General features: G+C 42.8%; 1 protein-coding gene across 1 annotated transcript; it reads left to right on the top strand.

The window, feature by feature from the left end:
- The first annotated feature begins 8,656 nt into the window (after nt 1-8,656).
- Nucleotides 8,657-114,554, top strand: KDR (kinase insert domain receptor). The gene is given in 30 exon segments (XM_029587538.1): nt 8,657-9,051; nt 15,793-15,868; nt 21,860-22,056; nt 45,011-45,135; nt 45,313-45,481; nt 48,702-48,858; nt 51,275-51,432; nt 55,974-56,088; nt 56,169-56,335; nt 63,609-63,765; nt 64,906-65,023; nt 71,785-71,893; nt 75,425-75,769; nt 79,550-79,696; nt 81,385-81,516; nt 83,874-83,980; nt 88,930-89,065; nt 89,929-90,033; nt 92,556-92,669; nt 93,112-93,200; nt 93,730-93,883; nt 95,731-95,819; nt 99,630-99,752; nt 100,261-100,372; nt 100,502-100,601; nt 100,693-100,798; nt 107,928-108,073; nt 111,787-111,883; nt 112,252-112,337; nt 112,999-114,554. Coding segments are annotated over 30 exon segments (4,002 nt in total). The 5' UTR covers nt 8,657-8,975; the 3' UTR covers nt 113,189-114,554.
- Nucleotides 114,555-144,179: the final 29,625 nt, after the last annotated feature.

Genomic DNA, 144,179 nt, shown 5'->3' on the forward strand with positions numbered 1-144,179 from the left:
CTACTGGTAGAATATTCCAAATCTTGGGAGCTGCTAGGGATAGTGCTCTTTCTCTTACTGCTGTTAGTCTGGCAGATGATAATGATGGAATTGCCAGTAAACCTTTATTTGATGATCTCAGAGTGCGTTGGTGGGGTATGTAATCGTGTTGATGCAGTGAACCATTCAGAATTTTCAGTAAGTATTGCTTTGTGTAGGATTGTTAAAACTTTATATTGTATCCTTTGTTCAATTGGGAGCCAATGTAAATCAATGAGGATTGGGGTTATATGTTCGTATTTATGAGTTCCAGTAAGTATCCTTGCTGCTGCATTCTGTATAATTTGTAAAGGTCTTAGAGTAGTATGGGGTAGTCCAAGCAGCAGCGTGTTACAGTAATCAATGCCACTAAACAATAGTGTTTGTAGCACTGTTCTGAATTCATTTTTATTTAGTAATGGTTTTAATCTCCTTAACAGTAGTAATTTAAAGAGCCCATTTTTTGTTAATATTTCTATATGGCTTTTAAAATTCAATTCTGGGTCTAGGATAACCCCAAGGTCTTTAATTTTTTTAGCTAAAGTAATCTGATTATTTTCATATTTGAACTGATAGCTCTCCTTGCTCATACCCTGTTTTCTTTCTAATAACATTATTTCAGTTTTTTCAATGTTAAGACTTAACTTCATCTGTGAAAGTAACTGCTTTATAATGTTCATATACATTTCTGTTATTTGAAATGCTTTCTCTAGTGTATCTTTGACTGGTATTAAAAACTGTATGTCATCCGCGTATAAATAATACGACAATCCAAGGCCTGACAACAAATGTTGGTTCATTGCCTGGAATTTCATCCTACCTTTAAGAATCTATGGTTTGTGGTGACTGAGAAGCCATCTCCCAATTGGCGGGGTGGAGATCACGCCACATATCTTGTAAGAAGAGAACAATTCTGAGTGAACCATGAAACGCTCCACTAGAACTTGGGGGCAGGGGAGGAGAGGGAAGCACTGCATGACTGCAATCATTTGCACGAGGCAGCAAAAATGGTAGCTACTGGCCCTGCTCCTTATAACCACCCTCAGCAGCAGATTTATACTCCTGGCTGCCTTTAGGCGCGAGGACAGACAGCTGCACCACCACCCCTCCCCCCACCTCAATCCAAAAACGTGTGTGCAGCTCGCGTTTAATGACGTCAAACAAGTGACTCACACACGGGAAGGGCGACCTCCCTGGGTGATCTGCTTAGTTCGTTTTGGTAAATGCGCCTCTGGTACTTTGATAAACTATACTCAGATTTTATGTGTGGGTGCGGGGGGAGGGAGGGGGAGCAGGGAAGTAGTTTAAAACATGGGCATCTATTAGAAGGCCGCCCTGCTGCCCGCGGGAGGGCATAAGCTCTTAGTCTCGTTTGCAGATTGTTTTGGCTGATTAAAGCAGATAGCAGTAGTTGCCAGCCCGGTACCTTCCTGCTGGGATTTCCCCAACCCCTGGCCACTTGAGGTGGGGGGAGGACATGAAGGGAGGGGGCAGAGGGGCTCCTCTAGCATGCACTGACTTCTTTTATCTCTCCAACCAGCTTTTGACCACCAGAGTAGCATGAGCATGACCCAAACCTGTCTGCTGTGTATCAGTGCCCCCTGAACAGGAAACCTGCACTCCCTCTTATTTTTTTGGAATTGCTCTTTGATTTCTTAAGCAGGACTTCCGGCCCCGGACAATGACACGCTGTCTCCCCTGAGGGGCACGATTTTCCAAGGAGCCTGGTCTGGGTGGGAAATAGGTTTTAGTGATACTCGAAGGAAAATAAAAGTATTTCAGCTACAAATAAGATTGCAAAGTAATCTCCCAGGAGGAGAGCGATTCTTTTTAAAAAAGAACCTTTTGGAAAAAAACCCTCATTTGCTCCGACTTTGGTTAGAAAGAGTTCGGATGTTTTGTTTGGATTTTCTTCACCTTGACAAAATATCTTACAATATTTCTGCGCCTGGAAAACATGACTACTACTTCTATTGCAAACATCATAACGTCCCATACTTTTTAGGTGAGACCCAGGAAGCGATACGCCAGGGAAAAGCGCGCTAGGGCGGCAGGGTAATGTTACAGGAGAGAAAAATCGCTACCAAAATGGAGCAAATCTTAAAGAGCTGCGATTTTGTACAGTTGGAATCATAATGAATCCGAGATGAGCATACCATTAAAAAAAAAAAATCTGGAGAAAGTGAGACTGGCACTCAGAGGGTAGCGATTCCTATGATAAGGAGCGTGGAAAAAAATAGCATTTCAGCTTCCTTGAAAATAAAGCAGAAGCACGTCTTGTTTCATTTGATAGCAATAACAGAACATTATTGCCCAGATACGGTAATAAATTGTTTTTTGGTTTTGTTTTTTTTTTTAACAAAATACCGTTGGTTCAAGCACGTATAAGAGGGAGTAGTGCGCGCTAACTCGGCACTGGCCGCACTGCAAGCCGTGCGCTGGATAACAATTTAGGCTACCGAAAGTGAGCGCCGGCTCTAAGCCTTCTTCCTTAACACATGTGAGCACAAATTCGATAGTGTAGCTCAAAAGCTTTCCAAATAAGTAAATAAATCAGACAGGGATGTTCATACACACACACAAACACACACCACACAAAAGTGGCAAAAGATAAATTTAAAAACTGCTTTCTCATATCTGTTACAAAAATATAAATTAAACACTGGTCGCAGTAAACGTTAATTTGATTTATATTCCGCTTTTTCAGGCACTTTCAAAGCGGATTACAGTCAGTTATTAAAGAAAAAAACAATGTTTATATTAGTTGTGGTAGCAAGGAAGAAACCAGCTTACAAGAATGGAGCTGAAGTATTTTACATTATTTAGCTTAAAACTTTTAGACTTAGTTTTAAGCTAAATTTACTAAGACTTTTCTTCCAGTTCCCTTCGATGGGAAACAAGTTTAGTGAATCAGGCCCAGAGTTCATTTTATTCTGCTCAGTCAATTTTCGTCGCGTATTTCTCTGCACACGTATTTCAACCAGCAGCATAATGAATAATTGGGCGATTTATCAAAACCCCCAGACGCAACGCGAAACGTTTCTTTAGGAGGGGGAGGGAGAGAGAGAAATTTCCAGATATAACTGATGTTTTGTGAAGGGTCACAAACCCTTCACAAAAAAAAGTTAAACCCGACATCAGAAAAGGAAGCTTGGCTATAAAAACAATGCAATTCTGAATGTTTTGCCGACTTCCTGCTCACAAGCCTCCCTGAAGATCCAGGAAACACCATAAAAGTTTCGTAACTTGCATTTCTTTCAGAATTCATGAGATGCAAATATGTCTCATCGCGAGAAGCTTGCGCTCCCTAGCGATTGCAGACTTTTCTATCCCGTTAAGCTCATCTCCATCCCGAGATCCTGATTTTTCCACAGGCAGATTTCATCTGCATCATACGACCTGCTTTGCAGGTCTGGACTGGAGCCAGACTTCTGGTCGAATGATGCAGATGAAATTGCCATCCTTGTAGCTCCCGAGTGACGTTAATGACCACGACCTCATCACTCCTTTCATACTCCTCACTTTAAAGCTCGCCTGGCCGCCTTGATGTTGCAAGCTTTACCACCAAGGCCGCTTTTTTTCTTTTCATTAATGCACGTACAGTATATTCCGTCTCTCCCGCGAATCCCGGTCAAAGCAGATTACCGCAAAATATAAAATCCATTTTATCAAAAGCATATACAATCCTTTCCACCCCTACCTCCCCGAAAAGCCACAAATATACTAGAGATTATGAAACGAACATGGAATGCATAGTTGGATAATGATTTATAATGCGGAGTGCCGAATACGTTTTGCAAAAAGGGCAGATTTCAGTGATGTCAGGGACCACGTACACCGCCTCAATTATTATCGTAGCCCCAATTCACTTTTTTTTAAAAACATTTTAAATACATACAAACGAAATATGAAATTTCTAAAACTCCAAACAAATCAAACGGTACTTTTCGTTTTGGCTGTCGTGAGTTCAAATCCGGATACGATCGAGTTTCCACGTGAAATGCCTGTTCAGGAGAACTGAACGAGATGCTCAAGACAATATCAATCTTACAGCGGGAGATTACTGCATTGTTCAATCCGTTTGCATTTCAATCGGCGCCAGTGCTCCCCGAATGGTTACCCCTGTACCATCCACTAAGATTTTGAGTTATTGGTCGGGGCCCTGTGTAGTAAATGTGTACTGAGTTTTCAGATTAGGGCTTTGTCCTTTTTGCTTACAGATATTTACATTTATTGTCAAACTGTTTATTAAAAAAAAGAAATTAACAAATCAGCATATACCGTGCCGTGACCCTTCACAAAACATCAGTTATATCTGGAAATTTCTCTTTCTCTTTCTCTCTCTCCCTCCCCCTCCTAAAGAAATGCAGAGAACAGTCCAAATAAAAAGTATTAACCTTTTTCTCTCCTCCACCCGTTCCCCAGCCGCATCTATTCCAGCCCCAAAATCACAACGAAGGAGAGGGTACAGGTGGCAGAGACAACAATTAACTGCGGTCCCCATAGAGCTAAGGCTCGTACCACGGATATATCAACAGGCAGGCAGTGTTATTCCGAAACCTCCAAACCCCCAAAAGGATTCCTTGCCTTTTAACAGGCCGACCCATCGCTAGCTTTTCCATTAACATTAGTTATGAAATGCATTCCTCCATCCCCCCCCCAAAAAAGAAGGGGCTTCCTCAGCTTTCCATATCAAGAAAATTCTCTTTTTTTTCCCCCCTTTGAAACAAGCCTTGGGAATTAAGAGCCTATTACCTTTACCTCGAATTTGAAAAGAAGCAGACTTTTACGTTTAAAAGATAAAATAAAAATAAATGTGCCCTTGGGCTACGATTATATTGTGGCAGTCTGAATGATCTAACATCACACAGAAATCCTCCTATATGTTCTCTTACCACATTCGGCTTTACTATTACTGTCTTGAATATGCATTCCACATTTGTTTGATGCTCCGTGCTGTATTAACATATCCTCCGTCAGAGAAGAAAACTCTCCCCAAAGCAAGGGATTAGAAATTTCCAAATCTATATGGTTTTGCTAGTTAACAACAAATAAAACAAGATAATCTTACACTGCACCAGTGATTCTCGATATGCTTGTGACTGCTTTTCAGTGAAATGTGTTTTGAGGGTTATTTAGGTACCAAGAACATAAAACCTGGCTTAAAAATGTCCCACTTGGGGAACGCTGGTACCTAAAATGAATGTGTGATTTTTACAAACGTAGTATATAGCCTAATTTGCAAAAAACAACAAAAACGAAAAAGAAAAAAAAGATACTATTGCACTATATTTTAAAAGCATATAAGCCTTTATGGTGTAAGAGCTCTATTTTTTTGGAGGGCTGAGGCAGTCTTTTGTTCGACAGGTGGAGGAGAAACTATTTTTAGGATTCTGGCATTTCATTCTGACTTTAATTCTCTCTCGTTCTCTCTCTCTCTCTCTTTTTTTTTTTTATATATAATTATCCCATTAATCCATTCCTTGCATTATTAATTAACGTAAACCCATGTGCTGTTGTGCTGTTGATCGTTGGAACTACAGACCAGAACCGGAATATTAGGTATGAGGTACAGGTGAAATACTGAAGTTTACACTCAAGGAAGCAGAGTTTTTGGTCCGTTTATAATAAAGAATGCACATTTTATGTTCTCCAAATTCTAAAAGTAAAAAAGGAAGTCAAGAAACTGGAAAAATGTATATTATGAACAATATAGATTGTATTTTTCCTTTAATGCCACTTTGCTGACATACTGTGGTTCTGAGCTTTTACTTGCAAGATGTTTACATTAACATAAATCGTTATGGATCCACTTAGAAAGAAAAACATTAAAAATTAAAATTTCATTTTTGGGTCAGATTACATGAACAATTGAACTTATCCCTAGCATAAACAGCATGGTATCTATTTACTCTTTGGGATCCTGCCAGGTACTTGTTAACTGGATTGGCCACTGATGGAAACAGGATACTGGGCTAGATGAACCTTTGATCATCAAATCTTATGTTTTCTCAGACATCAAACTAGAACATGTTACATTTCACAGCTCGCAGGAGACCCCCATGAGCCGCACTACTCACCCCAACCCTGCGCCCTCCTCCTCCTCCTCACGATAGGATGCCGCCATCACTGTCAGCACAGCAGGACGCTGCTGACCTTCTCTAGCCCTCTGCAGGAAAACCCCTGCAGCACCCCTAGATGATGTATCAGCCTCATCCCTCTTAAGGCTGCCTGTGATGCTCTTCTGATTCCTCAGCAACAGGTCCACCTACCTTGGTAGTGCGTGTTGCCATCCTGTTCCTGCTTCATCTGTCTTGCCTGCTCCTGCCTCCTCTGCCCATCCTACTACTGCCTTTTTAGCCCTGTCTGATCCCACCTTGCTCTGCCTACCCGCTCTCCTCGGACAGATACCCAATACTGACACTTGCTTGGACCTTCACGTCACCTGATAACAGTGCCTGCCACCAACCCAGCCTGGCCGTGGGCTCCGTTACGTCACCTGATCCTGAAGGCCCTTGCCAGCCCTGGCAGACAAAGGCTCAAGCCGAGGTGAATGAGGGATGGTATAAGTGAAGCCTCATATTGGTCTCTGCCGTGCTAGGGTCCTCCCACTGGTGCTGAGGACCTGCGGGGCCCCTCCTTGAAGGTCGAGCCAACCTCACCCCAGTCCAAGGGTCCACAGACACAACAGAACATTGTCAGTCCTTTCTAATTATCTGGCACTGAAGCATTTTTGGTTATTTTTTACACATGTAACCAATGTAACATTTTTTAAACTATTAATTTGATTTAGAACAAGAACTGTGCTAAAGCCAGGGTAGAATCCCCACATCCTTGTACACCACTTACCACTCAAAATAATTTCCTCATCAGCCCACTCGGATTTGTCCCCAGTCCCAGACATACCAAAGAAAAGCCTGTGATATTGTTTCATTTATGTACCATGACTGGACCCTGTTTAACCAATTATATTGTGCTTCAGTATTCTAATTCAGCAAATTCTTCAACAGGGCACACTTAAACCCTCCTGTGACCCTCCTGTGATGCCCAGCCCATCCTTATTTTTACAGAGTTAAACCAGTGTTTCCCAATCCTCTCTTGGAGGCACACCTTACCAGTTGGGTTTTCAGGACTGCCACAATAAATATGGATGAGATAGATTTGCATACCCTAGATCTCCAATGTATGTGGATCTCTCTCATGCATATTCATTAACGATGTCCTGAAAACCTGGCTGGTTAGGTGGGCCTCCAAGAGAGGGTTGGAAAACACTGTACTAAACAGCGTGATTATTATTTTGTACCAAATTGGTCAAGTCGGTTTGTAACTCGCTTTGAATTCCCCGACTGGAAAAGCCTGTATAACAGTGAATGTTGAAGAGGATAATTCCTTCATTAAGATGTGCACTTGTGCAGTGGTCAGACCCTGTGCTTGCAGATGTGTATACTGTGCAATTGCATGAGTGGCACACCCACGGGAGTAGTGGCAGAGCTGGCCTCTCAATAGGGTGGGCCAGGTGGTTTCTAAGTACCATGAGGTGAGGTTTGCCCTGGGTGCTGCCCATCCTGTAGCAGTGGAGCAGAGACCCAGTGGGGTCATAGTGGACTCCATCCTGCCATGGCCCAAACAGAGGTCCAGCAGAGCCATGGTAGAATTGAAACCCGCTGACAGCCGCCGTTTCTGCCAATAAGGAGGCGCTAAGGACACGCTAGTGTCCCTGGCGCCTCCTTATTAGCGTGGGTCCTAATTTGCATACAGAATTGTGCACCCAGGAGAGTGGCCTGGGCTCTCCCCTCAGAGCGCCAGCTCTCCCAAGCATTTTACTGAATCGGCCCGTATGTAATTTCTGTTCAGAAAGAATACTCTTATCTTTCCCTTGTGTCATTCTTAACAATAAAAGTAATACTGGGCTTTTTAAAAAATGTTTTGCTATGAATTATAATGAGCAGTGTGTCACACTGGTCATTGCTGTCTGTCAGATGTGTCATGATGGGGGACACACCTGGTGGACATTTAGACAAATTTTGAAATTTGCGTTGGAGATGTTTTGGCTCATGTCTGCTGGTGATGTGTGATCCAGGGACACATGATTGATAGAAAATGAAAAAAAAAATCGTTTTTATTGTGTAAATGCAGTATTTTTCTATCTAGAGACGGTGTATTATGTATTTCTGTATTTCAAAGGCCAGCACGGCGGGGGGGAGGGGGGGAGAAGAGGAGGGAATGGGTGGAGAGTGCTGAAGTCAGGAGGAGAGATCATCCATATTAGTCGAGGGTGGGGGTGTTTGTCCTTCTTCTCCCTCTTTCTAGTTTGATTTCCTTACACTTTGCCCCCCAGGAGCAGGGTTCAGTTATTTAATTTTTATTTTTGGGGCGGGGGGGGGGGGGGCACCATCAACAATTTCGCATTTGCCCTAGAGCCAGCCCTGGCAGTGGCATAGTGCTGAAATCTGAAATAGCGGTGCACGGCAGGGAGGCAGTGATACGGATTATATGAGGAAAATAGCAGAAATGGGCTCTTTCCCAGAGAGAGAGAGAGAGAGAGAGAGAGGGAGGGAGGGAGGGAGGGGGGAGCGAGGAGGGGGCTATGGGCGGCACCAGGATAATGTTTGGCACTTAAAAGCAGTAGTCAGGGCATTCTTGGAGCTAAAACCTTCCATTTTTTTTACGTAAAGAAGTTGAGCTGCCGCGGCGTCTGGTTACTCGGTGGCGGCCACCCCATCGGGCGCGAAGCAGACTTTATTCAGGTGGCGCTCCCTGCCCTCCAGATGTCATTGCACCTCCTGCGCTGGACGTTCCCCCCGAGTGGAAGGGAAGGGTTTTTATTACTGCCTTAAGGATTCTTTTGGCTGCGGAGCCTCGCGTGCCCTTTCCACGGGCTGCCTGTCAGCCACTCTCTCTCTGCTGGCTCATCCTTCGGAACGGGTTTCAAGCCGGGCTCGGGTCCGGATTAGGCGATGGAACGCGGGCTGCGGCCGGCGGTGATCATCGCGCTCTGCCTCTGTCACTGGGTGAGCACGCAGGGGAGCTCAGGTAAGCGGCGGAGGCAGCGCGGGCTGGCTTGGAAGGATTCGCAGTTAATGTTTGGAGAGACTTAAGGAGCAGAAAGGGGGCGCCAAAGCCAGCGCTGAAAGCTGAAATCTGGACGAAGAAGAATAGTCTGATCCCGCCGTGGGGGGGATACTGAGGGACGTGCAATACGCGTTAATAAGGAGGGGAAAGAATCATCAGGAGGTTAAGCTGAGAAAGTCTCCTCTGTTGACCCAGCGCTGCTTATGTCTTGGGCTGAGGATCGGGCAAGGGGGCGCAGGGATGAGATATTCAATGATCCCAAAGGCATTAAAGGCAGGAAGAGGACCGAACGGTTCCAGAGGACCAAGTCCTGCACTTGACGGTGGGGGCGCAGGTCTCAGGCACTGCATCCCCGCACGGTATAGTTTTGTAGGCACCCTAGACCCTGCTGTCCATGGCAGGTCTGTAATGTAAATGTGTCCTTCCCACTCGGCGATCCTTCTGTTTGTGTGGAAATAAATGAATAGACCTCTATTCATTTATTCAAGATATTTATTTATCTGGCATTTATTCAAGATATTTATTTATCTGGCAACGAAAACTGTGCCAGAAACTACGGCGAATCCCAAGAGAAAAAGAAACCGTCTTTCAAAAGAGAAGTATTATAATATGAAATGATTATGGGAATAATCCTCAGTGGAGTTGGATATTAATTCACCATAAATCCTTTCATACAGTTGCCTGACTAAAAGTAAACTTTATAGCTACAGCAGATTCACGGTTTCACAGGGAAGGGGGATGCGGGTGAAGCTGCAGTATTTGTGCGCATTAGTTGCTGGTATCTTTTTTTTTTTGCTTTTTTAATTATCGCACTAACTTCACGTATTTGTGACTGACTTTCAGAGTTAGGATCCGTTCGTCGGGTCTATTCTAACCACGTGAAAAACAATAGTTTTGTTTTTCTCTGGTTAAAACGCATTCACACATTAAAAAAAAAATCCATTTTATGAATTATGGGAAATATGTCGTTCTTGTGCTGCCTTTCGGTATTTATGCTCATTTTTTTTAAGGCAATAAGCGTGAAACAATTCCATATTATATTTCTTGAAGAATTCCAACAATTTCAATATAGAAAAGCATTTAGTTTAGTTTAGGTTTTTATTATACCGCAAAATCCAAAATGTACAGCCATTTTTTTCAGTACAGGAATCTATAACGAATGCCCCTTGCTGAATGTTGGAAATCAATGTTGGTTGTACAGGGTGGCACAAAGTCAAATTGTTTTAATAGATATTAAAAGCGATGAATATTTTTTTAAAGCTAGAGATACGCCTGAGAAGAAACTAACCTGACAGATACTCCGAATTATTGACTGGCCCCGGTACAAGTCTTCTTGGATTATTATGAACATAGTTAACTCTGAACTTCTAATAAGACTGATTAACATGGCTTTGTTCTGGATCTGTGATGTGCAGCAGTGCATTTTAAGCAACCACTGATGTCCGAGTATATTTTCAAACGAAATAATCAGAGGGGAAACCGAAATGTTATACAGTAGCATATTCGGCTGCAAATAAAATGAGAATTACTCACCGAGGCTCATTGTTTGCCTGTAATAGTTTTTCCCCTACAGCTTTACTAACCTTGTTTTAGTCATTTTGGTGACGCTTAGGAAAAACAGGTGGCAAAAGCGGACAGCCGCGCAGTGCAAGTGATCAATGATAATACTGCCTGACTTTAGTTTCTGTAGTTACAGATTGGCCATGGTTGTCCCATAATAGTGTCTCCGATGCCAGGTGTAATGCAATCCTGAAACAAAGCGGTCACAGGATTTTGGGGATTGAGGTGGAGTGGTGGTGGGACGTATCCCTGCCTCCTCCCTCACAATCCTTCCTCTCCCTGGCTGTCCTCTCTCTTACTCACTTCCGCCCTCTGCAGGATCCTTTCTCTTGGTCGTGGGTCTTGTGTGGGGGGCGGGGCTGTTCGGGGTGACGGGATCGGAAGTGGAGTTGGGGTACGGGCTCAGAATTCTCCATGACGTCAGGCCCGAGCAGTCGCTAAAAGCTCGTGATTGAGCCAGATGCGATTTCTGAGTAAAATGCTGATATGCGCTGATCTGGCATAGTGTTTTTTTGTAGTGTGGGAAACTTAGTACTCTGTGACTCATTGTATTGTTTGTTTGTTGTGTTTGTTTTTTCATTGAATGCTATTAGCATTAAGCGCCTTTGGCACTTTGTTATCATTTTGGCTGCAGTAATAGTATCAGAAATGTTGAAACATGAAACCAAGTTTGTACCAAGAAATTCTAGTTTTCTGTGAATCAATGATTTACGTTCAGCTTTTACCGTTGGATAAGTGATTTGCTTATCAGAAGTAAAATATTTTGATAACCATTACATGTAACTAGCACTGATCTTTTCTGGCCATTGTTAAGCACAACCTACGCTTATATCCAGGGATACAAAAACACTTAGATTTTGTAGAAAGTATAATTTTTTATTGATCAGTATAAGTATTCATGGGAGAGGCTGGATGCCCTTTCTCTGACAAACTGACCAGCATCTCCTTGTATACAGGAAGTGATCTTTCTTTTATAGATAACATACAATATCATACTAGGTTAGAAGATTCTAGAGATGCGTGACTACCCAGAGAATAAAGTTGGTTAACCTTGCATAGATTTTCAGACTCCAAACTTGGTAAGATAGCACAGGTTACTTAGTTATGCAATGTCCTATTTAGCAGGCAGTATTTACTGAATAGGACAGTGACTTGGTTAGAAAGTGGCTGAGTGGGAGGCTACAAAGGGTAGTGGTAAATGGAGTTTTCTCTGAGAAGGGGGTTGTTACTTAGTGGTTTGTCTCAGGGATTGGTCCTTGGACCGGTTCTTTTCAACCAAAATCTGTAACAGGGTAGGCATCCAGGAAGAAGTGGAAAACATGAGGAGGGATTTAGTGAAGCTTGATGAATGGTCTAAGGTCTACATTCTGGCAGCTAGGATTTAATGCTATAAATGCAGAGTAATGCATTTAGGAGGCAAAAACTCAAAGGAAAGATACAGTATTGGAGGTGAAATTCTTCAAAGCACAAAGGAAGAGCAGGATCTGGAGGTAATTGTATCTGATGATCTTAAGGTGGCCAAACAGGTGGAAAAAGCAATGGTAAAAGCCAGAAAGATGCTTGGCTGCATAGGGAGCGGAATGGTCAGCAGAAAAAAGGGAGGTGATATTATCCCTGTATAGGTCCCTGGTGAGACCTTATTTGGAATATTGTATACAAGTCAGGAGAATGCACCTTCGAAAGGATATAAACAGGATGGAGTTAGTCCAGAGGGTGGCTACTAAAATGGTCAGTGGTCTTCTTTCTAAAATGTATGGGGATAGACTTAAAGATCTAAACATATAGAAAATAGAAACATAGAAATGACGGCAGAAAAGGACCAACAGTCCATCCAGTCTACCCAGCAAGCTCATAGTAGTTTCTGCTGCACCCTCATACTTAGATTCCCAGATCATCAAAGCCAAGGCTGTTATTGCTAGCTGTTTGAGTCCAAAATCCCTGTTGCCTCTTACCATGAAGCAGAGAGCATCAAGAGTTACAGCATCAAGAGTTACAGGCTTATTGGTTAAGGGTAGTAACTGCTGCATCAGCAAGTTACCTCTATGCTTATTTGATTTCCCAGACTACAAAATTCAATGTCCTTGTTGGTTGCTGTCTGAATATAATTCCCCTTTTCCTCTTTTTTCCCTGCCATTAAAGCAGAGAGCAATGATGGAGTTGCATCAACAGTATGAATGCTTATTGGCTAAGTGTAGTAACTGCCACACCAGCAAGTTACCCCCATGCACTCATTTCTTCTTTTCCATCCTCTAGCCTTTAGGGATCCACAGTGTTTATCCCATGCCCCTTTGAAATCTTTCATTGCTTTTATCTTCACCACCTCCTCCGGAAGGGCATTCCAGGCATTCACCACCCTCTCCGTGAAGAAATATTTCCTGACATTGGTTCTGAGTCATCCTCCCTGGAGTTTTATATCATGACTCCTAGTTCTACTTCTACTGATTTCTTTCCAACGGAAAAAGTTTTGTTATTGATTGTGCATCATTGAAACCTTTCAGGTATCTGAAGGTCTGTATCATATCTCCCCTGCACCTCCTCTCCTCCCTAGAGGGAAGGCGAGATAGGGGAGATATCTTAATGCACAATAGGGGGGCTTTTTTCAATGGAAATGAGGCTCTGAATGAGGGGTGTTGAGATGAGGTTGAAAGGGTAGACTCAGGAGTAATCTTCGGAAATCTTTCTTTACAGAGAGGTGGTGGATCTGTGGAACAGTCTCACAGTGGAAGTGGGTGGCGACAAAAATAGTATCTGAATTCAAGAAAGCATGGGATAAATACAGGGGATCTCTAAGGAAGTGATGAAGATTATAATGCTAAACTATTTATTTATTTATTTAATATATATTTCTATACCGGACTTCACGAATGGAATTCACATCAGGCCGGTTTACATGGAACTTAGGGGATTAACAAGTGTAACCAAACAAGAAGGCCGAAACAAGCAAAGTTACATATAACAAGGGCATTGAACTTGGGGGCTATAGTAGCCAGGAAGTAGGCAGAGCGGAATTAACAACATATAAATAATATATGACGGGTTAAGAGATTAGTAAACATCCTATTCCTTGGGCTGAGTCCGACGTGACATTTTGACTTAGGGGAAGGCTTGGAGTCCGACGTGACATTTTGACTTAGGGGAAGGCTTGGAGGAAAAGCCATGTCTTAAGTTTTCTTCGAAAGGTATGAAGGCAGGGTTCCAGTCTTAGGTCAGTCGGTAGTCTGTTCCAGAGGACAGGGCCTGCTGTGGAGAAGGAACGTTCTTTGGTGGATTTTAGACGGGTGGATTTAGTAGGTGGGACTTGAAGGGTTCCTTTATATGCTTCTCTGATGGGTCTTTCCGAAGAGCGGTGTTTGAAAGGGGTCTGAAGGTCTAGTGTGAGCTGTTTGTGGATGGATTTGTGGATTATAGTGAGTGCTTTATGTAGAATTCTGTATTTTATTGGCAGCCAATGTAGGTTTCGGAGGATGGGGGTGATGTGAGCACGTCGGTTGGTGTTGGTTAAGATTCTGGCTGCTGCGTTCTGGAGCATTTGTAGAGGTTTTGTGGCTGAGATGGGGAGCCCCAGGAGTAAAGCATTACAGTAGTCAGTTTTCGAGAATAACGTGGATTGAAGGATGGTTCTGAAGTCCTGGAAGTGGAAAAGGGGTTTGATTCTTTTTAGAACTTGAAGCTTATAGAAACAGTCCTTGGTGATATTATTAATTGATTTCTTTAAATTCAGATGATTGTCTAGTATAACTCCTAAATCTCTTGTTTGAGAAATCTGTGGGTCCAGAGCTGTAATATCGGTGTTGGTCGAGTGTTCAGGGGAGATAAGAAGGATTTCCGTCTTGGATGCGTTTAGAACCAGGTTCAGGCTAGAGAGGAGGCTTTTTATGGACTTCAGGCAATTTTCCCAGTAGTCAAGCGTTTTTGGCAGGGATTCTTTTATGGGGATCAATATCTGAACATCATCTGCATAGAGGTAGTGTGTTAATTTTAGGTTTGTGAGCAGATGGCAGAGGGGCAGTAAGTAGATATTGAAGAGGGTCGGGGATAAAGAAGAGCCTTGTGGGACGCCTAGTGTTGCTTTATAACTTGGATGGATTAGACGGATGGGCAGACTGGATGGGCCGTACAATCTTTTTCTGCCATCAGGTTTCTAAGTTTCTACCTCATTTTTCATTTGAAAGACCAGTGTCATGCAAGATATATTCCTAAGCAATTAGTAACTATATGAAAAGATATTTTTCTTACATTTTAAATGCTGCAGATGCACTCCTATGCTGTTCTCTCACATGTCACAATAATCATGTCAGTAGCCTCTTTAAGGGTACACTCCCACTAAGAGGCTACAGGCCAGCGTGGGAGTGCCTTTCTTGTATGCTCGCGGCACTATGTGTCCAAGACACCAGAGGTACAGGCCCTGAAACTGAGCATTTGTAACTGGGACAAAACACAAGACCATATCTCCTGTACCGTTGCCTGCAAGAGAGGTCACAGGCAGATGGGTTATGATCTTCTCATGGGGCTTTCTTGACTGTACTTCCTCCAAGAATGCCTAAAAACAAGTGTGGTTAGGACAGCAGAGAGAACAACATGCTCTGAACTTACACTCCTGTGTAATCACCAGCCTTAAAGCAAAACAAAACATAGGAAACACATGGGAAGCATGATAAAGGAAAATCTGACGAGGTTACATGCCCTTGCATTTCTACTGCAGAGTTATGTCAAATGGTTTCTTAGCAGGATTCATTAATCAGCAGCCTCTTGGCAAACAGATATTCAGTTTATTGTATGAAAAGTTATAGAGAGCCATCCCGAGGGGAATGAGATCAGCAGATGAAGGTTCACTTTATTTCAATATCCCACATCCTTTTGTGAGACCTTGAGGTTGGCAGGGCAGGAAAACAGGATCTCTCCACCCTACATTTCTGAGCTGCAAAGCTGCGCTGCTAGCATGGGGCCATCTTCCTATTTTTCCTGTTATGACAGAGGTCACAAGTTTCAGCTGGGACAATTGAAAAGCAAGCGTTTAGACGGCACACACCCACAACATAAACGCATGTATTTTTAGGGAATATTCTTCCGCTTTTTTTTAATTCACCCCTCCTCCTTGTTACTTCAGTTTCTGTTTGCCTAATTTATTAATTTTACTTGCAGGTTTTGCGCCAAGCCTCAACATTAAAAATGACACAATTAAAATGCCTCTGAATGATACTCTATCAATTACTTGCAGGTAAGCTAGTTTTAATGCTGCAACACAGTTTGGCTTTAGACAAAGTGCGTCATTTTCCTTCAGAAAGTATCCCACAAAGATGCCATGAGAAAATTAAAGGGCGTTGACAAAATGGATCTAAAAAGAAGAAAAAGAATGACAATCAGCCATCTCCGACAAAAAAGAGAAGAGGTTTGGAGATGTTATTTTAAAGGAAAAGATGAGATGAGAGGCTGCTAGGTCAGGGGTGAGCAAGGCCTGGTATCCTGACAACGTGCCAATCCCCCTCCTCCCCCAGAAATATTAGAGAAATTGATGTGTCGCAATAGAGGGGGATCTTACCTCAGACATCCTGCCAGCTTTACTCTAGGGTGGGGGAGCCAGGGCACTCTGCAGCTGCCTGGCATGTTTTTGCCAACTTTGCACGCTGCTCAGTCTCAAATGCAAGCACTCCTGGCTGCTTGTGCATTAGCTGTGCTAATCTTGTGAACTGCAAAATTAGCCCAGCTGGCCCACACATTGTGACAGTAACGGTGGTGTTAGCATTAAATAGGGAACCGTGTGCCACCAGGGATGTGTTCGCCTGCCACAATGGAGCATGCATGCTGGGGTTTGCCAGCCCTTGTCCTTGGGTCATTCTAAATGAAACAGGGGAAGAGAAAAATGAGAGGGGAAATTCTACAATGCATTGTGTCTGGGTTATAAAATAGGTCAGATAAGTCAGCAGCTCCCATTTATAAATCAGTGAGGCTTATTTCCCAGCCAGGGGAAAATGTCTGCTTTGTTGGACAATAAAGTGGATTGTGGATCTAGTTTACCCGGAGAGAGGTCACTTTTCTGCTTGCAGCACTCATCTCACCAGTGCTGGTAAGAGGAGTTGGTGATGTAGACTCTTCCTCCATTCATTTGAAGGTGTAAACCAACTGATTGCTCTGCTGTATTCTGCATCCAAATGGCAGCAGGATGCCTCTATATCAGGTAAATCTTTCACAATACATACAACATTTCAGACATTTTTACCTGACTGGACAATAAGTCACCTTTAAAGAATGTAAGGAATGGGAACTGTTGAGATTAAGGTAACATGAAAAACATCGCATGAATCCAAGAAGGACTTTGAAGGAGGGCTATTTTGAATCTAGTGAGAAAAGGCGCTTGTAGAGGTCTTTGATCAATAGCATAGCAGGACCATAGGTTTTGGAATGGACAGAAAAATGAGCAGCAATATTTGAGAACAGGAGATTTGATGCTTGGGAGTAGTCCATGAAGACACAAAAAGGAATAAGGACATGGGATATGGGTTATGAGAGTGGAAGAGATTGGTAGTGATAGAGATACACGGGCATTTTCTGGAAACTTAACAAACTTACTACGAAAAACAGGTAAATGTGAGGCCAGAACTGAAAAGAAGAGATAAAGCCCAGGCACTGTTGATTTAACAGAAATTTCTTGCCCAGCAGGACGTCATTTGGGTGGAGAGAAGCCTTAAGGATGAATGATCACAGAAATTTCAGGTGGACTAGGAGAGAGATAATTGTGTTGATTGGTTAAGCATTTGGCAACAAGTCAGGCAGCTGTGAGCTCCCTCCCTCCCCACCCACTTTTACCTTTCCCCCCTGTCCTTTCACCAAACTTGGGGTATAACAGGGCCACATCTTTTAAATGTGATATCCTAGGTCCAGGCCATTCCCAATCCCTCTACCAGTTTTCCCTCCTCTGCTTCCCCCAGCCCACTATTTAGTGCTAACCAGGCTGAGGAAGCACCTGGAGCAGCCATCCAGGGCCCACCCACACCCACCTCAGTTGCCCACCAGCCAGTGCGCTGGTTGAAATCCAAATCATCTCTTTCTGAGATGATGCACCTTCTGCATTGCTCCTTATTCACTTCCCCTCCTGGGTGCTTACTGGCATCTGAAGCTGCGATGAGCACAAAGCACCTCAAATGGGTGGATGGGAACAGGAAAAGGAAAAGAAGACAAATCGTCTGGCTCGCCCCACTTTTATACTTTACCTGCTGGCCAATCTAAAAATTGACCCTACCTCTGACCTTCCCCTTGTTCTGTCACTTTTATTCAGTGGATGGAAGAAATAAGTCACCAAGGGGTGAGGTGTCAACTCTCCTTAGATGAGAAGGTAGGGGGAGGCAATGACACCAAATTAATGGCACCTGCCAGAACACTCCTGCTTGGTGGGCTGTCTTTAATTCAGGGAGCCATAAGCTCCCTCTCTCCCCTTTTACCTATTGACCAAGCATGATAAACCACACTTTATTTGGTGGTATAACAGGATTACAGTTTTATTATATAAGCAAATGGGATATCCTAGGCCCAAGCCAGTCCCAATCCCATTACCTGTTTTTGCTCCATCCCCTCGGTCTGCTATCTGGTGCTAGCTAGACTGAAGTAGTGGCTGGCATAGTCATCCAGAGCCAGCCTGCACCCATCTCTTTTGGTCTCCAGCCAGCAAGCCAGCCAAAAAAATGTCTCCAGCTAGTAGGCAGTCTAATGTTCAAATAATCTTCTACTTCCAAAGTAGCATCTTGTGCATCACTCCTTATTAACTCCCCCTAATGGGAGCTTACTGGCTCAGGTGCCCACCATAGACTAAGGGTAGTGACCTTAACTTGCCTGTAGACCCACCATGAGCTGGCCTCATTATATTGTTATCCTGTCTGTGCATGACTGTCCCTCAGTTTCCAAAGGCAGCAACTTCTATTTGCTGTTCTCACATGCAGCCCATGTTGCGCTATCCTGGACTGCTATAAGCCATCAGTGTTGGTATCCCCTCCTGGTCCACTCCAAGATGCAAGTTTCCTGAAAGAAATACCCTTAAAATGGGAAGAAGAATCAATAGTACACTATTGAACCCCTGCCATAATCCTTCTGCAAACCATGCTTTTTACATGCCTTGATTGGAAGCATACAGAATGTCATCCAATGAAGACCTTCCAGTCCATTCAATCTTCCAGCCCACACCTGCTGCTCAGCTCTTTGATTTTTACCTCTTCCTTTGCCATCAATATTTTCTTAGATTCTTCCAGTCTATAATCTTTTCACTCTCGCCTAATGGCACCTCACTTTATAGCATCCTTACCATTGAAAGAGGTTTTCCTCTGCTTTTTATACCTGGAATTATTTTAATGTCTATCCTATCTCCCTTCCTCCATGGTATCCACAGTTAGGTCTTTAAGTCTTTCCCTTATATGCTTTATTATGAGATCATTGATCATTCAGTAGTTGTCCTTTGGACCAATCCTTCCGGTTTCTCTCTTTGAAGGTGTAGCTTCCAGAATTATACACAATACTCCGCATAAGGTCTCCTCAGAGACTTATACCGAGTTATCAACTCCTTTCTTTCAGATAGCTATTCCTCTCCCTATGTACCCAAGCATCATTCTAGCTTTGCCATTGCCTTATCTACCTTCTAAGCCATCTTAAGGTGTTGCAAACCTTTGGTATCATTTGCAAAAGGCAACCCCCTTCCCAATCACCCTTTTGCAATATTTATGAAAATGTTGAAAAGAAACAGGGCATGGACCAGTCCTGATGATATACCTATGGTAACCTTTCTTTCCATGGAGTAGCTTAGTTTACCACCATCCTTTGTTGCCCCCCTCTCAACTGATTTAACCCAGTCAGTCACTTTAGGGCCCATTCCCTAGGGTGCCCAGATGTTTTATAAATTGCCTCTGTAAAACCATGTCTAAAGCCTTGCTGAAATCCAAGGTCACTGTGCCTGGTGTTCTTTCCTGGTCATCCTTTTAAGGAAACTGATTAGATTTGTCTGATATGCCTACTTCCTATAAAACCTCGCTATCTGTATCCTATAATCTGTTGGATTTGGAACTGCACTGTCCTCTATTTTAGTCATGCTTCATTAGTATACTCACCTCTGCGTTCAGACTAACAGGTCTCTAGTCCCCAGCTCCCTCTTTAATTCTCCTTTTATGAAGAGGTACCACATCTGCCAGCCTCCAAGCATTTTGGAATCACTCCTAACTCTGCTTGCTCTGCTGAAACTGCTTGAGGAATCCAGTCGGGATTAAATATGTGTTACTAGTCAAGTACCTGGATGTCCAGCTGCCTCATACCTTTGTGACCTGGTATCAAAGGTACTGCTGCATCTTGCAATAAGAAAGAAAATTAGTTTAGTTTTCTACCCTGGATCATTTGGGGGTCCACTGATCAGGAAGAGCATGCCCAGTATAGTTGGGATGCCCTTCCTGATAAGAGGGCCCCCAATTGATCTGATCTATGAATTCCTTCTTGCCCTGTCAGAATAAGAGGCTATGGCAACACCTGGGCCATCCCCCCTCCCCCGAAATCATCAGCTTAGGACAGTGGGAGGCATCATGAGATACATGAGAGAGTGCAGCTAGCTTTGTATGCTTGGTGGTCCCAGCTTCATCCAAAGGCGAGTTGGTGGTAGAATAGATGCCTGAGAGGCTGACAACAATCACAGCTCCAATGACTGCTCCCCCTGGGTCAAGCAGGACCCCTGTTTCCCCTACATGGAAATGAATCAGGCCACAGCCTTCCCTGAAATTGAGGGCCAATACCTGGAAGCAACTAGGCGCAGAAAGGCACCTGGAGCTCATGTAGTGGCAAATAGTTGGAATTATCCACACAGAGAACTACAGAGCAGCAGATGTGCTGCTGTAACTATGTGGATTGGGCAGCTCCACCTTGAACTGGTGTGAAGACCCTACTGCCATCTTCAGTGGGTAGCAGTTAAGGTGTGTCTTCTCTTCACATCAACCTTATATGCCAAGAGCTTCAGTTGAAACCCACCAGTAGGCTATGGATAAGTGGACCATAACAGTTTTGCTGCTATAAAAGGCCCAGCCCAGAGGGGGACCATATAAAATTGCAGATATCTCCCTCTTTTCTGCTTCACAGGGTGTGCCTTTCTAATATCAGGTGCATAATGTCATCCAAGGGGGGAAGGGAACTGGGAAAATGGCATTGAGAGGTGCTATACTCTGGAAAAAGCTGGGAGCCAAAGTGAAGATAGATTTCTACTGAGGAGGTGACATGCACTGAAGGTGCATGTCACCTGCATAAGAAAGGGCTGGCACTGAGAAGATAGGACCAAAAGCAGGAAAACCTCCCACTACTTATCAAGCTCTGGTTTCAAGATAGGATCACTAGAAAGATTGACGGTGGCTGTGGAAGTGGTGAACACTGGAAACAGACTTCCTTTCTATGGGGTGGAGCATATTGAGGTTGCAAGAGAAGATGCAGGACCTGCTGGTCCAGCATGCTCCCAAGCTGCAGTCCTCCAGTGTTGCAGGTGCCTGTGTAGTGGGACCATTGCGCCAAACTGTAGATAAGCTGGTGAAGGAGGTGGAAATCAACAGCTATATGGGAACAAGCGCAGACAAGGCCACGTGCAACCAAGGATTCCCCTCCAAGAGGGATCAATGACTGGCAGGTGATAGAAGCACACTTCTTCATTAACGGGGGCAGTGCAAAAGTGAAAGCACCACAGCCACCCAGTAGTCTTGCATGGGGTGGCAGATACCTTGGGAGAAGAACCACACCAGGAGAATCAGCCTGCAGGAGAACCTGGAATCACCAAAAGGCAAAGGAACTAGGGCGCTAAGCACCTGAACATGGACTACCTTCTTCTATGGAGCAAGAAAAAAGGAGAGAGAATGAGTCACCTGACTTGCTACCCTTATCTGCTGGCCAGCCCCCAATTCAACTCACCCCTGACCTTCTTGCTTTGTCCCTTCCAGTCAGTAGATGGAAGAAAGAAGTCAACATTGCGAAGAAGGGAGGTGAGGTGGGAAGGGACAAAGGTGCAGAGTTAATGGCATCTTCCTAGGTAGTTCAGCCCATGGTCCTTTTTCGAGTGTGGAGACAGGTTTGCAGGGAGGATTTAGCAGGGAGCAGGGATTGCAAGAGGGGAGAGGAAAATAGAAGGGATATTGATTTCCTTTGTTCTTATTTAAAACATATTCATTTCAGATTTCTTACACTAATGCTTTCATAACATTTATTTTCTTAGGGGGCAAAGACCCTTGCAGTGGTCACTGCCTGGGAATGAGAGTTCAAATGAAAAGCGTATCACTGTGAGTGTCTGCAGTGACAGTCCTTTTTGTAAGAAACTTACTCTGACAGAAGCAATAAGTGATGACACTGGCATCTATAAGTGCTTTTACGAAGACAGTCAAGAGGCTGCGAGTGTTAATATCTATGTTCAAGGTAAGTGACTTAAAAATGAACTCCTGAGTCTTCTGCATCTCTTCAAGCAAAAAAAAAAAAAGTTGAGATGAACTATAGTCCTAGCCACTGGCTTTCTGTGATTCTGCATCCAAGGCAACTGCTGCAAAATCTCCTTGCCACAGAATTGGTTATAACTTGCAGAATGGCAAGAAGTGGCGAAATCTTGCCTGGCTTGACAGCCATGCTGGGCAGAGCTACAGGAGGAGGGAGCCAGGTCAGAATTGTGCACAGTGCCCCACCCCCTCTGCCTTCCCTCCTAATCACTGATTCAACCCTCCCTCTCTTTCAGTCCCTGAAACTGATCTCTCCCTCTTCTCTCTGCCACTGCTGATGCATGAGGTCCCCTCTCTCTCTCTTTTTCCCCCGTATCATTCCCTGACCCCATCTAATTTCCCCTACTCCGTTTCCCCGAGATCCCTTCTTCTGCAACCTTAGAGGTAAATTTTAAAAGAGATGTGTGCACCAAAATTGGGAGATGGGCGCGCATCTAGCACATGTGCGTCTCCATCCGATTTTCTAAAGTGGGGGATGCACACCTCACACTGGAGAGAAAGGGGCATGGGCGGACCTGGCATAGTCAGAGTGAATAGGGCATACGCAACAGTGCAGACACCCTTCCAGTTGATTCGTTGCTACTTTTTAAAAAAAATGTTGTTAATAAGGCCTAAAATGTTGTTTTGACTCATTAGGCCTTCGATTAGTCAGGTGTAGACAATTCCACAGTTGAACACATGCTCTCGCCTTTCCAACCTCTCATGTTGTGATTGTTGCTCTGCTTAAAAAGAACCCATGGGCTCCTGTAAGCAGCAGCTGTCTGAGCATTTGATAATGAAGACAATTTACTCCTACAAAGCAGGGGAAGGCTGTTAAAAAAAACCTCTCTAAATGCTTCCAGCTAGCAATTTCAACTGTCAGAACCATTGATTTAGGCTATTATTTGTCATTGTTCACTTTGTAAGTCAGCGAGACCCTTCACGTGATCAAAACGGACTTTTGAACATTGCAGTAATATTAGACATTCTGACTTAGAATCCCCTCTTGTTTCTCATTGGCTTAACTACTAACGTTCAGTATCAGATCTTCAGCTTTTCATTACTGGGCATTGCTCACCTCATGCCCACTAAGGCAACTCTGCATTATTTTTAATTTGTTGAGAGCAATGCTGGATTTTCTATTTGAATACGTTGCGTCCTTTGGTCTTGATCAGGAAACTGAGTGGTCAGTCTTTCTTTGGCATTTTCCGTTATGCATATACTTGCTTTTTCACATTTTTCCCTTTGATGTAAGCACTTTTTGATAATTGGCTGTTGCTGTTTCTGTTTCTCCCTTTGAATGAATTTGCCCTATTGGCAATAGTTTTTAAATCTCTTTGCTTAAGCCTCCTTTCTAGGTGCATGAAAGTGTTTTTTTGGGTTGCTGAAATTTTGAGGTGCTATGTTTTTTTATGTTGCTTTGTTTGGCCTATTTTGTACTGTCTATGGATGCTTTTTTTACATTGTTCTCCTTTACTTTACAAAACGCTTCATTATGCCCCCTTGAGCCAGCTACTGAGAAACATGATTGTTAGGGGATGTTTCTCTTTCAAATTTCCTAAGCAAATTGCCTACATTGTAAGATCTGACTTAAATAGAGATTTGAGTCCAATGTGATTATATCTAGTGATCATCTTGATTTGCTAACCATTATTGGCACATTCAGAGATCTCATTGTTTAATAGACGCTCAAACTCCCTGTATTAAAGACTTTGAATTTAACTTTGTGACTTGCAATATGGTTCATACTCTTTTCTATATTACTTTCCCTTTTCATAACATGGGTGAATTTTCAAAAAGTTACATGGGTGTTGTGCGCATAAATAATATATTTGCGCATATATGACATTTAATATATTTGCGCATATATGACATTTGCGCATATATGACATTTATATGACATTTATCACCACTACGTTAAATAGTTAAATTGTATGTACATATTATATTATATTTATTATTACTATGTTAAATTGACATCCGGTTTTATTGTTCCTTATGTTCTACAGTTATATGTAAAGCCCCCTTCCGCTGTTGGGCAGTTCATCGTTTTATGTAAACCGGAGTGATTTGTAATTCCCACAAGAACTTCGGTATATAAAAATTAAAAATAAATAAATAAATTTATAAACCTTACTTATCATAGTCTGTATAAATTCTAATGGGGAAAAAGGGGCAATCTAGAAGTGTTTTGGGGTGGGATTCAAAAGTATGCACACGTTACTATTTAGTAAGAGGCATATGTGCATACATTACTGAACTTGTCCATATACATTTTAGGGATGTACATTCTTTGGTCCATTTGTTTCTGAGGAAATAAACAAGTATGGAGATTACTTGCTGATGCGATGGTTACTACCCTTAGCCAATAAGCCTGACACTTTGATGCAGCTCCAACATTGCTCTCTGCTTCAACGGCTGTTATGCTCGCCTCCTCCAGAGGGGAGGAGTTAGCAATCTGTTACAGACCTTGCTAGGGAGCTAGCAATAGGCTACGCACTCCTTCTCCAAAGGGGAGGAGCTAGCTATCTGTTGTCTCTCACTCCGCCAGGAGGGCCAGAGTTGGCAAGCTGTTCTGTTGTGCTCTTAGCTATATATATAATACTTCCGTGAGAGGAGTCAGTGGTCTGTAATGGTTGGCTCCCATAGGGTGACAAGAGTGAAAGGAATAGCCACTGGGAGGATATGGTGAATCCCTGGGCCGATGGCAGATGACAGCACCCCCAGGAGGAGAGCCTGAGAAGAACCACCGACTAGGCTAGAATATGAGATAAACACAATAGTTCTTTATTAGACTGGAAGCTGGACCAGCAGAGGTGGCAGTAGTGAGTCGCTGTGTCTGGCAAGGCTGAAGTCCTTCTGATACTGGAATATAATCGCTGGGTCGCTGAGCTGTAGAGAGACTAGAAGTAGTGAGTAGACAGGGTATACTGGATACAAAATGGTACACTCACAATAATAGATGTCTGCAATGGTCTCTATGCCACAGAGAGTCTTCAGTACATTCAGGAACAGGAGCCGAAGGCGAGTACTGGTTCCCACTAACAGTGTGTAATAAGAACTCACAACAGTTGTATATGAAATGGCTTCTAGAGTAGAAGAGTGTTTGTATAAGATTCTAGGAACATGGGCCCTCGAGGAGTGAGTACCGGTTCCTATCTGTAATCTTGCCAATGTAACTCTTGATCTCCGTACCTGCGATAACGTCTTGGAAGGAAGGGAGTCTTCAGAGCAATAGGAATGTAGGCCCTCATGGAGCGAGTACCAATTCCTATGCAATAGAACTCACTGTGTTCACATCCGCGATCGCTTCCAGGAATTGAGGAGTCTTCTGAGTGTTCTGGCAATCTGAAATCAAGAAGAGAGAGCGGAGCCCCCATCGAGCAGGTAGTCCTGGTAAGTTTGAAAATGCCGAGCAGTGGGGACGGGCTCCCCGGCTAACTCAGATAGTTGGTGCAAGTATCGTGGACTGCTGAAGCAAGTCAGTTGGAGTTCCTTGCTAACTCGTTAGAGGTTAGCAAACAAAGATCTTTTAAGGTGCAGATAGATGACGACACTACGGGGGGGGGGGGGGGGGGGGGACACGCCCCCAAGGTTCGCGCCCTTGCTGGTACAAGTCTGGAGCGTGCGCGCCCTTACGTCATCAGGAACATGGCGGATCCGAAGTGTCAGGCCAGCTCGGGGAAACTGGGACTCAGGAGGCAGAGAGAAGCCGTGGCTGCACTGTCCGTCAGAGCCGAAAGGAGTCGCATCCCAGGTAGAGAGGGTGGAGCGAGGGACAAGAAGAGGCACAAATGCAACAACGGCAAGGCGTAACGGGGAATTGGATTCAAACAGCAACCAATAATGGCCCTGACCTTTACAGTCTGGGGAGCTGATAAACATGGAGGTAACCTACATGGTACAGCACATACTATCATAAGCTTGCTGGGCAGACTGGATGGACCATTTGACCCTTTTCTGCCGTCATTTCTATGTTCCTTTGTTTCTATGATTTGTTTCATTCATTTTGGCAATACGTGCGCATCTCACAAATGGAGAGTAGGTGCACAAAACTCATGATATGCAGATATAGAGGTGGCTGCCTACATACATGCATACCATCAGTTTTGCATGCTTACTCTCCATGCATTACTCTCAATGCTTACCAGCAAAACAAATGAAATGAATTGACTATCAAATGACATCCCTGATATTACTACACCTGCAATTTAACTCATGCAATTGAAATGGAACATGTCTTTGCAGTTTTTCGGCAGGAGGTCTGGGTGAACTAGTGTTCAAGGTGAAGTGCTAGAGGATTGGGGTGAACTTGTGAAAGTCTGGGTGAACTGATGGAGGCATTAGCAAACTGGTAGTGATCTAAGCATATTGAGAATGGTGGGTGTCCATATTTTAAAATACACTTGCCTCCACATTTAATTCTGGGTTATTACATGCAAATTGTTACAATTGTTTCACATATAAAATATGTATGCATATGTTTTAAAAAGAGGTTGTGAAAGTATTACATAAGTATTTTATTAAAAAACTATGTGCTTACTACAACATATGCATATACTTTCTGGGCAGAAATACACTGAATTTTATAAACTGTGCTGCTCCTACCACGTAGCTATAAAATACTAGAATAAATCTTCATATGCCCACTTACATGCACAAACGGTATACCACGGACAATTTTTAAAGTTCAGTTGACAATACCTTTGTACCATATAGAGATTGTGCCAACTTCTGTTTGATTCATTGAAACATCCAAGGGTGCCTAAACCTTTGCACACAACTGTATTTTCCTCATTTTATCATAGCCTCTCTTTCTAAAGTTAAATGTTACTGTAATAGTTTTATTTATTATTCTCTTTCCTATGATTATGTTAAATTTGATTGTGCAATGATCACTATTGCCAAGTGAGTCCACCACAGTTACCTCTTGCATCAGGTTTTACAATACACGGAGAGCTCGATAAAAGTAGAGCCCCCCAGTCCTTCCCCTTCAATTCATCAGTTCCAGGTCCAGTTGATCCATGAAACAGTGATTTATAGCATCTGGAACCTTCACCTCACTGACATGCTGATATAAGGGTAATTGAAATCGCCAACAATTACTATTGTATTTCCACTATTAGTAGTTTGTCTAATCTCTATTACTAATTCACAGTAGGGTTGTGTAGAGTATAATTTTGTTTTGGTTCATTCATTTGTTTCATAGGTCACAATGAATTGAGTTTCATCTCAAACCAAAAAATGTTGTTTGTTCATCTCATTTGTTTTTTTATTTTACATTGGAGAAATCAATCCATAGGCCCCACTGACTTCAATGTGAAAGAAAAAACAGGTCTAGCCTCAACCCGATATGGAGGTCCAGCCTGAGATCGAATCCCATTGTCAAGGCCAAGACCTAGGTCTAGATCTGATGCCAGGACCTGGCCAGAGGTCGGGTCCCATCACTGAGGCTCAGGCCTAGACTCAGGCCTGAAACTGGGGCTCAACACTAGGCTAGATCCTGAGGCTTGATCCTAGGCCCAGGCCCAGTTTTGGGGACTGGCCTGAGACTGGGTCCTATCACTGAGGCCTGAGCAGGGTCTAGCCTCAGTCCAATGCTGGAACCCAGTCTGAGGCCGGGTCTTGTCACTAAGATCCAGCCTTAGATCCAGACCCAGAGGGCCAGGGCCAGGCCTTCTGCCATCTTCTTTCAACTAAAAATGATGCCATCTGCCTGAAGAACATGCCACAGTGACACCACTGAGGTGCCTCCCTCCCGAGCAGATATCGCCATTTTAATATATGGTCATATATTTCAATAGCCATGCATCAAAATGGTAATGTCCGCTCAGGAGGAAGTCCCCACAGTGATGTTGCTGCAGTTGCTGCAGTTTAGGTGGATAGCATCATTTTTAGTTGATAGAAGAAGAAAGAAGATACCAAAAGACCTGACCTGGGCCTCTGAGTCAAGGACCTAGGACTATGTCTTGGTCTTGGCCTCTGGATGGGCGTAGATGTTGGGCCAGGCACTGGTGTCTAGCCTGGCTTAGGACCAGGCCAAGATGACAGGACATGGTCTTGATCTGGGCACTGGTTTTGGGTCTTGGCCTAGGCTTGAGCCAAAGGGACAAGACTAGAGCTTGGGCTGGGCCATGGTATCAAGCCTGGGCCTGGGCCTATGCCTCTGCCTTGGCAATGGGACCTAGTTTCGGGCTGGGGCCTGGCATTGAGCCTAGACCTAGATCCAGGCCTAAGCCATGGCTAAGGGACCCAGCCTAGGGCCAGGCTCTAGGATTGTGCCTGGGCCTCAGCAATGAAATCTTGCCTTGGGTGGGGCCCCTTTGTTGGGTATGCACCTAAGCTTGGTCCTCAATGATATGACCTGGCCTCAGATTGGGCCCCAGTGGTGGTAATAGGACGAGACCTGGGCCTTAGTGACAGGCCTGGGACTAGGGCTAGACCTAGGCCTCGGCCTCAGTGTCGGGACCCTAACTTAGGCCAGGCCCCATTATCATGCCTAGACCCAGGGTTAGGTTTCAGCAATAGGACCTGGTCTTAGGCCAGTCCACAGCATCAAGTCTAAGCCTAGGCCTGTGCCTCAGCGATGAGACCCAGCCTCGGACTGAGCTCTAGTATTGGACCCTGGCCTTTGTGATAGGACCAGGCCAAGGTCTGGTCTCACTAGAGGCCCATTGTTTAAAAAAATTAGCCAGGTACGAAAATACCTGAAAATGTCTGGGTATTTTTTCATCAGAGATTATTTTTGGTTTGTTTCATTCAGAAAGAACTGAAAATACATCATTTGTTGCATCTTACTTACTCGTTTAAAATGAATGCACATCCCTGTTTCACAGTCTGTTTCATCATTCTGGTTCAGTTTCAAAGCAGTAGATTCTATATAGCCAAAACAGAGTAAATTGCAAGAAAACATTTTAAAAAGCCTATTGGCACAAGTTAAAAAGGCTAGAGCAGGTTAATTTATTTATTTATTTGTTGAGTTTTATATCCCGTCATTCGGTAAAGCCATCACAACGGTTTACAAAAGCTCAAAATGCAAGATTTTTAACAATTGAGCAATAAGGGGTAACAGGAAGTATATTAAACAAAGGAGAGATATTCAATTGCAAAGATATTAACTGGCATTTGCACTACGGATTGCACTAAGGGGTGCACAAAGGGGAGGGCCTTTAATAAGCAAAATATTTTCCAAAGATATAATCAGAACTGTTAGTAGATTGAATAGCTTGATTGAAGAAAGATTGGAAAATTGTAATTTTTGTGAGGCCAAGTCTGGAACATAAGAACATAAGAAATTGCCATGCTGGATCAGACCAAGGGTCCATCAAGCCCAGCATCCTGTTTCCAACAGAGGCCAAAACCAGGCCACAAGAACCTGGCAATTACCCAAACACTAAGAAGATCCCATGCTACTGATGCAATTAATAGCAGAGGCTATTCCCTAAGTAAAATTGATTAATAGCCATTAATGGACTTCTCCTCCAAGAACTTATCCAAACCTTTTTTGAACCCAGCTACACTAACTGCACTAACCACATCCTCTGGCAACAAATTCCAGAGCTTTATTGTGCATTGTCATCAGCAATATTAGTCATTTGAAATGATGATTGAAGCATCTCGTAAAAGCCTGCTAAAGATTGAGACAGTTGGAAAAATGCTTCTCTTGTATGAGAGGGCATTACCATACGACTGTCTGGTTGTTGAACGATATTTGTTTGAGGTGAAGTTGTAGGAACTTCTCTATCTCCTTGTAGTCTATTGACTGAATTATTCCTTGAATCTTCCGAATCTGAAGAAGTGTTTGAGGAAGAAATTTGTACTATTTCTCTCTTTGAGCAGGTATGAGCTATACGAGGTGATTTTGAAGTCGAAGGACTTATCTCCCATGTAGCACTCCTCTTTGGTAATTTAGTATGGTGGGAGTGATTTGAATAGTTATGATAGTCATCAGATGATGTATCAGTATCTGTGGTCCCAGTCTCTGGAGAAGAGCTGTGTGAAGGGTATCGTTTCCGCTTCAAGCTCGTCTTTAATTTTTTAGTTGAATAATTATGGTTTCCATGCGCAGATTTTGATCTATGCGCTGATTTAGATTTATGCGCGGATTTATGCTTACGCGCAGATGTAGAGTTATGCGCAGATATGCGCGTATGCGCGACTGTAGACTTATGCGCACTTGTATCTCTGTGCGTGGAAGTAGATTCATGCGCAGTTGTAGTTGTATGCGTATATCTTTCTGATGCGGCGCGCACATGGGTTATCGGCGCCAATGTGTTCGGCGCCGTGCGCATAAGTTTCTTTGAAGTCGGCACCGTAGTCTCCGGCGCCGTACGCGCAGGGTTGTTCGGCGCCGTGCGCGTTTGTATTCGGCGCGGTGGTTTCTTCTGCGCCATGCGCGCCGGAAGCTGTAAGCTGCACGCAGACTCCTTTCTCGGCGCCGGTATGTTGGTCTGCGCAGACAGCGCCGTAGGCACAGAAGTCTTCGGCTCCAAGGATTCCACCTCCGATGAGGTATGTTGCGGCTCTGTAGGCACTGGGGATTTTCGAGAACCCACTGGCCTTTGTCTTTTTGCGTTTCCCTTACCTCCTAGAGTGGAGGACTTAGGATCCAAGTGTAAAGTTTTTCGTTTCGGTGGAGCCGATGAAGTGAGCGGGCCAGGCGATGAATGAGCCTCCGACGGATCTCGTGAGGCAAAAAGTTCCTGAATCCTGTAGGCGCTTTGTTTTCATGCTCTAGGTGACATCTTAGAGCAAAACTCACAATTGTCTCGATTATGACTTGGTCCGAGACATCTATAACAGCAGTCGTGTCCGTCTGTGACTGACATTGTTTTTCCACATTGACAGGGTTTGAACCCCGGTTTTGACATTTTTTAATTCTGTTTTTAAACTGAGGAGAGATCAGCTCCGCGTGCGATCCCGCTCGCGGAAAAAACAGACTGGGGAGATTCCGTTACTTTCCTGTGCGGGAACACACGCGCAGCCGCAGAGAGCAAAGCTCTGTTCTCTGCTTTGACAAGCTCCGCCTCCCGGGCCTGATTGACAGATCCCATAACAGCATGGCTAATTCAGCCCTGCTATCGACGGGAAAATAATTTTCTCCGATTAGTCTTAAATGTGCTACTTGCTAACTTCATGGAATGCCCCCTAGTCCTTCTATTATTCGAAATTGAAAATAACCGAGTCACATCTACTCGTTCAAGACCTCTCATGATCTTAAAGAACTCTATCATATCCCCCCTCAGCCGTCTCTTCTCCAAGCTGAACAGCCCTAACCTCTTCAGCCTTTCTTCATAGGGAAGCTGTTCCATCCCCTTTATCATTTTGTTTGCCCTTCTCTGTACCTTTTCCATCGCAACTATATCTTTATTGAGATGCGGCGACCAGAATTGTACACAGTATTCAAGGTGTGGTCTCATCATGGAGTGATATAGAGGCATTATGACATTTTCTGTTCTATTAACCATTCCCTTTCTAATAATTCCTAACATTCTATTTGCTTTTTTGACTGCTGCAGCACACTGAGCTGACGATTTTAAAGTATTATCCACTATGATGCCTAGATCTTTTTCCTGGGTGGTAGCTCCTAATATGGAACCCAACATCGTGTAACTACAGCAATGGTTATTTTTCCCTGTATGCAACACCTTGCACTTGTCCACATTAAATTTCATCTGCCATTTGAATGCCCAATCTTCAAGTCTTGCAAGGTCCTCCTGCAATGTATCACAGTCTGCTTGTGATTTAACTACTTTGAATAATTTTGTATCATCCGCAAATTTGATAACCTAACTCATCGTATTCCTTTCCAGATCATTTATATATATATTGAAAAGCACCGGTCCAAGTACAGATCCCTGAGGCACTCCACTGTTTACCCTTTTCCACTGAGAAAATCGACCATTTAATCCTACTCTCTGTTTCCTGTCTTTTAACCAGCTTGTTATCCACGAAAGGACATCGCCTCCTATCCCATGACTTTTTAGTTTTCATAGAAGCCTCTCATGAGGGACTTTGTCAAACGCCTTCTGAAAATCCAAATACACTACATCTACTGGTTCACCTTTATCCACATGTTTATTAACCCCTTCAAAAAAAATGAAGCAGATTTGTTAGGCAAGACTTCCCTTGGGTAAATCCATGTTGACTATGTTCCATTAAATCATGTTTTTCTATATGCTCTATGATTTTGATCTTGAGAATAGTTTCCACTATTTTTCCTGGCACTGAAGTCAGGCTCACTGGTCTATAGTTACTAGGGATGTGAATCGTGTCCTCGATCGTCTTAACGATCGATTTCGGCTGGGAGGGGGAGGGAATCGTATTGTTGCCGTTTGGGGGGGTAAAATATCGTGAAAAATCGTGAAAAATCGTGAAAAATCTAAAAATCTAAAAATCGAAAAACCGGCACATTAAAACCCCCTAAAACCCACCCCCGACCCTTTAAATTAAATCCCCCACCCTCCCGAACCCCCCCCCAAATGACTTAAATAACCTGCGGGTCCAGCGGCGGTCCGGAACGGCAGCGGTCCGGAACGGGCTCCTGCTCCTGAATCTTGTTGTCTTCAGCCGGCGCCATTTTCCAAAATGGCGCCGAAAAATGGCGGCGGCCATAGACGAACACGATTGGACGGCAGGAGATCCTTCCGGACCCCCGCTGGACTTTTGGCAAGTCTCGTGGGGGTCAGGAGGCCCCCCACAAGCTGGCCAAAAGTTCCTGGAGGTCCAGCGGGGGTCAGGGAGCGATTTCCCGCCGCGAATCGTTTTCGTACGGAAAATGGCGCCGGCAGGAGATCGACTGCAGGAGGTTGTTCAGCGAGGCGCCGGAGCCCTCGCTGAACGACCTCCTGCAGTCGATCTCCTGCCGGCGCCATTTTCCGTACGAAAACGATTCGCGGCGGGAAATCGCTCCCTGACCCCCGCTGGACCTCCAGGAACTTTTGGCCAGCTTGTGGGGGGCCTCCTGACCCCCACGAGACTTGCCAAAAGTCCAGCGGGGGTCCGGAAGGATCTCCTGCCGTCCAATCGTGTTCGTCTATGGCCGCCGCCATTTTTCGGCGCCATTTTGGAAAATGGCGCCGGCTGAAGACAACAAGATTCAGGAGCAGGAGCCCGTTCCGGACCGCTGCCGTTCCGGACCGCCGCTGGACCCGCAGGTTATTTAAGTCATTTGTGGGGGGGTTCGGGAGGGTGGGGGATTTAATTTAAAGGGTCGGGGGTGGGTTTTAGGGGGTTTTAGTGTGCCGGCTCACGATTCTAACGATTTATAACGATAAATCGTTAGAATCTCTATTGTATTGTGTTCCATAACGGTTTAAGACGATATTAAAATTATCGGACGATAATTTTAATCGTCCTAAAACGATTCACATCCCTAATAGTTACCCGGATCGCCCCTGGAGCCTTTTTTAAATATTGGGGTTACATTGGCCACCCTCCAGTCTTCAGGTACAATGGATGATTTTAATGATAGGTTACAAATTTTAACTAATAGATCAGAAATTTCATTTTTGAGTTCCTTCAGAACCCTAGGATGCATACAATCCGGTCCAGGTGATTTGCTACTCTTTATTTTGTCAATCTGGCCTACTACATCTTCCAGGTTCACAGTGATTTCGTTCAGTTTGTCTGACTCATCACCCCTGAAAACCATCTCCGGAACTGGAATCTCCCCAACATCCTCATTAGTAAACACGGAGGCAAAGAATTAATTTAGTCTTTCTGCAATGGCCTTATCTTCACTTCACTGCAGAGCTTGCAGACCTGCTGGTATTTCATAATCGTGGACACACAAACTTATTTTGAAACTATGTGGCCCACCAGAGATCACAGGTAGAAAAATATCCCCAATTCTGGCAGGTCCTAATTCTCCACCAGGAAGTACATGCAGGAAATTAAAAACAAATTCCTTGTGCATAGTTTTGCCAGAACAGCCTCCTCTTTCACTACCTCTTTTCCCTGCACTACTGGAGGGGGAAATTTTCAAAAGTGCATTTCTTTGCAGATAAACGCCTGTGCAAATATGTAAAATCCCCTTCAAATTTGCCTCCATAATGTAATATCAAATATTTATTATTGAATATGTAAAACTATATACATTGTTGCAGATGTATCACAGAATAGCCACAGAATTTCAAAAACATCACAATCTTCTGGTTCTTGCTACTGAATTCAACTCTGAGTGATCATGGGAAACTGGGGGTTGTAACTATGGCATTCACTTAACATTCTTGTTATGAAATAGGCCCAATGTTCACACAGAAATGAGAATATGAATCTGATCTTGCAAAGGATGCACTTTTTTCCACTAAGGTTTGTGTTTAAAATAAACAAGGGCTGAAGAATGACGGATGGATCAGCGGGGAAGGCATTTCGCGACAGCTAATTTTTCCAGCAGATAGTTCACTTTGGCCACTTCGCTTGTTCATGCATTTCCATATTAACTATCATGTTGTTAACAGCTTATAGACTGAATAAAAACATTTGTCCGTAATGGTTAGCTTTTTTTCCCTAAGAGTCCTGGATACTCAGTTTGCTCTTCGTGCATTCCTGTTCTGGCAGATATTTTTAGCAGCATTTAATAGATCAGGTTTATGCAAAAATAAAATCTATGAAAAAAGTATCAACTAAATCTGATTGCAGATCTTTCTGAAGAAGTAAATTATCATTAATTAATTCAGTTTTCATTACTAGCTCTGGCTCTACCGTTTCCATTTTGATCAATCTTTAGCAGAACTCCTGGGATGATCCTCCAAAATACCTACACAATGTTTCTATAGCCATCTTCTTTTCCCCTCATATTGAAAATCTAATTTATGTCTCTGTTTTGTGAACTCTCTTTTTCTTCTTTGAACTCCCATCTCATTCATATTATCTCACCTCTGAGATTGTGAAAACTGTACTTCAAAGCCTAGATGACGCCTTACTGAAGTCTTAAACATATTATTCGCACCTGTTCTTCACTGTTAATTACCCCTTGCCAGTTCACAAGAAACTTCCTCAGAACACCTTAAAGGACTGGCCACAGCTATCTGGCCCGGTCCTCCTTAAGACCCAAGCCAACATGGGATTCTGGGCCCAGGGAGGATTCTGGCAGTCTAGCATAAGAAGGCAGGGCCCAGAAAGATGGAAAGGCCTCCAGGAGAAGGCAGAAAGACAGCCTATACCCAAACTACCTATATTTAAGCATTAGTTAACAAAATGAGGCAAGCGGTCTTTATACTATGTTTTTTTTCTCCCTGTAAACAAAGTCTTTTTGTTCGTGTGGAACCAGCCTGAGTCTGGCCTCACTTTTGTACTCCTGGCTGCTTCCCAACCCGTCGCTGTTCCCCAGCAACCATAAGAAGCATCATGAGGATTTTCCAACCACTATGAGAAAATAAGAACATAAGAAATGCCATGCTGGGTCAGATCAAGGTCCATCAAGCACAGTATCCTTTCTCAGACAGTGGACGGTCTTGGTGACAAGTACCCAGCAGATATCTATTTTTTTTTCATTCCTTGGGGTAGCAATAGCTTTCTCTGGTTTATCTGGTTAATGATTGTTTATGGATTTTTCCTCTAGGAACTTATCCAAATTTGTTTTAATCTGATAGTTTCATGGAGTACTTTATAGTATTATTTTAAAAGGTAAATAACCATCCTTTATTAACCTGTTCCACCTTACTCTTGATTGTATAAATTTCTATCATGTCCCCTCTCTGTTGTCTCTTTTCTAAGCTGAAGAGTCTTAACCTGTGTAGCTTGTCATCATAGAGGAGCTGTTGCATCCCATTTATCATTTTTCTTGTCCTCCTTTTCTAGACCTACCATGTCTTTTTTGAGATAAGGCAATCAGAACTGCACATAATATTTAAGGTGTGGTTGCACCATAGCTCAATACAGGGGCAATATGATATTTTCTGTTCCTTTTCAGATTTTTCCTAACATTCTGTTTTCGTTTTTGACTGCCACTACCACACACTGAGCTGAGGAGTCCACAAGGAGTCCAAGGTCCTTTTCAAGGGTAGTGACTCTCAATATGGAACCCAGCATTGTGTACCTGCAGCTGGGATTATTTTTCTCTATATGCATCACATCGCCCTTTTCCACATTAAATTTCATCAGCCATTCAGATGCCCAATCTTCTAGGCTTGCAGATTCCTTCTACAGTTCCTCAAAATCTGTTGCTACTTTTACAACTGTGGATAATTTTGTGTTATATATAAATTTGATCATCTCACTCATTGTACCCTTTTCCAGATCATTTAAGAATTTGTTAAACACATAAATAGCACAGATCTCAGTACTGATCTTTCTTCCATTTGGAAAACTGACCATTTATTTATTTATTTATTTATTTATTTATTTAGATTCTTTTATATACTGAAGTATTGCAGGCTGCCTTCACTCCGGTTTACAATGTAACCAACATCATACATAAAACGCATTCATAACGAACATATTTAAACGTGTATAGACAACTAGTAACAATTCGGCATATGTCAGAAGTGTGAGGATAGGTATAAGAGAGTAAGACTTACAAATTGGACTTGCAGTGGTAGAGCATGTAAAATTAAGCATTTAAATACATAACTAAACTGAAAACACGCTTGGGTGTGTTAAGGAGACTTATACAAAAGGGAAAAGAGAGTGGGAGGGAAAGGAGGAAAGGGTCCTAGGGATTATATTTGGTTATACCTTCTGTTCCCTGTCTTTTAACCAGAGACTAATCCACAATAGGACACTTCCTCTTATCCCTGGACCTTTTATTATCCTGAAGTGTGTCTCATATGGGACTTTGTCAAATGCCTTCTAAAACTCCAAATAGACTATATCAACTGGCTCACCTTTATCTAAATGTGCATTTACATCTTAAAAATAAAAAAAATTGAATAGATTTGTAATTCAAGACTTCCATCTGTAAAACCATGTTGACTCTTCTTCATTAAGCCATGTCTGTCTATATGGTCAGTAATTTTGTTTTTAAGAATAGCTTCTACCATTTTCCCCGGCATAGATTTTGGGCTCATTGGCCTATAGTTTCTCAGATCTCCCTAGAACTCTTTTTAAAAATCAATGTTATATTGGCCACCATCCAGTCCTCAGTTATTGTATATGTTTTAAATGATAGTTTATAGATTACTAAAAATAGATTTGTAATTTCATGTTTAGTTCTTTTAGGATTCTGGAATGGATCCTATCCAGTCCGGGTGATTTGTTGCTCTTCAATTTGTCAAGATGATCTATTACGTCCTTCACATCTTATGATTGGTGGCCCACTGGACAGCCCTATGAGCTGCTCCACATATCCCTGATGCCGCTGGGCAGGACTTGTGGTTGGGACTTTGCCTTCTTCAAGGGCCTCTCCTCGCAGTATGAAACGCTGCCAGCCACTCCTCCCCATGCCTGTCCTTAGGTGTGCGACTGCTCAATGAGCAATCTGTTACAGGGCCCATGGCAGCATCAGAGCCACAGTGCCTTCTGATGACATAACAGCCATAACACTCTTAAGGGCCCTTCTGCTAGCCTTTCCTGGCCTCAGCAACGAGTTCCCAGTGCTTGCTCCAATGCATATTGCTTCCTGTGCATTACCTTTTCTTTCTTTTACTTTGTCCCCTTGCCTGCCTTATTGGTTTCATCTTGTCCATGCCCTGCCTTTGTTTTTCTTTGCCTTGTTGCCTTTGTTCCCCTTGGTTGGTCCGTCTTGTCCCTTGTCCTTTGTTTCCTCAGTTTGACTTCCTGGTTTGACCTTAGCTTGGATTTGGACCTTGCTTGACTGCTGCCCAGTCTTGACCCTTGCCTTGGACCTGACTCTGTTCTGTCTGCCACCTGCCCTGACTCTGGGTCTGTTCTTCATTCCTGCTGTCTGCCGTCTGCCTCGACCTATGCATTCTCTTGGATTCTTGCCTCCAGACTGCCCTAGGGATGACTTAAGACCTGCCAGCCACCAGAACCTAAGGGCTCTACTTGCGGGGAAGGCAGCGGGTATAGGCAAAGCTCCAGCCGGTCCTGCCACAGGGCCCTCTGCTAGCTGATGGTGTGGGCTAGAGAGCTTGCTCACTAGGCGGCACCAACCATACCTCGGCAATAAGGGTCCACCCAATCGACAAGCCTTTCACCATTATCAGAGAGATATATTGTAATTCTCCAGAAACATCGCTGTTAAAGAATGTTCCCAATCTCCTTCTTAGAAAATACTGGAGCAAAGAATTCATTCATTTTTTTTGCTATTTTCTTGTCTTCCCTAAGCATCCCTTTTTCCTCTTGGTCATATAGCAGCCCCTCACAGATTTTTTTGCTTTGAATGTACTTGAAATGTTTTTATTATTAGTTTTTCCTCTCTGGCAAGCTTCTGCAATTTTCTCATGGCCTGTCTTACTAGTTTTACATCTAACTTTGCAACACTCACCCTCTTGCCTAGTTTCTTCTTTTTGGTCTCCTTCCATTTTTTGAATGATCCCCTTTTTAACTGCCTCTTTCACCTCGCCATTAAACATGCTGGTCATCATTTGGTTTTCCTTCAATCATTTTTAATGCATGGAATGCATTTTATCTAGGCTTCCAAGATGGTATTTGTAACAATGTCCATGCCTCATGAAAACTTTTAACCTTTGCAACTGCTTCTTTTAATTTTTTTCTATCTACTTTCCCTTTCTAAAGATATATACTACTGCAGCAGTTTTACTTAATGTCCTCCCTCCAGTGGACATTTTGTAAATGGCCCCACCACAGTAACCCCTTGCAAAGTAACTAAGTAACTGCCCCTCAGGTCAATTCTAGAGTCAGTCACTCCACGGAGCAGAAATTTATGGCATCTAGAAATTTAACCTCTCTTGCAATGTCCCAATGCGACATTGACCCACTCAGTACTAGATCATTGAAATTTCCCATTATGATTGTGTTGCCAACTTATTTGCCTTTGTAATTTCAGCTATGATTTCATAGTCTGTTTCTTCATCTTGGCAAGGTGGATGGTAGCATAACATACATGGAATTTCTATCTATAAAGAAAGATTCCAAACTGCATTTTTTTCCTGTAGGATTTTTATCATTCTTGACTCTATGCCATCTTTTACATATAGTGGTACTCCTCCACCAACTTTATCTGCCCTGTCACATCAATAAAATGTATACACTGGTATCACAATATTTCATTCATTATCCTCCTTCCATCACAGCTCTAAGATATCTATAATTTCTTTATCCTTATAATGCCATACATTTTAACTCTCTAATCTTGCTATTTAGACTTCTTGAATTCATATAGAGTCATTTTAAAGTTAATTTTTTATTTGTTATTGTATTTTTGTTTGTATTCACAATCTGCTTATTAGTAGTGTCGTTCACATCTGCATGTACTTTACATTCATCTGCTTATTAGTAGAAGATACAGGTAATGTGGAGTCATTCACATCTGTGTGCCCTGTACATTCAAATGGGCTACTTCAGCTTTAACTACAACATCTCCACACGGATGTTCTATTTTTCCTATTTTGCAAATATTTCGCAAAAAATAAAATAAAGTAAAAGATACCTACCTCTGAATCATGGACTTCTGAGCAACTATTGGCTTTCCCCCATGGTCTAGTTTAAAAGCTTCTTTTTAAAATGTTAGCACCAGCAGCCAGGTTCCATCCTGGTTAAAGTGAAGATCATACTTTTGGAATAGGCTTCTCCTTCCACAGAATGTTCCCCAGTTTCTAACAAATCTAAAGCCATGTTCTGTTCCCTGCATCATTGTCTTGCCAATGCATTGAGACTCTGGAGTTCAGCCTACCTCTGGGGTCTTGTGTATAGAACAGGGAGCATTTCTGAGAATGCAACCTTGGAGATTATGGATTCCAATTTCCTACCTAAGGCCTGGATTCTCTAAGGTCATAGACCTTAGAGAATCCAGCAGTAACAGGGGGGTGGTGGGGCAAAGCGGGGAGGGTGGGCCCGCGAAAGCCGGCAGCCATCGCTCCACTGCGGTGCGCTGGCTGCTGGCTTTCGCACCGAATAACTACACCATAAAAGGTATAGTTATTCGGCGCGAAACTGGCGGCGATAAGGATCCTTACCTTTTGCCACCAGCAATGTGTCCGCAGCATCGGTCCCCGGTGCCGCCCCGACTCCTCCTCTTCCGGGGCCAACTCTGCCCCCATTTAGTGATCACACTCAAAAAGGGACTTTTCGCGTGCGATCACTTTTGAAAATGACTCCCTAAAAGCCTTAAATTTAGCCCCCAGAACCTCCCTCTTGCACTTTCCTTTGTTGTTGGTACTTGTAAAGGAGTGGCCTTAGTCTCTATTGAACCAGACTAGAGTCCTGGTCTGCCTTAAACCTCATAGAAAGCTCTATGGGTGGGAACCTGCCAGGCAGAATAAGAAGTGGAGTCCAGCTGGAAACAGGATAAGTAGCTCCTGAACCCTATCTGGTAGAAGCTAAGCAGTCAACTATTATTAGTAGTAGTATTATTATTACTGCTGGAAGATAAGCAGTCTACTATTATTGTATGCTGATTGTGATTAATAAAGCTGAAATTTATAAGAGGAAAGGCTGGAGTCGGTGTAGCTCCAGCCTATGAACTTTATTTGGCTAATCCATATGTGTCAGTTCAGGGATTTCTGCTGTACCCAAGTGCCCTGAAAGAAATACAGTCTCCAGGGAAGGAACTAATGAATAGAGAAGAAAAGTGTTGTATGGTGCCTGCCAGAAAAGCAGTTCTATAGTAGTACAGAAAACACTGAAGAAGTTAAAAGACTGTGGCTCAGGGAGGAGCACAGAACATTTTTTATTTTTTTACTTAATACAGAGAGTGGTGTTTGGGGCCTGAAGGAAAAATTGGCTGTAAAAGTTTGTGTGCAAGTAAGGTGAAAAGCTCTGCTTGCTTACAGGTCGATACAGTAAAGTGTGCTCCGTCGGAGCGCACTGTCAGCCTGCTCTGGACGCGTGTTTTCCCTTACCCCTTATTCAGTAAGGGGAGGAAAACACGCGGCCCACCCGCGGCACCTAATAGCGCCCTCAACATGCAAATGCATGTTGAGGGCGCTATTAGGTATGCGCGCGGGATCCAGTAAGTAAAATGTGTAGCCAAGCCGCACATTTTACTCTAAGAAATTAGCGCCGACCTTTGGGTCGGCGCTAATTCCTTCCGGCGCCAGGAAAGTGCACAGAAAAGCAGTAAAAACTGCTTTTCTGTGCACCCTCCGACTTAATATCATAGCGATATTAAGTCGGAGGTCCCGAAAGTAAAAAAAAGTAAAAAAAAATAAAAATAAAAATTTGAATTCGGCCCGCGGCTGTCGGGCCGAAAACCGGACGCTCAATTTTGCCGGCGTCCGGTTTCCGAGCCCGTGGCTGTCAGCGGGCTCGAGAACCGACGCCGGCAAAATTGAGCGTCGGCTGTCAAACCCGCTGACAGCCGCCGCTCCAGGCCAAAAGGAGGCGCTAGGGTCACGCTAGTGTCCCTAGCGCCTCCTTTTCCCCGTTTTTCCCGCGTCACCTCATTTAAATACTGAATCGCCCGCACCAGCGAAGGGCTGGTGCGGGCGCCGGGAGAGCGGGCGTTCGTCCGCTCTCCCGCGGTCTTACAGTATCGACCTGTTAGTGAGGTAACAGAGTGAGTTAATTGCTGGACAGGCAGGGTATTTTTTCCTTTTACCTTCTCAAAGAGAAAAAAAAAGAGAGAAACAGTTTGTGCAGATAGTGTTTGAACAGAGAGTGGCCCTCTAGCAGCAAACCAGTTGCTCTGCAGTAAGCTTAAGGAATCAGCTTTGTCGGTGGGAAAGCATGAGTGAGCTGAAAATGCAAGCTGTGATTCAAAGCCTTCTGGAAAAATAGAGGCAATTCCCTGACTGTGCCATAAGTGTTGCGTCTATCGGTCGCAGTGACTGCTCTGCCTCACCTCTCTTCTACCCTTTTCCTCCTCCCTGGGAAGGATGGCTGCCTCTGGTGCTTATTGCCGAAACCCTCGGCGTCTCCGACACAGCATGGGCGTCCCCATCCACCATGCTTCTTCCTGAGGCCTCCTAGGCATGTGTGCACGCCACCTACACTTTTGAATACGTCATGGCGGGAACCTCGGGGGCGACCCCACCACATGATGTCAGTACCTCCGGGTATTTAAACCTCCGCTCCGCTATAGCCCAACAAGTTAGCAAGGACTTCGGTTTTGCTACTCTGATCGCTTCTAAGCTGCTTGCTTGGATTCCTCTCTACCCTCTGGGGTAACTCGCTCCTACTGAAACTCTGGGTACCCGCTCCTCAGGGGCCTCTCACTTCTATCTGCTCTTCAGGATTCAACTACCTAACCTGGGACACCCGCGGGGGTCCTCGGGGGTCCTATCTACTTTCTTCCAAGATCCTTTGGCGCTCTTAGGGACTCGCTCCTCGAGGGCCTATCCTGCTCAGGGTATCCTGCACCTCGGACCTCGGGTCCCTCTCTCCATTTTTCTACCAAGGAAGTTACCAGCACTGCCACTCTGTGAGTATCGCTATGCTCCAGCTCTCCTTATTCCACCCTTCAGGTTTGGCTTATCCCGCGCTGCGGAACACTACCCAACCTTGCTACCTCCAGGTGAGACCATCATCTATAGAGACTGTCTGAGCTTACTGTGATATTGCTGGCCTACAGTACTATCCCTTCCTTGAAGCAAGATTCTACTTACATCAGCAGTACAATAAAGCTTTCTTTCCTCAGTATCTGCTTACTAGAGTCTAGCCTATCGCTGTGGTTCCCCACGGGGCCCCTCCCCATGGGAGGAGTCATCACCACTTCGACCCAAAAATAAGGTGCCATATTTCTTGGACATATATCATGAGACATTTGGAAACTAGGTTTGTGCTCCTAACTGCTAGTCTGCCTGAAATAAGGCCAGAGAAGGGCTCACTGCACCTGAAAGCAGAGTGTAATGATCCTCCTGGCACATTATTATTATGCCCTGGGTTGTCCTGTTTTTCAGTTAGTGCAATGTAGGTTAGTGAGTAGGGGGAGGCACCATTCTAGGAGGGGCTGTTATACTCCACTGGGGAGTGACAGTTCATTAAGCAGCTTTTAATATCCTTAAAGTTGAATTTTAAAAGCCGAAATTAGGGGATGCATGAATATGTTGGGCCAGCGTGTGCAGAGCAGTTTTTAAAAGCCGCTGGGATTCGCGCATACATGCTGCTGCACACACAAATGAAAAATCTCCAAAAGGGAGGGGGGCATGGGCATGGTCAGGGCGGGGCATGGGCATTCCTGTTATTCACTATGAATTTTGTATGTAAATATGTACGCACGCTGGTGCACACTGGGGTCCCCTGCCATGTAACTTTACTTTTGCTATGGATGATATGTAAGCTATAAAACGAAAAATTTTAGGTAGATCCGCGAGGTTTTAAAGGTCGGAGCTAACAGGGGAGAAGGGGGTTTGGAACTCCTATTCCTTAGCTGGGTGAACTGGGAAAACTGGCAATGGCATCGGTGCATGTGGCTTTTAAAATTTCCCCACTTATGTGGTTGAAGCAGCATTTGTGAGCGCATGCGTACGCCCACTTAAAATTGCACACCCGTGCACACGATCAGGCTATTTTATAATATGTGCATATGCGCATATGTGCATATTATAAAATATGAGCATATGTTATAAAATGACTGTATCCCTGGGTGTGGGCTGACAAACGCATGCACATGTATGCCCGTGTACCAGTTTAAAAGTTACCATCTTAGGCCTGGATTTATCAAAATGCGGTAAATATCGCATGCGATAGCAAAAGGGGTGTGGTTTATGCAAATATTCAGTTTATTGCAATTTGCACTAATTACCTGTGCGAAGAGCTAAGTTAGTGCAAATTGCAATAACATTATTGCGATAACAAATTGCGATAACATTGTGATAGGAGCCAGACCTGTTGTATTTCCTACATACAACCACTGGGGTAACATTTTTAATGTTATCCAGGTAGAAAGTCCATCAAGCTAGGTTGAGAGAACATTGCCCAAATCTCATCTTGGAGTGAGTTTCCCCACTCCGAGGGTCATCAAATGTTCATAAGAGACCACTGTTCTGTTCATACGTCTAACATTGAATGTCAAAGGGGCCCCTAACCCCCTACACTAATACCTAAACCTCACCTCGAGTTACTAGGTGGGCCTCCCATAGGGATACAAATAGCTATCTAGGGAGATGACATCATGGCCAGGCTTGCAGTAACAGCAGCTATCACACAGCTTAATACTATCCAAAAAGGTGTTATTAAAATCAGTGTTACATCCATGTAATAGCTCTTCACAGCCAGGCAAACCCAGCCCACCCCCTGCCCCTAACTCCTCCCATTTTCCAAATTTGCATCACACCATACAATATGGTGCTATCGCATGCATTAAACACATTTTCACATGCAGTAAGGGCCTATCGCATGAGTTAACAGGGCTTTTCGCATGCAATAAGCCCTTAATGCATGCAAAAATGCCTTAGCGCATTTTGATAAATGACCCCCTTAGATTGTTGACATGTTTCTATCCCTTCATGCCTTGACCTTTCTTGTGAGTTATGATAGCTCACTTTTCTCTTTGTTATAGTAGAAAATGGAAATCTAACTTTCTTTCTCCAGATTCACAGACTATCTCCACACAAGGTGAAAAAAAAGATCTTCCATGCCACTATCTGTCTGTTTGCTAGTATAATTTTTCACTTTGATTACAAACACTGAGTAACAACTCTAATTCTACCTCCTGTATTCGACTTAACTACTCTCTTTATCATTCACAAAACTCCCAGTGTGCCAGTCACACTTATATTGTGCTAACTGCTGCATATTTCCCCAGCTTTTCTACAGTCCTGAAGACATTTTAAAGCAAACATTCACAACACAACATTTAACATAAAAATTGGTATTGTCAAGCAATAAATCAATAATCATTTTCACATAAAAATCTTTTTTTAAATTTCTTCCAGATCACAGATCACCATTTGTGCATTCGCTTAGTAACAAGACAGAAATTGTTCTTATCAGAAAAAATATAACCGTGACAATTCCGTGCCTTGGAAATATACCAGACCTCAATGTGACACTGAATACGGTGAGACAAGATTTGTATACCTCATTTTATGAAGAACTGAGACTGAATTAAATGCAACTAATTGTTGATTAAAAACTTTTGATCCTGCTATAATGTTCTAGCTATGCAAGTAAAATCTGCTTGTGCCCAAGAAACTGCATTTTGAGCTCACTTGACCTGTTTTTGATATTTTATTAGATGTATCCAGATGGAGAATATAGTCCTGATGGTGACAGACTCCATTGGGATAGTCAAAAAGGTTTCACCATTCCCAGCAATCTGATTAACTCGGCTGGCTTCATTTTCTGCAGAACTAAGATAGGTGGAAAAAGCTATTCCTCTTCTATGTATGTCGCCGTGGTTATAGGTAAGGCTTGCTCATCATTTCACTCTATGCATTTATGTGCCACATAGCTGAATCTTTCTAGATTCTGCTTTAGAAACACAGACAAAATCATCGGTTAATCAGGACTATAGATTCATAGACATGTGGGTAGCACTTTTCAGACCTATCCGGCTATCTGGCTTAGCCAAAAGAGTGGCACCTTTGTACTCATGCGGATGGATGGAGACAAGGCCGTTACTTGGCTAAATGGGTCGGAATTTATCTGGATAGTTGGCACACAGCTGCCACACACACAAATTTTTTACTTTTAACTTTAAAAATATATGCGTGGAGATTTTACCCACGTAATTTACATGCATTTATTCCCTATAACTTGGGTTTTATGTGTGTATGTTGGGAGATTTTGTAACCAATGTGCGGCAATGAAATTACCAGTTTTACTAATTAGTCTGCCAGTTCGCCCAGTCCATCTGCAGGTCATCGAGACCCTCCTGGCTCTTCAGCCTCGACTCCTCCTACTTCACGCAGACTCTCCTACCCGTCAACTTAATTAATAGCAGGTAATGTGGTTAGTGCAGCTATACTAACTGCACTAACCATATCCTCTGGCAACAAATTCCAGAGTTTAATTGTGCGTTGAATAAAAAAGAACTTTCTCCGATTAGTTTTAAATGTGCTACATGCTAACTTCATGGAGTGCCCCCTAGTCTTTCTATTATCCGAAAGAGTAAATAACCGATTCACATCTACCTGTTCTAGACCTCTCATGATTTTAAACACCTCTATCATGTCCCCCCTCAGCCGTCTCTTCTCCAAGCTGAAAAGTCCTAACCTCTTTAGTCTTTCCTCATAGGGGAGCTGTTCCATTCCCCTTATCATTTTGGTAGCCTTTCTCTGTACCTTTTCCATCGCAATTATATCTTTTTTGAGATGCGGTGACCAGAATTGTACACAGTATTCAAGGTGCGGTCTCACCATGGAGCGATACAGAGGCATTATGATATTTTCCGTTTTATTCACCATTCCCTTTCTAATAATTCCCAACATTCTGTTTGCTTTTTTGACTGCCGTAGCACACTGAACCGACGATTTCAATGTGTTATCCACTATGACACCCAGATCTCCTTCCTGGGTTGTAGCACCTAACATGGAACCTAACATTGTGTAACTATAGCATGGGTTATTTTTCCCTATATGCATAGTGGTAGCCTCTATTTGCAGAGGGGTAGCCTCTAAAAGAAGTGACACGACACCTTTATAGATTAACCAGTTTATTGAGGCATGAGCTTTTGAGGAGCAGCGTCCACCTCATCCTCTTCCATTTTAATAATAATTAGAAAGTCCTAGCAGAAATGCGGGCACTCACTAGCTGGGTCTGTCTTGCAAACTCTTTATAGTAGCTTTCTAGATCATATTATGATGATAGAATCTATAATCATTTTCTCGAGTAGCTTTCTATATTCTTCAGTGACAGTGCATGCAAATGTAAGTTATTTACGTGTAAGTACTATTAATTGCATCAGTGGCATGGGATCTTCTTGGTGTTTGGGTACTTGCCAGGTTCTTGTGGCCTGGTTTGGCCTCTGTTGGAAACAGGATGCTGGACTTGATGGACCCTTCGTCTGACCCAGCATGGCAATTTCTTATGTTCTTATGTTTTTAACCTGTAAACTGTTCTGTTCTGTTGTGGAAAGGCAGTATGTAACTATCTGCAGGTAAATAAATATATACATCAATCAAGCAATAAAACTAGAAGCTAGATCTGTCTGGCACACTGCAAGTTCTATAATTAGTTAGAGGTCCTAGTGGAAACACAGGTGTTCAGGTAGCCAGGTCTGTCTGTCAGGCTACATGGGACCCATGAAACCGGATGTTTTTGGCAAAGGCCTATTTAGATTATACAGAGTCTTCTGGTTGGGCATGGGAAAGATGGGGTGCCGGAGGGAACTAAGTGGTAGTCTTGTGTGCTCTTCTACCTGAGATAGCGGAGTACAAAAAAGATTGCCCGGGATAAGCAGAAATCTTGTAGGTAGTCACACTCTGTGTCTGTCAGTTGGAATTTATTCTTGGCAATGTGGAGAGAAGAATAGGACAGACTTTATAGGCTGGTTGGCCTTTTTTCTGCCATCATTTACTGTGTTGCTATGAAGTTGATATTCAAAAAGATTTGCTCAGTACAACTTAAGCTCATCCTGGCTAAATTTGCAGGGGGTAAAATCATTGCCTGCACACATTTGGCTGGGTAGGAAAGGGACTGGGTTGGGGGTGTTCCCAGGGTGGCTTTTTAAAATGTAGCTGGGTAGCAGGATATTTCTAGGGATGTGCTCTTTCATTTCTTTCAGCCTGTTGCTACTCAGTTTAGTGTGAGCTAAAAAACATGAATACACAGGAAAGGATTTCATGTGCATTACATTGTGTTAACCCTTACTAAATGGGTTTTACTGTGCACTAAAATGAAACAAAACAAAACAAAAACAAATATGAAATAAAAAATACAAACTGAAGTGAAAGAAAACAAAAGCTTTTTCGACTGCGAACTCCTAGATATTCAGTGCTGCCATGCTAAATTTGTGCAGACAATTTCAACTGCACAAATGGCTGTTTTAAATCTCCCCCCACAAAATCTGTACAGGTAGATGTAGCCAGATATTCAATGGCACTATTAGCTGGATAAGTGACGCTGAAAAGAAGAAAACTGGATAAATGTACTCAGTTATCTTATCTCCTCAGCTGGTTTTTGATATCGATCCAATACTTAATTGGCAAATTGCATATTATCAAAGAAAAATGAATATAGAAATCAATTACCGACTCCCATGTCTTGAGTCTTTAAAGTTACTAAATTCCTTCAAAATTGGTTTTCCTGAAAATCAGATTCTAGCATCCGTAACACTGAAAATAAAGGATTTTTTAAAACATTTTCAGAACAGAATTATGCTTCTGAATTGTTTCTTTTGGAGATTATTTTGGTATATTTCTGTTCTGTGTATGGTTTCTTTTATCATGACCCTTCCCCCAGATAATACAGCACCAGTTTGTAAAATATGTTATAATCCTACAGGCTCCATTGCAACAAAAAGAGGGGGAAAAAAACCACAACTTGGGATTTAATGGCTCTTTATTGTTATTTGGTATAATCCTACAGGCAACATATATAATTAATAAATGATGTTTAAGAAGTGTTATAATATACAAACCTCAAATTAAAACATTTTAAGTTTTGTTCTGTTTGATTTTCCAGATTTCAAAATTTATGAATTAACTCTGAACCCCTTTCCTCAAGTGGAGCTGGCTGTTGGGGAGAAGCTAAATTTAACCTGTACTGCTCGGACTGCGCTAAATGTTCGGATTGACTTCAAGTGGGACTATCCTTCAATCCTGGTAACAAATACATTAGAGTAACAGCAACCTGGAAATAATACAAGAGCTTGTCTTGATTTGCAAACAGGCTTGCGGGAGAAGAGATCTCAGCTTGGATATCCTACAGACTGAGGTTTCTTGAGTCTGCTGGTGTCATGGAGGCCATGGGTGTTCTGGGTCGGGGGACAACACTTACACATGTAACTTCGTATTTTAAAACTGAAGACCACAGCATGCATAGGCTAGATATCTGCTTAACTTTACTGCTGCTCTTGATAAGGAGCAAGTCTGTAGATCTTGAGTTTTAGGGCTTATAGGACAGGGCGAGGAGACTGGAACAACTGAGTAGCATGCAGAATGAAGAACCAGAGAGGTCTGAAAGACCTTGAAATAAACTGGACAAACTGTTGGATCGGTTGGAAAAAACTGGGAAAGTGCCTCGTACAAGCATGTTTTAAAAATCCATTTACATAAGTGCATAAAGCCAACAAAGTCCTATGGAAGATGCACATGCTAACTTTGCTCGAGTAGCTCTTAAAATGAGGGGCATACCTATGTGTGGTTGGTGTATTTTAAAACATAATCACACAAGTGTGCACATGATTTAAAATTCCAGCGTATCCTCGCTCATGCACCCATACACAAGTTTTAAAATTACCATCTATATGGATAATAGTTATATGGATACAATTTCTCCAGATAAGTGGCAGTGATAATCAAGTGTCGGCATTTGTCTGGGTAAATGGCTTTGAATATTGACCTCATAATCTTTTGTGAGAAGTTGGTTATTATGATATACTTTTACTACCTTACCAAAGTCAGCTTGAACAGGCTGATCTGGTTCTGGTTTTTCTCCATTGCATGCTTGGAATGTAGTTCTATGTTTCATTGGAAAATCAAAACTACAAATCCATGCATGTAATGGGGAAAAACCAGGCCTGGACCGGCCTATTTGATTTGACCTAGGTAAGAGGCACTAATTCTTAACTGGACAATCGTATTTCCTGTGGATGGACAAAACATATCTATGACAGTGAACGAAGGGAACCAGTTTTATATAATTAATTGCCCTAGATATAACAAGTTTATATTAGGAATATGCATTCATTTTGGACGAATTAGACAACAACAAAATTTTCTAATTCGTCCTGGTTTGGAGGACCCCAAAAAAACATGCGCTAACTTTAAAATGTTAGCATGCACTAACCCGAAAATCGGAGTCCCCCGAAAAAAAAAGCCCGAACTGCGGGATAAACAGAATGTCCTGCGGCAGGCTGAAAATGAAGCCCGATCCGAATGTACTTACCACTGCACATCTCTATGGGGTACATTTTATAAATCTGCGCCTGCGCGTACTTTTGTTGTCGCACCAGGCGCGAACAAGAGTACGCGGGATTTTAATAGATATGCGCATAGTCGCGCGTATCCATTAAAATCCGGGGTCGGCGCGCGCAAGGCTGCCCAAAATCGGCAGCCTGCGCGCGCCGTGCCGCGCAGCCTGCCTCCGTTCCCTCCGAGGCCGCTCCGAAATCGGAGCGGCCTCGGAGGGAACTTTCCTTCCACCTCCCCGCACCTTCCCCTCCTTTCCCCTACCTAACCCACCCCCCCGGCCCTATCTAAACCCCCCCTACCTTTGTTGTGCAAGTTACGCCTGCTCGAAGCAGGCGTAACTTGCGCGTGTTGGGCCGGCCGCCGGCGCGTCAAGGTCCGGTCCGTGGGCTGGTCTGGAGGCCGCAGCCATGCCCCCGACATGCCCCCGACCCGCCCCCCCAGGAAAGCCCCGGGACCTACGCACGTCCCGGGGCTTGCGCTCGCCGCCAAGCCTACTCAACATAGGCTCGGCACGCGCAGGGGGGGTTTGGGGTAGGTTTTCGGGGGGTATGCGCGTATCTTACACGCGTACCCCTTTGAAAATCTGGCCCTTTATGTACATTAATGTTAGCATGCTTTTAACTTGCAATGTGGCTGTTTAAACATTTTGTACACAATTTTCTTTTTAATCATGAAGAGTGCTTGTTAGAGATTTCATGCAGGTGGTAGCAGATAAGGCCTAACATTATGAAAGGAGGGCCTGGGAATCAAGGAATTTTGGCTGTGTTTCAAACTCTAATTCCCATTGTGTTTATTTTTTTTTTTAAATGGCAAGCTTTTGTTTTTACAAAGAAGGAAAACTGAGCTGGATACTGTAAATACTGTGCCCTGTTGAAAAGCTTTATTAAAAGCTTATACTGTTTTTAAAACTTATTAAACTTTTTTTTAACTATGTTTGTTTTTAAGAATATATAGATAAAAATTGAATTGTATGTTTGTGACAATCAGCAACCTCTTATATTAGTTGAAAATGGTCAAAATAGATTATTACACTTTTTTTTAATCCTACATTAAATAGGTGACGCTGAGTTCATGATATGACCTGCTTTAGTAATACTATAACTTTGTTGCAGGATAAGAAAGCAAGTAGCATTGTATCTTCAAAAGAAGGTTGGGATTATTGGAGTTTTCGAAAACTCTCATTATCAACAGTGTGACCATGGAGGATATGGGCACTTACAGTTGCACAGCGTTCAATGAGGGTATGACTAAGAATAACAGAACTGCTGTCATTATCTATGGTAAGGAAGTCTCATGTATTTTTATACTGTATTGGAGATTTTGACTTACACTTGGCACAAGGCACCTAGATTTCTGCACGAGTACTTCTTTATGGCCAACTGAAGGTAAATAGTTGGTTGTGAGGAGGACTGCCAGCAAACTCCTTGTGCTAAAGAGCAGGCTGAAGCAGTCCTACGTTTACTCGGCTGCACCTAGGAACTTTCAGACTTGCTTTTCATGAAGCCCATATGTGCAATGGGAGTAAAACCAAGAGACGCTCAGTCAGTCTCTTGTGAAATGAAGCCGGTTGAGAACCCTATAGTTGCATGGCTGTAATCCCAGTGCATGTCTGTATTTACAAGGTGGTGCATTGTCTTGATTTAAATTTACGATTTTTAGAGGGCTGGGAGTTTCAATTGGTACCAGAGACTCAAATGGCCTTCTGAGAGCTTCTGCTAAATTTGCTGCATTCTCCCCCACTAGTGTTATCTTTGTACAATGTTTTTGTGCGTCCCTTGGCTTATGCAAAGCCATTATATATATATTTTATTATATATATATACACTATACAAGTCTTATTTGCAGGAATAAATGAATCCAGTGGTGCTAAGTCTTTCTAAATTTACTAGACAGAACCTGAATGTTGAGTCTGTGTACATGTGGATTCACAAACTTTGGCATCCTTCAGTCTTGTTTGTATATTTTCCCTCTTCAGTATTCATGTTGAAAATAATACTTGAATGGCAGTTACTTGACTTGCCCCACCTCCCCAGACTACTATTGAGAGAAATGTTCTCAAGAATGGAAAAATGTGCATTTCTTTTTGTGTAATCCAGAATACCATTTGAGAGCCTGGCTCTTATAGAAAGATAGTTAACTGTTCGTAAATACGAAGGTGACGCTTTGATTCTCTTATTCTTTTTATAAACATACTCAAAAAGTTTTCAAGAGTGACATATAAGATTGAGAGAGGGGAAATGTTAATGTCTCATTGATATGCAGTGGAGTAAGAAACATTTTTCAGAGGTATAGTAAGAAATGTCCTCAGAGGGCAACTAAAATCTCTTAAATAGGGAAAGTTGGCTATCCTCTACAGTACCAAAATTCACCAGGTAGGGGGGGAATAGAGATGATGTTAGATAATACCTATATATTATAGCTGTGGGGTGAAGGATGTTTGATCACTATTAGTTTCATTATTCGATGATATCTTTAAAAGTCTAGATAAACATAAACCTTTTCAACTTGTTCTATGTAAACCGATGTGATAACATGCGTTGAATGTCGGTATACAAAAACACACAAATAAATAAATAAATAGATATTGCCTCAGCATTAGACACCAATTCATTCATATTGGGGTAGATTTTCAAAGGGTTACGCACATAAGATACGCGTGTAACTCCCCAAAACCTACCCCTCTGCGCGCCGAGCCTATTTTGCATAGGCTCGGTGGCGCGCGCAAGCCCCGGGACGCGCGTATGTCCCGGGGCTTTCAAAAATTAGAGGTCTGGAGGTGGGGCCAGGGGCGTGGCTGCGGTCCGGGGCAGGGCCGGGGGTGTGGCGGCGGTCTGGGGGCGGTCCCGAGTGCTCGGCACAGCGGCCTGTGCCGGGGCAATGGCGCACCGGCAGCCTGCCGACGCGCGCAAGTTAAACTCCTGAAAAAAAGGTAGGGGGGATTTAGTTAGGGCTGGACGGTGGGTTAGATAGGGGAAGGGAGGGAAAGGTGGGGGGGATGGGAAAAAAAGTTCCCTCCAAGGGCACCCCAATTTCAGAGCGGCCTTGGATGGAACGGGGAAAGCCATCGGGGCTCCCCTTGGGCTCGGCACGTGCAAGGTGAAGAAGTGTGCACCCCCTTGCGCACGCCGACCCTGGATTTTATAACATGCGTGCGGCAGCACGCGCATGTTATAAAATCGAGTGTACATTTGTGCGCGCCGGGTTGCGCGCACAAATGTACCCAGTGTGCGTAACATTTAAAATCTGCCCCATTATTACTTGCACATTTAACGGCTATAGGAATAGATCATAATGTACCAGGATGGTTAATTTCTCTTTTAACTAATAGAAGCCGAAAGGTGGTTTTTGGAAAATCTGAATCAGATTGGTATCCAGTTACAATAGGGGTGCCACGGGGTCAGCCCTGTCGGCTGCACTTTTTAATGAGTTTTTACAACCACTAGGCATGATGAGAGGTCTGGGATTAGTGTTTAAACTGTATGCGGATGATGTGCAATTTTTTATTCCATGTGCAAAACCAGGATTTTTTCCTGAACAGAGCTTTATAAAGAATTATGGGACCATTAAGAATTGGTTTGCTTTTAATGAACTGTTATAATATTAAATAAAAATAAAACAACAATTATTTGGTTAGGGCAATCAGGGCAGCCTTATGATGTACTGAATATTGCCGGGCTGCAGAAAATCTGCATTGTAGATGAACTAAGAAATTTAGGGGTCACGGTGGATGGGAGACTTTCATTTAAGACTCATATTAAGAATATTTCTAGATCAGCCTTTTATAAGTTACACCTGGTGTAGCCACTATGAAACTATTTATCCCCGACGGATTTTAGACTTGTAGTTCAGGCTCTTGTGTTCAGCTCAATACCTAGGATTGTACCTAGGATTGCAGAATGCAGCAGTTAGGTTGATATATAGATTACAGATAAGCCCCATATGAAAGCTCCATATGAAAGATTTACATTGGTTACCAATTGCCCAGCAATCCCAATTTAAATTGTATTCACTGTGGCATAAAGCAATTTATGAAGAGTCTAATTGTTTATCGGGGAGAGTATCAGTATATATATCTGGTCGATTGCTACGGTCTCAATCCCAGAGGTTGTTATGTATCCAATCCAGTCAAGAGTTCAGGTTACAGCACACTCACCTGAATGCTTTTTTCCCCTTTATCATGGGCTCATCAGAGTGGAATAAATTGCCATTAGAATTGTGTCTAGAATATGATCACAAAACATTTCATAAGAAGTTAAAAACGTATTCATTTTTATAGACATATTCAGGTAGATGCTTTTGTATATATAGTAAGTTAGTGCTGGAAATCATGGTTATGGAGCATTATATGTGATACATGTATTTATTTTATTGTTTTAATTGTGTGATGTCTAAAATAAATATAGTGGGGGCAATATTCAGCTGCTGAGTGGCTCAGCTAGTTAGCCAGAAAACCATATCTGTCTAACTAGCAGGGTATATTCAGCGGTGCAGTTGCACCGCAGTTGCACCGCTGAATATCCCTGGTTATCTTAAAGTTAGCTAGTTATGTATAACTGGTTAACTTTAGGACATTCCTATGGCCTGTCAAGTGATAGCCCCATAAGTTAATTGACTAACTCTGAATATCGTAGTTAGCTGGTCAACTTATTCAGCTAACTCCGATCCTCCTTGGCTGACTCTGAAATGTCCCTGATTTATCTGGCTAAATTCTAGTCAGTTAACTACTTACCCAAATAGAATTTAGCCAGATAAACGCTCAATATACCTGGGTAAACCATTTAGACAGATAATTATTACATTAGGGGTGGATTTTCAAAGGGTTACGCACATAAGTTACGTGTGTAACCCCGAGAATCTGCTCCTGCACACGCCGAGCCTAATTTGCATAGGCCCGGCAATGCGTGCAAGCCCCGGGACGCGTGTATGTCCCGGGGCTTGATAAAGGGGGTGGGGAGGGGGCGGGGCAGGGCCAGAGCCTCCAGGCATAGCGACCATTTGCCACTGTGCCCGGGATCGCGGGCCTGCCGGCGGCCGGTGCGCATAACCTACGCCTGTTCGGAGGCAGGCACAACTTATCAGATAAAGGTAAGGGTTTTTTTTTAGGTAGGGCTGGGGGCGAATTAGGTAGGGATAGGAGGGGAAGGTGGGGGGGCGGAAGGAAAGTTTCCTCCGAGGCCGCTTCGATTTCGGAGCGGCCTCGGAGGGAACGGTGGAAGGCTGCGTGGCTTGGCGCGCGCAAGGTGCACAAGTGTGCACCCCCTTGTGCACACCGACCCCGGATTTTATAACATGTGCGCAGCTGCGCGCGCATTTTATAAAATCAGGCGTAGATTTGTGCGCGCCGGGTTGCGCACACAAATCTACGCCCTTGCGTAAGTTTTAAAATGTGGCCCAGTCCGTGTAAATGGTGCTTGAATATGGACCTCATAGGTTTTATTGTATTATTATGTATGTTCAAGATTGTTATCTGCATTTACTAAAGCAGGAGTTGTGGATTATAAGATTCTAAATAAATAAATAAACCATTGCTGAGCCAACAACTTAGGAAGAAGAAAAGCACAGTCAGATGAAAAGAGAGGGTAGGAAGAGAGGGTAGATACAAAAAGAGGGAGGTAGGAGAGCAACGTTAAATAATAAATCGCAGCGTCAAATAAAAAGTTTAAACAAATTGAAAAGACAAGAAAACTGGAAGGAAAGCAAAACTCTACAGTGTTTTCATTATTCTTGCTCTAGAAGGGCACTGATCTTGCTGTGATTGGGTCAGAGGGAATGTTGTGACTTTGCATTTCATGTTCACATATTGTTTCTCTTTGTTTTCCAGCAAAGCCTTTTATCTCTCTTGATGAAAAAATGGAATCCATTGTGGAGACAAAGGTCGGGGAACGTGTCAGAATTGCAGTGAGGTTTACAGGATATCCTTCACCAGAAGTAAAATGGTAAAAGCATAATCTGATACGTTAGTGATTTTAAAGTTTGATTATTCATGATCTAAATGTTCAACTGCATTTTTTTTTAGGCTGAAAAATGGAAGAGCTCTGTACCCAAATCACAAAATTAAAATGGGCAATTATGCGCTAACAATTGTTGATGTGCTTGAAGTGGACAAAGGAAATTATACCGTTGTGCTTACCAACCCCATTACCAAGGAGCAGCAAAGCCATACATTTAACCTGCTTGTAAATGGTGGGTTCCATAGCAATTTATATTTTGAAATTTTTGTTTTAATTGTACTTATCTTGCATATAATTCATAAAATGTTGTAGAAAAAAAAGCATACTGTTGTGGTACATCTATACAGAGACTGATATTCAAAGGCTTTGTCTAGAGTTATCAGACACAAGCTAAAATTTGGAAATTTCCTTCAGCTCCCCGGCTAGACTTTGTTCAGGTAACTCATTAGCTACCCAAAATTAGCCCTGATAAAAAGATGCAGTGACATGGATGCATTCTAAGGGGCTGGTGAGTGCTGATATTCATTGTTACCTAGCTAAGGTTAGCAAGGTAAATCTGGTCTGAAGAAAACCTGCCCTAAAATTTCCTGGCTAACTCTATCTAGTTAACTTTAGCTAGGTATACTCAAGTACAGACTTATCTGGCCAAATGACTGCCAAATACATTCCTCATAATATCACTGTGGAGAGCAGTATGAGGGGAAAATTCTGCTTCTTTTGTTATGGATATTGACAGCTAGGACCTGGTGCCTCTATAGATATCAGTACAGAGAGGGCCCTAATATAGAAATGTTGACAGCTATATAGAGGTCCATATTCAGCGCCACTTAGCCAGATAAGTTTTGACTTATCTGGTTAAGTGGCGGTAGCTGATTATCTGCCCGGGATCAGCAGCTGCTACTTAGGTGGATAACTACTTATCTGACTAAATAGTTAGCCGGCTAAGTAGTGGGTGGGGCAGGGGCGTAACTGGGAGGAACTGAGTCAGCCATATAAGTTATCCGGCTAACTTCATTATTCAGAGTTATCTGACTAACTCTAGTTGTGCCATAGATCTGTCCTAAAATTAGCTTGATAAACTTATCCAGCTGCTTAGATAGCAGGGAATATTCTGGGGTATAACTGCACCTCTGAATATTCCAGCAAAGTTTGCCAGATAGCTTTATCTGACTAAGTGCTCAGCCAGATAAGGACTTCATAAATATCTTTTTGCTGTGGTTGCAGGTTACTGCCAATATTTGTAGTGATTCAGAAATATCACGGGCATGGATATAGAATAATAATGGTGATCCGTGCAATGTGGAAGAACAGGGCAAGGACTTCCTCTGATCTTCACTGATGATTTGTATGTTCATATCAATGCAGTATTGTTGTGGAGACAGATAGGAGTTCTTAGTTCCTATATTTAAGTCCTGTCCATTTTTGGTGCCTGGGAAGGTTCATTTTCAAACAGCCGCTATTTTTTATCCACAGACTAGCTAGAAATCTTTAGAGCAGATTTATGTACATACATCTTCTTTGAAAATTTGCATGTATGTATGGAACTGTGTGCAACATGGATGCACAAAGTTATACCTGCTGAAGAGCAGGTGCAATTTTGTGCATATGGATTTACTCATATCCTTTTGAAAATTGAAAGTATATGCATAACTTCAAATCAAACCCCTCCCCTTCCCCCTAAAAGTCTATTTAGTATGCTCATAAAATTATGTGTAAAATCAGGTTCTGTACATTCTTTTATGCACATACCAGCCAAGGTTATTTTCAAAGAACCATTTATGCATATAAAACTTGGTTTTATGCACATAAGTGCCTTTGAAAATTACCCCCAATATGTTTAGTTGTTCAATACATTACAGATGAAAACAGGCTCATTTAAGATATTTAATAGTTTTCAGATAGCAAATTTATATTTGCGAACATGCATTGAGCAGACTGTGATGATGGATTCTTCCATTGATGAAAACTTATGAGTTTTCAGTAATTCCTACAGTACCTGAATGTAATCCGCTTTGAAGTGACTGAAAGGTGGAATACAAATCAAATAACTTAAATAAATAAACTCCTTTTGACTAAGTTTATTTCTGCATCCGTGATGTAAGTTCACTGCTTGAGTGTCCTGTTAAAGTTTACTTTGCAGATTTAAGACTAGTTGAAGGTGTCCTTGAATCTAAGGCATTGTCTTCCCTAAGATCTGTGCTCGTTTTTCAGTTGCCCACAGAATGCAAATTTTGGAATAATAGTGTCTGCCCACTAAAAATAAGTTTTCACCACTATTCCCTCCAAACTAGAAATTTGGCTCTTCTCAAGGGTTTCTTTGTTGGAGATCCTGTCATGCCACCTTATTTTACAGATGGATCTCAAGAAGCACTGATGAAACTGCTCAAGTTGCTTGAGGTGTCTGCAGTATAGCGTCCAGGATTCATATTTCTGCAGCAGTGTGGAAATACTACTGACTGATAAACTTTGATCTTAATGGACAAACTCACTCTTCTCTTATCTCACATATGATGATGAAGTTTGCCAAAGGAAGGGCTTGTCATGGCAATGTATTTTATAATTGTGTTGTCAAAGTATATTACTGTTAGCTTGGATGCAAATGTTTCTAAGATAACAATATTTGTCAACTGCATTCAGTTGAGTGCCTGCAATGAAAACTGTAGGCTCAACATAAACCTTAAATGGAGCTGGCTGGTACGTGACCTCTGTTTATTTTTCAGGCTCATGGTGAGCCCCAAGGATTTAGCTGTATGGGTGAACTGGTTTATGATAACCTGGATGTCCTCCAGTGAGTAGGCTACTAGTACAGTTATCCACACACAAGTCCCTGACCATTGATTCTCTAGTCTTAGAGTGAGCTTGTTGATGTTTCAGGATTTGGTTCCTCCTGTTGCAGTTTTCAAAACACGGTCCATGTCAGAGGACTGTGAATTCTATTGAATGATTATTACTGATGACTTTATGAATATATAAAATTATACTTCTGAACAGCTAAAAACCATTTGAACAAATTGAAGTTTATGCTAAATCTTTCTTGTGTTCCCATTTGGATTGTTGGTTTGGCGTTCCACCTTGATTTCTACAATGATGTTTCAGGATGAACCAATTTTCCACTGATTGTGATTGAATGTAAACACCACGATTCATGTCTTAGAAGGCTTCCAAGAGCATATGGCAAATTCAGTAGAGAAGAATGTTGGTGTCAGTGCACAGCTTTGTTTTGTATCATTTGTAACTGAGAAGGGATTGAACATAGAAACATAGAAAGGATGGCAGAAAAAGACCAAATGGCCCATCCAGTCTGCCCAACAAGCTCCCATACTTATCAGTTTCCCATACTTTTCAGTTTCACAGACTGCCAAGGTCAGGACCCTTTTTGGCTACTGCCTGACTCCAACCCCCTGCCACTCCCCACCAATGAAGCAGAGAGCAATGTTGGAGTTGCATTAATCGTATGACAGTTTATTGGATAAGGGTAGTAACCACCATTCCAGCAAGCTACCTCCATGCCTCTTTTCATTCATTCCCATCCTCTAGCCTTTCAGGATCCAGTGTTTATCCCATGCCCCTTTGAAATCCTTCACAGTTTTAGTTTTTGCCTCTTCCTCCAGAAGGGCATTCCAGATATCCACCACCCTCTCCATGAAGAAATATTTCCTGATATTGGATCTAAGTCTTCCTCCCTGGAGTTTCAAATCATGACAAAAAAAAAAAAAAAATCAAAATAAATAAAATGACATCTAGTTCTACTGAATTCTTTCCAATGAAAACGGTTTGTTGTTGACCATGGATCATTCAAACTTTTCAAGTATCTAAAGGTCTGTATCATATCACCCCTGCTCCTCTTCTCCTCCAGGGTATATATATATATATATTCAGGTTCTTCAACCTCTCCTCATAAGTCATATGATGGAGACCAGCCACCATTTTGGTCGCCCTTCTCTGGACTGCCTCCATCCTGTCCCTGTCCCTGTCCCTTTTGAGATAAAGTCACCAGAACTGAACACAGTACTCCAGGTGAGGCCTCACCAAGGACCTGTACAAGGGGATTATCACTTCCCTTTTCTTACTAGATACTCCTCTCTCTATGCAACCCAGCATTCTTTTGGCTTTAGCTATCGCTCTGTCACATTGCTTCCACGACTTCAGGTCATTAGACACTATCACCCCAAGTTCTATCTCCTGCTCTGTGCACATCAACCCTTCACATACAGTTCTTTTGGATTACCACACCCCAGATGCACTTCTTGGCATTGAATCCCAGCTGCCATATCTTCGACCACTCTTCCAGCTTCCTTAAATCCCATCTCATTCTCTCTACTCCTTCCGGTATGTCCACTCTGTTGCAGATCTTAGTATCATCCGCAAACAGACAAACTTTACCTTCTATCCCTTCTGCAATGTCGCTCACAAAGAAGTTGAAAGAACAGGTGTGGATGTAAGTGAGAAAAAGCATTTGTGTGATTAAGCATATGAGTGAGAGAGAACATGAATATGTGTTTTGAGAGAGCATGTGTGTGTGGGAAAGTGTGTGAATGGGCAGGTGTGTGTATGTGAATGAGCATGTGTGTGTGTAAGTGAATGTGACAGAGCATGTGTGGGTGTGTAAGAAGAACATAAGAACATAAGAACATGCCATACTGGGTCAGACGAAGGGTCCATCAAGCCCAGCATCCTGTTTCCAACAGAGGCCAAACCAGGCTATAAGTACCTGGCAAGTCCCAAAAACTAAGTCTATTCCATGTTACCGTTGCTAGTAATAGCAGTGGCTGGTGAGGGCAGTGGTGAGGGCAGTGTCTCCCCTTAGCTGGCCCTCCTCTCCCCCCCCCCCCACATCTTCTTACTGGTGAGGGCAGTGTCCCCCCTTAGCTGCCTCTCCCCCCCTACATATTCTTACTGGTGAGGGCAGTGTCCCACATAGCTGCCCCTCCTCTCTCTCCCCCCCCCACACATATTCTTACTGGTGAGGGCAGTGTCCCTTCTTAGCTGCCCCTCCTCCCCCCCTACATGTTTTTACTGGTGAGAGAACATGTGTGTGTGTGTGTGTGAATGAACATGTATGTGTAAGTGAGTGTGATAGCATGTGTGGGTGTGTGAGAGAACATGTGTGTGTGTGTGTGTGAAAGTAAGTGAGAGAGCATGTGTGTATATGAGAGAAAATGTAGAAAGTTTGCATTCAACATCTCTTCTCTCCCCTGCTAATTCATGACAAACTCAGGACACTTGTTCTTTTGAAATATGTTATTGAATTTTGGAAAATTTGTATATTAGTTTTTAATTATTAAATGTTATTCTATTCATCAGCTGTTTTGAAATATTCTTTTTATTAGTATGATTTACTACAATTGATTTTATATTTCTTGATTTTATTGTTGTGTTTTATAGGAATGGGGATATTTCTATTTTTGCATTGTTGCAGTGGATACAGAATCTGGGTTGTTGTGGTTTATGTCTGTTTCTATTTATACTTTATGGTCTCTTTATTCTGAATTTGGTGAGGGTCTGTCTATGCTCTGCATGTATGACTGAGGTGATGTTTTCTGCTAGTTTGTAGGTTCTGTGAAGGGATCTGTAGTAGGTTGGCTTTTTCTGTTTTCCTAATAGAAGGTGAATTGTTGTTTTAGGGCCTGGTGTAATATTTTCAGTGCTGCCTTTTCATAAGTAGGGTTGTTGCTGCTTGAGTGCTGCCAATTAGTGCTGTTGTGGTATGGGAGGTTTAGTATATTGTAATTGTAATTAATTTACTCATGGCTTTCTAAGGGCCAATACCAATATGTGTTACAATAGGCCTAATACCATATGGGTTCCAAGTGTCTATTTTACTTTTTTGCAGGGTTTTCTGGTTTGTATCATAACAGTAAATGTAAATATAATATATGTGCTGTAAGTGATACTTTTACCTCAGAAGACTGAACTGTGAATGCTATTTTTCAAGTAAAATCTATTATTATAAATGCATAACTTTTAATTTTGTGTGTGTGTGTGTTACAATCCCCCCTGTTGCTGCGCTACAGGAGGTATCTCACCTTTCCACTGGAGGCCGCTTCGAAGCCAGGGCCTCGCCTGTGTACCATCCAGGACTTGCTCCAGGGCCTGAGAGGCCTAGCTGTTCCTAAGGCCTGCCTGTGGCTTGCTTGTGCTTGCTTGGACTTCCTGGTTCCGGCCATGCCCTTCTCCCTAGGGGCCAGCCCGCAGCTCTCCACCTCACTTATGGGGCCAGCGAGGGGCGGTCCAGGTGAACTCCTCCCAGGGAGTTGCCCACATGAGCTGTATAAAAGGACTTTCACTTCAGTTCCTGCTTGCCTTCGGATTGGGCTCCACAGTTGCCTGTGACCTCTCCTGATCCAGGTCCACCATGGTCTCCTGTGTCTTGATGGCTTCGTGTTCAGTGTCTTCTTGTTCCTTGTTTCCAATCCTGTTGTCTGCCTTCGAATTAGCCTCGCACATCGCTGTGTTCCGTCTGCTGATCCAGGTCCTCCGTGGTCTCGCTTGTCTAGACGGCTCCCTGCTCTGTGTCCTATCTCTGCCTTGATGTTTGTTACGGATTTTGCCTTGATGTTTGTACCTGACCCGGTTCCTAATCTAGTTCCTGATGTTCCTACCTGCTTTAGGCTGCCAGGAGTGCAGCAAACCTGCTTTAGGCTGCCAGGAGTGCAGTATCCCACCGCTTCCTCTTCCCTGCGCTTGTCCACTCCCGCGTTTGTAGGACAGGGTGATCCGTGACCAGTCCAGCTGTGCTGGCTGTGTAGGGTGCCCTGAGAGACAGTGCCTATGTCCTTTTGCCCAAGTTCCTGTCTTGTCCATGATGTCTTGCTTCAGCCTTCGTCCATGATGTCTTGCTTCAGTCCTCATCCATGATGTCTTCTGTGTACTAAGGACTCTGTCTGCCCTCGTCCTCTGTCCGGCCTGCCGCCCTATGCCGTTGCCCAGCGGCAGGTCCGAAAGGGCTTGGAAAGTCGGAGGACCGTTCATCAATCAACATTGCGTTGTTGGTTGCCATGGGCGGGCAGGTCCGGCTGAGGGTCAGACTCTGTTCCTTACTCCTGCTTCCGTACCTGCCCGGCTCACCATGTCTGCATCGGCTCACCTCCCACGGTGTGGCTTGGGGCTCCTCCCTAAGTCTTGCCGTGGCCGAAGGGCTCACCACCTGCTTTAGAGGCGACCACGCTCCTCGCGCTCATAACAGTGTGTGTGTGTGTGTGTGTGTGTGTGTGTGTAGAGGGCGTGACTGGTGAGGGAAGGGGCAGAGAGGTGCAATACTGTAAGCTTCACTTAGGGCATCTAATACTTTTGCACTGACCCTGGCTCTAACCATTAGACTCCTCCATGTTAAAAAAAAGTTGTTTAAACATCTTTTCTCAAATGGAACAACATCCTCTGGATGATATACTGTAGCAGGCAAACAGTAGCATTGTTTAAACAATTAATTTAATTATCTTGCATAATATATGTATTCTTGTGAAAATGTTTACTGCATTCATTGATACATATTATGTCTTCTACAGTTCCACCACGGATCAGCGAAAAAGCCATATCTGCTCCTTTTGATTCCTATACATATGGCAGTACGCAAGTCCTAACCTGCACTGTCTACGGAGTTCCTGCTCCAATAAGTATTCAGTGGCAATGGCAGCTGGAGGAGGAGTGTACTTTCACCTACCAGTAAGCAGAATGCTACTTTTTACTTATTTGGCATTGCTGAATTTCTGTCTTTGTCTAACAAGTCTCTCTAAAATTCTCATATACTGTTCGATTATATGTACATTTTAATAAAAGACTGTCCTGTCACTGCTTTATTTGCATTGCACTTTGGATAGATGGTAAATTGGTTAGCTGCAGGAATTAATTTCATAATGCATCCCTCCATGCCATTCCATCAAATGCTGTCAGGTCAGGGGCAAGCACATAACCCTGCACAGAGAACAGGATGTGGGCTATTTGTTTTACTTACAGATCTTCATGGGGGTTTTGCATGCAGGAGGGGGACTGTTGAATGGGATGCTCACTCCTGTCTGTGTGAAAGGCGATCTCAGAGGAAGTGAGCTGATTGATGGCACAAGTGACAGTCAGAGCCCCTGCCCTAGGTCCATGCAAGTCTCACTTATCTGGGCTCAACACAAGCTCAGACTTCCTGCTCAGAGGATTCCACTTTCCTGTTGTTGTTTTTTTCCGAATGACGTCCGCTAGCGTTTTCCTCTGGTTCCTGAGCGTTTCCAAGACACAACAGCCACTGCCCCCAAGAATATCTTCAAGGAGCCTAGTGATTTCTCCATCTCTCCTTTTGCCTTTGAACTAAATTCACTTAAATCGGTAAACCGACCAAGTTTATGAATGGGCATTTGTTCCCAGAATAGCTGCTTCCCTCTCAGTATCCTGATTAGAGTGATTCACCTCTAGGATTTGGCATTCCTGAGTTGTCCTTACTCATTGCAGCTGAATTGTTAAATGATGTAGCATGTTGCAATAAACATTTTTCAGGAAAAGATATCCTATGATATTGAGAGATGTGTAAACAGTTTGTCATAGGGTGCAAATCCCTGCAGGACAGAGCAAAATCTGCTCTGAGCCAGCCCAAATATCTTTACAGTTGCATGAGAAAAAAAAAATGCTGCTGACCAAATACCTTGATTTACGCAGCTCATGAATTTAGTAGAGTGGAAGCCTAAATTAGTTTTCAAATTCCTTTGCAGGTTTATAAAGTATCCTGAATGTTTTAACTTTATGTATTTTTTTCATATGAAATAGTAATTGTATGATATCCAATGTGTTTACATCAACATTTTTTTCTTTTCCTCTTGCTAGTCAATATGCTTTGGGGAAAAATCCTTACTCCTGTAAATACTGGAATGACATCACTGACAAAAGTGGAAATTGGATTGAAACTGAGACCCACCTAGATGTGATTGATGAGAAAAGAAAGGTTAGCTGGAATTCTTTGTTCTTGTGGACGATAGATCTATGAATGAATCAGCTTGGAAAACTGTTCACATTGATAAGGCTGATCCCTCAAGGTTTTTTTCCCCATAGATACAGAATAGGAAAAAAGTCTTAGTGAATCAGGCTCTTAGCTTTTGATACAGCATACAACATAACATAAGAAATGTCGTGCTGAGCCAAACCAAGGTCCATTGAGCCCAGCATCCTGCCTCCAACGGTGGCCAGTCTAGGTCGCAAGTGCCCGGAAGATCCCCAAAAAAGTAGATCTGTTTTGTAAGAGTGAATAGAGCCTAGGTATTTATTAACCCAGTCAATTGATAATATTTTTAAATGTAGTTCTTTGAAATAATAGACAAAGTTTACAAGCTTGTTTTTTAAATATAAAAACTTCATTTTTTATATTTCTTATTGTTTTCTATATCATAAAATATTCTACCAAATTCAACCTAGTGACCTTTTCAATGTGGGAGTGCTAGCTTTGGGACTAACCTTGAGGAGTCCTTCTGAAGTTGACCGAGTCTAGGAGGGCTATGTATGTTGCTCTGTAAGATGAAAAGACACTTATCTTCCTCCTTCTTGTACTGAAGGTCAATGGAGAGAAGTGCTACAGCTCTGAAAAGGCTGATGAATGTTAACAGCAATATTACAAACCAAAACCTCACTAATCTCCGCACTGGGATTGTACCTGTCAGCTACTAATGTTCCCAATAATTAATCTCTATAACCGCTATATCCAATATAGCGTACAAACCCCCCCACATTTTTATAGATGGAAGGTAGCAATTTCATATATTGGCTTGAGTACCAACCATGGATATTGTGCCTTAACTTTAATCATTAATGCCAGCAACCTGTCCTTGTTGTTTTAAATTGCATTTATAAAATTGCCTATAAAATAAAAAATTGAATTTTGATGGTACAGAACAGAGTCCCTGGAGCCTAGGGTACTCGTGTGAAGAACAAAAAGAGAACTCTTTGTGAAAAAAGGGAAACCCAAACAGGAAGCAGGAAAGGTAGAAAATCTTCCTCCTCACAAAGGAAAGGGTTCCAACAACTATGGTAGAAAGAGGTGAAAGCACTCTGTGTTAGGGATGTGAATCGTTTTTTGACGATTTAAAATATCGTCCGATATATTTTAAATCGTCAAAAATCGTTAGAGCCGCGATACAATAACAATTCCCCCGATTTATCGTCAAAAAATCGTAAATCAGGGGGAGGGGAAGGGGGAGGGCGGGAAAACCGGCACACTAAAACAACCCTAAAACCCACCCCGACCCTTTAAAATAAATCCCCCACCCTCCCGAACCCCCCCAAAATGCCTTAAATTACCTGGGGTCCAGAGGAAGGGTCCCGGTGTGATCTTTTACTCTCGTACCTCCGTGCGTTGTAGAAATGGCGCCGGCGCTACCTTTGACCTGTCATATGACAGGTCAAAGGTAGCGCCGGCGCCATTTTGTTTTTTTGTCCCCCGACGTCAGGAGCGTACGGCAACACGATTCGACTGCAGGAGGTCATTCCGGACCCCCGCTGGACTTTTGGCAAGTCTTGTGGGGGTCAGGAGGCCCCCCCAAGCTGGCCAAAAGTCCCTGGGGGTCCAGCGGGGGTCCAGGAGTGATCTCCTACGCTCCTGACGTCGGGGGACAAAAAAACAAAATGGCGCCGGCGCTACCTTTGACCTGTCATATGACAGGTCAAAGGTAGCGCCGGCGCCATTTCTACAATGCACGGAGGTCCGAGAGTAAAAGATCACACCGGGACCCTTCCTCTGGATCCCAGGTAATTTAAGGCATTTTGGGGGGTTCGGGAGGGTGGGGGATTTATTTTAAAGAGTCGGGGTGGGTTTTAGGGATGTTTTAGTGTGCCGGTTTTCGATTTACACGATTTATACGATTTACACGATATTTAAAAAACCCAAACTGCGACGATCCGATTCCCTCCCCCTCAGAGCCGAAATCGATCGTTAAGACGATTGATGACATGATTCACATCTCTACTCTGTGTCCTTTCATTACCCAGGTCTCAATCCCAAAGATTCATAGGAGTTCTACCATAGGAAAATTAATAAAATGTGAACAGCAAAGGAATGTGCTGTCCAGGGTCAATTAAAGATTCCACAACTTTAGATGGTGGCAAGGGTTTATATAGGCTAAGAGCTTACCATCTCAGATTCCCGCATGGGGGAGCTAACATCCAACACTGGTACTATTTCTGTTTCTTGCTACAAAGTTGGACCATTCCTCTTAGTAGAGATCCTTTAGGTTCTCTATACATCTTTACTTACTAACTTAATCTTCTTTGACCTCAGGCAGGAAAAAAACATCCACAGAAACATTAAGCAAGCAAACCCTTCTTGAAAAAGTGATTTGAAATGACAGCTTTCAAAGTTTAAATTAAAAGCATTGCTTAAAAGTTCCATCCCAATTTTTGCCTGGTTTTGCTTGCATTATTTTTTCCTGTGGAATATTTTTCCCTTCCCCAGGTTGCAAGAAATTAATCCTTGGACAAAAGATTAGGGATGTGCATTTGTTTTCAGCAAAATAAACAGTGACAATGAAATTGTCTATTTCGTCTTGTTTCAGGAGTGCCACGAAGCAAAAAAAAAAAAAAGACGAAATTTCGGAAAAATTAGTATTTCATGTTAGTGCGCACTAATGGGACTTAGTGTGCCCTAACGGGCCATAGTGTGCCCTAACATGTAGTTCGTGTGCATTAAGTCCTGTTAGTGCATACTAAGTATAGTTTCCCTATTTACTGACATAGGGGTAGATTTTAAATGCCTACGCATGTAAATCCATTGGATTTACATATGTAGGTGGGGTTGCGCACGCCGGGCCTATTTTAGAAAGGCCCGGTGACGTGCGTAAAGCCCCGGGATGCGGGTATGTCCTGGGGCTTCAAAAAAGGGGTGGGAAGGGGCGGGGAGAGGGCGGGGTGGGGTGGCCAGGGGGCAGGGCAGGGCCAGAGGCCTCCAGCACAGCGGCCATTTGCCGTTCTGTCGGAGGATCGCGTGCCAGCAGGTTGCCGGCCATGCAACTTGTGCCTGCCCGGAGGCAAGCGCAACAGGTAAACGGTCGGGGCGGGGGGGGGGGGGGGGGGGGGGGGGGGGATAGGATAGGGCTAGAGGGCGGGAGGGTTAGGGGAAGGGGAAGGGAGATTAGGTTAGAGGGTTGGGAACGGGAAAAGGCCGCGGGCATTGGCGCACGCAAGTTGCACAATTGTGGTGCCGACCCATGATTTTATAACATGCACGCACCTGCGCGCGCATGTTATAAAATTGTGCATCATGTGCGCAAGCCAGGTAGCGCGCGCACATGGACACAAATGTGCAGTCTTTTAAAATCTACCCCTTAATGTGCACTATCGGGACTTAATGCGCACTAACATCCAGCTTTTCGCTCACCATTCACATCCAGTCTCTCTCCCACCTGTGACCCCATACAGTCACCTGAATCACTCCCCCTCTCACTAGTCACCTCCCCCCCCCCCACACACACACCAGGCTGCCTCTCTCACCAGTTATCACTCCAACCAGTCTGTCTCCCACCTGTCACTCCATTCATTCATGCCAGTTACTTCTCCTCTCTCCAATTACTGCCCCCTCACCCAAACACATGGACAGACACCAGAGGAATTAAAAGTATGCATTTCCTAAAATACCAGGGCCTCTTTCCTAAAATACAAAGGGAGTGGCACATTTTAAAATATACATTTGCATTACATGCTTTTTCTTATTCTGACTATAACTTGATGGTATTATTATATCACTTGTTTGTTTTTATTTGTTACCAGGCACTGGCCATACCCCCAGAATACCACCTTGGCAACACAAACAAGTAACTAAGGAGACAGCCAGTGGGAATGCAGAACCATATCTCAAGCTAACAAATTGCTCCCCAATTTTCTATAGTTAGTGCACACTAAGTCCTGCTAGTGTGCACTAAGCCTGTAAATAGGAAAACTAAACTATAGTTATTGCGCACTAACTACAAATGTTACCAATAAGTTAAAAAGCATCAATTGGGGAACAGTTCGTTAGATAGAGGTATGGTTCTGCATTTCCATTGGCTGTCTCCTTAGTTACTTGTTTGTGTTGCCAAGGTTGTAAAGTGGTATTTGTGGGGGGATGGCCAGTGCCTGGTAACAAATGTAAACAAACAAGTGATATAATAATACCATCAAGTTCTAGTCAGAATAAGCAAAAGCATGTAATACAAATGCATATTTTAGAATTTGCCAATCCCTTTGTATTTTAGGAAAGGGGCCCTGGCATTTTAGAATATGTATACTTTGAATTCCCCTGGTATCTATCCATCTGTTTGGGTGAGGGGGCAGTAATTGGTGAGAGGGTAAGTGAATGGGGTGAATGTGTGGGGTGACAGGTGGGAGAGAGAGTGGTTGGGATGATGACTGGTGAGAGAGAGGCAGCCTGGTGTGTGTGTATATGTGGGCGGTGACTATTGTGAGAAGGAATGACTGGTGGGAGAGAGACTGGTTGGTACGTGGTGAGAGAAAGCAGCCTGTTTTATGTGGGGTGGGACTCGTGAGAGGGGAAATGACTGGGGTGACTGTATGGGGTGACGTGGGAGAGAGAGGCAGCCTCGTGCATGGAGAGTGACTGGGTTAACTATATGGGGTGAAAAGTCACCCCCTACACATACCAGATTGAATCTCTCTCTAGTTACCACCCCAACAAGTCTCTCTCCCACCGGTCAGCCCATACATTCACCCAAGTCACTTCCCCTCTCACCAGTCACCCCCCCCCCCCCCCCACCCAAACACACAGACTCACACCAAGGGAATTCATAAGAACATAAGAACATAAGAAATTGCCATGCTGGGTCAGACCAAGAGTCCATCAAGCCCAGCATCCTGTTTCCAACAGAGGCCAAACCAGGCCACTAGAACCTGGCAATTACCGAAACACTAAGAAGATCCCATGCTACTGATAAAATTAATAGCAGTGGCTATTCCCTAAGTAAACTTGATTAATAGCCATTAATGGACTTCTCCAAGAACTTATCCAAACCTTTTTTGAACCCAGCTACACTAACTGCACTAATCACATCCTCTGGCAACAAATTCCAGAGCTTTATTGTGCATTGAGTGAAAGAATTTTTTCCGATTAGTCTTAAATGTGCTACTTGCTAACTTCATGGAATGCCCCCTAGTCCTTCTATTATTTGAAAGTGTAAATAACCTATTCACATTTACTCGTTCAAGACCTCTCATGATCTTAAAGACCTCTATCATATCCCAAAATGCCATGTCCCCTTTCCTAAAATACAAAGGGATTGGCAAATTGTAAATATGCATTTGCATTACATACTTTTTCTGACTAGAACTTGATGTTATTATTACGTCACTTGTTTACACTTGTTACCAGGCACTGGTCATCCTCCCACAAACACCACCTTGCAACTGTGCCAACACAAACAAATAACTAAGGAGATAGTCACTGGGAATGCAAACCATACCTCTAGCTAACAAACTGCTCCCCAATTGACACTTTTTAACTTATTGATAACATTTCTAGTTAGTGCACACTAACTCCAAAATTAGGAAAACAAGTTAGTTTGCACTAACTCCAAAAGTAGGGAAACATGAAATAAATACCTCCTGAACCATTTTAAAAACGAAATCTAACAGATAACAACCCGAAATGAAAATGACATGAAAAAAAAAATCAGTGCACATACCTACAAAAGATGTACTATTTTCAGATTGTCCATGAAAATTAATTTGCAGGGGTTTTTTTGTACGTTTCTGTCCTTTTCTTTGAAATTTAAATCTGGTAGATATCCATGAAGATTTAGGAATTCCTTTAACTCATCCGGGCCTGGTGCTTCTATCATTGCTAGGAGAGCTACTTTGAAAGCATACACTTCCAGGGTAGTGCTTCTAGATTAGCTTCTCTAGCAATGATAGAGACTTGCCAGGCCCAGGTTGTGGTAGGCTACCACTGTGATCCAGGCTGAAGAAGAATAGTTTAAAGGTACTGGGAGGGTAGGAGGGATATGGCTGAGGGGGGGAGGGAGGAAGGAGACCCAATGAAGGCAAATTCTGGCAGGATTAGGGAGCAGGCAGGGAAGAGGGAGGCTGGGCCCTTAAAATGTACTTTTTAAAAAAGACTTAGAAGGGAAGTGGGTGGGGGGTGGGGGACTTAAGGTAGGATCATGTATTTCTAGCTTTAGTGGGCATGGAGGGCAACATTTTGTTTTTATTTTTTATTTTTTTAATAAACCTGCAGCTTGGCACTAAACTGGCTATATTCTTTTGAATATAGCTGATTAAGACTAAAGTTATCCAGCCACATGGGGCTGGATAGCTTACATCTGCTCTTCGGCATGTCCAGATATCAAAGTTAACTGAATAAGTTATTTGTCTAACTTGTCCCTATCCTGGAATACCCCAACATACCCCTTTCTTATCCGATTAAGTCTTAGCTGGACAATGATTTATCCAGGTAACTAATAGCCAGATAAGAATTTGCCATTTAACCAGATAGCTTGTGAGTTTGCCAGCTAAATGGCTTTGAATATGCACCTTTTGCATATTTACAAGCAACAATAAACCATTTTTCTTTACTTTCAGTTGTATGCTTTCACACATTGCTTGTAACTTGTTCAAGAGTGCACATTTGTACTGTTATCTGCACTGTGGTTCCAGAGCACTGAGCAATATTAGAGGTGGTTTTACCAATTCTTGCCTGTCTTCTATGAAACCGGTTGGTTTGTTTTCTTACAGATAATAAGCAGCCTTGTGATTCAGACAGCAAATGTGTCAGCTGTGTACCGATGCATTGCCACTAACAAAGCTGGACGTGATGAAAGGGTGATCTCCTTCCATGTGACTAGTAAGTACATTTTGGAGGCTACGGACTTTTGTTATTTTGGTCCCATATCTGAGTTGGTGACCCAAATAATCATTATATATTCAGTCCCAGCAACTGAAGCTGAAGACCTAAAATCTTTATGCTTTATTTATTAATAAAATTTATATTCCGCTGCTCTGCAGATCTCAGCAGATTACCTAACAACATACACAAAAAATAAACAAAACAATACTGGCAACAGGACAGACTGTACACAAAGCTTGCAATGATGGCAATCAACATCGAATGGGCTGCAGCTTATGAAAAGGAGTTCACTGGGTTTGCCAGTGAACAAAAGCAATCCTTTTTTTTTCTCTTCACAGTAAAACGTGTTCCAAGTGCTTTGTTTTGTTGTTTTCGTATGAGAGGGCTGACAATATTTTTCCTTAGATATTTTGGGAGGTCGACCGGACCTAGTGTCGACCAAAGTAATGTGGCGCCAGGTACACTCGGGGAGCAGGCCCGGGATCCCGAGGCTTCACGGGGAGGGAGTGTCGGGGGGACGTCAGCTAGAGGCTGGAGATAGCAGTTAGGAGAGCGGGGGGGGGGGGGGGGGGGGGGAAGGAGTTGGAGCTGGCAAGTTGCAGGCGGTAAAGCCTGGGATTTGTCACCTCCAGATAATTGGCAAGCAGCAACTTTATCTGGGTAAAGTTACACTTGTAACATTTCCAGATATTCAGAAGGACTTGTGCTCATAAGTCTCCCGCTGATGATCTGGGGATAAAATTATATAGCTACGTATCCGTAGCCAGATACGTTTAGGACTGTGATTTCTCTGACCAGATTTATATGCGTCACTTAGATCAGAAAGCACTGAATTTGTGTGCTCACCTGATAAAGCTCCATTGACATCCCTTTTGTGTACATATATTTTATATGTATAAAATATATGCAGTTGGTATGGGGAAATAACAAGCCCATAATTCAGAAAGTTACTAGCGCAAAGGCTTTCATTAATAACCTTGCTGATAGCCTAACCCTCTTTGTGATTTTTGCATTCACTCAACCTCTGAATTCTGTCGTTTCTAGTTTCTGAAAGTATCAGGGGAAGATTGATCCTGATCTACAAAGATGCTAGTTAATGTTCTTTGCTGAAATGGAAATCCTGGTACCCAATAATTTTCAACTTTTTACCCATGTGCTTTCCAACAATTTTCTAGGGGAGATATGCACATACATTTGTTTGGAAGTTTTATTGCAGGTTCAAAGAACCCACTGACATTTGGCCCTTTTTTTTTTTTTTGTGCAGGTATTTTTTTTTTCATAGAAAATTATAAGCATAGAGTTATTTTCCTTCCCTGACCTAAACATGACTGTGCAGGAACACCTCCTCTAAATGCGGTTAAATATTTGCATGCCCTTTTAGCCACCTTGAGGGAGGGCAATTTCAGATAGCCGAGTTACGCAGGGAAAATATTTTTCCATTCCTTTTCAGTTTTGGTATTCAGGAAGTTTAATGTAACCATTAATTTGGTTTCATCCAGCATTTACCTAAGGCAGAGATATGGGCAGACCCTTTTCAAAAGCTCACCTGCTTAACATTCCTCATGGGGTTCCACGGTGTGTGGGTACACTTTTAATTGGGTTAAGAGGCAGCATGCCAGGGGGCCTGTTTGGGCAGGATTACTTGATAGCGCACATTATACACATTACACTGTGAAATGTGCCCATGCTATTTCCCAGCCAGCCTTAGTCTACACACAAACCAAGCGCTAAGACCGTGGTCCCTTTGTACCTGTGGGCAATTTTCAAAGGGAAAGCGTGCACAGACTTCCCCTGCACGAAGTCCATAGGTGCAAAGTATCCGGGGACTTTGCATCTGGACACACTGTTCTGAAAATTGTCCACTGTGTGGGTAATTTCATAACAGCTTCCCTAAATCAGATGGCAAGCATGCAGATAGGTTACCCCAATTTCAAAGTGGACTTGCATGCATAAGGGTGCATTGAAAATGATCCCATCAAATTTTACCCCTGCGCAGTTATTCAGGGAACAACTCCACTCTGTCTAGTTAAACTTATGTGAATACAGGACATACACATGTATGTTTACCCGCATATTATCTGTTCAGCAATTTTATAACAGTCCGTTTCTGCAGGGAAAGTATCATTTCACCTGCTGAAATGCCTTTGAAAATGAACCTCTAAATGTAAATCAGTATCTAATAGTACAGATGGATGTTTAGATGAATGCAAATCAAAGCTTTTTTTTGTTTGTTTTAATTTCACCCTTTATTAATAACGCCTTCTTATGATATCTGTGTATTACAGTTTCCAACTGAACTGCTGAATCAGGGATGGGGAACCTCTGGTTATTGAGGACCACAGACTGGGTAGGTTTTCAGAATATTCCCAATAAATATGCATGTAATGGATTTGCATGTATGCATATTCATTAGGGATATTCTGAAAACCCAAGCAGTATTATTATCATTATAATTGTAATGTGTATAGTGCATACTAGATGTATACAGATTTTTACAGTGACATATAATAGTACCCACTCCATGGAGCTTATAATCTAGCCAAAACAGACATACAGAGAGAACAGTCAATACAAGCAATTAAGAGAGTAGTATGGATCAATGTAAGCAGAGGATGTTGATTATCATAGGTTGTATGTTTGGGCTGTAAATATTTAAGGAGAGCTCTGTTATCATTATTATTATTATTATTGGGATTTATTGATCACTTTTTCAAATAGAAAAGTCACCCAAGCAGGAGGTACAATTGCTTAAAGAACAAATGGTGGGAGCAGCAGCATAACAGGATCTAAATCTAGAAAGGATAAACAATAATGGGCCAATTAAAAAAAGCCCACGTGTATACAAATCGGGGGTTACGCCTGTGGCCGGGCCCTGTGCGCGCTGCATGCATTTACCAAAGGGCCCGGCCACGCGTGTAACTCCTGGTACGCGCCGAAGTGCCGGTCCTCAAGAAAGGGGCGGGCCAGGGGAGTAGGGTGTGGGCAGGGAGGGGCAGGCAGGGGGCGGGCCGGGACAGCCCCATAGCCACTGTCCTGGGAAAGCGCGCAAAGGAACAGCAAGGTAAATAACAAAAAGAAATCTTATAACTAGAAAGGGGTTAGGGATCAGGGAGGAGAGGAGAGGAGAATAGGTAGGAAGGTTAGGTAGGGGTATAGGGAACTGGGGTAGCCCTACTTTCATCGCCATGTGTTGCTTTTTAAATCCCCCCCCCCCCCCCCCACGCACGGAGGAGGCCACCTGCCCATCCATGCGCGCGCGGACATTAAAATCCAGCGCGCATGTACGCACGGGAAACGTATTTTGCCAGCGCTCGCATGTTATAAAATCGGCGCGTCCATGTGCGCGTGCTCCTTTTAAAATCTACCCTTAAGAGGGTAATTTTTGAAGGGATTTATGCTCAGAAACCCCAAGTTCTGTTTGCTGTAAAAGAAAGTGGTAGCACATGCAAAAAAGAGGAGAGATAAATCTATTAGCATAATCTCAAATGACTTCTTATAGATAAATGTTGATTTTTTTTTTTTTTAAAGGGGGTCTTGAAATTAAACTTCAACCAAGCCGTAAACCCACCGAACAAGATTATGCATCCTTGCAGTGTACTGCAGATCGCCTCACTTTTGAGAACATAATGTGGTTTAAGTTGAGTCCAAGCAGCTCGCAGAAATCCCACGGAAGCCTGCCGATGCCCGTGTGCAATAACTTCAGTGCGCTCCTGAAGCTGAGGACGGCCCCTGCAATGACCATGGGTGAAAATGTGACTTCAGAGCTCATCTTCCAGAACATTTCCCTTCAAGACCAAGGGGATTATGTCTGTGTAGCCAAGGACAGAAAGACTAATAAACAACACTGTCTGGTTAAGCATCTACCTGTTCAAGGTATGAATTGCATTGGCTACCATATATAGAATGGCCGTCTACATTGGAGATTATTCATTGAGACCCATAAAGTATAGATTTAGAGATTAATTTTCCAAGCCATTTCCAAGGGTAAAATGGTGCTTAACCTGTGGATATGGGCTTTTAAAAAATGTTATTTGGGTAAAATATGCATGTAGGGCCTCTGTACCCTTTCTTTTATCCAGCAATGACAAGAGGCATTTCTGGAGGAGTGGTTGGGAAGGGGATTGGAACTCTGCATATACTTTTGCATTTTCCAAAGCACGCATGCATGTTTTCTCCAATAGACGACAGTCCAGGCGTACTTTTACTTTGAGAATTGGTGCAAAGTCTGCACATAAGAGTTACCTGTTGTCTTTCCATCAGTGCGGGCAATCTTAAAATTTTCCCCTTGCTGTTTAAACTCCACACAAATATGAATAGCCATGCAAGTAAAACGCTTGGCCCGATGATAATTTATGCACATGAAAACAAGTCAAGAGTATGTATTTATGCTTTAAAAATTGCTGAAACAAGACTAGGTCCAATTTTCAAAGTGCACACAGTTGTTATCTCCATGGTATTTAGTCAGTAACTTTTAAGCTGGCACTCGAGTGCACATTTGTTGGCCCGCGCCCAGGAGTACAGCCATTTCATAACATACACACGTAGATGCGCACATTTTATAAAATAGTCTGACCACGTGCTCATGGGAGCACAATTATAAGTAGACGTTTGCTTGTGCGCACAAATGCCACTTCTTCCACGTAAGTGGGGGGGGGGGGGGATTTTAAAAGCCATGGTCACCAATTCCATTGACCATTTTCCCAGTTCATTTCCAGTTCATCCAGTTAAGTGACAGGATTTCCAGAGCCTCCTAGTTTAATATCCTCCCTTTCCTCCTGTAAGCCCCGACTTTAAAACCTCGCTGATCTGCCTATATTTATTTTTGTTTTACTACTTACACTTCACCCATAACAGAAGTAAAGTGCCGGTGCACGTAAGTATTAACACGCAAATTTCAAGTTTAAATCCCAGAACGCCCACACCTCACGCCTTTTTAAAAAACTTTTCATTTGTGCACGCAAGCAGCAAGTACGCGTGTATTCAGGTGGCTTTTAAAATCCACTTGTTGTACGCCGGCCTGACCTATTCATGCATCCCCTAATTTCAGGGCGCATCGGACTTTTAAAATTCACCTTTAAATCTTTAAATAATTTGAACTACAGGAATCCTTGTGAAATGGAGCGCTTTAGGTTTGGGACTAACAAAACAGCAAGGAAGTCTGCTTAATAAAGCTGTGGAAGCAGAAATACGCGTATTTCTGCTTCCAGCGCTTTAGGTTTCAGCATGCAACACACAAAGTGGAATCTACACGGACAGTGGAAATAAATTGCCATACCTTTGACTTTATAATGTTGAGCTTTATCAAGCAAAGAGGGAGTGGGGTATTTTCAGCAGGATTTAGCTAGAATACTTAGAAGTTAGCTGGCTGATCTTGCAGATTGAAAATGTCATCCCATGGAACAGCAAGATCGAGTTCTGTAATTTCACTATGTGGCTAGATGTAGCTGTTTTAAAAGTGGGTGGATATGTGGGTAAGAAAGAGGGCACAACATAGCCAGCTAGTGCTGATATTGATTCCATAAGAACATAAGAAATTGCCATGCTGGGTCAGACCAAGGGTCCATCAAGCCCAGCATCCTGTTTCCAACATAGGCCAAATCGGTCCACAAGAACCTGGCAATTACCCAAACACTAAGAAGATCCCATGCTACTGATACAATTAATAGTAGTGGCTATTCCCTAAGTAAACTTGACTAATAACCATTAATGGACTTCTCCTCCAAGAACTTATCCAAACCTTTTTTGAACCCAGCAACACTAACTGCACTAACCACATCTTCTGGCAACAAATTCCAGAGCTTTATTGTGCATTGAGTGAAGAAGAATTTTCTCTGATTAGTCTTAAATGTGCTACTTGCTAACTTCATGGAATGCCCCCTAGTCCTTCTATTATTCGAAAGTGTAAATAACCGATTCACATCTACTCGTTCAAGACCTCTCATGATCTTAAAGACCTCTATCATTTGTAGCTAGCTGCCCTCCTCTGTTCTACAGCCCCTTTGTGCTATTCCCTCTCCCATTCCTCCAGCCTTTCATGCCATCTCATGACCTCTTCTCCATTCCACACAGCCCTGCCAGGCCCCAGTCCGTCCCCCAACAGCTGATACAGTTTGGATTCGCTTGATGATCTCACTCTCCACTCAGAACACCAGCAAATCTCCTGCCCTACCCTTCGCATTCAGCCTTCCTCTGTCTGCAAAGGTCCTGCAGCTCAGCCTTTTTCTGCTGCTGCAGCTGCTGTTGCACCTCACTCCTCTGGGCTTCTGTCTGCCACTGTTTGGGGTCCCCCACTGGCAGGCATGTATCATGCATCAGGAGTAGACTCAGTACAAGCATAATAATTATGGGTAGGGGTGTGCACGGGAAAAAAGTTGCTTTGTTTCATTTTTTCATTTCGTTTTTCATTGCGCTTAAGGTTTAATTTTTTTTTCCGTTCTTTATTAGGAACAAAATAAACACCACAGGAAAAAAGAAAAAAAAAAAAGGAAGGACCCTTCCTTGTCAAAAACACCCCAGAGCCGACATTTAAAAATTAACCCCCCTCAGGCCTTTCCCTTTAAATCTTTAAATCCTTATTAAAATGTGTGAATCACTTAATGTAAATCTAAGTGATGTACAAAAGAACAAGCAGAAAAGTGGAGACTCACAAAAAAGTGACTCATAAAATATAAACCTGTGTATCAACCCTCCCCGGGTGCCACTTAACCTATCCACAGGGTTCCAGAAGTTGAGATGGAGCCAAGCAATCTGCAGTCACTCCTGTCCTGCTGAGTCCGTTTTCAAAAACGGTGCTGGCCAGCCTTTTGTTGTACAGCCGTATATGGCATAAATTTTAAATGTTGGCAGGGCTGGGATTTCATTTCCAGCACTACAAGAAATGAAAAAAAAAAATCTCTGAATTTCATTATGGTTTTCGTTTTATTAGAATACAAATGCATATTCCTAATTATGGAGAAGGCGAGCACCAGCAGTTCACCTTTGCCATAATCACTGTGCCTCCATGGAGTCAACTGTGGCCTCGCACAGACCGATGATGATACTGCCACTGTCACCGTCGCATCCCTCTGGTGTAGCTCAGGCGGCAGCAACTGGTGGGGCACTGACTCCCTTTGAGTGCGGGGCTTGGAGTTGGGCTCCTCTTGTACCCCCCCCCCCCCTCTGAGTCTGGCCTAGCCCTAAATCTGTCAGAGCAGATTTTTAGCTGGCTAGATTTAGGATAAAAATTTTAAAGATAGACATAGCCAGTGAGGTCTGACTGAAAATGTACCTAAGGCTAACTAAACAAGATTTGATTAGACAGATTGGGTGCTTAGCCGCGGCTGAAAATTATCCCCAGATTATCTCTCTGTTTTAATTCCTATAACAGAACTCTGTAGAGCCTGAGCTGAACAAACTTCTAGGGAGATATTGTTTTCTTCATAAATCTATTTGTCTTGACATTTTTATCTGGCTTGGGCTCTTGATGATTACTGATTGAACTTCACAGAAACAGGAAACTAACTTGGTTATTTGTGGGCCCTGATATATTGAAACAGATGTCACATAAATGTTTCACATCTGGACACAAAACGTGAGAATTTTAATGGTCCCAAACATAAAATGAAACATCATTGAAAAAGGAGCCTGATTAACATTTCATTTTCAAATAAACAGCACGGATGGCACCAGTAATTTTAAATAACTTGGAGAATCAAACAGCAAGTATTGGAGAAACCATGGAAGTGACCTGCAATGCATCTGGAATTCCAGCTCCTCATATCATATGGTTGAAAGATAACAAAGCACTTATTGGAGACTCAGGTGAGGGTTGTATCATGTTATACTTTGTTTTATCATTTTATTTATTTATACAATTTTTATGTACCGTTGCACAGAAACAAGTTCTATCTCTACGGTTTGCAATAAACTAGTTTAAAACAACAACAATGAAGAAAAAGGAAATAACATTACATCATAAAATTTCCAACAAATAAAATTCATTAAAAACTAATAAAATAAAGACTAAAATTAATTTAAAATTAGATAAGAACAGACTAAAAGGAGAGAATAGATCAAATAACAAGACTTGGCCTATGCTTCAGTGACCCTTTCAAATGCCTGTTTAAAAAGCCACATTTTTAGATCCTTCCTGAATCTCTTCAAGTTATGTTGTAGTCATAATTCTTCTGAGCAGTTATTTCTCAAAGCAGCAAAAAATATTTCTATATTTATTTGAAAAGATTTACAGCACACACTGCATATGGATGTGACTTGAATTATGAAATAGGGCAAATATTACTTGCTATGCAAGTCCATGAAGGACTAAGATGTATTTATACCAGCAATGATACTCTGCTAAAACATCAAAGGTTGACCTAGTTGTGCCAGTTATGAGGAAATAAATGGAGAATATCATAATACAGTAAGTACCTCTGCATCGCTCCATGGTGCATCTGCACCTAGAGTACTGTGTGCAATCCTGGTTGCTGCATCTCAAAAGAGATATAGAGGAACTAGAAAAGGTACAGAGATGGGCAGTGATAAAGGAAAGGCTAAAGAGGTTAGGACTCTTCAGCCTGGAGAAGAGACGGCTGGAGGGGGGATAGCATAGAGATCTATACAATGAGTGCATTGTCACATTGACTGTTTTACACAGAGAAAGCAGAAAGCTGCCTCTATGTCATTGCAATGTAGAAACACTTCACACACCGTGAGAAATCATCGCTCTGTTTGTATCTTTCTTGCATCCTGTGACTCAGCGTGAGCCGTAGTGGTAGCCTTCTCACTTTAAGGAGACTGCTGCTGCTAAGCAGTGCCCTAGCCAGGCACAGTGAAGTGAGTGATTAATGCTCAGCACAGTCAGGCTGATGCAATACCTTGCGCTGTCCACAGCGCTTGGCTCAACACCACAACTGGACGCGCGTTTTGAATGCGCGTCCATTACCCCAACGCAGATCGGGGGTTAGCACGTCCAATTGAGCACGTACGCACTCATTACATGTAAATTCAGGTTGACGAGGCTATTACTTATTTCCCCCCAAGGCAAAAAAAAAAAAAAACATGTGCGCGCAACACACACATTTTAACCTGCAAAACTTAACGCCTGCCTGGAGCAGGCATTAATTCTTGAGCAGCCCCCCAAAAATTACAGAAAAGCAGAAAATACTGCTTTTCTATTCCTTTTTTTGGTTCCTCTGACTTAATATCAGATGCTCATAAAATTGAACGTCCATTTTCCTAACCGTCTGACAGCCACCTCTCCTGGGCGCCCACTGCCGAGGAGGCACTAGGGACAAACAATTTCCCCCAGCGCCTCCTTTTTACAGCAGCACTCAAGAGGTGGATCGGTATGCATAGACAGTGTAGCTGTCACAGTGTAACTGAAGCATGACAGTACTCCATGATATGTACCACACCATGCCATGTCTGACTGGTAAATTATTACTACCCTAAATTAGATGAACTAAAGATAATAGTATACTAGCAGTAAACGAATGATTATTTTTCAGGTATCATTTTAAAGGATCAAGATAGAACTCTGACAATTCAAAGAGTACAAAAGGAAGATGGAGGCCTCTACATTTGCTTGGCCTGTAACGATCTGGGCTGTACGAAAGCAACAGCATTTTTCTTGGTGGAAGGTCAGTACGGTTCAATCTGACTGTCAGAAAAATTGCTAAACAGTAATGACAACTGCAAAACAAACAACCTCATGTATCCCAGCTGAAACTCTGAAATAAAGCATGCCTTTGCTGCAAGTTATTTTTATACCAAAGGATACCTGAAGGAATATCTTTGTTCACCCAAAGGAAAAACATGGGAGGAAAAGAGAAACAAACCAATGGCTACCAAATTCCAAGATCACAATGGGGACTTAACTACAGCTTTGATTGTGGAGTCTGCGCAGTAGACCATTCTCACCCATTGTTATGAATTCTAGAATTTCAGTGATGTCACCCATTTTGAACATCGTGGGCCTGGTTTAAAGCAACAGTGCTAGCTAGAATCTACAAAATATTAACTGGCCTGTTTCTTGGTGGTTTCTGGTTTCCCATTTTAGTCTTAATCTTAGATTTTTTTGCCAAGCGACTTACTATTTTTTTAATACTAAATTTGTATTCTTTTCTTTGGAATAAAATAAGTGAACCTTTTATTATGGATTCACCCCTTTAAAAAGTCTTCTTTGATTCCATTCTTCTGTTGCTCACAATATAATCATACTTTACATGTATCTGTGTGATATCTGCAGGAGTTTGGGTTGGCTTTTCTTTTTATGTATGGGCCTATCAGTTACCTGATTTACTTATATGTGGCTGCATGGAAAATTTAATTTGTGCCCTTATTGGAAGATACATTTTATTAATATTGGGTGCGATCCTTCCAATAGGGTATTTCTGTGATGTTTCATTCATTTTCAAGAATCTGAAAGACAAATTCCACTTTCCATTCGTACCTGTAGTTCGCAATTACATATTAACATAGTATAATTTGCAGATAAGGACCACTTATCTCTTCCAGTCTGCCCAGTTGCTTCTGTTTACACTACTCCAGCTGGGGGTATCCCCAGATGTCAGCTGTACAAGCTTGACTGCCTGAAGGATATCACCAGTTCCCCTTAGCTTGTAGTCTATGTTATGACACATGCTGCCTCCCCACGGTTATATTTGAGAATGTACCCAAAGCCTTGATGCCATTTCATGGGGACAGGCCATGCCTTCTCTTGGATGCTGTTGACATAGTCAGACCATTGCTCTCTGCAAGTCTGCTTTGTCTTTGCTCCGTTTTGCCCCTTTGCTGTTTTAGGTGGGTTGTTCATTTCCATAACTTACCCAACACTCAAATCCCCCTCCCCCCGAATTTATTTTACCATTTCTTCCCCTACCAGCTCTGACTACTGCCCTATCTTCCTAAATAATGTTTTGTTTTGGGTTTTTTTTAAATGTGCACATGCGTGGCCACACAGAATCCTCCCCAACCTGGATGCGCACTGCAGATCAGGCCGCTCAGCCTGTACCACCAATCGCGCTTCACTTTCTGTGTTAGTACTATGAGCATCTTATTTGTGGGCCACCACTTCCTGGCTGTTGATCTCATGCGTAGGTTGGCTTTGAAAATTGGTGTAGGCTAGGTGCATAGCAGGCCACAAATGTTTGCGGGCTGTTATAAAATTGCCCACTTAAGAGTCCCTGAAGCTTCTCTGTGTAGGGTTTGTGTTGAAGGCCCTGGCCCTGTACCATCTTGGTAGCCCTTTCTGGACTGTTCCATCCTTTTAGTGTCCTTATGAAAATATGGCTTCCAGCACTGAATGCAGTACTTGAGTTGGTGGGGCTTGAGTCACTAGTGACCTATCAAACAGTAATATTACCTCTTTATTTTCCTGCTGGACCTACCTTTTCTTATGCACTCGAACATACTGCTAGCTTTCGCTGATGTTTTATTACTCTGACTGGCAATCTTCAGGTAATTCAAGATAATTACTTTTACCATTTCCTGTTTGGCAGTTTGCTAGCTCTGGTCCCCCTAATCGATAAAGTGCTAGTGGATTTCTATGCTCCCAGCTGCATCATTTTACACTGTTTTTTTGTTTGTTTGTTTGTTTTTTTGCATTGAGGCACAGCTTCTAAACCCTTGACTATTCTTCTAGTTTCTTCATTTTTTTCCTACCCTATGATAGCTATTTAGGTCATCTGCAAACAGACATAATTTTCCCCCAAGTCCCTCTGCAGTTAACAATTTCCAGGAACTTCCCGTCCAAAACAGTTTCTTCTTCTTCTAATTGCTCTGCGTCTCTGGCTTACCTTTGCAGCCTTTTCCTGTCGCCTTTGCCTCACAGGGTTTATATGGGAGAGTAAGAGGTTTATTTCTCTAATTGGGATAATGCACACATACAGAAAATGTGGCATTTAGAGCAATGAACAACGTTGTGTGATGATGACTGCTTGCCTAATCCAGTAACCCAGTTTTGGCTGCCAGTAATTGCTCCATTGTTTTCTTGCAGGCACTGAAGAAAAAACGAACCTGGAGCTCATTATCCTGGTGGGCACGGGAGTGATTGCCATGTTCTTTTGGTTGCTTCTTGTAATCATCCTCCGAACCGTAAAGCGGGTAAATCTCCTACTGTCCCATAGGCATGACAAATGAAAACCGACTGGCAGTCTTTTGTGTGATTCCTTTCCATTGTCCTTGAATCAGCAGGGCACATTTATTTTTCAGCAGCACCGCAACATTCTTGATTGGTTTATTGAGGAGGGAATAATTTGATGTTAATTGAACAGCCACTGGATGAATTAAAAAAAAAAAAGGGCTTGAACTTCCTCCTCTATTAAAATCAGTGCAATTAAGTTGTATCCATGTGCATGTTCATGGAGCAGATGGGGGAAAATGTGCAGGCTTGTGGTTTTGGTGATGATTTAAATGTAACCCCTGTGCTAGTTGTACCCAGGAGAGAGGTACCAGAGGTCATATCTCAAATACAGCTTCAGGTGGTAAACTTTCCATGTTGTTAAAGTGTCTTACTTCAGGGTTCCCTGAGCAGAGGGAAAGATAACTTTCAAGGCCCTTCACTTTGCAAGCACTTAATTCCCAGTTCACGGTTCTTGTATACAGCACAGATGAGTGCTCAAGTCATTGCAGCAAAAAGCTCACTGGAAACTGGGTTCCAACAGTGCCTTTACTGATATAGTGTGAAATGATGAAAATGTTCCTTACCGCAGTTTGTTTCCGTAGCGATGCTACAAGTGCTTTAAATAAAGTTCTGACTTCTTATAGTCTTGCTTAAGTTTAAGATGTTAAAGCCAATTGATTCAGTCTTTAATCTGATGCTTCTCCCATCCCATTGTCATAGGGTAAGTTAGTGCTTCCCTCCAAATGTTGGTGAGGATGAAATCTATTTTTAGATGCTTTTTCAAATACACAATCATTTATCTCCTACCTCTGCAAGCTGTCTTCTCACACTCCTGTCTTCTCACACTCCTTAGTCTCCTCACAGTACCTCTTCTCCTTTCCAGTATCAGAATGATACTCCTGTCACTACTCTTCTCAAAATCTACAGTAGATATTCAGTCCATCCCATCTTCTTCCTTCTTCATCTCTGGTTGGCTGTAAGCCATCCCTCCTCTGGATACTGATAATCTGCAGGTTCCTTCTCAGTGAAGCAACCTCTCCCTTTGATGCTAAAGTAGCAAAAAAACTTAACTGAGTCCCTTATTAATGGGCTAGGGATGTGAATCGTTTTTCAACGATTAAAATTATCGTCCGATAATGTTTATATCGTCTTAAATCGTTATAGAACACGATACAATAGAAATTCTAACGATTTATCGTTAAAAATCGTTAAATCGTGTTAGTGCGCACTAACTCGAGTTAGTGCGCACTAACTCCCCGATAGTGCGCACTAACTCGATTTAGTGCGCACTAACTGAAAATGATACAAATAAACACTTTCCAGGTCACTGAAGGTCAGTTAGGAATGAATATGTGTTCCTATTGGCTGGCTGCCCTCTTATCTATTGATGTTACCAAGGTTACCACTGAGGTGATGGTTGGGGGGATGGGAAATGGAACTGGAAACTAACGAACACCAACAGAAAATGAAACAAAGTGTTCACACTTCCCAGGTCAGTAAAGGTCACTTAGGAATGAATATGTATGTATGTATTCCTATTGGCTGGCTGTGCTCTTATCTATTGATGTTACCAATATGGTTGGGGGGATGTGAAATGGAAACAGTTGGAAGCTTGACAAAAAAAGTAATGTAATGATCAGCACTCACGTGACTAGAACTTGTTTGTTTATTATTTTTGTTAGCAGGCACCTGAAATGCTAGTGCATGTTGAATTTGCCAATCACTGTGCATTTTAGAAAGGTGGTCCTGGCTGGAACTGTACACAGTTCAAATATATGTAATTGATTGTTGGTAAGTGTATTTTTTAAGTAGCCACACTGGCACCAGTATGTTTACTTTTCCTCCTACTTAACTCACTAGCTCAGCTTTGTAAGAAGGGCTTCTCTGCTTGTGTGTTGTTTTTGTTTGGTGTGAGGAGAGCAGAAACATCAGATCTTTATTCAATCTACTACAGTCATCTCTTACAGTGCCCTATCCCTATTAATACCAGGAGTGTTGTGATCTTCCTGCACACAGTGCCCTAACCCTGATACCAGTCTGAGACAGCTCCCTCCCTGCATTACTAGTGAGAGGCTGGCTTCACAGACAGGGAGGAGCTGCCTGACCCTCACTCCTGACTTCCCCCATGTCCCAGCTAGTGAATGGTGTGTGGGTGAGGGGGGGGGGGAGGATGGTGAAGTCTGAGACAGCTCCCTCCCTGCATTACTAGTGAGAGGCTGGCTTCACAGACAGGGGGGAGCTGCCTGACCCTCACTCCTGACTTCCCCCATGTCCCAGCTAGTGAATGGTGTGTGGGTGAGGGGGGGGGGGGGAGGATGGTGAAGTCTGAGACAGCTCCCTCCCTGCATTACTAGTGAGAGGCTGGCTTCACAGACAGGGGGGAGCTGCCTGACCCTCACTCCTGACTTCCCCCATGTCCCAGCTAGTGAATGGTGTGTGGGTGAGGGGGGGGGGGGAGGATGGTGAAGTCTGAGACAGCTCCCTCCCTGCATTACTAGTGAGAGGCTGGCTTCACAGACAGGGGGGAGCTGCCTGACCCTCACTCCTGACTTCCCCCATGTCCCAGCTAGTGAATGGTGTGTGGGTGAGGGGGGGGGGAGGATGGTGAAGTCTGAGACAGCTCCCTCCCTGCATTACTAGTGAGAGGCTGGCTTCACAGACAGGGGGGAGCTGCCTGACCCTCACTCCTGACTTCCCCCATGTCCCAGCTAGTGAATGGTGTGTGGGTGAGGGGGGGGGGGGGGGAGGATGGTGAAGTCTGAGACAGCTCCCTCCCTGCATTACTAGTGAGAGGCTGGCTTCACAGACAGGGGGGAGCTGCCTGACCCTCACTCCTGACTTCCCCCATGTCCCAGCTAGTGAATGGTGTGTGGGTGAGGGGGGGGGGGGAGGATGGTGAAGTCTGAGACAGCTCCCTCCCTGCATTACTAGTGAGAGGCTGGCTTCGCAGACAGGGGGGAGCTGCCTGACCCTCACTCCTGACTTCCCCCATGTCCCAGCTAGTGAATGGTGTGTGGGTGAGGGGGGGGGGGAGGATGGTGAAGTCTGAGACAGCTCCCTCCCTGCATTACTAGTGAGAGGCTGGCTTCACAGACAGGGGGGAGCTGCCTGACCCTCACTCCTGACTTCCCCCATGTCCCAGCTAGTGAATGGTGTGTGGGTGAGGGGGGGGGGGAGGATGGTGAAGTCTGAGACAGCTCCCTCCCTGCATTACTAGTGAGAGGCTGGCTTCACAGACAGGGGGGAGCTGCCTGTCCCTCACTCCTGACTTCCCCCATGTCCCAGCTAGTGAATGGTGTGTGGGTGAGGGGGGGGGGGGTGGATGGTGAAGTCTGAGACAGCTCCCTCCCTGCATTACTAGTGAGAGGCTGGCTTCACAGACAGGGGGGAGCTGCCTGTCCCTCACTCCTGACTTCCCCCATGTCCCAGCTAGTGAATGGTGTGTGGGTGAGGGGGGGGGGGGGTGGATGGTGAAGTCTGAGACAGCTCCCTCCCTGCATTACTAGTGAGAGGCTGGCTTCACAGACAGGGGGGAGCTGCCTGACCCTCACTCCTGACTTCCCCCATGTCCCAGCTAGTGAATGGTGTGTGGGTAAGGGGGGGGGGAGGATGGTGAAGTCTGAGACAGCTCCCTCCCTGCATTACTAGTGAGAGGCTGGCTTCACAGACAGGGGGGAGCTGCCTGACCCTCACTCCTCCGGGGTATTGTGATCTTCCTGCACACAGTGCCCTATCCCTGATACCAGGGGTGTTGTGATCTTCCTGCATGCAGTGCCCTATCCCTATTAATACCAGGAGTGTTGTGATCTTCCTGCATGCAGTGCCCTATCCCTATTAATACCAGGAGTGTTGTGATCTTCCTGCATGCAGTGCCCTATCCCTGATATCGGGATGTGTGCAAGAAGATCACAACACCCCCGGTATCAGGAATAGGGCACTGTGTGCAGGAAGATCACAACACCCCCAGTATCAGGAATAGGGCACTGTGTGCAGGAAGATCACAACACCCCTGGTATTAGGGATAGGGCACTGTGTGCAGGAAGATCACAACACTCCTGGTATTAATAGGGATAGGGCACTGTGTGCAGGAAGATCACAATACCCCTGGTATCAGGGTTAGGGCACAAGTTCTAGTCACATTGACTGATCACATTACTTGTTTTGTCAAGCTACCAACTGTTTCCATTTCCCATCCCCCATATACTGTCAGTAGGAAACTTGGTAACATGAATAAATAAGAGGGCAGCCAATAGGAATACATATTCATTCCTAAACTGACCTTAACTGACCTGAAAAGTGTCAAATTGTATCATTTTCAGTTAGTGCGCACTAACTCCCAGTTAGTGCGCACTAACTCCCGTTAGTGCGCACTAACTCGAGTTAGTGCGCACTAATCGGAAAAAACGATTTTTAACGATTTTTTAACTAAAAAATCGTGCCTATGACGATTTTCTTGCCCTGCCACACGATTTCTATCGTTAAGACGATATGGAAAACGATTCACATCCCTATTAATGGGTACTCAGAACTCAAAGAAATTAGCAACAAAAAATACGAAAAGGATAGAAACTCCCATATCCAAAATAAAAATCTCCACTGAGAAGTTAAGGGTCAAACACAACATCAAATAGCAGAGGACAGCCAAGACATGCTGCCTGTGGAAAAAAAACCTAAAATCCATAACCTAAGATGGTGGTCAATATACCAGAGGAACTTACCAAGTACTCTGTTCCACATGGTGGAGCTGTACACCCACACTGTGGTCATTAAGTTTCCTCCTAAAACCAAAGGAGGTTTGCTCCTTCCAAGGGATCTCTACATATAAAAGGCTGAATAATGTGGCAGGAGAGTGGATGTGACTGCTATTTTCTTCTTGTAAAAAAAATAAAATAAAATTGTACAGTTCATCTGACAGATTGTTGTTTTCCAGCCTGGTGGAGGTGAACTGAAGAGCGGTTACCTGTCAATCATCATGGATTCTGACGAGGTCCCGCTGGATGAACACTGCGAGCGGCTCTCCTATGATGCTAGCAAGTGGGAGTTCCCCAGAGACCGGCTAAAACTAGGTGAGGGCTCTTCTTGTACGCTTAACTGGGTGCTTTATCATGCAAGTCATTTTAATGGGCACGGTCCCCTTCCCAAAATCCCTAAATTCCCATGGAGATCATTTGCATTTTCAGCAACTTTGCAGAATGAGCGCAGATATTCTGTTTATTGATTTTTATGGGCGCATGCCACAGTGGCACTGTAAGCTTAGAAAACAATTGAAAAAAAGTCAATATTAATTACACCAAGTTGAACAAGGTGCCTGTACTGTCCTGTTTTACAGTGGAGGAGAAAATGTTAGTGCCTATATTACTGTATACCTTTAGGATTGAGAGGCTTCTCTCCTTCTCCACTGAACTGCTATGCCAATAAATGCAAAGAAGGGTGGCCTGTGATGCATTCTGTAAGGCTGAGGTCAGACAATTTGAGAGAGAGAGAGAGAGAGAGAAACCAGCCATGATAGCATGTCCCATGCATAAGTATTTATATCCCTAGGATAGGCCCACCTAGTAACTCAAGGTGGGGATTAGATAAGGGTGTAGGGGTTTAGGGGCCACTGTCACATTCTACATGAGACGTATGAACAGAACAGTGGTCTCTTGTGACGATTAGCTGGCCTTCGGAGTGAGGAAACTCCCTCCAAGATGGGATTTGGGCAAGGGTCTCTTTTGCTAACGCATGCGGTATTTACCGCATTTTGATAAATGAACCCCTTAGATTGTGAGTCCTCTGGGGATAGGGAAATACCTACAGTACCTGAATGTAATCCACTTTGAAGTGCTGAAAAAAAGTGCAAAAGTGGACTGTAAATCTAAAAAAAAAGCCCTGTACACACATTTCCATACCAATAAAACTAAACCTCACTGATGTTTTTTTCTCTTAGGTAAGCCACTTGGTCGTGGAGCGTTTGGTCAGGTTATGGAAGCAGATGCCTTTGGAATTGACAAAACCGCCACTTGCAAAACAGTTGCTGTCAAAATGCTGAAAGGTAAAAACAAATCATTAAACTAGCGGCTTGTGACAAAGAATTAAAACTTGAGGTCTTATTCTGCGTGAGGCAGTTACTTTATAAAGAATTAAAATGTAGGAATGTTGTGCTTTTGTGGTTTTGTCCTTGTGCCAGTAACCTCAGCAAGGGAAAGATAGCACTAAACAACCAGAAGTTTTAATTTTTCATGCAAGTGTAAACACTGTAGACCCATTATAACATGGCTTAATATAACGTAAAACGCTAATAATGCAATCAAAGGTTGGGTCCCAATTTCAGACATTTTTTCAATAGTAAAATAGATATCTTGCTATTTCATGATTTTTTTAAATTGATAATTATAGAGTGCAGATGGTTTGTTCTTAGCATTTTTGTTCCTAGCAATAAAACCTTTAGTTCTATGAAATCTTTATTTCTAGCATCCAAAAAATTGTACAGTAGAGGATTATCACATCTTTCTTATCTATTACAGCAAAATATATAAACTCGATATAACGCGGGCTCACTTATATGGTGGACCATATTTTTGGACCCCATTGACCGTGCTATATCGGGTCTACAGTGTATTTGCCCTTGGAAGAATAGCAGGTAACTGAGCTCGGATAGGGTTATGAGTCTTAACCCCTGATTTAGCTCTCTGTCTTCTTGGGTGGGAAGCAAATAAGGCTCTGGCTCACTATTCGATCTTGAACAAATGTTCAGCAAGGTTGGCAGATTGTTACGCAAATTACTTGAAGAACTGTCACCAGCTCGCCCCTAATCAAGAGTGTATTGAAAGGTAACAGCAGTTTAATGATGCAATCAAAGTGGTATGCTTTCTATTGTTGAGATTTTGTGGAACGCTTTAATGCACAGTTCTGCTAAAGTGGAGAGAGTTGGATTTTATGTCTGCTAGTGATATTGATGACTTTCAGCATAAGCCCATTGAGACTGTGATATTTCTCTGCTTATTCTTGATTGTGTTGTTTCCCTATAACAGAAAATAGTCCGCAGAACTGTACGATAGTAAAATCATAAAACTATCTTTCCAATAGGATCGATATGCTTTAGTATGGGGTGGCCAACTCCAGTCCTCAGGAGCTGCAAACAAGTCTGGATTTCAGGATATCCACATTGAATATCTGCGAGATAGATTTGCATACAATATGGAGGCAGTGCATGCACATCAAACTCATGCATATTCATTGTGGATATCCTGAAAATGTGGCTTGTTTGTGGCTCTTGAGGACCGGAGCTGGCCATCCTTGCTGTAGCGCATTTCGAATTCGAGAGCTGAGTTCGTTATCGGGAACGATGCTAGAGAAGGTGGGATGTTCATGGTCTGCACTGCCCTACCAGTTAACTAGTGAGGGCACGTTACATTTTGAGGTGATTCGGAACATTCCTTATTGTTTGCAATGTAATTGAGAAATTTTAGCTCGCTTCAAAATTGCAGCAATTTTTGAAAATAAGCGGCCACAAAGACTGGTTTAAAATTGCCAGGGTATTTTTGCAGCTGCTGTTTGTGCGATTGAAAGATTTGGGGGAGGTGGAGGGGATCAAAATAGTAAGTGTATGTTAGAAAATTATATGTATATTCACAGTGTTCCTCCCCTGATCTAACCATGCCCCTGGAAGGCCTCTTTTTAACCCAGCTAAAAGCGCACGTGCCATGAAAACCCACATCTATGCTTTTTAGTTGGGCCGAGGAAGGTAATTCTCAGCCAAGCCATTCTACCTTGGTTAGTGGCTTTGAAACTTGCCCTCTCAGAGGGGGATTGTTCGCCTGCAGAAACGTCCCTTTGCAAGATTGTGCAGTGGATATGTGCATAAAAACTGTGCCTGCACATTGTTTGCGTGGACTTTTACACACACGGGGGAGAGGCGTTCCAGAGGGCGGAGTCTAGGAGGGGATGGGACTCGTGCGCACCCAACTTTTGATTTTGAAAAGCATGCGCATAAATTCTCTCATCAAAACTACACACACCTAGCAACAGGTGTAATTGTGTGTGCAGAGTTGTGCTAAGAAAAAAAAGCCTAAGTGAACTAACCCACGCGAGTTTGCTTCGAAAACTGGTAGTTGGGGCACATAATAGCCTGCAAATTTATGTAGACTAATATTACATGCTTCCCCCCTTTTATGTGAAATGTAGAAGACATTTAATCAAATAGTTCTGCTTCTCTAACCATGCAGAATGTTACTGTTACTTTACATTATGTCTAAATCACTGCCTCCCTCCTTAAGGTCTGAGAGAATTGGTTCCCCTGTAGTCAAATTTGCTCTGAGAATAAAAAATGTCTCTGGACCCTATTTCTAGAAGTCTTTTTATTAAGGGCGTTAAAGTTATGCCCATTCTTGTCTATCATCATGTCAAAGAGAAAGAATGACCTTTTGTCACTGAGTTTTATGAGTTACCTTATCTATTATAATGCTGCATTTCCTTTCATGATGCATTGCCAGCTTTCTAGAAACATGTAAGGCACTCAGTTTCTCTGGCGCTAATGTGCCGGGCACCCTCTCCCAACCCATTTATGTTTTGCAGAGGGAGCCACATCCAGTGAGCACAAGGCGCTCATGTCAGAGCTGAAGATTCTCATTCATATTGGTCACCACCTTAATGTTGTTAACCTGCTGGGTGCTTGCACCAGACCAGGCGGTAAGAACTGAGGGCTCTCAATACCCTTCTCAACTAGAATATTTCATCTCTTTGGTTTCTATTGGGATTAGGGGTGTTCGTGCTCCCTTTTTTTTAGTTTCATTCAGGTTTGTTTTGGGCTTTTTCTTCAAATAGTACACACTAAAATTATTTAGCTCACAAAAATGGGAAACAAATCCCCTGAAATTTCAAAATTTTGTATTTCATTTCCAAAGAATGCACAGCCTCAGTTGAGATTCTGAGGCATGAGATTAAACAGATGAGATTAAGGTTCTGGGATATATCTTTCACTTCCCTTGGACACTAGTTTTAGAATCATGGGACAAGAAATTGTACTCGAAGGCAGAGCAGCAGAATGCCCAGGTCTCAGGTTGGGGGCGTTCATATTTCTCTACAGAGCACTGGTCTGATTTAGTGATTGTATTCATTATATTCCATGTAGGACCACTGATGTTGATTGTGGAATACTGCAGATTTGGAAACTTGTCTAGTTATTTAAGAAGCAAAAGAAATGAATTTGTTCCGTACAAGGTACAGTATTTGCTCGATAATAAAAAGCTGAATGAGTGCCTAAGCAACTGAAGAAGACTAAAAGCTTGTACATTGTCTAACAGTGTTTTAAGATTTCTCGGGAATTTTTGAGTAGTGGATAAAATTAAGTTTGTACTGACTCTTGTGGCCTTACTTGCAGCAGTTTCTTTGTTCTGTAGACCCTAGTGCATGCAATCTCTAGCTAGTGTTTCTATTTCTCGGCCGCTCTTTTCCTGTAAGTTCGGGTCTGTCTCCTTCCTATGGCCCTCATCCTCTGGGGTCTGCTCTCATAAACAAGAGCAGAAGAGTGCAGGCATCAAGAAAGAATAACCAAGAGAATGTGACAGATTTTTTTTTCTTTTCTTTCTAAGTGCAAAATACAATTTGGGGAAGAGTCTGACATTTCTATTTTTTTTCATCCCAAATATTTTCAGTACCTTTACCTGCTATGATATCCGTGAAAGCATTTGCACAGTGTAAACTGTTCCCATCATTAATGGTAACACATATATATATGTTTTCATTTTAGACTAAAAATGCCAGTTTTAGCCACGGCAAAGAAAAGCAGGCGGGTGATATCCCGGGAGACGTGAAGCTGCGTTTGGGCAGCATTACAAGCAGCCAAAGCTCGGCGAGCTCTGGATTTGCAGAAGAGAGGTCTCTTAGCGAGGAGGAGGAAGAAGGTGAGGTGCATCGTTACAGTGCCGTTGTCATTATTTTGCTCCATGAATTACAAAGCCAGTGGAACCGCAGGGCAGAGGCTGCATTAGGATTATAGGAAACCTCTTCCTATTCAGCCGGCCTCAGCAGCATCTCCCTCAGCTCCTTGGGGGCAGGGAATGCAAGCTCTCTCCATCATGGTGATGTTCGTTTCCCAGAATAATAGCCGATGTTCTATCCTACACTTTAAAAACATTTGAACAGCTAGCGTAACCTTCTTGCAGTGGATGCTCAATATTGCTACCGTGCTTACAAGGCGCCGTAGACAGCAGAGCTATCCTTGCAGTTTAAAAGTATCTCTCTCTCTCTCTCTCTCTCTCAATGGTACCTCATGCTTGCCATAAACTGCGGTAATCCAGGGGCCTTTGCAGTAACTCATATCCCCAATTTTGTACCCGTGATTAGAATCCTACGGCAGCAGCCTTTTCTTTCCTTTCCAGTACCCCGCATGCAAGAAGCACCAGGCAATTTTTGTTGCATCTTGGAAACACACGAGTCATTACGAGAGCAAAGCTGGATTTTGCCTGGGAGAAACAGTGCTCGTTTTCATAGTTGCACGTTTTACAGATGGTGGCTTCTGATATTTATAGGCAGCATGTCCTGCAATAGGAAATGCTATTTTTGTCGTCCTTTGTTTAGACGTAATGCATCACAAAAGAGATTTGGGAACGTGGCTGTTGATCCACAGCTCATACAGCTAGGAAGCTGCACAAACGGATGTTACTGTCATCCACATATAAAGAAGTTTATTTTTATTTATTTTTGTTAAAGCAGTAAACTTTGAAAGGAGAATAAATGACATTACATGCTAGGGTCACTTGGAAAAGTATTGGACAGCTTGTTATTGACTCTTAGTTTTGCAGGGATTTTTTTTTGGCTCATCTCTAGTTCAAAATCAGGTCCAGAAATGTTATAACAATGAAACTGCTGACTAGTTTTAAATTAATTAAATAAAAAACCCAAAATAAAGAACAAAATATTGCATGTTCTATCTCAAAATGAGTAGAATTCTTAGGAATTTAAGAGTAAAAATCAGTAAATACTGTCTTTTTAAGATCCTTAGCTATTATATAAACAGGGATGTTCGAACCTGTTCTTAAAAAGGTTAGGGAAAATATCGAGCAACCCCAAAAACATTTCAGAGGTTTGGGAATCTGTCCTTGGATAAATTTCTTTTAAAGATAATGCCCATTGATGGGGGAAAATCCACTGTAGATTTGGGGAGATTGGATGCAGATTTGTAGGAGCTCCCCTGTAGCTTTCTGATTCACTGAATCTGCGTCAGACTTTGGAGGCTCTGCATGGGAGGTATGTTAGGCATGTACCAGCGGATTTCATGGAAATCCATGCTTTCTATCCAACAGGAACCAGGCTGAAATATACCCGCTTTTCAGTTCAATGTGGAACAATGTTCGAGGTACTTTAAGGAACACATAGAGCGAGCAAGCGCCAAATAGCCAATTTACCAGTGTAAAAAGCCATTTACCTTGCAGAAATGGCTCTTGGGAATTGTGGCAGATGGATATCTCAACCTCTGCAGAACTTCTTAACCCTTTGCCATGAAACTATGATTACTGTACCATGGGCAAATGTAATAATTGTTAAAATGCATCATGCTTTTGGAGGCAACTAAATATAGAGATGAATAATACTGTCCACATCTGTCCCTCTACAAACTATGTCTCATGAACGATGAAAAAAAGTCTGTATGTTAAATGGCATACACTGGGCATAGGCAATATGTTCTTGGTTGCACACAGGAAATATAGAGCCAGTATTTGACTTGAATTTTCTTTTTCACTTGCTGAAGAACTGTGCAAAAACTTTCTGAGCTTGGAGGATCTCATCTGTTACAGCTTCCAAGTGGCCCGGGGCATGGAGTTTTTGGCTTCCCGCAAGGTGAGCAACTCTATAAAAAAAAAAAAATACAGTTTTTTGCCAAAAGAAAATATTAAGTGGTGATGAGGGTTGAAAGAAACAGTGCACCCAGTTTTTAACTACTCACCGTCTAGCACATTATCTGATTGCTGCTTTATATAATAACCTGGTAGTTTAATAGGTAATCCTAAATGCCACCTTACTACCATATCACACGCGAAAGCTAAAAAGGGGCGGAGTTGGGGCGGCATCGGCACCAGAAGAGGGGGCGGACGCTGCGAAGACTTCGCTGGTGGTGATAAGGTAAGCCACGTTATCTCCGCCAGTAGTGCACCCAATAGCACTACCTTTCACGGTGGCACTATTGGGTGCGAAAGCCGGCAGCGATAACACCGCGGTGGTGCGATTGCGGCCGGCTTTCGCAGACCCGCCCCCCACTTCGCCCCTTGCCCCCCGTTTCCGCCAAATTCAGGGAGCTCCGCAAAGTTAGAAAATCCAGCCCTAAGGAAAGTGTTTTGGCATTCACATTAAGAGTGTAATTTTCAATAATGTGCATAACTCAGTGCATGCTCTTAAATTCACACCTGTATTTTATAAACTCTACTGCCACAGCCTCACAGTTTATAAAACACTGTGTAACTACATCCCAAAAATACACATTTTTATGCAAGGATCCTCAACGTTTCTACACCTGTTTGATAAAAGTGCATGCATAAATTTTACAAGCACAGTCAAAAGAGCCCAATATATATAGCAAAACGAAACTATCTATTTAAAACAAACACGTATTGCAGATGCAGGTTTATCAAATACTTACCAAAAAGAATTGACTTATTCAAATAGGACCATCATTCCACCCGTTAGGTTTAGAACATAATAATGTTCAAAAGAGACTGGTAGGGTCTTATATAATCATCGGTCCAATTATGATTAATTCAAAAATATTTTTTTATAATATTTTTTTCAAATATAGTGTTACTTCCACCAAAGTGTATATAAATATTTACTTCCCCTTTTGATGTATAAAATGCTGCCAAGCCCGACACGATATTATGTTTCTAAACCTCTGTTACTTCATGGATATTGAATGTTTGGTTCCAAAAAAGCATTTTCTAAAAAAGATACAAAAAATGCATTAAATGTCTCATCACACAGTGAAATAGATAGGCATTAAAGCATAAGATTTACTTAGCATCCCGATATTCTCAAGGGGTACCAAGATGCCTAAGGGAAATGCCTGTGCTATAAAGATTTTTAAAATCATTCACGTGATGACACGTAATGGGAACGTATATGATGTCATGGTTTTACTGAAGTCATGCTAGTAATCCCCAATAGTGAAGAAGTGGCTATGAGAAAACAATCCATTCAATTTCTTTATTAAGACCTAACGGAGCCACTATCTGCATTGAATAGATCCACTTTTGTTCTTGTTGAATTAATCTTCGGACTCTGTCTCCACCATGCCAGTGAGCCACATCCTTTTCCAAAACTGTCCATCTACAATCTTGAAAGACATGATTATTCTTAAGAAAATTATCCACTAAAGGTGCCTCTTCTTTACAAGTCTTAAGAAGGCTTATTTGTTCAGTCAATCTTACTTTAACAGTCCGTTTAGTCATCCCAATATATTTAAGTTTGCACAGGCATACAATACAATAAATAACAAAGGATGATTTGCGTGAAAATTCCTATTTGAATAAGTCAATTCTTTTTGGTGATTATTTGATAAACCTGCATTTGCAATATGTGTTTAAATTTTACAAGCGGCAGCGAAAGTTGTGAAACAGTTCAAATAATCCTTTTTGCTCAAAAAGAAAAATGACTAGATGGTTTGATAGAGGCTTTCTTTCATCATATGCAGAACAATTTATTGCAGCATGTAACTCTGTCTGCCAACATGTGACTGACCGTGTTTCACCAAGGCTGCATCAGGAGGGACAGGTTTAACCAGAAGGGAAATTTCAAATCCTCAAGTTAAACAAACAAATAAGTTGCCAAGCCAAGTTTGCAAAACTCATGAAATAGCTTCCTTTTGGATCTGTCTTTTTCGTGATTTTTGCAAACTTGGCTTGGCTACTTATTTGTTTAACTTGCAGATTTGAGATTTTCCTTCCGGCTAACCCTTCCCTCCCGATGTAGCCTTGGCAAAACGCAGTCCCATGTTGAGGGACAGAGTAACACGCAGAACCAACCAGCTTTGTGGAACGTTTGCTGCAATAAATTGCTCTGCATATGATGAAAGAAAGCCGCAGGGTCCCCTATCAACCCATCTAGCAACCTTTCTCTTGGAGCAGAATGTAACGTTGGAACTGTTTCGCAGCAGGCGCTGCATCTATATTCATACTTGGTGTGTCTTGCGCTTCTTTCCACCTCCTCTGAGGTAACATTTTCTGTGCACGTAGTAACCCTCAGTTTCTGTGCAGAGGCAGGAATTTTATAAAGTTAGCTGATGTATGCATGTATATCCCGTATGGAAATACAGGTGCCTGCACTTCCGAGCACTAGTTTGCCAAGTCCTCCAGTAGTTGAACCAGACCTCCCCAGCTTGAACCGGGCCCTTCACCAGCTCACCTGCATTCTCCACCACGTGCTCCAGATGCCCCCATCCAAAGGTTGCAGACGAAAGAAGTCAGATTTAATTTTTGTGACTTAATTAGCAAGTGTAAAAGCATGCGAGCCTGTTTGGTGTATGTGCAGACTCCGCTTATAAAATATGGACGTCTGCATTTACTTTCGGACTCTGCCCCAGAACGCCCTTACAATGCCCTTGTGGTGTGGGGGGGGGGGGGGGGGGAATAAAGGGAATTGGATTTAGATGGCAACCAATACAGGCTCTGACTTTTATGGTCTGGGGTACTGGTATGTAGACATAAAGGAAAAAGCACAGGACTGCTTCTACGGTCAAGTCCAACAGCAAAGTACAACAAGCAGCACTGTCTGAATATTCAAGAAGGCTCCTCACCCAATAAAATGTTGCTAGCAGTAATTTATAGGTTTGACAGTTGCTTGGTTTTTGATTGTAAATATTACTACCCATATCATAAGGCTTGGGGGTAACTGCACGGACTAACTTGGGGGTAACCTGCATAGCATGGCAGATATCATATTACCATAAGAAGCTTGCTGGGCAGACTGGATGGACCATTTGGTCCTTTTCTGCCATCATTCCTATGTTACTGTGTATGTTACTATGGAAGTATGCAGCTACTTGTGGCCTTCTAAAAATGTGCTTGGCCTGCAAAAAGGCTATTTTCACGCATATATGCCAATTTTATGTGCACAAGTCCCATGTAAATCTTTGAAAATCACCGCTAAGGATACTGATGACGTGTCTTGTACTTGGTTCATGACAGATTGATTTCAGTAAGAGGGAGTTCACACTGTGGGCTATTTGATGTGTTTCAGCCTGGTATATGAAATAATAGGTTTACTAAACTGAGGCAGAGAGCTCTTATAGAAAGTATCAAGAACAGGATTTTGAATGTCAGCAAAGTGAACCTGATCTGATCCTACTTCTAGCTTGCTCTATCATCTTGAGGCAATTAACCTCCAAGGGCACACTTCCTCACTGGGTAAATAGATGTGTGTTTGGACTCGTGTAACTAAAAAGAGGTTTTTGTTTAATTGTCAGTAACCACCATGCTCATCTAAGAAGCTCCTTGAAAATCAACAGCTCTGATGATGTTTTTACTTCTAGACTAATTTCTGTGACCAGTTAGTGAGGAGAGAGAGCGAGAGAGAAAGTAACACACATGTGAAAGAGATCAACTTTGTCAGCAGAGATTAAATGAGATAACACTGGGGAAACATGTTTCCTTCTCTTTGCAGTGCATCCACAGAGACCTGGCGGCTCGGAATATACTGCTGTCGGAGAACAACGTGGTTAAGATCTGTGATTTTGGTTTGGCACGAGATATTTACAAGGATCCAGATTATATCAGGAAAGGAGATGTAAGCTTTTTGAATAAAAAAAAAAAAAAGTTCTAGCATCATGGGAATACTTTTTTTTTTTTTTGAGTTGGAAGTTTAATACTGCTCATTTGGAACCAGGACTAGGACCTTCATTCATAAGTACCTGAGATTTTTCTTTTACTATTGCGTATCTCCTCCCAATTAACTTTAGTCCATTCATTGCGCCGGAAATCCTGGGGCCTAAATCTGGCAGCTGGGTATCATCTCTGTTGTGTGATGGGTGACTTCTTCCTCACCCAGGGGGCTGCGAGCGCTGTTACTGCAGCATGCCCAGCCACGGCTCACCCTGGGAGTGGAAGATCTCACCCAGCCAGAGAGCCTGGCTCCCTTTGCATGGCAGTGTGTACGGTGCTGCACCGTGCCAGTGGGCTGGTCCGGGGAATACTCTTCTTGATCCACAGTCTCGGCACTGGCCTGTGTTGCTTTCTGAATAGCGAAGAGTCTCTCCTTTAGTATTGGTTATCATGCATGTTTGTTCTGCTTTCAGGCTAGGCTGCCTCTGAAGTGGATGGCGCCAGAAACCATTTTTGACAGAGTGTATACAACTCAGAGTGATGTGTGGTCCTTTGGGGTCCTACTGTGGGAAATATTTTCATTAGGTAAATCAACGTTATCTTCTTTTTCAGCTTAGAGAAAGAAATGAAAATCAGGTTATTTTATTTTAACAAGTCAAGAATTAACAGCATTTTTTGGTTTTTAACCTCATTTTACTTTTTGTGACATTCCAGGAGCTTCTCCGTACCCTGGTGTACATATTGATGAAGAGTTTTGCAGAAGACTGAAAGAAGGCACAAGAATGAGGACACCAGACTATGCAACGCTAGAAATGTAAGCGCCCTAGACCTGATCTTGAGAAATATGGCCATTCAGTAGCTGCCTGCTGTCATTACTCCACTAATCTTACCATTGTTTAACTCAGCTACCAGACGATGCTGCAATGCTGGCAAGGAGTTCCAAAAATAAGACCTACTTTCTCTGAACTGGTGCATCATCTGGGGAATCTACTGCAAGCAAATGTTCTCCAGGTAAATAAACTCATGCCATTCTTCACTGCTACAATGGCAAAGTGGAAGAGCACTCAATGTGTACTGTTATATTAGGGGGTGGGCAACGCCAGTCCTCGAGAGCCACAAGCCGGTTGGGTTTTCAGGATATCCAACACTGATTATGCATGTTATACATTTGCGGCACTCGAGGAGCAGAGTTGCCTATCCCTCTGCTATATATATTAGAGATGTGAATCGTGTCCTCGATCGTCTTAACGATCGATTTCGGCTGGGAGGGGGAGGGCATCGTATTGTTGCCGTTTGGGTTTTAAAAATATCGTGAAAAATCGTTAAAATCGTGAGCCAACCCCCTAAAACCCACCCCCGACCCTTTAAATTAAATCCCCCACCCTCCCGAACCCCCCCCAAATGCTTTAAATTACCTGGGGATCCAGCGGTGGTCCAGAACGGCGGCGGTCCGGAACGGCCCCCTCAATTGAATCCTTTTGTCTTCAGCCGGCGCCATTTTGCAAAATGGCCGCCGCAAAATGGCGGCGGCCATAGACAAAAACGATTCGACGCAGGAGGTCGTTTCGGACCCCCGCTGGACTTTTGGCAAGTCTTGTGGGGGTCAGGAGGCCCCCCCAAGCTGGCCAAAAGTTTCTGGGAGGCCAGCGGGGTTCAGGAAGCGATTTCTTGCCGCGAATCGTTTTCCGTACGGAAAATGGCGCCGGCAGGAGATCGACTGCAGGAGGTCATTCAGCGGGGGTTCGCCGCTGAACGACCTCCTGCAGTCGATCTCCTGCCGGCGCCATTTTCCGTACGGAAAACGATTCGCGGCAAGAAATCGCTTCCTGAACCCCGCTGGCCTCCCAGAAACTTTTGGCCAGCTTGGGGGGGCCTCCTGACCCCCACAAGACTTGCCAAAAGTCCAGCGGGGGTCAGAAACGACCTCCTGCGTCGAATCGTTTTTGTCTATGGCCGCCGCCATTTTGCGGCGGCCATTTTGCAAAATGGCGCCGGCTGAAGACAAAAGGATTCAATTGAGGGGGCCGTTCCGGACCGCCGCCGTTCTGGACCACCGCTGGATCCCCAGGTAATTTAAAGCATTTGGGGGGGGGGGGGGTTCGGGAGGGGGGGGGATTTAATTTAAAGGGTCGGGGGTGGGTTTTAGGGGGTTTTAGTGTGCCGGTTTTCCTGCCCTCCCCCTTCCCCCGATTTACGATTTTTTAACGATAAATCGGGGGAATTGGTATTGTATCGTGGCCCTAACGATTTTTGACGATTTAAAATATATTGGACGATATTTTAAATCGTCAAAAAACGATTCACATCCCTAATATATATAGGAATCTACCCTGAAGAGGCCGTGGCTGGATGGGAGCTGGGAACCCATAAGCCCCTGTGCTGCTAACAGCCTGTCTACAGCTGCTGCTGCTGCTCCGGCTCTGTGGCAGGGAACGGGGAGAGGTGGAGCAATGGGTGCTGTCCAGTGGCCAGTGGGATGCATGTCCTGCCTACTTTCTTTTGGAGAATTGTTACAAAATCTATTGTGACAAGTGCCAGCGGCGGACTTTGCAGCTGCCAGCACAGTTTTGAAAAATTATCCCCCAAATGATTTTTATTTTCTCCTGCTGTGACACAGAAACGTAGAATTGGATAGGTTAGCATATAAAGACCATGTAGTCTCGCCACTGTTCTTTCCTGTTACAACACCGCACAGCCTACCTGATTTTTTAGGTCACCTTCATTTCCACTCTGCTCAGGGTCCCCTGTGTTCAGCTCATGCTTTCAGGACTTCTCTTACTGGTTTTCTTGCTGTCATTGCCATTTGGAGCCTTTTTCTTGTGTCCACCCCCAACCCCCTTTCTGTAAACAAATATTTCCTTACATTACTCCTGAGCCTTCCCCTTCTTCAGGTTCAGATTATTAGACAGCTTCATGTATTTCTCAGTCAAGTCTATTGTTTGCAGTTCTGGATATGTCCAAGGTTGCCTATTGTGCTGTTCCTGTATCTTTATTTATAGATTATGAGATCATATAAGAATTATGCAAAGCTCATTCCCATGCAGAGCTACAGGAGTGTATGATTTATGGTGCATGTGCACGGAACACAAAATCTAGGATAAGCCAAGAAGATGACCAGTGTCAATCCTTTTCATGTACTCTTTGAAATGAAAAAGCTTTTGGGGCAGATTTTATAAATCTGCGCACACGCGTACTTTTGTTCGCGCACCAGTCACGATCAAGAGTACGCGGGATTTTAATAGATATGCGCGTAGCCGCACGTATCCATTAAAATCCGGGGTCGGCGCGCGCAAGGCTGCCCAAAATCGGCAGCCTGCACGCGCTGAGCCGCGCAGCCTGCCTCCGTTCCCTCCGAGGCCGCTCTGAAATTGGAGCGGCCTCAGAGGGAACTTTCCTTCCACCCCCCCGCACCTTCCCTTCCCTTCCCCTACCTAACCCACCCCCCGGCCCTATCTAACCCCCCCCACGTTTGTCGGCAAAGTTACGCCTGCTTCCAGCAGGCGTAACTTTGCATGCGCCAGGCCGGCTGCCGTGCTCCATGTTCCAGTCCGGGGGCTGGTCCGGAGGGCGCGGCCATGCCCCCCGGAACACCCCCGGGCTGAAACCACGCCCGCGCCGCCGCCCCCGAAACAGCGTGTCACTCCCGGCACACCCCCGACACACCCCTCCATGCATGCCCCGGGACTTACGTGCGTCCTGGTGCTTGCGCGCCCCGCCGAGCCTATGCAAAATAGGCTCGGCGCGCGCAGGGGGGGTTTGGGGTAGGTTTTCAGGGGGTACGCGCGTATCTTACACGCGTACCCCTTTGAAAATCTACCCCTTTATGTTTACTTACTCCCAATTTATAAATACAAGTAAAATTGCCATTAATGCCTGGGAAGAAGTTAACAGTAATCAATAATAATTTAGCTGAAGGAACTAAAAAATGAAATTTCTGATCTATTAGTTAAAATTTGTAACCTATCATTAAAATCATCCATTGAACCTGAAGATTGGAGGGTGGCCAATGTAACTCCAATATTTAAAAAAGGCTCCAGGGGCGATCCAGGTAATTATAGACCAGTGAGCCTGACTTCAGTGCCGGGAAAAATAGTGGAAACTATTCTCAAGATCAAAATCGTAGAACATATAGAAAGACATGGTTTAATGGAATACACTCAACATGGATTTACCCAAGGCAAGTCTTGCCTAACAAATCTGCTTCATTTTTTTGAAGGGGTTAATAAACATGTGGATAAAGGTGAACCGGTAGATATAGTGTATTTGGATTTTCATAAGGCGTTTGAAAAAGTCCCTCATGAGAGGCTTCTACGAAAACTAAAAAGTCATGGGATCGGAGGCGATGTCCTTTCATGGATTACAAACTGGTTAAAAGACAGGAAACAGAGTAGGATTAAATGGTCAATTTTCTCAGTGGAAAAGGATAAACAGTGGAGTGCCTCAGGGATCTGTACTTGGACCGGTGCTTTTCAATATATATATAAATGATCTGGAAAGGAATACGACGAGTGAGGTTATCAAATTTGTGGATGATACAAAATTATTCAGAGTAGTTAAATCACAAGTAGACTGTGATACATTACAGGAAGACCTTGCAAGACTGGAAGATTGGGGATCCAAATGGCAGATGAAATGTAATGTGGACAAGTGCAAGGTGTTGCATATAGGGAAAAATAACCCTTGCTGTAGTTACACGATGTTAGGTTCTATATTAGGAGCTACCACCCAGGAAAAAGATCTAGGTATCATAGTGGATAATACTTTAAAATCGTTGGCTCAGGGTGCTGCAGCAGTCAAAAAAGCAAACAGAATGTTAGGAATTATTAGGAAGGGAATGGTTAATAAAACGGAAAATGTCATAATACCTCTATATTGCTCCATGGTGAGACCACACCTTGAATACTGTGTACAATTCTGGTCGCCACATCTCAAAAAAGATATAGTTGCGATGGAGAAGGTACAGAGAAGGGCAACCAAAATGATAAAGGAGATGGAACAGCTCCCCTACTAGGAAAGGCTGAAGAGGTTAGGGCTGTTCAGTTTGGAGAAGAGACGGCTGAGGGGGGATATGATAGAGGTCTTTAAGATCATGAGAGGTCTTGAATGAGTAGATGTGACTCGGTTATTTACACTTTCGAATAATAGAAGGACTAGGGGGCATTCCATGAAGTTAGCAAGTAGCACATTTAAGACTAATCGGAGAAAATTCTTTTTCACTCAATGCACAATAAAGCTCTGGAATTTGTTGCCAGAGGATGTGGTTAGTGCAGTTAGTGTAGCTGGGTTCAAAAAAGGTTTGGATAAGTTCTTGGAGGAGAAGTCCATTAACGGCTATTAATCAAGTTTACTTAGGGAATAGCCACTGCTATTAATTGCATCAGTAGCATGGGAACCTCTTAGTGTTTAGATAATTGCCAGGTTCTTGTGGCCTGGTTTGGCCTCTGTTGGAAACAGGATGCTGGGCATGATGGACCCTTGGTCTGACCCAGCATGACAATTTCTTATGTTCTTATGTTCTTAATCATGATTCATTGTCAGATCCTCATTATGACTTGTTAAAGAAGTCTGGGATAGGGAGAGGAAATATTCCAGCAAACCAGTATGCCAGGTAGTAGAAACTTTATTCAGGATTCAGGAACACAAAGCATCACAGCAGCAAACATCACAGATACTTTTAGCATATCAGTGAGAAATAACAGTGTATCAGGCTTTGGAACATGAGTGGCAGCATCTTCTTCAGTTTTTTTCCGGGTAGCCATAGACAAATTAAAGTAGCAGCTCCTCAAGTAATCATGAATTTGGCTTTCTGGAAGCACAGAAGCATTTGCAGGGGGAACTTGATCTCAGCAGAGTCCTCAGCCTCTCTCACAAATAGAAGCTATCACAGAAGCTGATGTACAAACTTGCATTAGGCTCTATGGGCAATCCCGCACACACAAATGTACGCCCAATTTTATAACATGCGCGTGCAGCCGCGTGCATGTAATAAAATCCAGGATTGGCACGCGCAAGGGGGTGCACATAGTGCACCTTGCGCATGCCGAGCCCTTATGGAGCCCTGCTGGCTTTCCCTGTTCCCTCCAAGGCTGCTCCAAAATCAGAGCAGCCTCGGAGAGAACTTTCCTTCCGCTCCCCCACTTTCCCCTCCCTTCCTGCCCCGCCCATTCTCCGCCCCTTTTTTCAAGCCTCAGGACTTACACGCGTCCCGGGGCCGTCGGGCCTTTTGAAAATAGGCCTGGCGCACATAGGGCTTTGAAAATCTGCCCCTATGGGAATGGGACTGTACCATGCAATTTTTTTTCTTATATTACTGATCCATTTAAATAATATGCAAATTTACTTTATGATAATTTTTTTACATTGAGGTTCATTCCAACATGGATTTTAATAGAAAAAACTTGACTACACCTCTCCAAAGTATAGTTACGTTTTGCACTATAATGCCTGTTTGTGCATGATATTTGTCTGCGCAAACATACTGCAGATGATGAGCTGCTTTGCATACTTATGCAGTTTACTACCTTTTTATATAGATTTTGCATTGCACTTTGTAAAAGTTAAATAGCATAGCAATTTCACAAATGAAATAATGTGTATTTGCCATGTTTTGCGCATTAACACTTTGTAAAGTACAATGCAGTTTAGTATATTGGCCTCATAGAATGTTGTGTAGCAAAACCACCTCAGTATCTCACAACTTTTAAACTACGCAGCTACAGTTACAGCTGCCACAGCTACATAGTTTTCCACACACTCATGCAGGTTACAGGCTAAGGCAAGGGTGGCCAACTCTGGTTCTCGAGAGCCACAAACAGACCAAGTTTTCAGAATATCCAAAATGAATATGCATGAGATAGATTTGCATACAATGGAGACAGTGCATGCAAATCTATATAATGCATATTTGTTGTGGACATCCTGAAAACCAGGCCTGTTTGTGGCTCTTGAGGACTGAAGATGGCTATCCCTGGGCTACAGGTTTGATCATCTGACTGGACTGGATTACTGGAGAAAATCTGTAATCCTGAGTAACAGGTTTATACCCATGCTCTTTATTGTGTCTGGATTAAACTAATCTTGCTAGAAAGAGGGACGTCTTTTCTGTACTCAACATCAAGTTCATACTTCATGGACAAACATAAATACCCATATCACAGACCTCTGTTGAAACCAGACAAAAATGATCTTTTAGTCCATGTTTGGCCAACTCTGGTCCTCAAGAGCCACAAACAGGCTGAGTTTTCAGGATATTCACAATGAATATGCATGAGATAATCTGCATGCACTGCCTCCATTGTATGCAAATGTATCTCATGCATATACATCATGGATATCCTGAAACCCAGGCCAGTTTGTGGCTCTTGAGAACCGGAGTTGGCGACCTCTGCTTTAGTCATTCTTTCATATGACTAAACACTAGGGATGTGAATCGTTTTTTCTGACAAATTAAAATATCGTATGATATTTATTAATTCGTCAAAAATTCGTGAAAAATGAGAAATGATCGCATTTCCCCCGAATTTTCATCAAAAATCGTTTTTCGGCTTAGTGCAAGCTAACAGGGGTTAGCTAGCATTAACACAAATAGCAAAAAGTAACAAAAATTAACGGTTTTTGTTAGTGCGCACTAACAAAAACTGTTAATTTTTGTTACTTTTTGTTATTTTTTATTTACTGTGCGCTAACTCCCGTTAGCACGCACTATTCCCGAAAAATGATTTTTCACTAAAAAAAAAAATGCCGATCCGCGGGAAACTGAGATTTTCCCGCGGCCACACGAACCCGATAGCAGAAACGATGGGGCACCCGATTCACATCCCTACTAAGCACCATGATTAGCATTGCGCTAATGCATTCCATGTACCCTCATTCAATCCACACTCTTTGAAAACTGGGTGGGCAATAGTTCAGTTCAAGTTTTATCATATGGTCTTGTCCACAATAGTGGAGGGTGGCTTTAAAAAAGTAAGGTGCTTTGTACGTATACACATCCACAGATTTATCTACAATCGTATACTTCTTGAATTTACATGGTATTGACAAAGGCAGGAGAAAATTGCACAGAATGCACAAAGTGCCGTGGCACTGCACAAGTTGAAGGCTTTCATGGCAAGTATTCTCATGGGCTGTAATATTACAGGATGGGAAAGACTACATTCCGCTAATTGCATCCTTAAATATGGAAGAAGATTCTGGGCTTTCGTTACCTACCTCACCTGTTTCCTGCACGGAAGAAGAGGAAATGTGTGATCCGAAATTCCATTATGACAACACAGCAGGAATTAGGTAGGTACTGTGCATCCTATCGGGCCACTGGGTCATTTCATGGAGGAGAGAAGGAAGAGAGCTCAGCTGCTGAGCCCTCTCCCCAGCTGTAAATCTTAATCTGGTTTGCAGTGCTAAAGCTGTAACATCTGTCACTAATATCTAGCTAGGTTTCAGTGCATCCTTCATTCACACTTGGGGGCTTCCTTGACAAAGGTATTTTTCCCATTCTGTGCCCTTAGGATGTATCTCTATAAAAGTGGTCTGAAAAGAAACACTTGCTATTCATATGATTATCACATTATGCATACTCTGCTGTAGAATTCACACTGAATTCTTGCTCGGGGAGGAGGCAGGGGTGTGGGGGTGGGAATAGGGGGAGCCAGTGACCATCAGAAGGAGAGGTTTGCACGTGTTGAACTTTACATGGGGGTGGAGGTTGGGGGGCCTGGCCCAGTAGGGCCCCTTTTTGATATATTTATATCTATTATATCTATATCTATTTACAACATATCCCCACTCCACTTAAGTACCCAACTTCGTTTTCACTCTTCATCTAGACCTATCAGAGGAGCTTATAAAGGCACACTCTATGTTCCTTCAACAATATCCTTACATCAGAAACGTACCATCTCTTTAGCAGGACCCGTCCAATGGAACATGCTCCCGCCAGACATCCGCCTTAAGATCTGCTTCGCTTCCTTCAAAAAGAAAATTAAAACCTGGCTCTTTAGCCAAGCTTTTCCAGAACTTTGATTATTTTTTACCTCCAGCTATCAAGATTTTCTCACCATCGCAATCCCTTCTGCAGATCACATTTATCTTAGACAATTACGCCTTATTTTATGATTTGGTTTCTCAAAGAGACTATACAATTTTCTCAATGTTATTTTTCGAACCTGTTTTCCATGTTTTCCAAGTTCTATAACCTTGTTATATGTACCGCCTCTTGGCGTAATTTTTATGTTTCAATGTAAACCGATGTGATCTGTATTTTAATACAGGAACACCGGTATATAAAAATCTAAAAATAAATAAAATAAATAAATATTGGGTGGGGGTCAGAGATTAGAGCTGCGAGGCATGCGTTGCACGTTGTAAACAATTAAACTAAAGCCACTTAACCAGATATCCAAAAAGATCTGATGACTCACCTATTTAAATTTGTAGGCAGGCTTTGCTGAGTACTGTTGAAGCAGCTAGCAGAGTTTGTGGCATTCCAGTAGAACAGATCATGATATTTTATTTCATTCTGTATTGTTTAGTTTTGATGTATATTCTGTTGTAATGTTTTATTTTTATGTTTATAAATTTATAAGCCGCTCAGAACATGGGATGGAGCGGCCCAGAAATATTTTAAATAATAAAATGAAAACTCCTTTGAATATAGCTAGTTAAGCTTCAGGTTATCTGGTCACATGTGGCCAGATAATTTCAGACCTATTCTAAGGCAGATCTAAAGTTATCTAGCTAACTTACAGGGTCATTCATCAAAATGCAATGTGTATGGAAATCTAGAAAATTTAGTCAAAGGGGAGGAGTTTATGAAAAGGAGGGGTGTTTTGTTTAATGTTATGTACTATACCTGAAATGGGGAGGGAGGGAGAGAGAGAGAGAGAGAACATATTGTGTGATACACATATTGGTCAACTTTTTATACCACTATAGGAGGGTCAACTAGTAACTTGAGGTGAGGTTTTGGTGGTGGTCTAGAGTTTGGGGGCCGCTTTTACCTGCACAATCAGACGTACGAACAGGACGATACACATCTGTGAACATTTGATGTGATTTGGAATGAGGAAAGGAACACAAAGGTGCTTGATAGCGCTCAGAGAGTGCATCCTGACATGCTCCTGGTATTCTTCTTTTTTTATCTGGCTGGATATCCATCAGTAAAGTTATCAGGGTACACTTTCCTGGTTAACTTTAAGTCTAACGGGTTAGGTTAAAAGTTATCTTGTTAAAAGTAGTTGGAAAAATGTATTCGAAGATACTCAGCAGGACGTTTATCCCGCTGGATATCCAGGACAAGCTATCCAGCTAACCTTAGCCAGATAACTTGTCCACTTGCTGGTTTACTAGATATGGACCTCTTTGTTTTCTTTCATTCCATTGTGTCCTGCACCTTATTCTTAATTTGTCTTGTCCTTACTTTTCTTTTCCTCCACACTTTCATTCCTTTATCAAATGTTTTTATTCCTCCCATCCTTTTGGACTATTCACCATACATTTTCGGAACTTCTTCCTTCATCTGCTCTTATTCCCATCCTTATTAGCTTCATTTTCACCTACTCCTCTATGTCTTTCTCTTACTGTTAGAAAATATACATCAACTTGTTGCAGAACCTTAGGTGAAAAGATTTTCTGATAGAACCACATAAATCATTTATTTACCATTCTGGAAGTGAGGAAAGAAAACCTGAAATGCATCCCAGTGTGCATTTAAATAATTAGATGTTTCTGTAATGGATCAATTCCTAAAATAGATTTGAGGTTCAGTCCTGGATTACTCACTTATCTCAATGGTACTTCTGCATTTGAAGTTTTGTTTGTTCTTGCTAAGGAATTCATGACTACAAGTTCAAGAAGCACTGTGTGGTGATTTCAGGGCCAGATTTAGGCATAAAAGTAACATAGGCATGTATTTTGGGCTCCAAATCCCGAACATGTCCAAATGTTTGGATTCCTCCTGCTGATCTCTGATTTCCAGAGAAAGAGTGCATTCTTTGCCATAAATACTCTTGCCTGTGGGTGCTGTCATCTTAAAATCCGGCCCTGGGTGACTTACAAAAGCAGGAATAGGCCATAGAGTTTTCTTTACAAGAAACCATTCAGTTGGTAGTTGTGCAAATCCCCCACCCACAAAAACCTGATTGTGATATCTTCTAAACTGAAAATGCCACAATTATTTTGATACTATACAGGGTTTTTTTTTTGTTTCATCTCTTCTCTTAAAGCAATGTTATCTTGCTAGAGGATTCCTTGGTCTATAGTACCACCATGGGACAAAAGATTTCCTTTGGAATTTCAGTGATTGTACTTGATTGCATGGCATTAAAACGTACCTAATATAAAAGCCAAATTATCTGGATTCACTTTGGAATTAACTGAAAATTGATTTCAGGTTTTCTGTCTGTGTGGTCTGCCTCTAGGCCATCAATGCTGGCAGTAGAATATGTAAGCTTTCATTGGAAACCAAACGTATCAGTTCCCCATTAAGAATGGGGTAAAGAGAGCTGCGTCTTCTCCTAGATTTCAGTATTGGCTTACAGTAGTATATGGTAGGAGGATAGCCAGTTCTGTATTATCTTTCCACCGTGGTGCCAGAGCTTGGCAGAGTTTCAGAGAAGGGACTGCAAAGGAAGACACACTGAGGGGCATTAATTCATGAGCAACGAAAGCGTAAGGTGACCCAGTTTCCTGTCGTTTAATGTTATTGCCCTCTGGCTTTCGTAAGCGGAGTCCAATAAAATGAAGGCTTTGTTGTTTCACCTCCAGGTTCCTTTATTCACTAATTCTTGAAGATGGGATTTGCAGACATTGAGCATGAACAATACTCTATAAACAGGAACCCAAGGATATTTGCCATGCTTTTTATAACTTGGTTGTAAATCCATATTCCCAGCAGTATTTCTAGTCTAGATTAATGGGGGTCATTCTTGTGTAAACTTCCAGCGTTATCATTCACACTGGCAGCCAGAAACTTACTTTCCAAGTTTTATTTTCTGTTGCAGCAAGTACCTCCAGAGCAACAAGAGCAAAAGTAGACCCGTGAGTGTAAAAACCTTTGAAGATGTTCCTGTAGAGCCAATGATTAAAGTTGTTCAAGATGTAAGTATCTCTTTTAAAGACATTGCTCATCCATTGTTATATTTTCTTTTCTAAAAGCAAATTTGTGTCTGTCGTGGATTGGACACTGCTGTAATGGAGCAGGCTGCTGCCCAGTGGATGACACGATAGTTTGCATTTTTCTGCATCAATTTCATCCAGTAGCACAAACCACGCTGCTCTCAGTGTGCAGCTGGTTTCGGTGATAATGGTTTTATTCCTCTCTGAATCAAAGCAGGATTGTACAGCCTTGTTGGGTAGAAAGGGAAGTAAATGATCAGAAATATAGTTGGAAGATAAAAGCATGTTTTTTCCCCTTTTTCTAAATGTATTTCACTATATTGCGACTGACTGTATTTTCCTTTATATAGGACAACCAGACAGACAGTGGAATGATTCTTGCATCTGAAGAACTCAAAACCTTGGAAAACAGAGAAAACCAAGTAATATGCTACAGGTAACCTTCATTTGGCACAATGGCCTCTAGTAGTCAGTGATTTTAAGAATCATTAGGAAGGATGTAATAATCTTTCTAATTAATCTCTCAGATAAATGAATTTTTTTTAACATTAGCCACTTGCATGACAATTTGTTCCTTTTATAGGCAGGGCCTTTACATGTACCGGTGGTATGTGAGCCATTCTTGGAATCGTACCATGCTATTTATATTTACACAGTTTAGTAACTACTCCCACCTATGGAAGATGATGTTATTCCACATACTGTGAATGTGTGTGTGTCTGGTGTCTGCTTTGTGGAAAGAAGAACGTGTATGCTCATGGTATTAACACTTAATCTCTGTCAAGCCCAAATCTAGTTTCCTTTCCATGAGGGATGTGTTGGCAGTTTTAATTTGGGTTCACATCACAACTCCACTCCATGGTTTTATGACTCTGGATTGGGATAATGAGTAGATTTGGTAATCAGGCTAGAGGTGCATTAATAAAGCTATACGTGAAAGTCTGTGCCTGGATTGCATTACCCTTGGGCTCTAACCAGTGCTTCAACGACCAGTTGCTCATATCCTTGAGTGCTAAAAACTCATCATGGTAAACAAATATATCCAAGTAAAGAGGTTGCGGTGAAGCTATGATAATATCAGCTCATTTCCCTTGCAGTGGACTAATCCCCAGTAAAAGTAACGAGTCTGTTATGTCTGAGGCTTCACACCAGACGAGTGGCTACCAGTCAGGATATCATTCTGATGATACGGCTTACTCCAATGAAGAGACGGAGCTGCTCCATGAGGAAAAACATTCCCAAGCCTGTTCCACACCAACAGTTCAGCGGGACATGGTATCTGCTTAGAGAACTGGAAATCACAGGGATGCGTCTTGTGCCTTACCGGTATTACTCAGTTTTTCAAGTGCAACTCTATGGAGTCCACATACTGACAATGGAACTATGCAAAGACCTGCACGTAGCACTTCTGTGAGTCCGCATTATAATAAGGCTGAGAAAGCATACAGCGTACAAATGAGATCCAAGGAAGTGTTAAAGAAATTCAGTAGCCTTTGCGCTGAAGAAAGCACATCACTGCCTTTTACACATCGGATATGCTGCATAAATACATATATTTGTGTACGGTTACAATGTCAGGGTTATGAACTCAAGACTATCTTGACACTGAGTGTCTAATATCTAGTAGCTGAAAGATTATACGTAAGAGTATTATTCAGCACCACATAAGCTTTTCGTGTTTCTAACTGGATAAACTTGAGATCCAGCTTTCTGTTTCTTTTTAATTATTATTATTTTTTTATTTTTTAGCTGAGAACTTTGGAAACTTGTAAATGTATCTTTGACCTGCACCTCCTCAAAAGGAGACTTTTGAAGCTCTATTTTAAGTCGATTTGAATGTTTTCTGTGAAACATGGTCAGAGTTGTCCGTCCTAAGATTGATAACAGAGTATAGCTAGCAGACAGTCCTTTTGAAGATGGGGGGTGGAGGCAGAGTAATATGTCCAATCAAGTGGGTCAGATTAGAAGGATGATCCGAGTGCTATGATTAACATTAGCCATGATGACTAGCAGCCACGGAGATCTCACTTGCTGTATGTGTCCATTGATTTGTTTTAGTACCGTATCTCTCTGATCAAAGGACAGCCAGCCACATGCCAGATTCACATTTTAATGTGAACTGGTTATTAGTTGTCTTAAAATAGCTCCATTTTCTATGAACTAATGACCTCGCAGCTCGGTCCTAACATATGAAAATGAATTTTAAAAGATCTGTAACGTCTTAAGGCATTTTATTTTACTATGTATGTTTTGTAAAATAGTGTCTGGTGTTGGAAATCATAAGAAAAACAAAATTTGGCTTATATTTGTAGCCTGTTTATGTAGAAATAAATGTAATATATAGTTCTAAATTTAAATAAGTATATATTATGTATATATAAAAGTGCTATAAGATGTGTATGTTATATCAATTTCCAGTAGCATAACAGTAATTTTAGAAATCACAGAGTAGTTTTATTAGCCCAAATATTTCACTTCTATTAAAAAAATATTGGACAATTTAAGAACTTCCTGTGGGATATCTCACCTGTGATTGTTTTATTGAAAGATATTTGGAGGGTACAAGAGAAGGAGTCATCATAATGATCCATTATCAGTGTGCCAACAGACATGCCCCAGGCCTGGATTTGTCAGTAGGCACACTAGGCCTGTGCCTAGGACAGCAGAAGTCGGGGGGGGGGGGGGGGGGGGGGGGGGGCAGGTTAACTGAAATTTTCTGCCTTCCAATAAAAATAATGCAAATTATACTAATAAATATAGTGCAAAACTACTTTAGTTTCATAATATAAATATAATATAAAGGATGGAAATGTGTGCCAATTTGCTTCAGAAATTTTTTAATTTTTGCCACAGGATCTACCCTGAGCTGCTACAGGAAACTAGGGGAGAGACTGTGCCTTTGACCTTCTTCTCCTGTTGTCCAGCCTTGGGGGGAGGGGAAGGGAGATGACAGGAGGTGACAGCACCAAGAATCCCTAGGGGCATCAAAATCCTAACTTCTTCACTGCCTTCCCCCCAAATACCCATTTACCCAGATACATATGTACAGTTTATTTTTCCTCTGGGAGTCCTCAGACCTGACTATATATGTTCCTGCCCGAGGCTGTAATGAATCTAGGCTGGTGTCCTGCCAAAGAAATTCACCTTCCATTGCGCCTGTTGGGGTGATTTTGGCGCTCTTACATCATTTATTCCTGAGGGACAATGCCAGTTTTTTTTACTCTGTCAGATAACACAGACAAATATAATTACACTCTTCTAATTACATAGTAACATATAAAATTGTTATGATGGCAGAAAAAGACCAAAATGGTCCATCTAGTCTGCCCTGCAAGCTTCCCAAGGTAGTAACTGCTGCTACGTGCAGGCTACACCCATGTTTCTCTTAAGGGTAATAATTCTAAAAGATGACTAAAAATGTTGAATTCAAAAGCCTCTTTTAAAGGCTTAGTCCTCTTTTCCCACTGAGGATGGGAAAAGTAGCACTAAGCTACTTTTGGAACTGGCTCCACTTTGCTGTCTTTCACTGAGAAAGATTCACTCCTGCCATTTGCACATTGACTAAACCTCTCCCTGACTAGAATTCAGGGGGTCATTTATCAAAATGCGCTAAGGCTTTCTCGCCAAATGCCGGTGCACGATCCCCCGGCCTAGAGGCCCTACGGAGGCCTCTGGCTATGCCCCCGCCCTGGACCGCCCCGCCCCTTTTTTCAATCCCCAGAACAAACGCGCGTCCCAGGGCTTGCGCGCATCGCCGGGCCTATGCAAAATAGGTTCGGCACATAGGGCTTTTAAAATCTTCCCCATCTATATAAATAAAAATGTTAAATAGTTTGGACAAAATCGCTAATCTCAGAAACCACTGAACCGATTGCTTTCATATTTGGACACAACCTTCATTTCGCATACAGGAAGGTTCTTCTGTACTTACATTACAGATATGTCACACCTGTGACAGGTAAAATAGGTTTAAATTTTTTTTCCAGAAAACAGCGACATCTGCTGGACGTAAGCGCCATCTGTTACACCTTACACTAACACACGGTACACTAATCATTTCGCCAGTCCAGGTCCACATTTCACTTCCATTTTAACACATTCGCGCACTTTTTTCGCCGGAAGATAACTATTTCCTTTACAGATAAAATACACCCACCACCCTCCTCACACCCCCCTCACACATGCCAAATTGATTTACTTCCCACAGCCTCCCAACACACACAAAACCACCCTCCTCACACCCCCCACACAAATGCCAAATTTATTTACTTCCCAGGCCCTCCCAACACACACAAAACCTGACAGAAGTCCGGGAGGCTCCAGCGTGGGGCCAGGACCGGTCCGGGACACATCTCCTGCACTAACATGGCGCCGACGGCCCTTTCCCTTACTATGCCACTCAGGGACACCATTGGCGGCAGTATCCCATGTGACATAGTAAGGGCGAGGGCCCCTCGGCACCATTTTCAGGACTGGCAGTCGGCGGACCTTTGCCCTTACTATGTCAGAGGACCTACCGCTGCCATTGCTCCACCCCACTGACATAGTAAGGGCAAAGGGCCGTCGGAATCCGTTTCAGTGCTCGCAGCCGACGGACCAATGCCAATACATCGCTCCCAGACCGCTCCTGAACGCCCGCTCCACCGATAGACATTTTTATCAGGTCTCGGGGGGTCTGGAGGGTGGGGGTGGTAATGAATTTATTGCAAACATCTTGGGGAGGGGTCACGAGGGGGGGCAGGTTTCATTCATTCAGCAACTCTGGGGGGGGCAGGGGGGGGCTACTGTTTTTCACGGGGCTAGGGGAAGGGGGGCAGGAGAGTGTGGGGTGGTTAGTTTAAGAGAACTTTTCTCATAGGGTTGTTTTTTGGGGGAAGGGGGAGTTTCACACACAAATACATACACTAAACTTGCACGATGTCGGGAACGCACCAAAATGGCCCTCCCCAGACCACAAAACAAATTTGGAAGTGCAGATTTGGTTAGGCACTCCCCTATTTGGCTACATAACACACACAGACGCCCAGGGACAGACCACAGGTAGCACCAACAATTTTAATTTCCCAGGTCTTGGGAGGGGGCAGGTGGGTGGGGGGTTATTATTTGATTTAAAGGGTTGGGATGGGGGGGGGTTTGGGGTGGGGGGGTTCCCACAGAAATATAAAGACAAAGGTTTTCTGATCTGAAGGGTAGGCAGTAGGTGGGGGGAGGTGAGTGTGAGGGGAGATAGTTGGAGTGGGGACAGGGGAGGGAAGGGGGGGTGAGTGACCAAGGGGGAGGAGGATGAGTGACTGAGGTAAATGAGCAAGGGGAAGGGGGAGGGAGGGTAAAGAACCTGACTCTGCCACTGCAACGTGTGGCCGGGTACCGCTAGTTATTAATACAAAGTACCTTAGCTAGATATCTTTTAAGATTAACCATGTTATAAATTATCATATTTCCTGATTTTACGGATCTTCCAATTTCAATTTTTTTATATACCGCAAGTCTAATCGTTCAGAGCATTGCTACAAAACATCCAGCAAAATATGAATTACATATGTCATGACACAGAATAACAAAATAAACACACATAATCATGAAACAGAATAACAAAATAAACACACATAATCAACAATACAAATTTATAAATATTCTTAAAATCCAATAAAAAAACTTTTTCTTTCAATGGATTAGCTATCAGGTTTTGGTGATGGAACCTCTTGTTTCTTTCCTTAATACAGAGGAGGATATTACATCTATAGGCTTCACAATAATAACTCCTCTCATCCTCCCTCCAAAGTCAGGACCAAATTTTTCCATCTAGAGACGTTAGTGAGGAAGGAAGGGTGGGGGTGGGCAGCAGCCCAATTCCCAGCCTGTGCATCTTATACTCTGCATCAGCACCAGGCAGAAGTGCATGACACTATTGGCACATGAACCTTGGTACAGGGCTCCTTGAACTCATACTAATCCTATCTAATGGAACAAACCTCTCTCCCACTCCCTCAAAAGAGAGAGCCCTTTCCAGAACATGAGTACCAAGAGGGGTTTGAAAGTTATCATTAAATCCTTCCTGATGCACAGCTTTCCGTTTCTCATCCTTTGCTGTCTGTGTAGCCATTTTCAAACCTTAGGCAATTAGTACAGAAATATGTTACAGGAATAACCTCACAAGCAATGCCAATAGCAAAAACAGGAAAGAAAATAGCTCTAAATGTTACTCTGGCACATTTAGAAATGCGCAAGCAGCAGACTACTTAAGACACTGAATTCAGTGAGGGCTTCACAAGGTCCTGCATGGTAACTGGGCTGTCCTGCTGCACTTTGGATCTGATTCACAACATCACTGTAAATAGCCTCACTTTGCTTTTGTTCTCTGAGAGTCAATCCTGCCATATGTACACAGATTCTTGTAAAAGGATTTCCCCTTCCTTGCCTTCAGACAGTTCCCTCATTTCTTTTAAAAATGGGATACAACTATGTGCTTCCAAAGGATTTTATTCAGTGCCATGGGGACTGAAACAAATACAGGGACTGACAATTCCTTGCTGGTCAGATTGGCCCCTCAGAGTAGGGTATATAGTACAAAATGGAAAAGGGACTACAGGACCAAAACAAATGATAATCTTTCCTAAATTCAATACACCAAAAATAAATTGCCAGTTTTGGAGAAGCTGTTAAAACAAGGACCACCAATTAGTATAAAGTACAAGGATTTTTTTTTATATATAGTGCTGTTATACGAGCCCTTTAAAAAATACACTTTGGCCTGCCCTAAGTCATTCTACATGACATTCACAACATCACCATTATCCTAATCTTAGCATTCTTTCTCATTCATTCAGAACCTTATAGACTCATTCTGCTATACCTCATTCACACTTACATTCTACATATTTTCTACAGGCACGCATGCAAACACATCATCTCTTCTTGTTTCACATACACACACACACACACATACACACATATATATATAAATATATATATAATATAGTTGAGTCCCAGGATTGTAGGGAGATCATAAGGCACAGACACCATCTTCTCACAGCCAGGTTCCTTTAGTTATCATAAATCACTCACACTGATAACTTTTGGTACTACTTCATACAATCAGTTTTCTATCACACAAGTTAATATACACATATATCACAACCTATTCATCACGCTAATTCATCATGCTAATCCATCTTGAAAAACCTGGTTGTGACCCCAAAATTCTTGATACCTATTGTTGAGTCTCCATCATTCCACTGTTATCAAAAATAGTAGAAAGAACAATTTATTTCCAATTGCTTGACTTCCTAGAAGAGGGCAACATCTTTCATTCCTTCCAATCTGGATTCAGGAAAGGATGCAAAACAGAATTCATCATATTAGCCATAACCAATAGCATCCACATGAATGCCGACTAAAGTGGAGACTCCCTCTTATTCCTATTAGATCTCTCCACCACCTTTGACACCATTGATCACCAACTCCTATTACGAATACTTGGTGATATAGGCATCAAAGGCACAGCTATCAAATGGTTTCAATCTTTCCTGGACAACAGGACCCAGTCTGTATCCTGAACTAAAAATGATTCTCACCTTAAGACCTCACCTATGGAGTAATCTAGAGTTCAGTGCTTTTCCTGATCAACTTTATCATTTACATCCGTCCAATCTGTGACATCATCCAAACCATCAACATTGAATAACACCTTTTTGCTGATGACATCCAGCTATGCATCAAAATAGGATCAGGCCAAACAAAGGAACATAAGATTTGCCATACTGGATCAGACCAAAAGCCCATCAAGCCCAGTATCCTCCTGTTTCCAGTAGTGGCCAATTGAAATCACAACTACCTGGAAGGATTCAAAAAAGCTGATAGATTCCATGCTGCTTATTCCAGGGATAAGCAGTGAATTTCCCTGTTTACCTGTTCCACCCCACTCATTTGTAGAGACCAATAGGTCTTCACTAGCTAAATTGCCCCTATGCTTTTTTTCTTAGCTGGGAGTACCTCCATAGAGACTCCTATGTATTGGCCAGCTATGCTTTGTAAGAGCAGGCTGATACATGGAATAGTGTGGGCTTTTTGAGAAATGTTTCTAAAGTTGAGTTGTAGTTCCGGATTCTCCCCTGCTTTGGGTACCCATAGTCTGATACAAGGGGAAAAGGGTTCTTTTGCATTTTGTGTGGAGGTTTTGGAGAGAAAGAAAGAGGTACATTGTTGGATCCCCATTTTTAGGCTTCATAACCTGCCCCAGGAGAAAACAACTCTTCCCTTGCCAGTAGTTCCATAGGCCTGGATGGGATTGTCTGGAGAGTGTGAGAAGTACTGAGAGAGCTGTTTTGTGTTTTGAGAATTTTGAGTATTTAAGTTTTTGAGATCCTATGCCTGCCTAAGGAGGATTTTCCCCCTGCCTTGGAGGGTCAGGAAGGTCCTGTGACTCACTCCATTCAGGTAAAGAATGGACCAATCTGGGAGGAAGAGAAAAGTATTTTATAGTATTTAGGGAGGAATTATTTTGTCCACCAATTCCTGCCAATGAGAGAAGTAGTGATATTTGACTTTTGACTACCTTTTTGGGAGGTTTTGCTACAAAAAATCTATATTTATCATCAGAGAGAATGCCAGTCCTTACTGAGCCTGTGCATCATTTACCCAATGAAAGTTACCTTAGTATTTACCACCCTAAAAGGACACTTACTCATCTACAAAAACTGAGAAAGAGGCATTTTTGGATGTTTGTTTTTGTATAATGATCAATTGGAGATATTTTTGTTGTTAATTGGACTTTGAGTTTTTTTTTGTTACAGTACATTTTTATTGAACACATAACCAGCGTCTTTCTTCAGAGTTAAAAGTGCCCTCAAGAAAGACATCCTAAGCATGAGTATATTTGTAAGAGCAACCAAAAGAGAACTGAGAGACTGTGTGAAGGTCCCCACCCTAGTGAGGCTAGGGCCCTGGGGGTTTATGTTCCTCCTTGCTGGAAGAACCCTAGCACTTTGGTGGCCAGAGGACGTTGTTAACCTGTAAAGAATGAGAACTGGGAGAAAGAGTGGCCCCAGGGACAACCATGTGCTCCTGCACTCTGGGAGGTCACTGCAAAGTCATTTGCATATTATTTTATAGACTTCTATCATATCTCCTCTCAGCCGTCTCTTCTCCAAGCTGAAGAGCGGGAGCCCTCATAGGGAAATCATTCCATTCCCTTTATCATTTTGGTTGCCCTTTTCTATATCTTTTCTAATTCTGCTATATCTTTTTTGAGATGCGGTGACCAGACTTGCACAAAATTCTCAAGGTGCAATTGCACCACGGAGCAATACAGAGTCATTATGATATTCTCTGTTTTATTCTCCATTCCCTTCCTAATAATTCCTAGCATTCTATTTGCTTTCTTGGACGCTACAGCACACTGAGCAGACAATCTCAACATATTAATCCATGATGGTGCCTAGATTCTTTTTTGGGGTGGTGAGTCCCAATGTGGATCTTTGCATTGTGTAGCTATTATTTGGGTTACTCTTCCCTTTGTGCATCACTCTACTTGTCCACATTAAATTCATCTGCCATTTGGCCAGATGAATTTATGCCCAGTCTTCCAGTCTCACAAGGTCCTCTTGCAATTTCTTACAATCCTTTTGTGATTTAACAATGTTGAATAATATTTTATCATCAGCAAATTTAATCACTCCATTCATTGTTCCCATCTCTAAATCATTTATAAATATGTTGAAAAACACTAAAACAGTAGTCCCTACAGATCCTGGAGGCACTCGACTATTCACCTTTCTCCATTGACAAAATTGACCATTTAGCCATACTCTCTGTTTTCTATCTTTTAGCTATTTCTTATCAACAATAGAACATTACCTCTTATCCCATCACTTTTTAAATTTCTTCAAGAATCTTTCACATAAGGTACTTTGCCAGATACTTTCTGAAAAACCAGATACATTATATTAACTGGCTCACCTTTATCCACATGTTTATTCATGCCTTCAAAAAAATATTTTTATTATTTAATGCACCTATCTAGACATTTAAAAATTATCTAACACACTCACACCCATACATCCACCACTCATTTCATATAAAATCCAATGAACATATTTTAAATCTGTATACCTCATACAATGATATTATATTGCTCTATTAAGCTTATTGACTATTAAATTCTTTAACAAGATGGTTTTTTACTGTTAATAAATTCAAGTGTTAACATCCAACAAAGAACTTTGTTTCACCCTGTTGAAAAAGGGCTTCTTCAGGAACAAATTAAAAAGCTGCAATAAATTCTTCAAAGAGCAGATCTTAACAACCCGCTCAAAAAACTTCATTCGATACATTATGATATCTTCAACCTTCTTCCAATATCCAATTGCTCCACATAACTTCCAAAGTGGTTCAGCATTCTTCAAACATCAAATTGCGGCTTCAAACATCAAATCGCTGCACGTAATTTCTATAATGTGAACATTATAAAAATTACTAATTCATCAGATACATAACATCCCATACCATTTCAGCAAACCCAAGAATTCACACTAAACAAAAAATCGCCACAAATACCTGAGAATCCTTTGCCATCAAAAATGTTTTGAACATATTAAGAGTACTAGGCTCCAAGGTAGTTTTTAACACATTTCCAAACAATTAACTATCCCAAGATTTCTTGTTAATAAATATCTTCAAACCATTGGTTCGTCATCTGAAAAAGCATAATAATAACCATACAAATAGCAGGAGACCAACAAACATGGCACAAAAATGTATATTACACCAAGTATCGCTTAAGCACTTATGTTCACCCGGAACCAAAGTACTCCTCAAATTCCAAGACTCTTTATTTAACATCTGAAAAGCAAGCATATACGAACCGTAAGAGAACAATATAACCCTTACAAGATTAAATAACAATGTCATCCATCTGTTAACACTTACGTTCATCTTAGAGAAGATCTGTTTGAATATTACCCCTAGTGTTTTCCAAAAAAATATAGAAAATTGTGAGGCAAGACTTCCCTTGGCTAAATCCATGTTGGCTTTGTCCCACTAAACCTTGACTATCTAACTGTTCAGAAGTTTTTTTCATTTATAATAGTTTCAACCATTTTACCAGGCATTGACATCAGGCTCACCTTTCTGTAGTTTCCTGGATCACTCCTGGAATCCTTTTAAAAAACTGGTGTTAAATTGGCTATCCTCTAATCTTTAGGCACTATAGCTGATTTTAATGATAGCTTTGCAATTTCATGTTTCAGTACTTTCAGCACTCTGGGATGTATATCATCTGGTCCAGGTGATTTGCTATTCTTTAGTTTGTCAATTTGCCCTATTATATCTTCAAGGTTCACTGAGATTTGTTTCAGTTCCTCTGAGTCATCATCTTTAAATATCATTTCGGGCATGGGTATCTATCTTATATCTTCCTCAGTAATGACTGAAGCAAAGAATTCAATCAATCTCTCTGCTATTTATACTATGTTATCTCACCCTATCTTGATGGTACCCTGTTATAGAGTCCATCAAGCTAGGGTGAGAAAACATAGTATAAATTTAACCTTTGTGAGACTTTCCTCACTCCAAATGACATCAAATCTTCACCAAGATATACTGTGCTGTTTGTACATCTCACTCTATTATGCGAAACTAGCCCCTAAACATAAAACCACCACCAACACCTGACCTCAACCTATTAGATGGCCCTCCTACAGAGATATAAATACTTTGGGGCAAATCTTTACACTTATGTGAGGGCACAGATTTGTTCGCGCAACCCTGCGCGAACAAATCTACTCCCAATTTTATAACATGCGCGCGCTGCCTCACTCATGTTATAAAATCCAGGATCAGCGCGTGCAGGGGGAGTGCACAATTGTGCAACCTGCGCATGCCATGCTGAGCCGAGCACCCTGCTTCCATTTCCTCCAAGGCCGCTCCGAAATCAGAGCGGCCTTGGAGGAAACATTTTTTTTGGTCCCCCTCACCTTTCCCTCCCTTCCCCTATATAACCCACCCCACAGCCCTAACTATATCTCCTGCTCACCTTATTTTATGGAGTTACGTGCGTCGCCGGTTCCCTGCCCCGGGACAGGCCGCTGTGCTTTTGGATACTGGCTAGGAGCCCCGGCAATTCCTCCGGAATTCTGGAAACTGCCTTCCCAATCCCCCTCCCTCCCAAACCCTTCCTAAGATAGATAAAGAAGTCCATATTCAATAAGTATGAGAGTGGACAAGTTATCCAACTAAAGTTAATTGGATAACTTGTCCCATATATTCAGCAGGATAAACATCCCGCTGAATATACTTGCCTATAGTTATCCAGCTACATGTAGCCCGATAACTTTAAAACCTAGCTGACTATATTTGAATATACCTGGTTAGGTTTTTAAGTATTTTGGCTTTGAGTAGCCAGATAATTTGCTACTTACCTGGATATCTTCAAAGATATCCAGTTAAGTAGCATAGGGGTAGCGGTGGAACCAGTTTTAAATCAACTTAAAAATCAGATACAATATATTTTGGAACTCTAATCATATTAAAATATACAGGTACTATTATGGACATCTATCAAAAACAGGTGTGTATTTGTTTTGAAACAACATGAAAAATGCAATGAAACACTATGTTTTATTTTATGTCATTTCAAAATGAAACAATAAGACAACTCAAATTAAATTTTTATGTATTTTTTTTCATTTTGGAATACAGTCCCAGTCTAGGATTCTACTGCCACCAGCACCACTGCTACCAAAACTTTCAATGCAGCAGAAATTTAAAAATCAACCCACTTCTCCCTGTATCTTTCCCTTCCTGAACCCATCTTATCCCATCCATGGGTTGGAAAAAGTCAAATTGGGCAGAAGTAATCCCTCATTGCTCCTGGTCCGTTAGGTCCCATTTTCAAAATTGTATCCTACAGGCCATGAGCCCAAGACTATTCTGTTATACAGCTGTATGTTGTATGGCTGTACAGCAAAATGACAACAAGTTTAGTCCCTGAGGCTGGCGCCTTTTTGTTGTACTGCTTTACAACATATTGAAATACAACAGAATGGTGCCGGCCTCAGGCGGCACCATTTTGAAAATGAGAACTTGTGACCTGGATTGGCAACTGTTGCAAACAGGATACTGGGCATGATTTACCCTCGGCCTGAACCAGTATGGCAATTCTTGTGTTCTTGTGAAAGAACACAAGAATTGGTCCCTTTGTTTGATGTTTTAATTCTAGGCTTTTATGTCCCCTCAGTGTTTTTTTCATTTCAGGTCAACAAACTGAACCTGAATAGTAGCTTGTGAATTTTCTCCCCCCCCATCCCCCCATAATAATATAAGAATTATAGACGCTACATAAGGAAATCTATTGAATAGCACTTCAGTATTTCTAGTCTGCATGATTCCAGATAGAATGTCAGTCAAGCCCCCTGCGTAGCTAATTGCTACTGATTAAGTCCCAGATGGGTTCCTTGAGGTCATCTGGAACTTAGCGGGATTCTGAAACATATGGTACTGATAAGCATCTTTGCATTCACGATAAGCCACTCTTTAATGGAATTTAAGGAAGCTTGGGTCTTGTTACCATAAAACCATACAATGTAAAGCATAATCCTTACACAGTTGCAATTAGCTGCTCAGCATATTAGGTTCTAATGAAGACTGCCCTGCTTACTAATAATTGAGAACCCAGGGCAAATTGGTTTAAGATGTAAAATCAAGCATGTTGGCATAATACATTATGATAAACAGGTTGATCTTAAGGGCTTGTGCCTTGTACCTCTCAGCCATTCCTCTCTCCAGGGAACCTGGTGCCACACTGCTGACCTCCTAAGGGCTTTCATGCCTTTTATTAATCCAGATCTCAGTCAATAATGAGCGTATCAAACACAGTTCTTGCTACTATTTTTTTCTGACAAAATCTTGCGGCTCACTGCATATTCAGAAAACAAAATGAACACCCTGGTTCAGCACTGGCCAGTTTTCTCAGATATGTTCATGCTGGATAAATCTTTCTCAGTCTTTCAGGTAATGCGACCAGTAGGATTATAACCATTTGTTTCATTTGTTATCTGGCATATTCTACATTTCTCTTTTTGTGTGTCAAATGGAGTTCAGCATTTCTCCCAGAAACATTTCTCAAAGCACAGTCATATCTCAGCTGCATAGATTGGATTATATTTTAAGTTCCTCCATAAACAAATAGCCATCCTGAAACTTGATTTAAGAAATAATGCATTTTCTTACTTCAAAAAACATTTAAGTTACATAATAAACATTTCATGTAATTTAAACTTTTCAAATCATTTGCATGACAGGCTACAGTTTGTCTCATATACTTTGAAGCATCAGAGTTGTAAAAAGTAAGTACATGCTTATGTCGGGATGGTTTCTCCTTAATGCATGACTCTTTTGTGAGCAGGAAAAGGAGATTGTGTATGTACTAGGGATGTGCATTTGTTTGAAACAAATGGGTAAAATGCTACAAATGAAAGCATTTTTGTTTCATTTGTGGACCTCCAAAATGAATGGAGGGTACCCACAAATTGAATGAACATTTTTGGTTCCTTCGTTTGTGTTTCCCATTTCTGTCTATCACCCATTGAAAAGTGCTGCACTGAGATTAGTAAGTATAGCAACCAGGAAATTCATGAATGCGGTAGTAGCCAGGACACAGCCAAGGCAGGAAAAGATGGCAAGTAGACAGGATGGAGGACCAATCAAGATGAAACTACCCTGCTTCTGACAATATAACTTGGGGGGTCTTGCTACCACTCACACTTGCCTCCATACCTTAGACTCTACACAGTAGGGGGTCTTGTGAAGCCACTCTGCCTTGCTGCTATTATTATGCTATAATTAGGGATCTTGCTGTCAATTTTCCTTGCTGCTATACCCCTTATGCTACACCTTGGGAGTCTTTCTGACAAAATATCTTGCTGCCATGTCCCAGACTCCATACCCTGGGGGGTGGTCTGGCTGTCATTCTGCTTTGCTGCCCTGCTCCTGACATTTTACCTTGAGGGTCTTGCTGCCACTCTGCCTTGCTGCTATACCCCTTGTGCTACACTTGGGAGTCTTGCTGCCATATCCCAGACTCTACACCTTGGGGACTCTTGTTGTGACGCTGCCTTGCTGCTATACCCCTTGTGCTACACTTGGGAGTCTGCCTGCCACTCTGCCTTGCTGCTATACCCCTTGTGCTACACTTGGGAGTCTTGCTGCCATATCCCAGACTCTACACCTTGGGGACTCTTGTTGTGACGCTGCCTTGCTGCCATCCATGCCCCTGATGCTACATTTTAGAAATCTTGCTGCCACTCTTCCTTGCTGCTAAATAACTTATGCAGTACTTTGGGGGTCTTGCTTCCACTTCTCCTTGCTGCTCTACCTCTTTTTACACAGCTTGAGGGTATTTCTGTCATTCTGCTTTGCTACAATACCCCTGTTGTACCACCTTGGATTTTGCTATTCTGTCTTGCTGCCATAGCCCAGACTTTACACCCAAGAGGTCTTGCTACCACTCTGCCTTGCTGCTATACCCTGTATACTATGTCTTAAGGGTCTTTCTGACACTCAGCCTTACTGACATACCACAGACTTTACACCTTGAGGGTCTTTCTGCCACTCTGCCTAGTTGACGTACTCCAGACTCTACACCTTGGAGTGCTCTTGCCACTGTGAGTGGCTGCACCTCTCATGGTACTTTGGGGTTTTCATGCCAATTTTGTGCTGTTATTGTTGTTGCTCATAAAGGATATATTAAGGTAGAATTAAACAGAAAACTTTCCATATCTGCTGTGCATTTAGTAACTGGTATTACTTATTATTTCCAGTATACATCTATTATTGCCCATTGTGGAGTATGTGAGTCTGCAAACAAGTGTCTTTTCATGTGATGTCTTTCTCTGTCTGGTATTCAGGCAGGAGTGTAATTAGCCCTGGGCATAGGATGCCCATGCCCCGAGTCGCCACTTTTCTTACCCGAGTCTCCTTCAGTGCTGCAAAAAAAAAAAAAAGGAGAGGTCCAGCGGGCTTGTAGAAGATCCTGTTTTGCATTAGTCAAAGAAAAAGTCTGACAGGTTGCCACCAAGAGGCCCCACTGGCCACCAAGGACCAATCCCACTGCTGCTGAAGAGATGATCCGACAGGTCACGTTGGCCACTATTTCGCAGCGGCTGAAGAAGAGGTCCAAAAAAGAGGGGAAGACCCTGAGTAAGAGCCAGTGTATGTGTGTCTGGGTGTGTGTGAATGAGAGAATGCATGTGGGAGTGATTCTGTCTCTGTGTTTGAGGGAATCTATGAGAGTTACAGTTTGTATGAGAGTGTGAGTCTGTGTGTGTTGTGTGAGGGAGCCTGTGGGATTGTGTATGAATGTCAGCATATGTGATATAAAGCCTGTGGAGTTGAGAATATATATGTGTATGTGTGTAAGAAGGTGCTTATGGGGTTGAGAGCATATATGTGTGTGTGAGAGAGACAGAAAGTGTGTGTGAGAGAAAATGATATGTGAGAGTGAGATCTAATGAAGAGTATGGCATATTGAAGAGCATATTTTGGGACAGTATGTGTTGAAAACTATATTTATGGATAATAAATGTTTGTTGATTAGTATAAGATGTCTTTTTAGTGATGCTATTGGAAGTTGTATATATAGTATGATTGCACTCTAAAGGCATTGTTAAAAGTAATATGAACATTAGGGGGTGAATTTTCAAACCTGCGCGCGGGCATACATGTGTGCGCGCTACCCGGGGGGCACACATGTATGCCTGATTTTATAACGCGCACGTTATAAAATCAGGGGTCGGCACGCATAAGTTGTGCACCTTGTGTGCGCCAAACCCAGTCGAGCCGTTCCCTCCCCACCACCTCACCCCACCTTTTCTTCCCCTACCTCCCCCGCCCTTTCCCCCTACCTTTTTCTTCTATTTTCTTTTGTTTTAAAACTTACTTCAGCCCTGGGGCTGAAATAAGTTGTGCATGGCGGCCAACTGCTGGCGTGTGATCCCCGGCACAGTGACAAATGGCCGCTGTGCTGGGAGCCTCTGACCCTGCCCCGCCCTGCCCCCGGACTGCCCCACCCTGCCCTATCCTTGCCTCTTTTTGCAAGCCCCAGGACTTACACGCGTCCCGGGGCTTTACGCGCGTCGCCTTTTGAAAATAGGCCCGGCGTGCGTAACCTTTTGAAAATCTGCCCCTATCTGTATTGCTGCTACAGCAATACATGGTCCAGCTTCCAGGCAGGGGTCCCAGCCAGGCTGCCTCAGTACTACCAAGACCTCTCTGGTCTCTTTTCCCTCAGGTTTCTGAATGGAGTAGGATTCTGAGTAAAAAGCTGTGAGGGATTAGACTGGGAATTTTGGAGTCCCACTTATAAATTTGGCTATAGGACCCTATGAAGTCTACACTGGTTTCTGGAGAGAGGGACTAACCAAGGCCATTGTCAAGATTGTCAATGACAGTGAGTTATAAAGAGTTTTATCTCACCATCCGGATATGTCCCAGTAAGCTTAGCTTGCTCTTTAACTCTATGTGTTATGAGGTGAGTGCATCATGAATTGCTGATTGATTCTGCGCACTCTTTTTACAGTCTTTCTAGCTTGTGCGTGCCTCTCTAATTTTTGAAAGCACATCCTGTAATCTCCTCATACATTTATTCCCTGTGACACAGGAATGGGTAGCTGCTGCTGGAGATAGTGGCCAAGGCTGTAAGTGTAGCAGCTGCTTTGTTTGCAAATCTAGCAGCTGTTTGTTTTTAGGTAGACTTGTTTTGAGGAAGACCATTGTACTCAGCATTAACATCCTAATAAAACAAATACAGCAGAGATGGAAAAAGTAGAGTGAAGATTATCTAATTAATTAGGAGGATGGTTCATGTACCATACCAGGGAAGCCTAAAGCAACTTGGAATGTTTTCCTTGGAAGGGAGCAGAATGACATAATTACTGTTTAGTTGAAAAGTCAATATTTAGATCAGGCTTTAGTCTCTGCTGAAAAGTGAGATGAAGAAATTGCAAGGATAAAAAGTACACTAAAGCTACTCCTGGGGGAATTCTGCGCTACCGCAGAATTCCCCCTTCCCGCAGATTTCCTCCCTCACCTCGCAGATTTCCTCCCTCGTCGCCCTTCCCGCAGATTTCCACCGTCGCCTCGCCGATTTCCTCCCTCGCTGGAAGAAGATTCAAAACCAGAAGGACAGCGGCCATCGCGGGACAGGCAGAAAATTGCAGTGGAGACCCTGGCATGCCACGAACGTTCACGGCGAAGGTGAAGGCCCGGCACACCATTCGTGGCAAAAATGGAAGGCCCCTGTGTGCGCCGCGAATGGCCTTCATCTTCGCCGCGAACGGAGCATGTCCCACGGCATGCCAGTGAGAGAGAATGTGTGTGAGAGAGGGGAGGGTGACAGAGAGCATGGTTCGTAAGGGGGGGGGTGGGGAGGGTGAGAGAGCAGGAGGGTGTGAGAGAGAGCATGGGAAGTAAGAGAGGGTGGGTGGGGGGGATGCTTGAGTGTGGGTTTCAGAGAGAGGGAGCCTATATGAGGGGAAGGGGATGCTGGTGAGAGAGAATGTGTATGTGAGAGAGGAGAGGGGGTGTGGGGGCGGGTGAGAGACAGTTTGGTTGGTAAGAGGGGGAGTGGAGGGTGACAGAGAGCAGGATGGTGAGAGAGAGCATGGGAGGTAAGAGAGGGGGCTGAGGGGGATGCTTGAGTATGGGTTTCAGAGAGAGGGAGTCTATGTGAGGAGATTGTGAAGGAGTGTGTATGTGTGTGAAAGAGAAAGGAGCATGTGTGTGAGAGAGGGAGGGACAGAGGGAGCCTGTGTAAGGGGCAGTACTGAGAACAGGGTCAAAGTCTGGGACTGGCAATAGAATGGAAGGGGTTGAGCCTAGAGGTGGAGGGGAGAGATACTGGCAGGTGGAGGAGTTGGGGCCTGAGAGGGCAAAGTGGCCAGGGGAGTAGGGAGAGCGAGTGGAAGGGACACTCTTACAGTGAATTTCTAGGGAAATTCTGCTCAAAATATTTTAAATTCTGCAACTTTAAGTAACAACTTTTTTCTGTAATAATTTAAAATGTAATTAGTTAAAGACTGTCATGTAAATTGTGTTATTTTGACCAATATAAAGTTTGCAGAATTTTGCAGAATTTTTCAGTTTTTGTGCGCAGAATTTTAAATTTTTTGCTCAGAATTCCCCCAGGAGTAACTAAAGCTCAGGCAGCTTTACTCCTAAACTAGTTGAATATTTTCCATACTTCTTACAATGGCAGATAAAGGGGAAAATAGAACTTATTGTTTTGGGGGCTATGCAACTTTGAAAGCTAGTGTGCATATTAGCATGACATTTCACAAGGGGAGTAGCCCTTAATTTTTCAGTCCTGAAATTGTCATTTCTCATTTTTTCAGTTTCTTTTCCATTTTAACTTTTTATTGTCAAATTATTTTTTTCCTATTTTCTTCATATTCATATCTTTAATTTAAATACTCTGTGCACATTGTTAATTTTTATAATTACTTTTAGGCAAAGGTGGAAACACCGGCACATTGGGCAAGTGACAGTTTTTCACAGATATTACAAAGTTTTGGTAATGCAGATGTTTCAGTTCAGAAAATAAGTGCTCAGCAGCGAGATAAGTGCACAGAAATGCCTCCTCTCCCCCTCCCCCTGGCATTAGGGTTTTGCCTCAGTTCTGTGCTTCTCTCGGCTTCTTTGAGATTCTGGAATTATGCATTTTGAGTTAAAGCTTGAAATCAGCCAAATGCACTTAATCCGGTCAATTGTATGATTTTTGCTTTGGTCATAGTGAACAATATGGAAAAGACAGGAGAAGTCAGAAAAAAGGGCAATTAAGCCTGTAAGGAAGAACTTTCAGGATCATTCATCAAAAGGTGTTAGGCCATTATCGCAGGTATTAGGGCCTAAATGGCCACGATAACAGCCTAACGCATGTGTTATTTATCTCATCACGAGATGCGTATGCAAATTTTTAAATTTTAGTCAAAGGGGAGGAGTTTGGGCAGGATTTATGAAAATGCGGCATGTTTAACACTGTGTGGGATAGCATAACGCACGTTTTAACACTGGAAATAACTGCACCTTTTTTCCTAACGTTAAGCTATGTGATGTACCCAAAATGGGGTTTGCAATATTTATTGAAAATTTCATTTCAAGGAGGGAGAGGAGAAAGAGAAAGAGAGAGAGAGAGCCTCTGGGGTGACACGCATATTAGTCATCTATTTATACCACTATAGGAGGGTCATCTAGTAACTCGAGGTGAGGTTTTGGTGATGGTCTAGGTTTTTGGGGCCAGTTTTACATGCACAGTGAGACATATGAACAGACCCTCCTATAGTGATATAAATAGTTGACAATTATGCATTATTCATGCAAAATTTATAATATTTTGATGAATCTAGGGATTTGTTTGCTATTAGGAGTACTCAGGTTGTGTAATCTTCTGCTTACCTAACCTGGGTATGTATGCTGGGTATGTATGCTGGACAATTTTATAAGCACATGGGGGATTCATGGATAGGGTAATATAAAATCGTGTTTCCCAAGCCCGTTCTGCATTACCACCACCACCACCCCTCCTCGAGACAGTCTGTTTTGGATCTAATAAAAGTCCCTGCTTGCTAATGAACTGTAGATGTGACTATATGGATTTTTGTTCTGGATGTGACACATAGGAATTTTGCTTTTTGGTCAACTGATTGTCACTCATCAAGTAAAACTTTTTAACCCAAATTGAAGTGAGCATGTCTTTATTCCTGAAACCCAAACTGAGGTCCCAAGCCCCAATGTCCTTGAAGCAAGTCTTTTCCTTCCGATCGGGGTATATGATGTGGTCTCATCTCTTGTTCAGCTGTAAAAGAGAGGAGGGTTTAAAGTCTTTATTCAAGCTACACAGTGCTGTTTGCATGCACAGCATTTTACACAGCCTTTGCTTCCTTTGAAAACTGAGCTAGAATGCACCACATTCTGCTGGAGTAATTCTCTTCAGTGGGGAAAAACTAGTCTGCAATTAGACCCCTAGATCAGCATAAATGAAAATGTATCCCTGCTGAGAGCCTAAATTTAGGTTCCTTCAAAGTAGGCAGGCTGGAAGGCATTAATCCCTACTTCATTCTCTTTTCTCTTGTGACTCAGTCCTGATTTCCATTTCTAGGCACCTACATTTAGGAAAAGAAATAGCAGGCCTAGGAGCTTAAATCTGACAAATCTCCCTTCTAAACGTAGGTGCCTAAGCAGGCCTAAGCAGGGTGTGCATATCTTCCATTTGCATGGTGCGGCACAGCCGGGAGGGGGGCAGCGCACCTGAGAGGATAGCAGAAGGGGGCCCACTAAAGGGAGCAGCTAGAGGCCCATGCGACTGGAGGTGGGACCCCATCCCACTGGCGGCAGAAGAAAAGGGAGGCCCGTGCAGCCGCTGGCGGCAGAAGAAGGAAGAGTCCCACACTCTGCCGGAGAAAGAGGGCGCTCCTTCTGCAGTTCCTGCTCGTCTGCTGGCAGGCCCCACGATACTCAGCACTTGCAGTGCTAGCAATCCCTGTATGCTTATATCTTGTTCAGGCTGTAATATGCTCTTTACCACATGACATCTAATATGACAGGGCAAACCTTACATTTCATTTCTAACATTTTCATATCCGTTTTCCTAACAAGCCCTATGGTGTTATATAAGTAGCAGATCCTGAACAGATTCGTGATAGAAGCTTTTAACAGTTATTTCTTGTGTTCTTATTTGTATAGACAGAAGCACACATATAATTTGCCTTCTTTAAGTCTCTTCTCTTTTACAGTGCTTTCCGCATTGCTGGTTCTTTGCAAATAAAGATAACTTTACTGGTACCTTTTCAAATATTTATTTATTTATCTAAAAGTTTTTTATATACCGCACATGGGGTCACTTACGTGTCCGTCTAGGCGGTTAACAAGTTTACATACACAATAAAACAAATTTAAATGTAAAGCATAAAACTACTAGGACTAGGGGACACTCCATAAGGAGAGTAATTTGAGGGTTAGGATTGGGGTAAAGTCTGCGGGCAACTTTTATACAACAGACTTTACCCCACATTTTCAGGTGATAACGTGTGTTACCTTGCAGCTTGCACACGTACTTTTGAAAACTCTGGGGTGTATACCATCCGGTCCAGGTGATTTACTACTCTTCAGTTTGTCAATCAGGCCTACCACATCTTCTAGGTTCACCGTGATTTGATTCAGACCATCTGAATCATTACCCATGAAAACCTTCTCCATTATGGGTACCTCCCCAACATCCTCTTCAGTAAACACCGAAGCAAAGAAATCATTTAATCTTTCCACGATGGCCTTATCTTCTCTAAGTGCCCCTTTAACCCCTCGATCATCTAACTGTCCAACTGACTCCCTCACAGGCTTTCTGCTTCGGATATATTTAAAAAAGTTTTTACTGTGAGTTTTTGCCTCTACAGCCAACTTCTTTTCAAATTCTCTCTTAGCCTGTCTTATCAATGTCTTACATTTAAATTGCCAACGTTTATGCTTTATCCTATTTTCTTCTGTTGGATCCTTCTTCCAATTTTTGAATGAAGATCTTTTGGCTAAAATAGCTTCTTTCACCTCCCCTTTTAACCATGCCGGTAATCGTTTTGCCTTCTTTCCACCTTCCTTAATGTGTGGAATACATCTGGACTGTGCTTCTAGTATTAAAAACTGTATTGCAACCCTTTGTAGTTGAAAGGCTGAAAGTAACATCAAATTCTAATAATAGTAATTAACATACAAGTTTAATATCATCTTCCTGAATCTTGATTCCCAAGAAAAATTTGCTATTTCTAAACGAACGGTAAAAACCAGCTAAATTAGTTTTTTTTTTTGCTATTGAGCATTTTTGACTACTATCACATATAAGATACTGTGATTCATTCAAAATAACCAGCTGTTATGAATCAGAAAATTATAGGTATACTACAACTCCGTCTGTTCTTTTCTCTCAGTTTTTCTTCCAAGGCATAGCTACGGGTCTTGATCCTTAATCTTCTGGCCTTTGGTTGTTTATTTTGAAAACAAAATTGTCACTGATGTCTTTGGAAAACAGAGATGGTACACTTAGAGGTGCTGAATAGACACTTAATATTACAGCTAACTAAGTGGGTATGTCAGTGTTAATTGATGTTTTATTAGTTTTCAATTGCTACCATTATGGTCATTATTACTACTACCGATTGCCTTTAAATAATTCTCCTGTTACTTTCACTGAACAACCACACTATTTTTGTTAGCTTAATAAATGGTAGGTAATAGTAACAGAGACTTTCTCCTTTTTGATAGTGCTTTTATTGCTAAGTAATTAGTACAGATCAAAATTAGAATCCTAGAAGGTTATGTTTATGCTACAAAATTAGAAATGTTTACTATAGAATTTATTTCTATTAAAAAAATGTCTAATTTTGTTAATTTCCCTCACTCAGCAAGCAACTAAAGTTGTGATTAATTAAAATATGCTAAACGTCTCTACTTATCACTAGTGCAACAGTGAAATTTTAAGTGGCATTTTTTTATCCTATTTTATATTGTATAGTTAAAATAAAATATGTAGGATCTTAGAGCAGAAGTGGTCACATCTGTAGTAGGTTGCCATTCGACTCACAGTGGCGAAGTGTGTTCCAGCCTGTGGTGGCAAAAGCATATCACTTCTGGTTGGAATGGTATTGGTGGTCAGAAAGTGATCCCAGGGAAGAGGGATTCAGCTTTGGAAGGAAGTGGGGAAACTTTTGGGGAAAGGGGATACTTTTCCGAAAGGATGGGCTCCACCTTAACCAGAGTGGAACCAAGCTGCTGGCACTGACTTTCAAAAAGGAGACAGAGCAGCTTTTAAACTAGAACAAGGGGGAAATCTGACAGTCACTCAGCAGTGCATGGTTCAGAGAAATGTATCCTTGAAGGATACTAATGAGTTAGGGCATCCCAACAGAGAGGTTTCATTAAAAGCAAACATAGTTCATTTGCCTATATGTAAAAAATCACCAAAGCTAATGATTTCCGATAGAAATGTGAATCAGAACCGGAATCGGTTCGGATTCCGGTTCCGAATCACATGTGGGTTTTTTCCCATCAGGCCCATCGCGTTTTGTTTATCAGCTGCGCCCCAGCTGATAAACAAAAAACCCACCCCGACTCTTTAAAAGTAACCCCTTAGCTTCCCCCACCCTCTTGACCCCCCCAAAACCTTTTCACAGGTACCTGGTGGTCCAGTGGGGGTCCCGGGAGCGATCTCCCGCGATCTCTCACTCTGGGCCCTCCTCCGGTTCCTGGGCTGTCGGCTGCCACTAATCAAAATGGCGCCGATGGCCCTTTGCCCTTACCTTGTGACAGGGTATCCGTGCCATTGGCCGGATCCTGTCACATGGTAGGAGCACTGGATGGCCGGCGCCATCTTGTGCTCCTACCATGTTACAGGGGCTGACCAATGGCACCGGTAGCCCCTGTGACATAGTAAGGGCAAGGCTATCGGCGCCATTTTGGTTCCTGGCACCCGACGGCACGAGTGCAGGAGATCGCTCCCGGACCCCCGCTGGACCCCCAGGGACTTTTGGCCAGCTTGGGGGGCCTCCTGACCCCCACAAGACTTGCCAAAAGACCAGCAGGGGTCCGGGAGTGACCTCCTGCACTCAGGCCATATTGCCAGTATTCAAAATGGTGCCGGCGCTAGCCTTTGCCCTCATATGTCACATAGTGTCATATGGTAGGAGCACAAAATGGCCGGCGCCATCTTGTGCTCCTACCATGTGACAGGGGCTGACCGATGTCACCGGTAGCCCCTGTGACATAGTAAGGGCAAGGCTATCGGCGCCATTTTGGTTCCTGGCACCCGACGGCATGAGTGCAGGAGATCGCTCCCGGACCCCCGCTGGACCCCCAGGGACTTTTGGCCAGCTTGGGGGGGGCCTCCTGACCCCCACAAGACTTGCCAAAAGACCAGTGGGGGTCCGAGAGCAACCTCCTGCACTCGGGCCATATTGCCAGTATTCAAAATGGCGCCGCGCTACCCTTTGCCCTCATATGTCACATAGTGAGGGCAAAGGTAGCCATCGGCACCATTTTGATTACAGCAGCCAGATTCTTGGTAGGGGCCAAACCATTGGATCACATAAAGCCCATGCTTTACAGAATCCACTGTCTACCAAATGAAACCAAGATTAAATTCAAAATCCATTGCTTCATCTCAAATGTGTATCATTCCTGTCTCTTGGCCTCCTGTACTCCTGCTAGAGTAATCCAATCCTCACATAAGGCCTTTCTTCTTCCCCACCCCTTATTTCTGTCATAGTGAACTGCACAAAACTGAAGGCCTTCAGCTGCTATGCCCCCACGATCTAGAACAAAGTTACCTCACTTTTTGGAAGAAAGGAAAGGAATAGTTTTTCAACCAGGCTTACCCTCAATTAGCTTATTAGGAAGAACAAAGCCTCCATGCTCCTGGACTTTATTCTATTAAGTGGCATACCTTGCTAATTGGTATTCCATTATTATGCTTGTTAATCCTTTTTTGGATCGTAATCTGCTTTGAGACTATCCATGTCAAAAAGTGTAATATCAAATGTCTGTAAATAAATAAAATAAATATATCTGAAGAAGGGACATTTATGGGCTCAAAAACTCATATGCTGCAATATTTTTGATCTGGGAGTTTCCTCCTGCTTCTTTGGGCTTCCATCTCAATCAAAACCAGAGTTTGATTCAGATGAAATGAGCTTTCATTTTCAAATAGCCAGGGAGATATTTGTTTGCTATTTTATATCCCCTCCCAACTTACTTTAGTACAATCGTTGCAGAGACAGTCCTCAATCAAGGGCCATCCATTCAGGCTCCTTCTAGAACCCTAAAATCATGGGCCCTAAATCCAGCCAGTAAGTGTGACTGTTGTGTGATCACTGTGAATCCCTCCTCCCTAGAATTCCCAGCCATGGCTAACCCAGGGAGCAGAAGACTTGAGCTGGGGAATGAATCCAGGTTCCTCTCAAAGGCAGTGCACACTACTGCCACTGAACCATTGAGCTTCTAATCCACTAGAATGGCCCTGCAATATCCTTTTTGTTGGTTCTTTAAAAGGAATCAGATCTATAAAGATTCTACTTCCTTAGGGGAATGTTTACTTTTTATTCATCTCTTGCATTTTATACTGTTCCATCTCAGCTCAGGTCAGAGTTAAATAAATATAATAATTATAAAAGACAGTGGGCCTGATTGATCAAGGCATTTTCCTATAGACATAGAATGGGAGAAATGCCTTAGTGAATCGGGCCCATGGATCGGCCACTGTTGGAAACAGGATGCTGGGCTTGATGGACCCTCAGTTTGACTTAGGGGTATATTTTGAAAGGTATGTGCTGATTTTATAACTTGTGCACTGGTGTGCATGTTATAAAATCCGTTGGCCGTGCGCGCCAGATTTTTTAATCTGCACACACACATGTGCGGGCGGTGCACGCAAGGGGGGATGAATTTTTGCAAAGTATGCACAGCGATCCAGTTGGGCCTTCCCCAGTTCCCTTCTAGTCTGCTCCAATTAAGGAGCGGACTGAGCTGGAACTTCCCTAACCCTCTGTTTAACCTTCCTTCTCCTTCCTCTCTCCTCCCCACCCCCTAAACCTAACCTAGCTTTCCTCAATTTTTTTATTTTATTACTTACTGATCCTCGGGAGCAGAAGTAAGTTACACGCATCGGCCGGTTGTCGGTGCCCGCTTCCCTGGGGCAGTGACTAATGGTCGCTATCCCGGCCGGACTCCGCCCCGTCCCTCCTCGCCCAGAACACGCCCCCCCGGCCCGCCCCTTTTTCAGGGCCTGGCACTTGTACGCATATCAGTACTTATGCACGTGGCTGGGCTCTTTTGAAAATGCATGTGGCGTACACAAGGCCTGGTCATGCGTGTAAGTACCGACTTTTTCGCGTCCTGAGCATTTAAAATTGGGCTGTAAGTATGGCAACTTCTTATGTTCTTATGAACAATAAAAAGCAATTACAATAAAAACCATAAAAATAATAAAAAATATAAAACCCATATCAAACTGAGAATAAATATTACAGTACAAAATCTAATATTATAAAAAGGTATTCTGACACCAGAAAAATGCCATTTTTTTTTTTAGGAAGAGGAAATATGCTGTTTGATGGTAAGATATATTTGCTCAGTAAAATAAGTACTTTGATGTCATTACAGAGTTTGAATGATGAGACCACAGCTTGCCCCAGAGGAAGGATGCATTAGCAAGACCAATACTTTTAAACACTGAAGCAACAACTTAACTAAACTACTGAAAAGACCCTTTTGGAAAACAAATTCTGCTATTTGTTATTGAAAGTAGCATGTCTGTTTATTGGTGTTACTTTAGGATCATTTTTCTTCGTGCAAATAAATTTGTCACATAAACTAGTTTTCCTCATGTTTATCCAATGTAAAGTGTGAGGAAAAGGTTCAGGTGTCTGTAAACACTTCATTTCACGGGTATTAGTTTGAAGGTCATCCTTTATTGATCCCTCAAGTAGCTATGCATCATGATCAAACATATTCTGCAGGAAATCCTGGCATCAGAGCTGAACTTTGATTGGCCTCAGCTTTTATGGCATCACACGGAATTCTGAAATTCAAATCATAACTGTTAATAAACACCTGGAAGATAAAGCATCAGGTGCATAACTCAGTTATTAAAGGCGTCACTGGAGGTTATTATTATCATATTCAGAACACTTTGGGACATTACATGTTAGGAGCTACTGAATGCAATCTGTCTTTCATCCACCTTCTTGCATTGCACAAAATGAAGTGAGATGGGGACAATTTTATATGCATTATTTCTTGCCTTGAAAATGTAAATTGCTGAGGCCAATATTCAATAGGTTGTTTAGTGGAAAAGTTATCTCGTATATTCAACAGGATGAAAGTCCCGCTGAATATACTTGCTTAAAGTTACCCGACTAATCATAGCCAGATGACTTTAAACATAACTGGATATTCTTTTGAATACTGCCAGGCCCAACACCCGCTCCAGAGACCAGGTCCTGACACAGTGAAGAGAAATGATCCCTTTGGGCTCTGGAAGTTAACTCTTTCCCCCCATTAAAGGAAACTATACCCTGGGGAAGAAGAGCTAGCCAGGGTACCATCCCCAAAGAAACAACTGCTTTTATGGGCCAACTCAGGCAGGACAGGGACACCAGGGTGAGGTTACATGTTCATATGGATTTCATTCTTATTTGACCTGAACTTGTAGCACCTTATTCCCCTACACTTCTTCTAACACCACTCAGGCCTGGATTTAGGCACCGACAACAAGGAAACTGCCTTGAGCCACAAAAGCGTGGAGGATTAACCTCGTGGTTAGAGCAGGAGCATGTGAACTAGGGAATCCAGAGTTCATATCCTGCTGGTACACCTTGGGCAAGTCATTTTACCCTTCATTACCTCAGGTACAAACTTAGGGGGTAATTTATTAAGCTATGTTAGGCATTTATCGTGTTGTAAACAATGTTTACTGATTAGTAAACCCCTTAATGCAGTGATAACATGCAGTAACTCTAATAATGCTCGTTATCTTTCCCCCAGTAATGCAAGTATGGTAGTGAGCTGATTTGCATGGAAACACATGCAAATAAGTTCATTACTAGCTAATCTAATGCAAATAAAAATATCACCTTGCCTGAAAATTTGCAAGCCACGCTATTTTCATGAAAGTTACCTATAACTCTGGAGTTATAGCTACCTTTCTCCAGGAGCATTGGGATGTTAGCACTTGTCCTGAAACTCCTGGGACTGTCATTTAAAGGGTCTGAGTGGTCCAAGGAATCTCCCATCCAGTATTGTAGAGTGAGGGAATGGGGAGCGATAGTGGCACATGATAGGGGAAAAAGTAGAACCTCAGCTAGCTGGCATTATTTCGAACCAAGTCACCTTTGGGCCTGGAGCCCTAGAGGGGCAATCTGGATCCCAGTGGACCACCGGGGCATGAACAGTAAGGACCGGGTGTGGGGGCATCAGTGAAGTGGGCTAGTTTGGGGGTGACAAGCTCTGGAGGAGGGTTGAAAAAAGAGGGAAAGATTTTGGGAGGGCGCAGCCTTCTTTCAGGGACCCCAAACTGTTAAAGTTTGGGTGCCTCATGGAGTGTTGGGGGTATGGGATGAGACAGGGGGTCTCGAAACTCCACAGGTTATGGCATTACTGGGGGTGGGAGGGGGAGATTACTCAGGCTGCTCAGACCCTTTAAAAAGATGGCAGCTCCCAGCTATAGGGCCACCATCGCATGATCTGCCATGGTATGTTTTCCCGTGTTGTTTTACCACTCTGGAAAATAGTACTGCAGCTCAGTGAATCCCATGGTATTTTCCCCTCTGAAAAACAATAACATACTGTAGCTTTGTAAATGACCCCCTTAGATTGTAAGCCTTCTGCAGACAGGGAAAATACTTTCTGCACCTGAGTGTAACTCACCTTGAGCTATCAATGAAAAGCCATGAGCTAAATAAATAAATAAACAAGGCCAAAGTGGAGCCTGTTTCTGTTTGCTTTAGGATCATGTGCCAGAGTTTCAAAGGGGTGCTGACATAGCACTCAGGATCTGCTCCCTAATCTCTCTCCACCCCCCCCCCCCCCACACTCTCTTACCCGACACTGCTGCCTATAAGCACCAAAGTCTTGGGCCCCAACACCCCTGAGATTACACTCAGGGTAACATTTGTACTACCCACACTTATCCCAGTGTTTTCAGTAGTGGAACTGTGGAGACATTACAATAGTGGAACTGGCTGCTGAGAAGGAGCTGTTCTATTTGCATTTTTTTTTCTGAAATATTGAGTAGATGGTAGTCCCCCCAAAAATCACCCCAGTATGCTATGCCAGTGCAACAAATGATATATATTTCCTGGGGGTCCTTATTCATTTACATTTTAAAGGAAAAGCGGGGACCTTAAATGTCTCTGCCCCACATCATTCACTTCCATAAAGTTTAATTGCATCACCCACTGAAATATCAAACCTCTAAAAACTCTACCTAATAAATAGCTGAATAGGCTGAGAATAGATAAACACAAAGCAAAACAAATAAATAAGTCCACAGAGTGTTAAGTACAGGAAATGGTCTGTTTTTCCTCTGGCAAAGGCTTTCCTGTTGTTCCCTGTGCTGCTGATCTGAACTCCATGAAACAATCCCACTGTTACATGTCAGGTCTAAATTTAGAACAAACAACTCAAGAGTAGACAAAAGAGTGGCGCATACTGCTTTTATTTTAAAAATGTGTGAAAATATAAGAAGCAAAAAGCTTTAGACAAAAAAAAAAAAGAAGAAGAGTCTTAGATGATTAAAAGAAGAAGCAAAAGAAGGTGCATGAAACAGTTTCCCAGTGCAGGCTGTGGGCATAAAAGCAGTAATAGAATTCAAGAAAAAAGAAACAAACTATGGGCAAACACAGAGGATAGATAGTGGTGGGGAAGTGAGGGTAAAGCCAGAGATCAAAGAGGGTCCATAGTAAGGCAATAGGAAGGGGAAACAGGCAGATGACTTGAGCCACTGCAATGACTTTATCCCACCATATTATACAGTCCTCCCAGAGCCATGCAGCAAGCAAAATGATGTTAAGCAATCTAGTTCAACATGCAGATTACATAGTGCCATAGATGGTATGTGTCTTGAATGTCTGCTTTAAATTATATATCAGATCCTGAAATGTATATACATGTCCCCATTGTCTAATTTAGGGGTGCTCAAACCAGTCCTACAGGCCCCCCAGCTAGTCGGGTTTTCAGGATATCCCTAATGAATATGCATGATAAATATTTGCATACACAGGAGGGAACGCATGCAAATACATCTCATGCATATTCATTAGGGATATCCTGAAAACCAGACTGGCTGGGGTTTTTCATCTCCTAATTCATTGAATTAAGGAGATGAATACATTTGAGTGTGCACTCAAGAGGACATTTCCCGTCAGGAAAAATGTCTGTTTCCCCATATTCTCCAGATTAGACTGTTGTGGAGATTTGAGCTTTCAGCTTATCTCTGCTTGTGCACTGCTAAATAATAATATAGCTTCTAAATGTTTGTTTTTGCATTAGGTGGTATGGAAAATATTAGACAATTATTATAGATAAAGTTGGCAATAATATTTTGAGAAGTGTGACATGCTGCAGGAATGATGTATAAAAGGAAAAGGGTTTTTTGATGTAGTATACTGGTGGGACTGATACATCACACTATTTTGGAGGTTACAATGTGCCCCCAAAATGTCCTTCTAGCAGCCTCCTCTCTTTGTATCCAAACCAGGAGTTTAATTTTCTTGTTTGCCCAAATGTTTATATATTTACATTTTCTTCTAGACCACACATTCCAAAGATCATGGTGGTTTACAAGACTGGCAAGAGTGTTGCTGCAGGCAGAGAAGATGCTGTGGTGCCAGAAAGAGACCTGATTATCAGTCTAGAGGTTATCAGCCTGGATAATGAGTAACTGAGCTTATTAGGCATGGAAATGACCTAGCAGTTTGCAGTGAAATCATTTGACTGTTCTGATTGACCCAGCTATTGTAGGAGAGAAAATGGGTCCCAGATTTTGTAGTCTGCTAGAGGTCGTCTACAGAGATTAAGTCACTTGCAGCTGCAGCTGTGAGTACAGCAGCTGCCAGCATTTCCTCTGCCTTTTTATTTCAGTTCAGAGCTTGGATTCTTCTACTCTGCTGGAGTCAGAGGGAGGGTTCTCTGAGATATGAATAGTTGCAGCTTTGCACATTTCTTGCTGATCTACTGTAGATAATATCTTACTGCTGCTGCCTGCTGACTCATAGCTATTTGGGCCCAATGAAGACAGAACGTGCTGGTTGAGACAATTAGAACTTTATCGAGAGACCAAAAGATCCATATGCAAATTTTTATGCATATACAGGTGGCAGGGGGCAGCAGTGTGACCAATTCTGCAGCGCTGCTGAGGTTTCTACCCTTCACCAGCAGGAGGAAGAAGACGGGTAAGGGATATGCTGGCAGGAAGAACACCTGCTTGGTGAGGTAGAGGAAAGAGAGTGAGGGGAGATAGAAGGATAAGAGGTGCGAGTGAGAGGGGAGGGATCAAAAGACGAAGGCTGGGGGTGTGAATGAGAGGAGTGAGAGAGGCAAAGAGGGGAACATTAAGAGGGAGAAGGATTCCCATCTCATCCCTTGCCTCAAGCAGCAGATTGCCTTGAGATGTCCCTATCTCTGACACTTACAAAATGACCTTAGGCAAATCACTTAACCTTTTTTGTGATAATGCTTAGGTCATAAGGGG

Source organism: Rhinatrema bivittatum, chromosome 1, assembly GCF_901001135.1.
Source record: "Rhinatrema bivittatum chromosome 1, aRhiBiv1.1, whole genome shotgun sequence".
Lineage (NCBI taxonomy): Eukaryota > Metazoa > Chordata > Amphibia > Gymnophiona > Rhinatrematidae > Rhinatrema > Rhinatrema bivittatum.